At 37.1% G+C, this 122524-nt stretch overlaps 1 protein-coding gene across 2 annotated transcripts; it reads left to right on the top strand.

Moving 5' to 3' along the window:
* The first annotated feature begins 23527 nt into the window (after positions 1-23527).
* Positions 23528-79958, top strand: LOC110101153 (DEAD-box ATP-dependent RNA helicase 39). 2 transcript variants are annotated; one of them, XM_020828944.2, is made up of 9 exons: positions 23528-24179; positions 25156-25251; positions 25347-25535; positions 25653-25793; positions 26307-26447; positions 27288-27430; positions 62771-62870; positions 62993-63041; positions 79358-79958. In XM_020828944.2, exons 1-9 carry the CDS (start codon positions 23628-23630, stop codon positions 79888-79890), a joined length of 1944 nt encoding a protein of 647 aa, XP_020684603.1. In that variant the 5' UTR covers positions 23528-23627; the 3' UTR covers positions 79891-79958. The 2 variants fall into 2 exon arrangements, with proteins under 2 accessions (XP_020684603.1, XP_020684602.1); XM_020828943.2 differs by having other exon boundaries at positions 62771-62900; positions 79358-79957.
* Positions 79959-122524: the final 42566 nt, after the last annotated feature.

Genomic DNA, 122524 nt, shown 5'->3' with positions numbered 1-122524 from the left:
TTTCTTCCTCTATTAACAACAAGCCATGGCCCATATCCTGTTTCTTCTATGTCTTTAGCAGCTTTATTGATCTCTGAAACAGAACTATTCACTTCTATGTCTTTATTACTTGAGAATTCTTTACAGGCTTCTACATTGTGTCCGATAAGACCACAATTATAACAGAAATTAGGCACTCTTTCATACTCAAACTTTTGATAGAACCTTCCAGCTTTACCTTCAACCCAAACACCAAGAGGAAGCTTGCTATCTAGTTGAATTCGGACACATACTCTTCCAAATTCCCTCCTCCCCCATTGGAACATGTTCCCATCTATCAAGTAAGGCTTGCCTACCATTGAGGCAATTCTACACAGATTAATGTTGTCCCAACAATGGAGTGGAAGATTAGGTAGTCTTATCCATATTGGTGCCGTTAATCCTTTCAAGGAATTTGTAGAGAAATTTTGAGACCATTTGTCCATTCCAATAATCTTTCCATTTACAAACCATGGACCATTTGTCATTACTGCCTCCATGTGTTCTGGTTCATAAAATGAACATAACACCCATCCCATGCCTAGCATTGTTAAATGGAATTTTCCAATATGCGCCCATTGTCTTCTCAGTTCATAGCTAATGGTTTTCAGTGGAGGATCACCTCCAAATACTTTAATAACTATTGAATTGCAGAGCCTGTCAGAATTTTCCTTCTCATTGTCTTCATGAAGTTTAACTGTTTTACCGTCTTCAGCAAGAAATTCACCCAGTTGAAGATCTGAAACTTGGATATTCTCCTTCCTGCTCCACACTTTGTTTTTCTCTCCTTCAAGATAATCCTTTACGTTCGGAACATTATCACCACCAATTCCTTACTCAGTTGAATCTACTTCTCTGACATTAAATAAATCAGAGAACAACATTTTCCCTGTTCCATCTTTCACGTTTGGAGATTTTGATTCATTTTTCCTCTTGCTTGCTTCAGAGTTAGATAATTCCGGATTTTCAGACATTAAACAATCAAGAATTACCACATCATTATTGTTTTTGATTCCTCTGGAAGAAGGACTGTTCATCTTCAATGCTAGAAAGGAAGGTGACCCTTCTGAACTGCCAGAAGGTTTTAAATCTACCCTTCGTTTAAGAAATTCCCCCACTTCTTCTTCAATAAATTTACCTTTACCTTTACCAATGATCTCTGGTTCAATCCTTGCTGAATAGCCACCTTCTTTGATAACAATACCTTTGTTATTCATAGATTTGTTGATCTGAACAACTCCATTATTTCCGTCACCAAAAGCCGGAGGGGATAGCATTTGACGTGATGATCCATTCATGACCTTCGTTATTGAACGACGATTTTCCAAGGTACCACCGGACGGAGGACGGAGGCGAAAGTCCGCCACCATCAAATCCCGAAAATCCCGCAAACTGAAAAAATTTGAATTCCCGTAAGAAAACAAGCTTTTTTCCAGAGTTTCTCTCACTTCTTTCTCTCACTATACTCTCCAGTCGTATGGATTAATCTAGAAGAAGAAATAAGAGGCTCAAGTAAAACCAAAATTGAAATATTACGAATACGATATAAATTCTTCACATGAATTCTAGAAGAAGGACAACCAATCCCCCTCACATTCCAAATAATAGACTTAAAAATAAATAACCAAAATTAATGGAAAGTATTAGAGCGAGTAGTTCTAGGAGATTGCAATATAAACTGCTATTTTTTCCTACCACTTTTACTAGGAACCTTATGAAAACTAATATCATTATCATCTTTAGGAACACTTTTAGCAACAAATCCCAAATCATTCATATCAGTAAAAGCATAACTATTATAACAAGAGGTTGAAGAAGTCTTACTATGAAGTTCCACACGACTTATTAGTTGAGGACATTCATTCTCCATAAATATGCCAACCTCCTCCATAATACCTTTACCTTCTCTCAAAGAGGGGTAAACCTCCACCGAGACAACTTCACCTTCCTCCAATTGGTTACCATTCCTCTCGTCAACTATAGGAGACATTTGAGTATCATTAATAACGTCCCTTCCCTTTTACTGAATAAGGGGAGTAATATTAGAAATAGAATTACCAAGCATTTAAACTAAATTTTTGTTAGTCATATATAGATTGTTGGACTTCGCATTAACATGATTTTGAGTACCAACATTAGGTAAAGTTAAAGTCACATTATTATCATATTCAACAAAAGAAATAGAAGAAGTTTTAACACTAACTCCTGATCATGATTCGAAATAGCAAAATTGCTAACAATAGGTTGAATCTTTTCAACCACTAAAGGCAATGTTTTCTCAAAACGTTGTGACGGATTAGAAGTATTATCCTCTACATGTTGCATATTAGGATTAGTAGCTTCCTAATGAATCACATTTCCAACCTCCTCATTTGTTTGTTTCAAAATTTCTTTTTCTTTGCAGAGATGGGGATGCTTCCAAAAACACTCATTAATAGCATGACTGTGCATCTTGCAAAAGGAACAAAATATAGGTAAATTTTCAAACTCAACCTTTTGAAAATAACCCTTCATCTCAGATCCAATCCATATCTTAATAGGTTATTCCTTAGAAACATTTAATTCAACCAAAACTTGAGTTATAGAGGGCCTTGACACAAAAGTAGTGGCTTGGTTCGTCTGTAATGGCTGACCAAATATAGAAGCCAAACCAAATAGTATTTGATGATTAAAAAAATATAGCCTCAAGTTAGGAAAAGAAATCCAAACTAGAGCAATCAGAGACTCCTCCCTAACATCAAAATCAGGGGTCCATTTAAGCAAAAGTATTTGGCAAGCCTGAATATAGTAAGATCTCCTAACAAGTATGCGTCTCTAATCAAGATCATTAGAATGTTGGATAACAACATGTAGTTGATCAAGTAATCCAATATGAAATGATCCATAAAGCTTAAGGTTTAGGAAAATTTTATGTATAACATCAAGATTGGGCTGCCTGAAAAGAAATATACCCACCAACGTCAAAGCAAACAGAGTAGCAAAAAGATCAACCATCGAATCCTCAAAAAAGGGTCAAACAACCCTTGAATGAAGACTGAACAAAGTTTAGTTTAGGAGAAGCAGATGAAGTGCCAGTAACAACATCCTTAAAAGATCGAGTTTTCCCCTCCAAAATTGACAACGAACATGGGTTTGATGATGACAGGGTCATCATCGCCCAATGCCAAAATAGAGAAAGAGAACATCAAAACAAGCGAAGGAACAAAAACAAAAAACCAGAGAAAGAGAAATTGAATGAAAAACCAATGTAAATCTAGCCAGGAGGGCACCAAATAATTGCATGAAGAGGAACCCTAAATCTCCCTTGAATCTCCTCGAAAGCCATAGCCAAAGAGACGTTAGAGCATAGGATCTAACTTTTTTTACACTATTCAGGATTATAAGTATTCAAGAAAGGAATATTAGGTTTATTATTTATGGTATTAAGCTATTCTACTCCTGATACATTTAGGTCAGTAAAGGGTCAAACATACTCTCTTTCATTGGAAAGGGTGTACTCTAGGGTTAACTAACTCTAATATTATCTAGCTTCATAGATATAGTAGGTACTTGTATAGTTAAAATTGACATGACATCCAATTTATATACACCAACTACCTTCATAGGATTTACTCTTTCAAACGACCATTAAAAATTATTGGTGATCATCTTTGATCCATCAATAGTCACATCTATAATGGATCTAAGAGAACCTACTAGACCCTTATAAAAATTTTGAAAAATAAATCAATATAAAAATTTATAATAGGTACACTTCTGAAGCAATTCTTTGCTTTTTTCTTAAGCTTTATAAAAAGAATCTCTATCTTACTAAGTAAATGAGATGATATTGTTCCTAAGTTTTGCACTCTTAGATGGGGTGAAATACTTGGCTAAAAATTTGAGAAAGTTGGTCCAAGCAGTGATTGAGCTCGGGGGTAACAAGTTTAACCACATCTTATCTTCGTCTCTTAATGAAAAATGAAATAGCCTAAGTCTAATGGCTTAATTTGATACACTATTATATTTAAGGGATTTTTATGTACAAAAAACTTAAAACTTCTATAATTACATATATAACACCCAAACTATAATATTTACATACCAACCTTCTAAATATCATCATATTCATCTAAATTACTACTGCATTAACTACCGTCAAAACCATTACCCTGATCCTGCCATTTATGATTAATCCCTCTCCTTCTTACCTTAACTTTGCCTTTTACACCAAATGCCTCTCCTTGTTAACTCCAGAGGCAAGCATCGAGCATATCGCTCGTGCTTGAACATGTATTAACACTTACCGCCCCTCCTACTTTTTTGGTTTACTTTTCATCTGCATTTCTTCATCTGATAGAGACACTCTAAGCTTCATCTCGAAGATTGGCTTTTAGATGAGAGGGTTTCAAAGAGGTCATCATCCCATATGTTGGGAGATATGAGCTGGTGTAAATATTAGTTCCCATTGCTATTAGTCTAGAGCTTAGTTCACAGCACGAAAATAAAAAAACAAAAGATTGTTTTTTTTCTAAATAAGCTAATTAGCTACTGAAAACCAGTTACTTTTCTATCATAATTAGAGTTGAATGGTTGGTAGGTTTCCTTCTACAACTTTCATGTTACAATCAAATTTTGATGGTTCATTCATTTTCTTCTAAGACTTTCCTTCTAATTCACTAGTTTCCTTCTATGATTTTCCTGCTATACCTAAATTTCCTGCTGAACATTTCCTTTCTTAGAGACTAATATCTACTATTGGACTTAATTGTATATGAGACTTATCATTTGGGTTGGAAGTCAAGAATACAAAACTATTGAGTATCAATTTTTAGGCTAGATTTTTATAAAACATTACTTATATGTTTGATGATATAGAAATGAGTTGTTGGTTTTATTATAGTACTTCCAATTCTATTGATTTATTTATTTATTTCCTTATCTTTCAATGCACCATTAGTTGTTACTAAAAAAACTTTTAGGTAATCAATTGAATATAAATAATATATAAATTTCTTAATATCACTATTATTTGTATTCATAGATGTAGAACTAAATAACTTTTTCTACATTGTCTTCAAATTTGGTGGATATTAGAGAGTGGTCAAAGGCCATAGTAGAATGAAATATGTTGGTTGAAGTTAAAAAACTTTCAAGATTGAAAGAAATGAATTCAATTTATTATTGTTGAAATAACAAACTGAAGCAGTTTGTCTATGGCTCAGGGGTCATGCCTTTGAATTACATTATCATATCAATGGAACATTCCCCAAATTTTAAATGTTGAAATTATCATATCAATGGAACATTCCCCAAATTTTAAATGTTGCTTATGAGTGATATCGATGTACTTGATATTCTTAACAATTCTTATTAAAGAATTAGAATTAAGGTGGTGGTTGTAATAAAGAATCTTGAAGAAGATATAGGCTAGTCATAAAATATTCAAACTGCAAATAATAATCAATTAATCGAAATGCATCATTTAACTTCAAAATAGTGGGGAGAACAATGACAGAATCCTAGATGGTTTGTGCTATGGATTCTCTCCAGCTCAGAGTGAAGAGGCAAATTCTCTATTTGTCGATTCACATTTTGAGGATTTAATAAGTTCCAAACTAGCAATTTGTTCTAATGTAATTGTAAATAATTATCTATTAAGTAAAGGCTAGAGACAAATCTAAAGTTATAGCTTCTTGCACATTCCATGGTTGCCATGGAGAATACATGCTTCAATATGTCAAGAAGGCTTATCCTTTGGAGTCAGAAAATTGTATTAAATGTATTTATTCCCATTAGTCAACAGAGCTGGAAAGAAGCAAGGTACTAAAAGCTTCTTTTTTTTTAAAGAAGATGTATTTGCATCTTTTAAAAAAAAACCCCCAATACAACCTACAAAATGATAGAGAATCTATCACTTTCCTCCCTTAACAAAAGAAAAAAAAAGGAGGAATATTATTTGAAAGTTTGTTAGGGATGTTAAGCCCTATAGAATTGGCCCAAGCTAACCAAGAGGGGGGGTGAATTGGTATTTTAAAAATTCTTTTCACAAAGAAGTAAAAATCTCATAAACCAAAATCACACCACAAGAAAAATATGCGCGGAAATTTAAAGTGAGGAAGCAAGAAATAAGAACACAGAAATTTATAGTGGTTCGGTCAACTAGACCTATGTCCACTCCCCGGAGGCGCCCTCCGAGTATTGCACTACAATCGTGACTCTCCTTTAGCCCCCACAGCTAGGCGGAGAAGCCTTCACAAAGAACCTCTTTTTTGCCACCCCGGCAAGGTAGAGAACCTATCTCCTTTTGCTTCCTTCTGAAGCTGGCAGAGAACCACAATCAGATACTGAATCCTTACCTCTATCGACCCTTCCATGGACGAGAAACTCTAGACGAAGAAGAAGCAGAGCGATCCTTGAAGCAACCCTTGTGAATCCCCTCACAAGCTCCCCCTCACAAGATCCTCTCTCCCTCTCTCTCTCTCTTTCTCTCCTCAAGGTCTTCTCAGGTCAAGGCAGTAGCAAAAGATTGTTCAAAAATGTTGAACAAGAGCTCTTAAATAGAAGAGCTTCAAAGGAGCTCATTAATTGTAAGTTGCCGACAATATCATCCAGGCTGATATGGACATCATCCTGGCCGATCAGTACAAATCTCAGAAGACTGGCCAGAGCATCGCCCTGAATGCAAATCTGGATGATTGAAAATTGGCTTGATCGTCCAGGCCGATCTCAAGATCAACCCGGCCGATCAGTACAAAACAGAGGAAAATTGTCCAGAGCATCGCCCTGAATTCAAGCTGGCCGATATTTTTCGTCCAGAAGTAACTAAGGTTTTTTGAATAGATCGTACTGGCCGATCCTGCGATTGTCCAGGACGATGTGATCGTATCAATCATCCTTAATTACTTCCTTGATTTGTCTGATCAATTAAGGCATAATAGTGAATATCGTCCTAGCCGATTTCCAAAAATACAGAATACCTTAATTATTTATGACGGCAATTTTTTTCTATTTTGAGCTTATCATCCTAGCCGATACATGTATCGTCCAGGACGATCTGTTAATGATGGCTACCTTAATTAAGAATCCTGATAGAATTTCTGTTTTAAGCCAGATCATCCCGGATGATGTAAATATCGATCCTGGCCGATTTGAGTAAAAATAGAATTTCTAAGTCTCTCAAGTGTGTGTGTGTGTGTGTAGGGTTACTTAGAATCAGTCTCTTTGAACATTACAAATAGACTCAAGAAGAGAAAAAGACAAGTACAGACTGACTTAATCCTTACCTACGCAATCTTGAACTAGCTTCATTTATTCGTCCGATCTTCGATTCCTGAAAAGTTAGAAGTAACATGCAGTCGAAGAGAATCAATAGTGTTTGTCAATCATCAAAATATAAGTCGTAAAAATAGATTTACAATAATCTCTCCCTGTTTGATGATGGCAAACACAAGTAGGAAAATCTCAATAAAAATAGCAGTTCATTAAAATTTCAAAGTTACAAGCACATCAACTTTTCCTACCACTTCCTACTCCCCCTTTTGTCATCACAAAAAGAGGGTCGTAGACACACAAAAAGAAAAAAGAAACAATACAATAGAAACTAAAACAAGCTACAAGACAAACTACAGAAAACAAAAAATAGAAAATAGAAGATAAAGACTAGAAAATCGAGGGACCCTGATCATCAGATGGAAGTGGTGGAGGTGGTTGCTGAAAGTAGCTAGCTAGCATAGTAAACTGAGCATTGAACCAGGCGATGTCCTGGTCATGCTACTGCTGCTGGTGAGTAATGAAGCTATCAAACCGGGCTAAGTCCTCTATGTGGTGCTGCTCGTAGCGGGCCATGTCCTCAGAATGTTGCTACTCCTACACAGCAATGTAAGCATTGAAGCGAGTCTCCCATCGATCAAACCTCTCCACTAACTGGTCAAGCTGAGAGTGCTTGCGAAGAGGAGTAAGATCAGGAACAGGAGCGGGAGCCTCCTCCTACTCAGCCCCCCCGAGGTTCCTCATCTCCTGGGTGGAGACGAGTACTGTGAAGGATAGTGAAAGAATTGTTTTAGTAGAAGAGAGTTGGGAGGTTGGGAGGAGCAAGATATTGAAGTTGATATTTGGTTTCAAGGACATAGGCTATGAGGAGTCCTAAATCCATATTGGGTTTCCTCGTATGACCTGGATCACGGATTGTGGTTAAATGATCAATGTACCGAAAAATTAAGTCAGCAGTATTAAATTCTCTATGAGTCATGATGTAAAAAGTAGTCAGAGAAAGTAGAGGAGTGATGTCGATTCGATCCCCGGCTTTTGCAATTATGGAGGTGCGAAGGACATGTTGGATTGTCCTAGCATCTTTGATTAAAGAGCTAGTCTCTCCAACACGAAAAGGTGCATTGGTCTAGCGAAGGAAATGATTTGCCGTGGACCAGTCAAAGTCAGGATCTGAAATGATTATGAGTAGCTTATCCCCGGTGGTGGATAGCTGTAAAAGTTCAACACAGTCCGGATATGTGATTTCGACCGGGCGTCGATTCACATAGGAGGTCAGGACTGTGAAAGTAGGATTTATGCGAAGATTTGCGAAGAATTCTTGAAGAAGCTCAGTATGAAAGGGGAAAACGAGAGAAATAATGAAACAAAGAGAAGTGTGAGAAAAGAGATCCATTACTGGATACGAAAGGTGGACAGGATTGATGATTCTGGAGACAGTTATCCCACATTCTTTTATATCGATGGTAAGCAGCTTCATCTTTTGCCTCCCTGAAATGAGGGTCAATCCTAGCCCTCGAAGAACTCCCATAAGTTTCTCAGACTCGCTTCCCACCAGCCATAGCAAGAGACTAGTAAGAAAACACAAGAGAAAAGGAGATATGAAGTGAAAAAACATGGCTGAAACGGACTGAATTTAAAGAAACGGCCATATCATCCAGGCCGATCGTAAAATCATCCAGGACGATATGGTACAATTATTGCGTATAGGGCAATTGGTTAAAAAGGCGGTCCGATCGGCCAGGCTGATTAGAGACAGGCGATCGCCCCGAGGAGTCAAGTCGGACGATCGTTGAAAAAGTAGATCATCCGGGCCTATTAGGTGTATCGTCCAGGACGATGCACAATAATTGATCCTACCGACCGAAGTTAATATGTTTTAAATCTGTTCCACGTGTATCGTCAAGGACGAATGGTGGATCGGCCAGGACGATTGTCCAATAATGGATCATCCGGAGCCGATTTTAAAGATTTAAACATGCTGACACGTGGATCATCCAGGATGATCTAGTGTATCGGCCAGGACGATGACCATAAAATGCATCGGCCAGGATGAAATATGTTATCGACCAAGACTATCAACAGAGTTCGATCAGATTGTCCAGGACGAAGAGTTATAGCAAGCATAGAAAAGTTCAGCATATGAAATTTTGAAGAAAATTTGTCCTATCGTCCAGGACGATATGAGAATCGGCCAAGATGATGTGACAAGAGATTTGAATCCATAGAAAAAGTTGATGATTAAAGCCCTCAAAGAGATAAAAGACTCACAATACAAAGCTAAAAAGAAAACCGAAGAAAAAAAATTGTTTTAGGTTAAACTTTTTTTTTGGCAAAGTATACATATGACAGATTTTTCAAACAATTCAATTTTAGAGATTCAAAAGATCAAAGAGTTAACAAGTCAAAATCTGAAAAAGGTAGAATATCCGATCTTGTTAATCCCTAGCTCAGACTTCTTTCAGGGCAATAATCGTCTTTTTAAAAATAAAAGGTCTAACTCAGAAAAACTTTACTGGGTAAAAAGAAGATTCAATCAATACTTGGTTATAAAGAAAATATCTTATAAATAATATGCCAAAGTAATTTGTCTCAATCAGTGAATTTGAAATAAAGCCGTTGAAAGCATCAAATAACCAATGAGTTCTCTAAGTTTTAAAAGTTTTGAAAAGAGAGAATAGCTTGAATTTAGTGGGCTCATTTTATGCCTCTTGTCACTTTGATTGGCTCTTTGAGCATCTTGATTTTTTTAATACACTTTTGTGTATATAGATTTCTTTTTAATTTGGCGTCATTGGCCTCTTTCCTTTTTAATTCTTGCAAGCTAAAAACTCTTTAACAAACCCTTAAAAAAAAAACCTTAGTTGTGAGTATACCCTCCAAATATTAGAGAATAGGAGCTCTCTCTCTAACATAGGGAAGAACAAGCCACAAAGTAAAATCATAATCATGTGATAAATGTAATGGCAAGATTTCAATTAACTTGAAAGATATATAAGAACTTTGGATATTATGCACAAGATAGATTTTTATAGCAAGATAAAAAAATCTTAGTTTCAAAAACCAGTTATTAATATGAGATAGACTTTTGTCTAGAAAAGAAAATTATGTTACTAAAAAAGGTTAGAGGGAGGGAAACCATCAACGGTGTTTCTCCCTTTGATCGATTTAGATATGATAATCAATGGCTTTAAATCTCCAAAATTTAAAAGCTTAAAAACTAATCATATAGAAAACCAAACATAAAAGCAAAGAGAAAATAAAACAATCTAAAACACCAAAAAGCTAGCACACAACAAAAATAACACAAAACTAATTAAAAAACATTTCAAGAAATTACGAAGCAGCAAGTTTAAGCAATTATGAGCTGTGAGCCTCCATATGTCCAATTATCCTATGCTCCCACGAGGTCTTTGGTGAGAGCATCCCCCTGCAAAACTCAACAACAGTCAGATTTAGGAACCCAAACTGGTTTGGGTCCCTTCTCAGGAAAAGTAGAATATAATGCAGGTGTGGTATGCTGTGAATCATGTACCTTAGGTCTCCATACCCAATGTGTACTACGGTGAATGGTGCAAGTGTGTGAGATGTGTCCTAGCATGCCACAAGAAAAATATCTAACTCCTGGAAAAGGATTTCTTAAATGGTTTGAGTTATAATGCCTCTTCCTAGGTCTTGGATTTTGATCAAGAGTAGGCATCATCCAAGTTTTCTTAACTGTAGACAATTCATTCTTAATCCTCAAACCAATAATCTCTCCCTGTTTGATGATGGCAAACACAAGTAGGAAAATCTCAATAAAAACAGCAGTTCATTAAAATTTCAAAGTTACAAGCACATCAACTTTCCTACCACTTCCTACTCCCCCTTTTGTCATCACAAAAAGAGGGTCGTAGACACACAAATAGAAAAAAAAACAATACAATAGAAACTAAAACAAGCTACAAGACACAACTACAGAAAACAAAAATAAAGAAAATAGAAGATAAAGACTAGAAAATCGAGGACCCTGATCATCAGATGGAAGTGGTGGAGGTGGTTGCTGAAAGTAGCTAGCTAGCATAGTAAACTGAGCATTGAACCAGGTGATTGTCCTGGTCAGCTACTGCTGCTGGTGAGTAATGAAGCTATCAAACCGGGCTAAGTCCTCTATGTTGGTGCTGCTCGTTAGGCGGCCATGTCCTCAAAATGTTGCTACTCTACACAGCAATGTAAGCATTGAAGCGAGTCTCCCATCGATCAAACCTCTCTAATAACTGGGCAAGCTGAGAGTTCTTGCGAAGAGGGAGTAAGATCAGGAACAGGAGCGGGAGCCTCCTCCTACTCAGCCCCCGAGGTTCCTCATCTCCTGGGTGGAGACGAAGTACTGTGAAGGATAGTGAAAGAATTGTTTCAGTAGAAGAGAGTTGGGAGGTTGGGAGGAGCAAGATATTGAAGTTGATATTTGGTTTCAGGACATAGGCTATGAGGAGTCCTAAAGCCAGATTGGTTTCCTCGTATGACCTGGATCACGGATTGTGGTTAAATGATCAATGTACCGAAAAATTAAGTCGCAGTATTAAATTCTCTATGAGTGATGATGTAAAAAGTAGTCAGAGAAAGTAGAGGAGTGGTGTGGATTCGATCCCCGGCTTTTGCAATTATGGAGGTGAGAAGGACATGTTGGATTGTCCTAGCATCTTTGATTAAAGAGCTAGTCTCTCCAACACGAAAAGGTGCATTGGTCTAGCGAAGGAAATGATTTTGTCGTGGACCAGTCAAAGTCAGGATCTGAATGATTATGAGTAGCTTATCCCGGTGGTGGAGATAGCTGTAAAAGTTCAACACAGTCCAGATATGTGAAAAAATTCTTTTCACAAAGAAGTAAAAATCTCATAAACCAAAATCACACAACAAGAAAAATAAGCGCGAAAATTTAAAGTGCGGAAGCAAGAAATAAGAACACATAAATTTATAGTGGTTCGATCAACTCGACCTACGTCCACTCCCTAGAGGCGCCCTCCGAGTATTGCACTACAATCGTGACTATCCTTTAGCCCCAACAGCTAGGCGGAGAAGCCTTTACAAAGAACCTCTTTTTTGCCACCCCGGCAAGGCAAAGAACCTATCTCCTTTTACTTCCTCCTGAAGCTGGCAGAGAACCACAATCAGATGCTGAATCCTTACCTCTACTGACCCTTCCACGGATGAGAAACTCTAGACGAAGAAGAAGCAGAGCGATCCTTGAAGCAACCCTTGTGAATCCCCTCACAAGCTCCCCCTCAAAAGATCCTCTCTCCCTCTCTCTCTCTTTCTCTACTCAAGGTCTTCTCTAATCAAAGCAGCCGTAAAAGATTATTCAAAAATGTTAAACAAGAGCTCTTAAATAGAAGAGCTTTAAAGAAGCTCATTACTTGCAAGTTGCCGATAATATCGTCCAGGCCGATATGGACATCGTCATGGCCGATCAATACAAAACTCAGAAGATCGGCCGGAGCATCGCCCTGAATGCAAATCTGGATGATTGAAAATTGGCTTGATCGTCCAGGCCGATCTTACGATCGTCCCGGCCGATCAGTACAAAATAGAGGAAAATCGTCCAGAGCATCGCCCTGAATTCAAGCTGGCTGATATTTATCGTCCAAAAGTAACTAAGGTTTTTTTAATAGATCATCCAGGAAGATGTGATCGTATCAATCATCCTTAATTACTTTCTTGATTTATCTGATCAATTAAGGTATAATTATGAATATCGTCCAGGCCGATCAAAGATCGTCCTAGCCTATTTCCATAAATACAGAATACCTTAATTGTTTATGACGGCAATTTCTTTCTGTTTTGAGCTTATCGTCCTGGCCGATACCCGTATCGTCCAGGCCAATCTGTTAATGATGGTTGCCTTAATTAAGAATCCCTGATAGAATTTCTATTTTAAGCCAGATCGTCCCGGACGATGTAAATATCGTCCTGGCCGATTTGAGTAAGAACAGAATTTCTAAGTCTCTCAAGTGTGAGTGTGTAGGGTTACTTAGCATCAGTCTCTTTGAACATTACAAATAGACTCAAGAAGAGAAAAAACAAAGTACAGACTGACTCAATCTTAACCTACGCAATCTTGAACTAGCTTCATTTATTCGTCCGATCTTCGATTCCTAAAAAGTTAGAAGTAACATGCAGTCCAAGAGAATCAATAGTGTTTGTCAATCATCAAAATATAAGTCATGAAAATAGATTTGCAACATAATTGTCATTAATATCATCCCAAATAAAATCACTAATAATAGCAAAGTTAGCACAAAAATCTACTAACTTATTACAATTTCTATTGGAAAATTGAAATAAAGCGTTATTGAAATCCCTTAAGAAGAGTAACTCCTCCAATTCCTGATTCTCATTCTTCATACTTGACTCACCAAAAGAGTATTGAAGATACTTAATAATATTATAGTTATTACCTTCAATAACAATGCCTTTATCTTCGAGCATCCAATCCTGAACCACATTCTTCAAAAACCAAATGCAAACAAGAATCATCCTTTATTCTCTCTAAACACACCACCAACCTCCTGCTTTATTTGATCTCAATAATGAAGCATCTATATTAACTTTAATCCACCCTAGAGGAGGGTTTGTTAATGAGGTTCCAAGCAAATTTTGTCCTTAATGGACTTATTTTGAAAGCAGCTAAATGAAGGCCACAGTCTCCCCTATTATTTGTTTTACAAAAAACCTCCCAAGAAACATAATGAAGTCCATGGTTACCACTTTATTCATGCCAAATAAAGTTCCTGCACATTTTTTCAAACTCCTTCAATAGACCCATATGAACCAATGAATGAGTGGAAAGAAATAAAGGAAGAGTGAGGTAAACCGATTTAAACAAAACCATCGTTCCAGCTAGAGAAATAAATCTATTCCCCAAGCATTTAATTTACTTAAATATTTCACCATCAAATTATGAAAAATAGAAGTAACAAGCCTCTTTAATGTAAACTTCACTCCAAGATAGTCCATCTCCTCCACCATTTTGTAACCCAACAAGTTTGAAATAACTTTCCTTTTCCTTCTGTTGATTTATTTACCAAACAAAATAGATGATTTTTGGTTATTGACTCTTTGCCCTGACAAATTGCAATAATCCAAGAGAATTTTCTTCACCTTCTTTACCCTTTTCTTGTTTTCTTCTGAAATATCAATATATCATTTGTATATAATAAATGGGAAACTTTATGTGCATTTAGAGCAATTTTGATCCCAATATTCCTACCTTTTTGAAAAAAATGCTTTTGAAAGAAGTTGAGAGCACTTAATAAATAGAAAGGGTTATAATGGACACCCTTGCCAAAATCACTCTTAGCTTCTATCCAATTGGAATTTTTTCTAATGATCAAAATATAGAAGTTCTACCACACATTCCATCAAAAGGTTAGAAAATTTTTTTGGAAAACCAAAGTACTCAAATACTTGTTTTAAAGTTGACCAACTCATACTATCATAAGCTTGCTCCATATCGATCTTGATTGCTAAAAGGCCTTTATTCGTTTTTAAAAATCTAAATTTATTGAACAACTCTTGAGCCAAAAAATGTGATAAAAAATTGAACGTCCTCTAATAAGTGCCACTTTATCTTCAGAAATAATCTTTGGAATGATTACCATTAATCTGTTCAAATAAAATTTACAAACAATCTTGTATATATATTTACAAAGACTAACACTATAGGAAAAACGTGCATTACCAACGGACCAAATTCATCGGAAAATGTCCAAAATCCATCGGAAATTAGAATTTTTGGCGGATTTCTGACGAATTTGTTTTCGACGCAAAGACGCGCGTCAGAAAAATGTTACCGACAAAAAAAAAATCTATCAGAAAATATTTCTAGCGAATTTCCAACGAAAAATTGTCACAAATTGTATGACGGCAAGATATGCTCCACTGGAAAAATAAGAAAATGAAAAAAAAATTAACCCCACCCCCCCCCCCCCCTATTATTTGTTTTACAAAAAATCTCCCAAGAAACATAATGAAGTCCATGGTTTCAACTTTATTCATGCCAAATAAAGTTCATGCACATTTTGTCAAACTCATTTAATAGTCCCATATGAACCAATGAATGAGTGGAAAGAAATAAAGGAAGAGCGAGGAAAACCAATTTAAATAGAACCATCCTTCTAGCAAGAGAAATAAATCTATTCCCCAAGCATTTAATCTACTTAAAGATTTCTCCATCAAATTCTGAAAAATAGAAGTAACAAGCCTCTTTAATGTAAACTTCACTCCAAGATATTCCATCTCCTCCACCACTTTGTAACCCAACAAGTTTGAAATAACTTTCCCTTTCCTTCTGTTGATTTATATACCAAACAAAATAGATGATTTTTGGTTATTGACTCTTTGACCTGACCAATTGCAATAATCTAAGAGAATTTTCTTCACCTTCTTTATCCTTTTCTTGTTTGCTTCCAAAAATATCAATATAATAAATGGTAAACTTTATGTGCATTTAGAGCAATTTTAATTCCAATATTCCTACCTTTTTGAAAGAATGCATTTGAAAGAAGATGAGAAAACTTAATAAATAAAAATGGTGATAATGGACACCCTTGCCAAAAACCGCTCTTAGCTTCTGTCCAATTGGAATTTCTTGGAATGATCAAAATATAGAACTTAGGATCTACCACACATTCCATCAAAAGGTTAGAAAATTTTGTTGGAAAACCAATGTACTCCAATACTTATTTTAAAGTTGACCAGCTCATATTATCATAAGCTTGCTCCATATCGATCCTGATTGCAAAAAGGCCTTTATTCATTTTTAAAAATCTAAATTTATTGAATAAATCTTGGGCCAAAAGAATGTGATAAAAAATTTAACGTCCTCTAATAAGTGCCACTTGGTCTTCAAAAATAATCTTTGGAATGATTACCATTAATCTGCTCAACTGTAATTTAGCAACAATCTTGTATATATATTTACAAAGACAAACACTACAGGAAAAATACGCATTACCGGTTGACCAAATTTGCCGGTAAATGCTCAAATTCCATTAGAAATTAGAATTTTGGCGGATTTCCGATGAATTTGTTTTTGACGCTAAGATACGCGTCAAAAAAATATTACTAACAAAAAAAATCTATCAAAAGATATTTCCGACAAATTTTTAGCAGAAAAAATGTCAGAAATATATCCGGTGAATATGCTCCACCAGAAAAATAAGAAAATGAAAAAAAAATTGAACCCACCACCCCCGCTCAACTGCCCACTGCCCCGCCCGCATCCTGCCCAACCCAACTCCCCCAGCAGGCCCACTCCTATAGACCCGAGTGACAGACCCAGTTCAAACCAGCGAGCCTAGCCAGCTCAAACTTGTGACACGGAGCTGACCCGCATATGACCCTCCCCCAAGCATGCTCCAGGCAGGATTCAAACTCTATTTGCCCTCGTACGTGCGCGGCAAACCACCCTTACCACCATGCCAAGGTTGCAAAACTGTTAAAAAGAATGAGTTTTTTTTATTTAAATTGTAAGGGCAGAATATTAAAATTTTAATAACTAATATATTTTAAAAATTAGCTAAATAAAATATAAACTTAATGAAATATTAAATAATTATAATAGTTTATTAAAGCTTGATGAAAAACTTCTCTTGGGAGTTTGGGAAAATTTTTTCAATGCATTGAATATGAAAGACTTCCTACATTCTGCTTTAATTGTGGGAAGGTAGGACACTTGAAAGAGAACTGCCTTGAAAGAGTTGCTCCTATTCAATCTCAAGCTATCAGTGAAAATCAGAAGGAAAATGTAAGTTATGTTGTAGAAACTGACAAAAGAAAATCTCATGGAGATGGTGATGATGCTAGAGATGGCCATGGACCTTGGGTCCATGTGAATAATGGGAGGAAGAATTTAAAAAAGCCAGATTTTAAACTATTGGAAAATCAAATCAATAAGAGGAATGCTGTGAAGAATCCTGGAGATCAGGTTTTCATTGCTGCTGTAAGGAATGCTGAACTGCTAAAGAATAAAATAATTGTTGTTGGGAATCTTGAGATAGTTGTTGTGATGAAAGGAAAGTCTGCTGAAGTAGAAAGGCCCAAAGAAGCTGGAAGGTATCTTCCATCTATGAAAGGAACCCAGATAGATGTGGATCAATCCAGAAAAGGAGAAAAGAACATTGAATCAAATGTAAATTCAATCAATTTGGAAGATCATTCCAATATTCCTTCAGGTATGACTTCGTCTGGTGATCTGAATGATGGAATGTACTGCAAACAAGATGATATTTGCTTCTCTGATAATAAATATGAATTTTTAAATAATTTGACCGAGGAAGGTGAGATGGTTATTGAATATCCTGTGAAGATCACTGAGCAGGAAAAAGGAGGTGAGACAGTTTCAAAGTATGGTAAAAATATGAATTCTGGAGGGAAATGTAAGGAAGATGGAAATAATGTTTCTAAAAAGAAAGGTGCAAAGCAATTGAAGAGCTTGGGTCCAATTAGATCAGAATCTAGAAATAGAAGAATGGAAGGAGATTCAAGGGAGAAGGTGGGGAAATCTTCCCCTCTCACCCAAAAATGACTTCAATAGTGTTTTGGAATTATAGAGGAGCCAAGAAAAAAAAGGCTTCTCTATATCTCAAGGAGGTGGTGAAAGAATATGAGGTATTGTTCATGGGTCTTTTGGAATCTAAGTTGACTAGTATTGATAGCAACGATCTCAACTCTTTGATTGGTTCTGGTTGGGATCACTTTCATGTCCCTTCGGAAGGATTGTCTGGAGGTATTGTGGTAAGTTGGAGAAGCAGTTTGGCATCTTTCACTGTTCTAGAATTCTCTTCCCAATATATCATTGGAGATTTGGAAGTGGCTAACAAAAGAAAATGGAGAATTGCTACTATATATGGCAACAAAGATTTTTACAGAAGAATATATCTTTGGGAAAGGTTGGAAGCTTATGTTAATGTTTATTTTCATATGGTCATAGATGAGGACTTCAATCATATACTTACCAAGGGGGGCAAAAGGGGTGGAAGAAGATTCACCTTTTCTTTGGGTCCTAAAGAGATGAAGATCTTTCTCACTTGCAATGAACTTCATGAGGTAAATTATGTTGGACCGAATTTTATTTGGTCTAATAACCAATCGAGCAATGACCAGATCCTAGAAAGGCTAGACATATGCTTTGTGAATTCTTGGGCCATTAATTCTACTCATGGGTTAGTGGTAAAACAACTTCCAAGAATAGCTTCAGATCACTGCCCCATTATGTTGAATATTTTTGGAATTCAAAATTCAACTAAAAGAACTATTAAATTTGAAGAAATTTGGTCTTCATATCCAGCTTCGGCAGCTGTGGTGAGGAAGGCTTGGGACATGAAAACTAGAGGGAGCTCAGCTCAAGTACTCAATCAGAAAATGAAGAGGGATTTGAAGTCTCTATTCTTTTGGAGTAGAGCAAAGTTGAAGGACTTGAATCAACAAAAAGAAAGGTTAAAGCAAGAAATTTTACAATTGCAATTAAAAGAAGTAGAAGATGGACTTCTATCAGTTGAAGACATTTGGTGTTTAAAGACCAAAATCAGTGAGCCTAATTCAACATTATTACGCCTCAACACTTGGTGGAGGCAGCGCTCAAAAGTGAAATGGACGGCTGAAGGTGATAGTAATTCCATATTTTTTCAATCATTTGCTAGTGCTAGAAGGAACTCATATTTTATCTATAGCATAAAAGATGAACATGGAGGTATTGTGGAGGATCAGCATTAGATTGAGAACGTTTTACTAAGATTCTTTAATGGAAAATGGGGAGAAAAAACCTGCTCCGTGGACGGGTGGCCAAAACCGAGAAGAATGCTGGATGAGGAGGACATAACATGCTTGAACAAAAGCTTTTCTGTTGAAGAAGTGGAAAAAGTGATAAAAGAATCTGTGGGATTCATTTCTCTGGGGAATGATGGCATATCATACTAATTTTTCAAAAGCTATTGGTCTATTATGAAAGAGGATATTTGGAATGCTTTGAACCATTTTTTCACATCAGACAATATGTGTGAGAGTTGGAAAGAAACAATCATTGTGCTGATCCCTAAAGTAAGTAATCCTTCAACTCCATCCAATTATAAACCTATAAGTTTGTGCAAAACAATTTACAAGATAGCAGCCAAAGTTTTGTTGAATAGAATGTCTTGCATGATCCCAAAAGTAATCTCTAATGAGCAAGTGGCCTTCCTAAAAGGTAGATCAATTTTAGATAACATTCTTATAGCTCAAGAAATTTATCATAAATTCAGAACTTCTAAATCTTCAATTAGGTTTGTTTCATTCAAAATCGATATGGAGAAAGCATATGACACCAAGGGTTAGTCAGCTCTAAACAAATCTTTGGAGTGCTTTGGATTTCCTGTTTTTTTCTTTAAACTAATCATGGATTATGTTATAAATCCATCTTTTTCATTGATGATTAACGGGAATCAAACTGATGGAATAAAGGCCAAGTGTGGATTTTGGTAGGTATGTCCATTATCATCGTTCCTATTCATTATTTGCGCTCAATTCTTGTCTAATGCTCTCTTGGAAGAGGACTAAATTGGCATAAAAATCAGTACAAATGGCCCAAAGATCTCCCATTTGCTTTATGCAGATGACATAGTAAAATTCTCAGATGCAAAGGTTAAAAGTGTCAAGAAGATCAAAGGTATTTTGAAAGAATTTTGCGGAAGGACTGGACAAAAAATTAATGAAAGCAAGTCTGTTATTTTATTTGGTAAAATGATGAGAAGAAGGGAAAGGAAGGCTATTTCACACATCATGGGATTCAAATCAATCAAAGAATTTTTCTATCTTGGAGTTAAGGTAGCTTTGAGAAGACTAAGGAAGATGGATTTCCAGTTTGTTATTAACAAAGTGCTAAAAATGTTAAATACTTGGGGTACCAAGTTCATCTCATTGGCGAGGAAGATCACACTTGTCTAGACGGTATTGCTCTCATTCCCATCTTTCCATTCTACTCATTCTTTGATTCCAATTAGTACTTTGAATGAGATTGATAAGCTGTGTAGAAATTTTATTTGGAGGAAGATGAATGGAGGTCTAGGACTTCATTATATGAGTTGGAATTGAAAGTTTGTTAGGGATGTTAGGCCCTATGAACTAGTCTCGAGGCTAGCTAAGAGGGGGGGCGGGTGAATTGGTATTTTAAAAAATTCTTTAAATAAAAGAACGAATATCACAAACCAATGTCACCACAAAAAAATAAGTGCGGAAAATTAAAGTGCGAAAGCAGAAAAAAGAAAATAAGGGTTTATAGTGGTTCGGTCAACTAGACCTACGTCCACTCCCCGGAGGCGCCCTCCGAGTATTGCACTACCAACGTGACTCTCCTTTAGCCCCCACAGCTAGGCGGAGAAGCCCTTAAAAAACACCTACTTTTTGCCACCCCTAGCAAGGCAGAGAACCCCACTCATTTTGCTTTCTCCTGAAGCAGGAGAGAACCTCGATTGATCGCTGAAGCTTACCTCTCCCAACCCTTTCAAGTATAAGAGACTCTAGGGAAGAAGAAGTGGAACAATGCTTGGAGCAACCCTTGTGAACTCCCTCACAAGCTCCCCCTCACAAGATCCTCTCTATCTCTCTCCTTTAGGTTTTCTGAAGTAAAGACAACAACCAAGGATATTAAAAAATGTTGAACAATAGCTCTTAAATAGAAGAGCTTCAAAGGTGCTCAATAATTACAAGTTGCCGACTTTATCGTCCAGGACGATAATAATATCGTACTGTACAATCAGTTCAAAATAAAGATGATCGGTCAGAACACCGCTCTGAAAATGAACTAGATGATTCAAAGTTGGCTTGATCGTCCTGGCCGATCTCACGATTATCCCGGACAATCAGTTCAAATCAGAGGAAAATCATCCAAAGCATCGCCCTGAATTCGAGTTGTCTGATCCTGATCGTCCAGAACATCTCCCTGAATTGTTGCTGATCGATATTTATCATCTAGGAGCAACTAAGGGTTTTTTAATAGATCGTCCAGGCCGATCGTGAGATCATCCAGGACGATGTGATCGTATCAATCATCCTTAATTGCTTCCTTGATTCCTGGATCATTTTAGGCATAATTTGTGTAATATCGTCCAGGCCGATCTCTCGATCGTCTGGGACGATTTACAAAAATACAGAATACCTAAATTGATCATGGCGGCTATTTATTTCTATTTTGAGCATATCGTCCTGGCCGATAAATTTATCGTCCAGGACGATCAGTTAATTACGGCTGCTTTAACTAAAAAATCCTGATTAGAATTTCTATTTTGAACTCGATCATCCAGGCCGATATAAATATCGTCCGGGACGATGTGAGTAAAAACATAAATTCTAAATCTCTCAAGTGTGTGTGTATAGGGTTACTTAACATCAGTCACTTCAAACATTTACAATTAACTCAAGAAAGGGAAAAAAGAAAATTACAGACTGACTCAACCCTAATCTTCCCAGTATTGAGCTGGTTCCAATTTTCGTCCGATCTTTGAATCATGAAAATGTCAGTAGTAAAAGGCAGTCGAAATGAAGCAAGAGTGTTTGCTAATCATCAAAACATCATCCATGAAACCGAATTTGCAACAGGAATAATATGTGAAAACCTTTGGAGAATGGTGGCCGTGGGTTGCACTCATGTTCTACCAAAATGGGATCTTTAAGAGCAAAGCTTGCATGGAAATATGTTCAAGATAAAGACTCTATGTTGCATAAATGTCTATATCCGAAATATGGCAAAATTTGGGATCAAAATGCTGGAAGGAAATCTTGTTCGTCGGCTTGGAAATTAGCCAATGATGGAGGTAGTTGTCTTAAAAAGATAGTTAGATGGATGATAGCAAATGGGGAGTCAATTGGTATCTTTAATAATATATGGATCATGAACAAGAGCCTTAACACGTGGCCAACATTTGTGGGGAAGATAGATTGTAATATGGAAACTGTAAACAATTTTATGGTGGAAAGAAGATGGAATGTTGCTAAGATGAAGAAATATTTTGGAGATGAGCTAATAGAGAGGATTTGCAAAGTTCAAATTTTTGCAAATCAGCAGGAAGATGAGCTGGAGCTCATTCAAGGAGGTTCGGGAAAGTCAATTTCAGCAATGGCTTGTTCGGCGGCAAAACAGAATTTTGAAGATTACAAATTCTAGAGGTGTTTGAAGAAAGCTAAGTTGAATGCAAGGGTGAAGACATTCTGGTGGAGGCTACTAAATAATGCTCTACCAACTTTCAGTTTCTTATCATATAGAAGATTGCAACCAAATAGCTGGTGTCCAAGGGGATGCAATGAAGTAGAAGATATAAAGCATTTGACCGTGAGCTGTAAGAGATTGAATGAGGTTATTCTGCATCTAAATCAATGGGGGTTTATGATACCAATGGATACCTATTTTGAAGGTCGATGGAGTTGGATGAGGAGAATAAATCCTTTTATTTTAAACATCTTCTCCAACATTGTTTACTTTACATGGAAAGGGAGGAATGAGTTAATCCATGGAAAAATTGAATGATCTGCTATTTATATAGCTTTCGAATCGGTCAATTATGCAGCTGTTAACAAAGCTTTCGAATGGAGCACTTCGGGAAGGTTGAATGCCAATCAGCACTTGCTGTTGGACAAAGCTTGGCATCATCCTCCATCCGATTGGATCAAAGTGAATGTTGATGCGGCATTGTTATCTTCCTATAAAGGAGGAATTTGTGGTGTATTCAGAGATTACAAAGGGAGGTTCCTTTTTGCTTTTGGTAAAACAGGTGAACATTGTGATAGTGCTTATTTAGAGCTTCTTGCTATGAAGACTATTAAAGAGATGATAAAAGATTGGATGATGGAATATAAATGCATCATGATAGAAGGAGATAATGCAAATGTTATCAAGTTCATCCAAAATTCTTACAAAAAAGATGGGAATGAGATTGAAGAGTTTTCTTTTATTAAAGATTTTAGTTATGTAATCTTTAATTGTATAGATAGGAGTGGTAATAAGTTAGTGGACTTATGTACTAACTATATCATTTTTGATTCTTTTTGTTGGGATGATTTAGTTCTTAATAAGGTTCCTTTTTCATTTATTGAATTATTGAAGGAGGAATCAATAGGTGATAGTTTGTAGTTAGTTTTCTTGGATTGTTTTTTTAATGCAATTATTGCTTTATCAAAAAAAAAAAAAAAAAAAAAAAACTAGTTAAATCATTTTCAGCAAAAAATGCACTCTAAAAATATTTTATAATGGAGTAAATCGGGCTTAGGTTGGGTTTTGCACATCTTCTACCCTCGCTCCCGCCATCACTTCCCTGCGCCACTCTGCAATACCACTAGCCGTCTTTCCGACGTTATAAATGGCGGCTATAGCCGGCGGCAACGCCACCGGAAAAGTTATCCTCTCTCTCTATTCATCTTCCTCTTCCTCTTCTTCTTCCTCTCTCTTTTCTCTCTCCCGATCAACTATCCGCCGCCCTCCATCGCATTCTAGTGCTTTCCTAGGGTTTAGCCCAACCGTATGTATGTCTACTGTTTCTATCACACCGGCAACGGACGAAGCCATCCCTTCTCTCCACCACTCTCTGCTCCTCGAGCGCCTTCGTGTCCGACACCTTAAGGAAAGTTCGAAAGGCAGTTTGCAGAATCAGACGAAGCCGGTGTCTGTTTCTGTCAGGCCTTTGGATGTGGGGAGGAAGAATAAGGAGGTGAAGGGAAGCGTTATGGATTCGAATTTTGAGAATCTTGGTTTGAAAGATGAGGTGTTGGGCGCTGTTAGGGAGATTGGCATTTCTGTGCCGACGGAGATACAAGCGATTGGAGTGCCGGCAGTTCTCCAGGGGAAGAATGTGGTTTTAGCTTCACATACCGGGTCGGGGAAGACGCTGGCTTATTTGCTTCCTTTGGTTCAGGTTCTCCCTTTTTTCTTAATCAAGGATCTGTTTGGTCTCAAGAAGTATTTTATAAATTTTGTGATTTTTCGTTTTATAAATCTTGGGAGTGCTATGTCCTGATTTTCTTATTCAAATCAATAGTGGTGTTGAATTCTTAAAAGTAAAATTATGCGGATGAAAAAAGGGCTATTTTGACTATTTGTAGGTAGAAAACATATTTTGAAAAAAGTCTGAATTTACGAGATTCTTGATATAATTAGAAATCAATATGAGCTTTAACTTCTACAAACACTTTCCTTCAAAAGTGATAATTTTATTTTCACATCCGAAATAAGTGAAACTGAAGTCATAATTTTTTAAAGCATATTTTTTTGTTACAAGTAACCAAATGAGCCGTAGATCTAATAAATCCTAGAAGTTCAAATCACTCTAATATTACTAAATGCTTGTTTAGTAAATCAAACTAATTCCTACATTTATGAAATTTATTATTCAAGGAAGCCTAAAAAAATCAATTTTCTGGATTTACGTTAAATTCAGCATAAATCAGCCTTAAATTCTATAGCTAAGCGTCCCATGAAACTTCGCTTATTTTATTCTAGGGTTGTTATAAGAAGGGTACAGTTTTATAAGAAAAAGTAGAGTTTTCTGTCTCAATTATATGTTGTTGTCTTACCGTTGACTGCATTATTGTAACCGGCTGTAGGTTATACGTTTGTGAGATTAGGATTTTAATGTTTTTTGATGCGACAGTCGGGCATTTCACTCATGCAAGGCGTGTTTTTTTCCGAATGCAAACCTTGTGGGAACAAGAGATTGGAGTGCTGATTACCATTATAACATGATAGAATAAGCGTCATATTCAGTTTATTAACTTATGGAAGAAATAACAGGATGCATGATGTGACAAAATAGGTTCAATAACATGCTAGATAACTTATTTGACTAATTATATGCTGTTATCGTAAAGCACTTATGTGGTGTTCTTTGTCAGCTACTTAGACATGACGAAGATTTGTCTGGTATTCTAATGAAACCAAGGCGCCCTAGAGCTGTTGTACTCTGTCCAACAAGGGAGTTAACTGAACAGGTGGTTGGTTTATACTCACTTAATTTCCAAGATGTGCAACTATTTTGGTGTATCTTGCAAGGAAATATTATTATTAATGTGCGGTAACTGTCTAGGTTTTTCGTGTTGCAAAGTCTATAAGTCACCATGCAAGGTTCAGGTCAACCATGATTAGTGGAGGCGGGCGTTCAAAGCCTCAAGAAGATTCATTAAATGTACCACTTGACGTGGTTGTTGGGACACCTGGAAGGATCCTTCAACATATTGAGGATGGTAACATAGTTTATGGGGATATTAAGTACTTAGTAAGTTCTTTTTAGGTGCCAATGGATTAAACTTTATATCCTTAAACTACTATAAATGACTTGAGCTGTTAATAAGTATAATTTATCTTGATTATAAACTAATTTGAAACCTCTTAGGTCCTTGATGAAGCAGATACCATGTTTGATAAAGGCTTTGGCCCTGACATTCGGAAGTTCCTCGGTCCACTAAAGAAACGTGCAGGTAAACCTGGCGATCAAGGATTTCAAACTGTACTGGTCACTGCAACAATGACGAAGGTCTGGTCACTACCAATAACAACCTTGATATGGCTCTTTTCCACTTCTACAAAATTTACTTGTACGCTATTTTGTCACATGCTCTTTATCAATGTGTTTAAATAATATTCGTTAGATTATAGTTTTATACATGTACTTCAATGTGCTGGTATTAGGTAGTTTTAGATTGCGTGGCTTATTTAGAAATCCATAAAATATGTATTGAAGGTTTAATGAAACTTTGGACTGAAGATGGTAGAATTCATCCGGTTTCATTGTGTAGTGAGTTTCTCTTATTTAATATTGATATTTTTGCCTTATGCATCTCGATCTTGATGATCCAGTTCAGCATAAAATTCAGAACCCTTTGAATTGGCCATCTTTTGCACTTTGACATCCATGATCTTGCTAGACATTCTTTTATTTTGTGGACTTTTTTTTTTCTTTGGAGTTACCTTTATTATGGTATTCTTCCGTTGCTTTGTGTTTTATCCTCTTCTGAAGTTTGGTTATTGATTTGTTAATGTATTTTAGGCAGTGCAAAAATTGATTGAGGAAGAATTTGAAGGAATTGTCCATTTGCGAACATCCACCTTGCACAAGAAGGTTGCATCTGCTCGGCATGACTTCATCAAACTTTCTGGCACTGAGAACAAGTTGGAGTCTCTTCTACAGGTTAATTTTTGGAGCCAAGTACCTTGTTAAAGTTTACTATTTGCCCCCTTCATATATTTCGTATCTATCAAAACAGTGCAATGAACTTGATAATTAAATAAAAATGGACTGAATTGCAGAATGGCCTCCACCTCATAATATCTTATAAACCAATAGTTGAAGCTTTAATAAGTCATCTCTTTTATATATCTCATACCTGTTGAAAGGGTTAAATGAAATTTTGTCTACGACATGAAAAAATGAACTGCAGAATGATCTTACCTCAGTTTAATTTATTATTATATGGGATGGGATAATCAATATCATAACATGCTTGAATAAATTATTTAACCAATAACGTGAAAATTTTTGTCAAATTTTTTATGTTAAAAGGAAATTAGTTCTAAATGCCAGAGATTTCCATGAAAAAATTGCATGTTTTATCTCCATATTAAACTAATTAATAAGTGTTAGTTAAATAAAAGTATTTTTAACTGAATCAAACAGATTAGTTATGCATGGATGACCCTTGTTTATGTCTTATTGAGAACCTTCTCCTTTTGTTTTATTGCTAGATTATTCTCCACAAATCTAATTGAATAATTTACTATATAGCATAGATAAATCCTAAATAGCTATTAGGATCCCGAAAAATATCTGATAAAACTTAGGATTGGAAATTGTGTTTGACATTTACTTCAAAATGGGTTCTCGATGCCTGTTCGTACCTTGTACCTTTTTTATTTGATGACCTTTATGCAACAGCCATCATTAACTTCAATACATGGGAGAGTTTCAATAATTGGGCCATAATAGTAGCTGACGTGAATATCTTGAGCTTAAGGAAACATTTAATTGCAGGTTCTTGAACCGAGTTTGGCTAGGGGAAACCGAGTAATGGTATTCTGCAATACACAAAGTTCAAGCCGTGCTGTGGATCATTTCCTGACTGAAAATCAGATATATACAGTAAATTACCATGGAGAAGTACCTTCAGGGGAAAGGTACATTTTTTTGGTCTACCTGTTTAGCACTTGAATATATACAATAGGAGTTGCATTTCCTGGATGTTTTCTGTTATTCTATTTGATAATTTGACGATAAATAGCCATTAATGCCTTTTTTCCATTTAAAAATTTAAAAAGAAAATTTTCATTGCTGCAAGATATTAGTAAAATTTAGTTTTTGCACATGGGTTGACATTATTAGTTTATTGTTCTTCATGGTTATAAACTTTTGTCTGCATGTATTTATTTGTGGATAAACTGGCTAGTTTTTATAGAAGGAATTTGAGGTAAGACCATTCAGTTTTGATGATGGAATCTATTGAGGGTTTGCTGATGGAAGAAGAGGAGAAAGCATAGAAGCAAGCATGAGAGTTGGAGTTGGAAGGAAAACAAAATGCAGGAAAAATGAGGATTTTATGGTATTTCAAATATTTTAAAATTTATTTAGCACTCACAAAGATATGGTTTCAAGTAGGCTTGAAGTGAATGATTTACTTTAGGAAGAAAAGGGTAGGTTCCATTGAGAGAGAGCGGTTGTAGCAGAGAGGGTCTGGAGGTCAAGCAGCATGAAATAAGAAATGGATGAAAGAAGGGATGATATCTTGAGAGCCTCAAAGATGTATAAGGATGGAGATGATTGAGTGGAGGGGGGAGGGGAGGAAAAGAAGAAATATTAGGTAAGATTATTTAATTTTGTTGATGGAGTTTATAATGGAATCAATCAAGGGTTTGCTGATGGCAGAAGAGGAGGAAGCACATAAGCAGAGGCAAAAGATGAGGCAGAAGGAAAGCAAAATGTTTCTTTTTTGGCCCATATTTGAAATCTAGGAACTATAAAGATTTGATTGTATTTCAAATATTTCAAAACTTTAATTAACTCTCATTTTACCTCACACCTAATACTCAGAAAATAAAAACCTATGCAAATCTTCTACTTTACTCCTATAATACTTTTAATCAAATAACCCTGAAATCATTTTTTTATTTATATTATTTTTATTTTTTCTTACTTTCATTTCTAACTAATATTAGATGTAGTTCAACTTGGTTCCATCTTATGGATTTTGAATAGGACTCTTTCCTATCATTCAATCTGAATGGAAGGAAATTCTCTCCATTCACATTTAATGCAAAATAGAAAGACCTTTAGGAGTAGTTACCATTGGGGAGAAAACCAAAGGGCAAGTAAGCTGAGATAAATATTTTAGTTGTCAATTTCATTTACAATCGAAGAAACTTGTGGTTTTGGGTGAGGGCCTATCACTAAATATTTTGGTATAAATATTTTCTGTAGCTATCCAATGTGGGACTAAATTCAATACTTCAACATGGTTTTAGAATCTCGCCATCATGTAAGAACTCTTCATATCGACCATCACTCACCCTCAAACAAATATTTTTGAACATCATCAAAGATTATGTACCAAGAGCCCTCTCAATCATAGATTCTTTCATGATAGATATGAGTTGCAAGTTGCTTTTACCGAATTGAACTATTGGCCTTGACACCACTTATTAGGGAGTAAGTCAATGGAGGCTAAAGTTCGGATGGATGAATAGTAAATTCAATATTCTCATGCAAGGTTTTAAAAGAAGAAATCAGGAATCGAGGCGAGGCATAAGCCTCGAGGCGGATCGAGGCGTAAGCCTCAAAACGATTAAAATAAATTAATTTAAAATTATAAATAATGATAAAAAATAATAAAATATTATGTCAACTATGAATTTGAAGATTTGTTTTAAGATAATATTACTGGAATACAAGATTTAAAATAAACTCACTTAAAAATAAAACATCCCCTTAGGTTCAAGACCCAAAGCAGGCTCATCATCACTTTGATTGTCTTCAGAAGAATCTTCATAATTAATGTCAAAGTCATCCTCAAACTCTTCTTCATCTATAATATTTTTTCCTTTATCTCCTATATCAGTTAATATTTCATTAGCTCTAAAATGAAACAATAATAACATACAAAATAATTCATTATATTTAATAATACCTTTGAATTTTTTTGAAGCTCCAATCTCACTTTATTTCTTTCTTTTATATACTTGGGTAGTTGCTTCTTTGTCTTCTTCATTGACATGTGTTTCTCCTTCTGCTTCAATTTTAGAAACATCAGCATTCTTAGGAGTAACCTATTAATCATCAGATTATAACTCATCAATAAGCAAAGGGTCAATTTCATTCTCACAATTTCTTTGATTCTGCAATTTGAGATGCCTATCTTTCAGTTTTTTGTTAAACATAACATAAACTAGTTTGTTCATTTGATCTGCCGCCAATCGATTTCTTCTCTTTGTATGAATTTGATTTAAGATACTCCAATTACGCTTGCATGCAAAGCCGAACATGTTAGGCTAAGAATTTTAACTGCAAAAGCTTTCAATTCAGGAATATCATCTCCAAATTGAGCCCACCAATGTTATACATGAAGACAAATTGTATTTTATGAATATTGGTTGAAGTAGAAGACTTGAACATAAATATTAACATTAAAATTATAAATACACAAACTATAAACATACCAGGAGATCATGTTTTGTATCATGCTTGTGCTGCTCTAAATCCAAACATTCCCTTCTTCAAATGAAAATCCTCAAGTTGATTATTCACTTTGAGGTAGTCTTTTTCAGAAATGAGTCTGTCCATATATGCATACAAACCAGTTTTCACCTCTTTGTCAATATGAAAATCTTTATTATAATAAAATTGGGGGTTTAAATAGTACGTAGCAGCATGTAAGTGTTGATGTAATTATCGATCCCACTTTTCATCTATAATATCTCATATTTCTTTGTAGGCACTTTCTTGACATCCCAATTCTTTTGCAATATTTTCTTTAGCGCTATTCATTGCTTCATAAATATATCCCATAGCCGGAGCCCTCTCACCATCAGCCATTCTAAGCACCTTTACTAATGATCCTATTGACTTCAAACATAATTTGTACCGCGTCAAAATGAATCGTTTTTCATAACAATCTTTTTAACTTGTTTTCCTTCTTGTTTTTTGGCACATGAACTTTTATCCCACTCTTCAGAAGCAAACATTGCTTTTAAAGGTTGTCTTAACTCCTTGAATCTCTGCAATGTTAAATATGCAGTAGCAAATCTTGTAACAACAGTCTAATAATTTTCTTGTCAGTGAATTTTCTCATCAAGCTGAGTACCCAAGAATGATTGTATATAAACTTACTAATATATTTGTATATAAACTTACTAACATATTTGGCCTTCAATATGGCTGATTTATGTTGAGGCAACTATCTCAACCTCTCAAGCATCAAGTCAATACAATGTGCAGCACAAGGAATCCAGTAAAGATGAGGTCTCTTCTCCATTAACATTCTCCCTGTAGCTTTGTATGCACTTGTATTATCAGTAACAACCTGTACTACTAAGGCATCTCCCACTTCCTCCACAACTTCATCCAACATTTCAAACAATAATTGTGCATCATTTACAAAGCTTGAAGCATCTACTGATTTGAGAAAAACTGTTCCATATGGATTGTTGACCAAAAAATTAATGATACTTCTGTGTCTAATATCTGACCAACCATCTGACATTATTATCACTCCTGTCTCAATCTAAGTCTTCTTAATATCATCTACCATTTTTGAAGTTGTCTTAACCTCCTCATTCGGCATCCAAGTCCTCAGCTCATACATGCTTGGAAGTTGTAGTCCTCTTCCATAGCTTCCAACTGATCGTAGCATATTGATCCATGATGGACTCCTAACAACATTAAATGGAATCCCATTTTCACAGATGAATTTGGCGATATCCAAACAAATTCTGTTCATGAGTTCTTTTGTAGCTATAGGAGGCTGAAGATCCTGAGTGTTTATGTTATCCTCGTCATCAATATTTATCATAAATCTATCCAGAGGACCCCGAGTGACTAGGTTAGAAGAAACTAAATGGCTTCCACTACTGGAACCTTGATGTTGTGATCCATAGTAAGAAGAGTTTCCTATCATCTCTTCTATATTTTTTTGTGTGACCTCCTTTGTGATGACAAACTTCTTTAAATAATATGTATATTTCTTTTTCACCTCATAAGGTACTTTTGCACATGATCTCACATTGACATGAGTGCAAGCTAGATGATCCTTTAACCTCTTGATGCCACCAGTTATGCGTTTCTCATAGAAATTACATTTCATATAAACATATCCCTTCTTTGCACCTTCGCCTGACACTTCACCTTGAGTTCCATATTTCCATGCAGGTTCTTTCCTTCTTGTGCCACTAGTCATGCTAATAATTTATAGAAATAAATAATCAATATCAAATAGGACAGATTTTAATAATTATTTATACTACCAATAATAAGACAACATGAATACAATAATATACCGGTCTGCCGGGGGTCCAAGGGGGCGCTGCCCCCTGGCGGTCAGGTCAAGGGGCAGCTCACCTGCAGGGGTTTCCGGGGCAGCGCCCCCGGAACAAAATTTTATTATAAGAGTAATTTTGAAATTCTGCTTGTTGTATATGCTCAATACTGAGCGGTACCGAGCATGTACTCGGTACTGAGCGGTACTGGCTTGGTACCGAGTGTGTACCTAGTGGTACCGAGCATGTACCTCTTTGTACCGAGCGGTACTGGCTCGGTACCGAGCATGTACCTAGCGGTACTATTGAGCGGTACCAAACATGTACCTGCTCGATACCGAGAATGTACTGAGCGGACGAATGAAAGAAAGCCGAATCAGAAGTTATTCAAGCTTTCGTTACTGCACGTCAAAGTCAAGGCCCACAACACCGCTCACCTGCTCTTCCGACCAAACCGAGGCCTGAATGTTTCATGCACTCACAACTTCGGCTTCTTTTCCTGCTTTCGAAACCGTTGTTGCTTTTGGCTTCATTTCCTGCGTCGTCTCCTTCCGACTTCGTCTCCTGCACTCACGGCTTCGCCTCCTTCCCTCACGGCTTCTCCTCCTTCCCTCACTGCTTCGCCTCTAATTTGCCTTTCAATTCTCATAGGAAGCCCTAATCCTATACGCAAACACGAATTGGCTGCGTCGTATTTACATATATACCAAAGAAAAAATTTTGAGGCGGTGCCTCGTACTGCCTCGAGGCATTACGCTCTAATGCGTACGCCTTGTGCGAAAAAATCGTAGGCTTCGCTGTATGGTTCGAGGCGTAAGCCCCGATACGCATGACTTTTGCCTCAACTTGAGGCGCGACTCAATACAGACGCCTCGTCCGCTTTTTTAATGGTTGTTCTCATGTTCCTTGCTAGTTACAATAATACAGTCTTAAAAAATTGTGAATCTCATGTAAAAATTTTACAAATAAAAATTCATAGTACTGTTACTCGAACGATGAAACAAAAATTAGCAAAGAAAATTTGGCCTTGTATCAAATCATCAAGTAGATTGTACTTCGAAGCTGAGTTGGTCTGGGAGGCAGTAAGAGTTACTCGACTGATTCTAGCATCTCCCTTGAAACCGCCTCCATCCAATGATAAAGTTATAAAGAAAGTCGAGCCAAAATTCCTTTGTAGGCCTTTGAAGTACAACAACAACAACATCAAGCCTTTATCCCACTACGTGGGGTCGGCTACATGAATCCTTTTTCTCCATTGTGTCCTATTAAAAGTCAAATTTTCGTTTAAATCTAATAAAGAAAGGTCATTCCTAATATTTTCTAACCAAGTCGTTTTAGGTCTACCCCTACCTTTCTTAACACAAGTCAAATCTAATACCTCTACTCTCATAACCGAGTCATCGGAAGGCCGCCTTTTTATGTGACCAAACCATCTAAGGCGACTCTCTCTAATCTTATCTTCTACTGGAGTTACTCCAACCTTTTCACGTATATGCTGATTTCGTATCTTATCTCTAAGGGTAAAGCCACTCATCCACCTGAGCATCCTCATCTCTGCCACACTTAACTTAGTATTATGCTTCTCTTTTAATGGTCAACATTTGGCACCATAAAGCATTGCAGGCCTCACTGCCATCTTATAGAATTTTCCCTTAAGTTTGAGGGGTACATTTCTATCACATAACAAGCCCGATGCATTCCTCCACTTCAACCATCCAACTTGAATTCTGCTGATAATATCCCCATCTATTTCACCATCACTCTGAACAATAGATCCAAGATATCTAAAACATGTACTCTTATTAATAACTTGATGGCCAAAAGTCACAATCCCCTCACTAGGTCTATTACTACTAAAATTACACCCCATATATTCCTTTTTAGATCTATTCAAGCGAAAACCTTTAGACTCTAAGGTTGACATCCATAATTCAAGTTTACCTTCAACTCCCTCTCTAGTCTTATCAACAAGAAGAATATCATCAGCAAAAAGCATACACCAAGGTACATCCTCTTGCAAATGTCTAGTGAGAACATCCATGACTAAAGCAAAAAGATATGGGCTTAAGGCTGATCCTTGATGTAACCCAACCGAAATAGGGAAATACTTGGACAATCCACCTTGTGTTTGAACACAAGTAATAGCTCCTGCATACATATCTTTAATGATTTGAATATAAGCATTATTGACTCCCTTCTTTTCAAGAAAAATAGTATTAAAAAGTTTAGTAAGCCAAGAAATCCCTTCATCTCCTAAGCATTTCCACACCTCTATTGGAATAAAAGGAAAAAAAATTACCGTCCTTTAGCAATATATGGATCAAATGATACAACAACAACGTCAAGCCTTATCCCACTATGTGGGATTGGTTACATGAATCCATTTTCTCCATTGTCTTGTTAAGAGTGAAATTTTCATTTAAATCTAATAATGAAAGGTCATTTCTAATATTTTATAACCAAGTCTTTTTAGATTTACCTATACATTTCTTAACATAAGCCAAATCTAATACATCTATTCTCCTAACCTGGTCATTGGAAGACTGCCATTTTATATGACCAAACCATCTATGGCGACTCTCTCTAATCTTATCTTCCATTGGAGCTAGTCTAACCTTTTCACATATATGCTTATATCGTATCCTGTCTCTAAGAGTAAAGCCACTCATCCAACTAAGCATCCTAAAAAAAAATCTTAGAAGCTCCCGCTTGATTTTCTAGAGAAAGTTTGAATCCTTTTTTTCGTGGGTTTCTTGCCTCTGTTTATGGCGGCTTCCGGCCGTATGCCATCGGATCCTCCTGATCCACATCATAGCACTGATCTTCAGTTCTCTACTGAGCGTTTATCTCATGTGCGCTTTTCTGGTATTGGTGATCAATCGATTTCAAGATCGAGGTTTAAACCTTTGATTATAAGTGAAAGTTCTAGTTCTATTGTTCAACCCGTTAAACCATTATCTTCTACTGAAGAGAAGGGTAAGGGTAAGGAGAAAGATCCTTTGGCGGAAAGAAATTTCACTGAGATTAACTACGCTTCGCCGGGATTAATCTTTGGTTCTTTGGAACAAGATGTTTTTGTTTCTTCGAATTTGAATAATAAAGATAGCAAGAAGATCAGCCAATCCGATGGATCCATTAGTCGAAATATTTCGACCAAGCCTCTGAATCCTGTTGATACAACTGTTGATCTTGATAATACTGTTTCATTGGAAGCCAAATCTGCTGATGAAACAGTCAATTCGAAGGCTTCCTTTCTCAATGCCTGGAAAAAACCTTAGCGTATTAAATCAACTATGATGCTAATTCCACCGTTATGTCTTCTGATGGGGTAGCAGTTAAATTGAATTCTGATCAGGAAATCACCAACTCTCAAATCCTCTCCAACTCCGTTGTGCTGAAGGTTTTGGGAAAGAACATTCCATTCTCGATTTGCAGTATAGAGTCGCGCAATCAATGGAATAGATTTGGCAATTTTCATCTAACCTCTTTGGGATTGAATTGGATCCTTTGCTCATTCAAGACTGTTACTGCTATGGAGGAAGTACTTAGTGGGGGGCCATGGTATATTGGAGGTCACATCGTCGGCTTAGACAAATGGTCACCTTCCTTCTCTCCGTTATCATTAAAAGGACTAACTGCACCGGTATGGATTCGCTTCCCACATCTGCCTTTGCATTGTTGGGATGAGGTCAACATTGCTATGATTGCTTCAAGAATTGGTACACCATTGTTCTTTGATGGTAATTCTTTTAGTTGGAGCAAAAAGGAATTTGCGCGTATCTGTGTACGTTTTAATCTTGAAACCAAGCTACCTTCGGGAGTATGGGTAGATGGTTTGGGAGGTAGATTTTTTCAGAAAGTAGAATATGAGAAACTATCCTCTTTCTGTTATAACTGTGCCAAAATTGGGCACTTGAAACCGACTTGCCCAGATCTTTTGATAGCCAAGACTACTGCAATCAGCAATGTAACGAAAGATAATTTCATACATGATGCTGCTCACCCTGCTCAACAAGAAAATTACGGACCCTGGATTCACGTTAATTTCATAAAGAGACTTAAGCAAATTAGAAATCACTTGGTACCACGGAATAAGGGTGCAAAAGAATATGAAACTCTTTTTACAGTCAGCTGTAACTATTCAGAAATCCATGTTGAGGAATCCAATGTTGTAAATTTTATAGAGGATAAAGCTTTAAACAACCCTCTGTATCAGAAGGCTTCTTCTGAAGTAGAATTAAATCTGACCAACAGCTTTGAGATTCTAAATGAAGTCTCTGATCAAGTTGTTGATGAAAATTCTGGGAAAGCCAATATGAATTATGGGCTGATTATCACCTCTACTATTGTTAATGCTAATAAAGTAGAGGAAGCAATAGTTGAGAATTGTTTTGAAGGTTCTTGTGTCACTCCTCTTATTCAAATTGCTGATCCCGCCAATACTGTTCCTTCAGATTTTGCTTTGGTCAATGAAAAATCTACTGGAATCACTATTGATTCCAATCATATTGAAAATACGGCTTGTTCTGGTGACAATCAAGATTGCTCTGGTGACAAAAATCTAGATCCATCAAAATTTCCTCTTATAAGTCCTGATGGGCTAGCTGAGATTCCAAAGGTTGATACAACTGATTCTATCAATACCAACTCTGTTAAGCATTATACAAAGCCTCAATTAAAATTTTTGGGACCAATTGAACTAGCTTCCAGAAAGAGGAAAGTGGAGGGAAAAAGCAAGAAGGCGGGGACTTCTCCCCTTCAGTTAATTAATGTCTTCATTAATTTTCTTGAATTGTAGAGGGGTCAAAAAGAAGGAGACCTCTCTCTACCTCAAGGAAGTTGTGAAAGATAATTCTGTTTTTTGTGTGGGCCTTGCTGAAACTTAAGGTCGCTTTGATCAATAAGAAGGATGTTAATAGACTTATTTGGCAGCAACTGGGATTTTTTTCATCAGCCTGCGGTTGGTACTGCTGGCGGAATTCTGATGATGTGAAATAATAAACTTGCTACCTTTACTGTGTTAGATCATTCACATCAAGTTGTTTTTGGTGCTTTAGGAGTAATAGGTCCTAAATACACTTGGTGTAACAATAAGCAAGGCAATGCCAGAATCTTCATGATTTAGGAGTTATTCATGGCTAACCAAGACCTTCATGATTTAGGAGTAATAGGTCCTAAATACGCTTGGTGTAACAATAAGCAAGGCAATGCCAGAATCTGGGAGCGTTTAGATCGCTGCTTGCTGAACTCCTCGGCTCTACAGTTGGTCCCGTCTACTTCAATTAGGCATCTTGCTAGAATAGCCTCTGGCCATTGTCCCATCGCTTTCAAGCTTGACGAAACTATACATTCTCATCCTAAAACTTTCAGGTTTGAGGATACCTGGAAATCATATCCTGATACCAGGAGAATTGTTGCTAATGCATGGAATAAGCATGATTATGGAGATGAATCCGAAGTGCTTAATAGGAAAATTAAGAGATCTTTGAAATCTCTTTTTTTCTGGAACAAGAATAAATGTAAAAGTCTGATTCAATTGAAAGAGAAACTAAAGAGAGACATTCTCAAACTATAATTGCAAGAAGAAGCTGATGGCGGTCTCAGCCCAGAAAATCTTACTCTGTTGCGTAGTAAAGTAAGGGAACTTAATGTTACCTTACTTAGACTATCTATGTGGTGGAACTAGCGTGCTAAGGCGAATTGGAATGAAGAGGGAGACACCAATTCAAGATATTATCATGCTTATGCTACAGCTAGGAAGAACGACAATTTGATCAGACAAATTAAGGATGAGAATAATAATGTTGTTGATGAAACTGAAAGAATTGAATCAGTATTCTTAAAATTCTTTGAAGACAAATGGAAATTCAGGGAATGCAATAATTTGAATTGGCCTTATGTTGAACAAAATCAGCTAATTGATAATGCTGATAGAGCTTTTTTAGAATCTGAATTCACTGAGACAGATTTCTCTACTGCAATCTTCCAGCAAGGATCAAATAAATCACCGGGCTTGGACGGCTCTACTTCATCATTCTTTAAATTCTATTGGGACATTGTCAAAGATACTACTTGGAAAGCTATCAAGAAGTTTTTCTCTACTGGAAGCATGAATGGAGTTTGGAAGGACAATTTGATTGTTCTCATCCCTAAGACCAAGTCACCGGTATCTCCTTCCAACTTTCGTCCAATTAGTCTTTGTCAAATCATTTATAAAATTGCTACTATTATGCTAGTAAACAGATTAAAGATCTGCATTCCCAAGCTAATTTCTGAGGAGCAAGTTGCCTATGTTCCAGGTTGATCCATGTCTGATCACTGCATTCTTGCTTTAGAAATCTTGAACAAGTTCAGAATTTCAAAAAATAAGAATGGTCTCATGGCTGTCAAGCTTGACATGGCTCAAGCCTTTGATAGTATGTGTTGGAAGACATTGGAAAATGTTCTTTTTTGGTTTGGTTTCCCGGTGAAATTCACAATCCTTATTTTGGAATGTATCACTAATGTTCGTTTTTCTATTCTCTTGAACGGTAAAGGAACTAGATGGATTGAAGCCAAGAGTGGCTTTAGGCAAGACTGTCCTGTCGCCTTATCTATTCATCATGTGCTCACAGCTTCTCTCCAGTGTAATTAAGCAAAGAGGTCATCAATTAGGTATCCAAACTTCCTCCAGAGCTCCAAGAATTACACACTTACTCTATGTCGACGATGTGCTGCTGTTTGGAACAACATCCTCTTCTCAGTTTAAAGTTATGATGAACTCAATTTCAGAATACTGCAGTTGGACTGGGCAAGGTATTAATTAGACCAAGTCCCAAATCATCTTTGGGAAATCTGTAATACCCTCCATGAAATGTAAGATTGGCAAAATATCATGATTCAAAATTGTCAAAGAGATACAATATCTGGGTATCAAAATTTCCCTGAGAAGATTGGTCAAGAATGATTTCCAATTTGTAGTTGATCATGCATTGGATAAGCTCAACGCTTGGGGAGCTCGTTTCCTTTCACTTGCTAGTAGGCTGATTCTTGCCAAATCTTCATTGCTTTCACTACATACTTTTATTTCAACGCATTCTTTAATCCCCAAGAAGATACTCTATGAGCTGGACCGTATCTGTAGAGACTTCATCTGGCATCAGAACTATGGTATCAAGGGACTTCATTACATCGCCTGAGATGAGTTATGCATTCCTAGAGATAGAGGTGGTATGGGAATGTACTCTACTGTTAAAAGAGTTGGTCCCTTAAGAGCTCCATTAGCTTGGCGTCTCTACTAGAATCCATCATCTCTTCTTTATAAATGCTTGACTGCTAAATATGGCTCAATCACTTGGAGTAGTATGACTAAGCATGGCCATTCTGTAGCTCTTTCCATCATCTCTGATGGAATTTCATTTCTTAAACCAATTGTTAGGTGGAATATTGTTAATGGTGCTAGCATTAGCGTCATGAATGACATTTGGTTGCTTGATAAATGTTTCAACAAATGGCTTATGCTTGTTGACTGTATTGGTCTGGAAAATCTGACGTTGCAGAGCTTTATCCTTGATGATGGTAATTGGAATATATTGGAACTCAACCGATATTTTAACATTGAGTTGGTAAATCTCATCGTACTCCAATGTGCTATCCAGGAGGGGGATGATGACTACATGGAACTTCTTTATCAACACTCTGGGAAGTTTATCACCTCATTGGCTTACTCTGAATCTATCAAGGACCATAAAATAATTGATGACTCTGGTTTTGCCAATTGGCTTCGGAAGCTGAAGCTTAAACCAAGAGTTTAGCTCTTCTGGTAAAGATTAAGCAGGTTTGCCATTCCCACGAATGAATTTTGAAATTCAGAAAGCTTAGCAATTGCGATCATTGTGCTTATGGTTGTCCAGTTATTGAAAATTGTGATCATATTTTAGTTCATTGCAAATCTCTTACTGAGATCTTACGTAAGTTGAGATCTTGGGAATTTAGTATTCCTTTGTTCAGCTCTCTTACGGAATGTTTTCAGTAGTTGAGATGTCTATCCATTGCCAGTTTAGATATTGTCAAGATCTACTGCACTGCTGTTTACTTCTCCTGGAACTGTAGGAATGATGTGAAGCACGGTAACCCATCAATTCCAGTTTCAGTGATCGCTACCAATGTTTTATTCACTGCCACAAGTAAGTATCCAATGATAGTTAACTGGGATGCTAACCTCCTTAGGGAGTTCGAAACCTCATGGCATCCCCCACCACTTGATTGGATCAAAATTAACGTTGATGCATCGCTACTAGATTCAAATTTAGCCAACATTGGTGGTGTGGCACGGGATTCTAAAGGAAGTTTACTTCTTGCATTTGGGAAGCAAAAACTTCATTGGGATATCAACCAACTTGAGTTGGAAGCTATTTTCTCTTTGAAGAACTTCATTCAAGATTAGAAATTTGATTGTAAAGGCTTAATAATAAAGGGAGGCAACTACAATGCCATCAAGTTCCTTCATAATTCTGTCGTGAACTCCACTGTTGATGGTCAGATCTCCGAGCATATTACTTTCCTCCATGATTTCAATAAGGTAATATTTCAACACATCCCTAGAAATTGTAACAAAGTTGCAGATTTGTGTGCAACTCTAGCTTTACATAATAACTTTTGTTTCGATTCTATTCTTTCTCCTGATATTCCTTCTTCATTATCTAGTCTTTTGAAGAAGGATTATGAGGCATGCTTTTCTTGATTAGTTTGTAATAGCTTTTCTTAGCTCTTAATGCAAGTTTGCAATTCTTCAAAAAAAAAAAAAAAAAAAAAAAAAAAACTAAGCATCCCTCTTCTCGCAACACTTAACTTGATATTATACTTCTCTTTTAATGACCAACATTTTGCACCATAAAGAATTGCAGGTCTCACCACTATCTTGTAGAATTTTTTTCTTAAGCTTGAGAGAGACTTTTCTATCACACAACAAGTCCGATGCATTCCTCCACTTCAATCATCCAACTTGAATTCTACTAATAATATCCCCATCTATTTCACCATCACTCTAAACAATAGACCCAAGATATTTAAAACGTATACTCTTATTAAGGACTTGATCGCCCAAAGTCACAATCACCTCACTAGATCTATTACTACTAAAATTACACTCTATGTATTCAATTTTAGATATACCTAAACGAAAATCTTTAGACTCTAAGGTTGACCTCAAGTTAACTTCCTCTCTAGTCTTATATCAATAAGAGGAATATCATCAGCAAAAATCATACACCAGAGCACAACCTCATGCAAATGTCTAGTGAGAACATCAATGACTAAAACAAAAATATATGGGTTTAAGGCTGATCCTTGATGTAATCCAACAAAAATACGAAAATACTTGGTCAAACCACCACCTTCTATTTGAATACAATAACAAATTCTGCATAACATCCTTAATGACTATTAACCCCTTTCTTTTCTAGAACTCTCCATGTCCATTCTCTTTGAACTTTATCATATGCTTTCTCTAAATCTATACACATTGTATGTAGATCCTCCTTATTCTATCCATACTTCTCCATCAAACTTCTCAATAAATGTATAGATTCCATAATAATAAACCTATCAGCATGAATCCAAATTAATTTTGAGAAACATTAGCATCACGTTTTAACCTATGCTCCATAACTCTCTCCCATAATTTCAAAGTATGACACATTAACTTAATTCCTCTATAATTCGAACAATCTTGCGCATCACCTTTATTTTTAAAAATAAGAATCAACATACTCATTTTTCACTCATCTGACATCTTCTTAGTCTTTAAAATAATATTAAAAAATTTAGTAAGCCAAGAAATTCTTTCATCTCCTAAGCATTTTAATATCTCTATTGGAATATCATCAGGTCCAATAGCTTTTCCACACTTCATTTTTTCTTTAAAACATCTTTAACTTCAATTTTACTAGTTTGCCGGTAAAAATGAAAATCTTTATTTTGATTTAGGTTGCTAAGGTCACTAAAGTTAATCATATTTTCATAATATTCATTAAAAAGTTTAGCAAAACAGCTCATCCACCTTTATGAATATTCTCTTCTAATAAAAGTACTTTTTGATCTTCATTCTCAGTACACTTCACTTGAACTAAATCCTTACTATTCCTATCTCTTAATTTGCCTATCTTATTCATATATCTTTCATCCTTATTTATATCTAATTTATTATATAAATTGTTAAAAGCTAAAATCTTTGCATCACATATTATTTTCCCAGACTCCTTAGAAGTCTATTTATATCTTTTTCAATTATTAGCATTTTTACATCTAAATCAAATTTTATAACTAATTTTTTTATTTTTGATATTTTCTTGTATATTTTAATTATAGTACTAATTATTTTTTATTATTAGGAGTTTTTTCCTTTGATACTCTAAGCACATATTTTGCAACATTCTTAATATTACTACCTACTTTTTCCTATGTAACATTAACTTTCTCATGCACATACAAAGTTTTAAGATTTGAAAGCTTATTCTCAAAAATATTTTTATTAATATTATTTAAATTCCAATCTAATCTTAGAACAATGATTTAGTTTATTTTTTATATTTTACCCTTTATCTTAAAGTTCAAAATTAATAAGCGACGTTGGATATATAAACTTTTACTTGTAATTACTTTTCAATCTTTGTAATCTAAACAATTTATTTTTCTTATAAAAAATAATCCATCTCAATTTTACAATATCCATTCTTATAAATGATGACATGTTTATCTCTCTTTTTTAAGTAAGGTATTACAATTACAAAATCAAAAGTTATAGGAAAATTTAATATGGTCTTACCACCTCCATGAGTCACTACAAACCCATAGCCATCTTGAATGCTTTTAAAATCTTCTACTTCTCTACCAATATGTCCATTTAAATTTTCTTTTAAAAAAACTCTTTCTTCAAAATGTATCTTTTGTATTAATTATTCTAAGTCATTCTAAAATATTAATTTTGAACATATATCCAAATATACTTGAGGAGAATAAGCACTTATAATATTAGTAATCTTACCATCAATAACAATTATTAAAGCTATATATTTATCTCCAAATATTATTTAACATTATCCTTACAGATACTTATTTATAATCACACCTACACCATTTCTAATACGACTCCTATCAGAGTACCATAGCTTAAATCCTAAATTATCCCTCCTTAGCCTTCTTTTCAACCTATTTAGTTTCCTAAATACATAGAATATTTATGTTCCTATGAATCTTAATACCTATTAATATATTTAATTTTCTTATAAGGGTAATTTATATTTTAAGTTTCTATTCTAATTTTAGTTTCATGTACTAGCTTCTTTGCTCGCATACTTCCATGATGTGGGAACGCTTGCTCATTTAACACTGCACCCAGGAGCCAGTGCAGCGGTCCTTGCACACTTCTCGCTGTATTCAGATCATATAACGTGTCGCTTCTAGGAAATGCCATAGTATTAACACAATATATTAAATGATTCATGTCATAATTATTTGACAATTATAACTAGAATCCTCTCTATCATTTGCCCGAGTAATAAGGGAAGAATGGGTGGAATATTGTCACCTGAGCACTTAATCAAAGTCTAAGTGCTTCCTAGTGAATTCACCACACATTAGGTAGAGACATTCTTCTATGAACCCTGACAATTCCTATCTTGTACTATTACCCAAGCATAGTGCTTAACACTTTCGAGGACCAGTGTTATTAGAGACCCTTTCATGAAAGGCCACAGTAAATTTGACACCCAATCTTCAAAAAATTCCAAATATGAACCCATGTTTTCTCAGCTTTGGTATAACCTGATCCTTCTACCAGATAAATTATTTCAAGGATTTTTTTTTTTTAAATCTGTTCAGATTATACGAGGAAATTGATATCCTATCTTTTTGCTACCCCGACATTTCATGTCATTGCTACACCAACTCTAGCCAAACATTTAAACAAAAATGGTTGTACATAGTGGATGAGGCTCCATCTAATTCTTGTATGAAGAAGGATTTATATTTGAAAAGATTTTTTTTTTGATGTAAACCTGTGACTTCTATATTGCAATGGAGGCAATCCAAACACTCCTTCCGGCTTTGTTACTATCACTTAAAACAAGTTATCAAGTCATTCATCTTCTTGGAAAGTGTCATGTATTTTCCACTTTGAGAAAACATCAGCTTATTCTTTGTTGTGAGTGATTGGGAATTATTGAGTGTTTTTCATTCCAATGTTAAAATTTATACAATATTAGGAAAACTTATGATTGAAAATATACAATCTCAAAGACTGAAAAATAATTATAGGATTAACTACAATAGGATTCGTTGTGCAGTTGTGTAGCTCACATGCATTCTTAAGGTGGTAGTAAGGATCCTAGATGAATTCATGAGGTGCTAGGGTATAGATGGTGGTGTTGAAGGTGTTGCGTTCTAGAGGGTTGAGATAGTATTGTTGGTATAGAAGGGACGAATTAAGGAGCTTTTTTACATTCTCTTTCAAATAAATTAATGGATATTATTCATTGCAACGCTTACTTAATAATTTTTGAAAGGTTGCCTCTGATAATCATTTGATGAGAATGTTCACAAATTGTTTACCGATGGTTATGAATGGAGCATATATGAGATCGTTGGACCCAAATTTGTCTTTCAGTGATACCTAACCTTATTGGTAGGCTAGTTTTGAGAGTATAGAGAGAGAAAGAGTAATCTATTAGCTTAAATGCTTGTAGTATAAGTGCTAATAGGTACTCAAGAAGCTAAAAAATAAAATGAGTTATGAGTGTCTTCTACGAATGGGTGTGATCTACATCTCCTTGAGTGAGTTGTTGGGGTGTCCAGTGAGCTAGTTCGAGAATTTGGCTTTAAAACTGCGGGGCTCTTGAGCTATATACAAAGATGACAATATTACATGATATGTTTCTTGCAGTTCCTTTTAGTTTTGTAGATAATTTCTCAATTTCTGATCCCTTTCTGCCAAGCCTTCAACAAGAATAGAATTGGTAGTTGTTGGCGAGCAAGTTGAAGAGGCGGCTGCCAAGCTTGACGGGGCGCTTACCAAGGAGCAGGAGGATCCCATTCCTTAGGGGAAAACGACGACAGGGAAGGCGCTATATTTGCTATAAATAGGGAATTTTAGCGACCTCATTTCCCATCAAAGGTCGATTACCTTTGAGATGGTGGTGGAGCTAGATCCTCGAGAAAATGATGAATTTGCAAGTGGTATTGGGAGAGTTAGGTAGCTCTCAAAAGGGTTTCACCTTAGAGATGAGTACTTAATTCAAGGACTTTGCAACTATGTAGGCCTAGGTGGTAGCGACTCGCAGCCTACTCAAGGCTAGTCCATTTGTACAGGGAAGAAAATTCTTCTAGGGTACTTCGAGGATCTAAGGGTCCTATTGCCTAATATGGCAAGTAACCCAATTTGTACAATTTTCCATGGTGGCAAGTAGCCTCACACCATTTTTTATTTATTGCAATATGTAAATGTGTGGAGTTATTGTATTAATAAAATTTTTGTATTTGCGCGATTGATTTAATTTTGTTATATTCTTTCTTTTTACAATGCGAGCACCTTAATTATGAAGTTTCAACACATATGATATTTTCTATATTTTTACGAGTGCCTTATTTTACAACATCGCAGTGAGTGCTACAATTATGATATTCTAGCAAGCTCTAATGTATATACTTTGAATGGTGAGTAAAATACTTAAAAAAACATTTTAGCCATTTTTTTCTTTAATATGGTGAGTTAATTACTACTCCTGGGAAACGAGTTCTTTACTTATTCATGGAATGGTGACTTGAGGCAGTTTAGCAATGTCTTGTGAATGACTCCATGGCAAGATGTGTGATGAATGAACCACGAGCGAGTGTGTTCTAAGCTACTATTGGTGACTATTTGTTTGGGTGAGTAGGGAGCCGCTTAACCTACAAATAATGATGGAAGGACATAGATGAAATCTAAACATTTAATGCATATTTAATTTGCGCTATGATATTCTTGCGTCTCCCAGTTTCTACAAATACCCTTCGATAGGGTCTATGTGGGTACAAACATATTAGTGAAAATTGTTGTTATTATTTGTGTACTTATTTTATTGTGAAAATCCTTCTTTTGATTGTTGTGGTACATGAAATTTCAGAAAAAGTGCTAAAAACATGGTAAAAAACCTTGCGCTATATCATCAAGCGTCGTTGTACTATATCATCAAGCGTCGTAGTGCTTATAGCACAACTCAGGCACCACAACGCTAAGGAGTTCCATGACGCTTAGCTCTCTATTTTTTACATTTAATTCAGTGCTCAAGCGCCACCTAGTGGAGCACCGCGGCACTCAAATCCTAATTTTTCATAAAAATGATAGAGAGAGAAGCAATGCAGTGGAGGAAATTACGTGCCACAGTACCAAGGAAATAGCAATGCTACAATGCTGAAGATGGTGTCGCAGCGCTAAATCGCCTCAATACCGTGGCTAAGCGGTTGGGTCGGTTACATTATGACATGACATGTCGATTCTGATGCAGTGCCGCAGTTTAGAAATTTAGAAGCGCTAGCTCACTTCATTAGCGTCGTACTGCCGCGAAATTAATGCTAGTGTGTTTAATTAAATAATTTTTTGGCTGAATTTGTGAGGGCTGATCATTTGCTTATTATGCAAGAGAATGCAAGAGTGAGAGTGCTTAAAGAAAGACCATTCAGAGAGTGAAAAATGTTTTTAATCATTTGTAGAAGCGCTTGCCAGTGTCATTTTGCTCTTTTTTTTATTATTTAAATGTAAAATGTTTTGTATATTTTTTGATTAATGACTGACTAATTTATTTTTTCTAGACTTGTTATATGCGAGAAAGCTTACTTAGTAAACTCTAGTGCTTGCAATGTTCAATGCTGCTTTCAATTATCTCAATCTTTATATAATTATTATATCAGCCATGCTCTAATTTAAAACCTAGTGTGAATTATTGTCTCGACGGAGGAGTAAAGGAATAAATAAGAGAATTGGAACAAAATAAAAAACCTGTGTATAAATCATTCTTACATATTTTTATTGCAAGCTTTGCGAAATGACTAAGTTTTTGACGTCGTTATCGGAGAGCCTTGAATATTATTCTGTTATTTGCTCTATATTGTTCAAATAATTACATATTTAATCTTGTTGTTTTGTTGTTGTTTTTGTTAGTTGTGAAATTGTATTCATTTGTTGCTTAAAATTTTGAATTGATTTAGTGTGTATTTATTTTTTGCTGCACATTGCATTTGCATTTGTAGCTTGTGGTTGTGCATGCATAATAAATTAGTAAGGAAAGCCTATTGTTTGATCAATAGATAGAGAAAATATTTACAAAATTTGGAAAAACAAAAAAGACTCAAGTTTTAGAGATGGTCAAACCTAATAAGAAGAATGATCATTCTAGATCTCTTAGAGAGTATGTCAATCCTATGGTAGAGGGTATTCACTAGAGTATCCACAGGCCAAACATCCAAGCCAACAACTTTGAACTCAAATCCACGATCATCCAAAAGATCTAGAATTCATAGCTTGGGCGAATTCTTGTTAATGGTCCCAACCTAGATATAACTAGCTTTTTAGAGAACTATGCTACGTTTAAGTATAATGGAGTATCTAACAATGCCATTAGACTTCGGTTGTTCATTTTTTTCTATGAGATAAGGCGAAAATGTGATTAAATTCCTTACCCTCAGGCCCTATCATCACTTGGAATGATTTTACTTATAAGTTTTTCTCTAAATATTTCCCTCCTTTAAGGGCTGTCAAGATTAGGAATGATACACCAACAAACAACAATAACCTCAAGCCTTAATCCCACTACGTTGAGTCGGCTACATGAATCCTTTTTTCGCCATTGTGTCCTGTTAAAATTCAAATTCTCATTTAAATATAATAAAGAAAGATCATTTCTAATATTTTTTAACTAAGTCTTTTTAGGTCTACATCTACCTTTCTTAACATAAGTCAAATCTAATACCTCAACTTTCTTAACCGGGTCATCGGAAGGCCTCCATTTAATGTGACCAAACCATCTAAGGCGACTCTCTCTAATCTTATCTTTCACTGGAGCTGCTCCAACCTTTTCACGTATATGCTCATTTCGTATCCTATCTCTAAGGGTAAAACCACTCATCCACCTAAGCATCCTCATCTCTGCAACACTTAACTTAGTATTTTGCTTCTCTTTTAATGGCCAACATTCGGTACCATAAAGCATTGCAGGTCTCACCACCATCTTATAAAATTTCCCCTTAAGTTTGAGGGGGACTTTTTTATTGCACAACAAGCCCAATTCATTTTTCCACTTCAACCATCCAACTTGAATTCTATTGATAATATCCCCATCTATTTCACCATCACTCTGAACAGTAGATCCAAGATATCTAAAATGTGTACTCTTATTAATGACTTGATCGCCCAAAGTCACAATCCCCTAACTAGGTTTATTGCTACTAAAATTATAATCCATATATTCAGTTTTAGATCAACTAAAGTGAAAACCTTTAGACTCTAAGGTTGACCTCCATAAATCAAGTTTACCTTCAACTCCTCTAGTCTTATGAACAAGAAGAATATCATTAGCAAAAAGCATAAACCAAGGTACATCCTCTTGCAAATTCTAGTGAGAACATCCATGACTAAAGCATAAGGATATGGGCTTAAGGCTGATCCTTTATGTTATCCAACCGAAATAAGAAAATACTTGGTCAAACCACCTTTTGTTTGAACACAAGTAATAGCTCATGCATACATATCTTTAATGATTTGAATATAAGCATTGTTAACTCCTTTCTTTTCAAGAACTCTCCATAGCACTTCTCTTGGAACTTTATCATATACTTTCTCTAACTCAATAAATATCATATGTAAATCCTCCTTTTTCTCTCTATATTTCTCCATCAAACCTCTCAATAAATGTATGGCTTCTGTAGTAGACCTACCCGACATGAATCCAAATTGATTTTAAAAAGTATCAGTATCACGCCGCAACCTACGCTCCATAACTCGCTCCCATAGTTTTAAAGTATGACACATTAACTTAATTCCTCTATAATTCACATATTCGTGTGCATCACATTTATTCTAAAACATAGGAATTAACACTTATTCTCCACTCATCTGTCATCTTTTTAGTCTTCAAAACAGTATTAAAAAGTTTAGTAAGCCAAAAAATTCCTTCATCACCTAAGTTTTTCCACTCCTCTATTGGAATATCATCAGGTCCAACAGCTTTTTCACACTTCATTTTCTTTAAAGCCTCTCTAACTTTGGTTTTACTAATACGATAATAAAAACAAAAATCTTTATTTTTATTTACGGTGTTAAAGTCACTAAAGTCAGTTGTATTTTCACATTCTTTATTAAAAATTTAGCAAAATATCTCATCCACCTTTGTTGAATATCATCTTCTTAAAAAGTATTTTTTGATATTCATCCTTAATATACTTCACTTGAACTAAATCCTTACTACTCCTATCTCTTTATTTAGCTAACTTATACATATATCTTTCTCACTCAGTATCTAATATATTATATAAATCATTAAAAATTTAGCTTTTTGCATCGCAAATAGCTTTCTTACATTCCTTACGAGCTCTTTATATCTATCCCAATTATTAGAATTTTTTACTTTTAAACCAATTTTTATAATCTTCTTATTTTTTTTATGGCACATTTGAATTCCACCACAAACTATTTTTACTATTAGGAGCTTTTCCCTTCAAAACTCCAAGCATATCTTTTGCAATATTCTTAATTTCACTAACTAATTTTTTTCACATAACATTAGCATTCTCATGCACAGACAAAATCTTAAGATATAAAATTTTACTCTAAAAATACTTTTGTTAATATTCTTTAAATACCTCCATCTAATCTTAGAATATAATTTTATTTTATTTTTTATGTTTTCCACCTTTATCTTAATGTCCAAAACTAATAATCGATATTGTATACATAAATTTTCACTCGAAATAACTTTACAATCTTTGCAATCTAAATGATGTAATTTTTTTATAAGAAAATAATCAATCTGTATTTTACTATATCCATTTTTATAAGTTTAGGGAAAATATGAAAATATCTTTAAAAATCTTTTAACATTTCAGAATATCAATAGATACACCCTCTTAATGTTTTAAAGCAGTTCCAAGCCCAAATCAGCTTTACCAGCAACACTAAAGGGCTAAAGTCAATTCTAGGGTTTGTTGTCCTGGGTGCTGTCCTCATTTAGTTGACCCCAATCTTTCTATTTACCCTAGATCTACCTCTCCATGATCTATTTCAAAGCCATTATACTTTTAGTGACATCCTTTGAAGCCTCCAAACAAATTTTCCCACCACTAAAAGGCCAATCCCCACTTTGCCTCTACTAATTATGTATTTTCTTAATGATAAAAGGTATTTATGTTGAGAGTTTGTAATCTCAATACCAAGGAAACCTTTTTGCTTGCTTAAATCTTCGACTTTAATTTTTTTAAATAATATTTCTATTAAGTTCTCCATTCCTTTCTTGCTAGTACATGCCATGATAATACTGTTGATATAACTAGTACTATTGAGACCTCCCCTTGAAGTCATGCATTTAATAAATAATAGTCTCGTTGATTATTTTAGTGTACCTTTTGAATCAGTCCATTGATGATTGCCTCAATCCATACAATGCATTTGATAGCTTACATATCTTTTAATTTATATTTCAATCAAATCTTGATGTTACTTCCAAGTATCCTTCCTTCTCTAGGTCACCATATAAGGAATTATTCTTTATATCAAACTATTTGTATCTTTCCATCCGTATTAGCTGCTAATGATTAAAGTACTTGAATGATATTTATTTTAGCAATTGGAAGAAAGGTTTCAAGGTAATCAATCCCATATATTAAATATAGTCTTTGGCAGCCAATTTAGTTTTATACCCATCTAGTGAATCATTTGATTTGTACTTCATAAATATCCATCTACCTCCTACCAATTTTTTTCCTTATGGTATCTTTACTAATCCTCATGTTATTCTTTTTGGATAAAGTGCATAAATTTTCTCGTTGATAACATTATTATAAATATTATTATTTAATATCTCAGATATAAGTTAGGAATAAATGTAGTATGCAAGCTAGTAAAGATGGTTTATTGATTATGAGGAAGTCTTTTGTATGATAAAAATTGATATACAAAGTATTCATTGAATGTTCTTGTACTTTTGTTACGAAGTTTCTTTTTAGTTGCTCCCTAGCGTACTCGGTGACAAGAATTGATTTGGTATTGTTGATTGGACTTGCATAGAGGGATTGATAACTTTCTTCTTGAGTAAACTTATACTGATTGAGTATAAAGTGGTTTAGCTATAGGCTTGATTTATGAAGTAGTTGATTCTGGAATATAGTTGCTTGCTCGTATGAGTGGTAAGGAAGGGTAATGACATTGCTTGGTGGGGCTAAGTAGTAATGAAGTATTGTTCTTCAATGAAGTGACATCAACGAAAATATAAACCTTTCTCATGGGGGTGGTATAATTTTGTGTCCTTTTTGTGTGGGAGAATAACCAATGAAGACACCTTTCATTGCCCATGGATCAAGTTTCCCTCAATTTTTGAAAAGTGCTTGAAGGAAGACAAAACTAAGAAATATTTTGGGAACAAAATTATTGGAGGTGCTGCTAGAGAGAAAAAAATTGGTTTGGATTTGCATATGACTTTTGAATGCAAGAACTCTTGTAGGCAATTGGTTTAATGACGTGGGAAGGTGTTAAAATAGGCCTCTCTACAATTTTTTAGATAAATATATTTTTTTGAAAATAAAGAGCCTTTGTGTTAGGTACATAGGTGATCATAATTTCATTCTGTTGCTCTATTTTTTTGGGATGTTTGTACATAAAAGGACTAATGAATTAATTTTCTCTGTATATATTAGGAGGGAGAGCAATTAGAATAGTCTTTGACATTGTCTTATCTATCACTTTTTATTTCAGTGCCAGATTTATTTTTGATTAGGTTGTAACAAATATAAAAGAATATATGCCAGTTCTTAGTTTTTAGTAAAAAGATTCACGCACATTGGTAAAGTCATCTATATAAGACGTAAACGATTGAGACCCATATATGTTTGCTATGAATGTGAAAAAAAGAACAATTGTGAGCACTTTGGATGGTTCTTTCCATTTAGCTGGTACGTTAAATGGATGTTTTGCAATCTCTTATTCCCAAGATAATCCGTACAAAGGGAATATGACCATTGTTGTTATCCATGGAGATGGAAATCGTGGTGGTAGTGTGTTTGTGGGAACGGAAAAAATGAACAAAAATAAAAGAATGATTCTATGTAAGAAGTTAGGGTGAGAAGAAAGAGGAGAGGACACTAGAGAAAAAATTTCAGGGCTTTGATACCACGACAATACTTTATAAATAGTGAGTTTTTTTCATTCCAATATTTGTGTAGAATTTTTACAATTGTAGAAAAGCTTCTAATAGGAAATATACAATATTAGGGATTGAAAAATAATTGTATAACTAATTTCTCAAGTCCATTGACAAGTAAATGGCCAAAGTTTTCTATTTTCTTCAAGAATATGCGAATCAATTGAGACCATTTTGGATGTTTCTTTCCATTCATCTGAATGAATGTTTTGTAACATCCCCATAGATTTAGATTGCATCCTCCCTCAATCCCATGTTAACCTAGGATAAAGGGAATATGAGCATTGTTGTTGTCCATGGAGATGGAAATCATTGTAGTAATATAGGAGCTAAAAAATGAAAATAATTGGAAATATTTCTATTTAAAAAATTAGGAAAGAAAGAAAGAAAGAAAGGGGAGAGGACACTACGAAAAAATTTCTATAGATTTGATATTATGATTGATATATTCTCAAAAAATTATTTTGATCGGGCACGAATCTCGAGGCAAAACCCAACGCGGAAACTTCAAAAATTAAATCCGGGAGCACCCAAACTCCGATTTCAGCAAGCTTATAGTCAAACTAAGCGTCTCGGAAATACGAACCCAACAACACCAAATTCAACTCAATCCGAGTCCAAATGAGCCCAAATCAAGCCCCCGAAGTGCTATTGAAAAGCTTGTACCACAATTTGAGTTACCAAACGGTCTTCAATTTTAACGAGCTTATACTCGAATCGAGCGGCTCGACGAGACGAATCCAACGAGCCCAAGATCGCAGAATTCCGACATCACTAAGGCCTTCAAATATCCAATGAACGGTGCACGATCGAAGGGTTCAACATCAATCGTCCATTCGACCACTGCCTATTCGCCCCTGATCTCACACCTATTTACAAGCCATGCCACTCCAGAAAAACTATAAATAGAGCCCTCATTCTTCATAAGAGGACTCAAGTGAGAAGAGAGAGAAGAAGAGAAGAGAAAAAGGGGAAAGGGAGAATCATCTCCTCCTCGACCACCGCGGAGTTCTTCCCACCGCCTGAATACATTGGAAATCTGCCGGATTTTCTGGAGATGCCTGAATTCTGCAGAACTTTGTAAATCTGCTTTAATTTAAAAGAAGTAGATTGTAATCTGATCGTCCTGACTTGTGGGACGAATCAGTTTTTTGTAATTTACAAAACACTAGTGGATCTTTTCAACTGGGCGTGGCCTCGTGGTTTTTTCCCTCTTTCGGGTTCTCCACGTAAAAATCCTTGTGTTCATTTTCTTTTCTATTTGTGTGCTGAATATTCGTGCAACGCTCAGATGTGAATTTGTAAACTTTACCGCCGCGTATATTCTAGCCCGCAACAGTTTGACGCCGTCTGTGGGAACACTATCCCACTACTTTAAGTTTTGCTACGATGGTCAACAGACGCAATAGTCATATCGTTGGAGCTTTTCGCTCCAACTTTCGTCAGTCCAGAAATCAGTCTATTAACCATAGACGCCTGATGTCTGCCTCTTTTCATCCTGGGGTGCAGAATGCTGCTGGAGAAGGGACCTCGGGACCTTCTTTAGAAGAAAGAATCCGGAAGATGGAAGAATCTCAGAACAAGTTCCTTCAACTCCTGTGAGAGAATCGGCAGCCGGCATTGGCACAACGGGAGGAAGTTTTTCTCCCTCAGGATCCACTACTGGTTGAAGATGTCCAATTCGAACATCTTCAAGCAGAAGTTCATCTTCCTCCACCTAGAAGACTTCCTCAGTCTCGACAGGATAACGAACTTGCCGATACAGCAAGTTCTACACATCCTCCGCCCTTAACTCGGCAGCCTCACACTCTCCCGGATCTCCCAGAAGACTCTGCCCAACCACATGTTGCAGAGCTCCCTAACGACGCCCTGCGTCACGAACTACGAAAGTTGGTAAGGGAAGAATTCCCCCAAGGGGATGCGAGACATACTCTCCGACAGAGAAACTTTTAGGAGTCATCACCTCTAACCGAGGCCATATTATAGCATCCCATTCCGGCTAGATTTAAAGTACCCAGCATCGAGTCTTACGACGGAACGTCCGACCCGTACAAGCATATCGACCACTACAGAACCATTATGCACATTCAACGAGCCTCAGACGCCCTTCTCTGCCAAGTTTTTCCTGCCACCCTCAAAGGACAGGCTTGAACGTGGTTCTATTCGCTTCCGTCTGGAACGATCCCCTCATTTGTAAAATTGGCCCAAGCTTTTGTTGAGCAGTTTGTAGCCAACCGAAGAATTGCTAAGGATTCTTCTCACCTCTCCGGGATCAACCAAAATGAGGGAGAATCGTTGAAGGAGTATTTTCAGCAGTTTTTCACTGAAGCTCAATAAATCCTAGGAGTAGATCCTGAACTGTTGAGAGGAGTTCCTTGGAGGCCTTCGCCCTGGCCCCTTTTTCTTCTTCACTTATGCGCGACACTGTTCCTTCATATGCCGATTTAATTCACCAGGTAGAAGCTCAAATCTCGGCAGACGAGGCTATAAACACCCATAGGAAACAGTTTGAGCAATCTACTGGGAAGCGCAAGGGTGCACCCGGGGCGGATAATTCTTCCTCACAGCGAAAGAGGTAAGGGAAGAACAATCTGCCCCTAGGCCTCCATTGCCACGATGAGAACCTTGACAAGAAAAAGAGTACACTCATCTCAATACATCTCGAGCAAATGTGTTAATGGCTGTTCGACATCAAGATACGGTGAAATGGCCACATCCTTTGAAGCCGAATACAGGAAATCGGGATCAATACTGCCACTTTCATCGTAGTCGTGGCCACACTACCGAAGCATGTAGACAACTGAAGGAGGAAATTGAAAGGCTTATCCGCCAAGGCTATCTTCGACAGTTCATTCGGGATCCACTTACCCGAGAGGAAACTCGTCTCACTAGGGGGCAAGATCGACAAGGCCACCGGTGAATAACCGAATAGCAGTTGGAGAAATTGAAATAATAGCCGGAGGCCCTTTGTTATCCGATAAAGTTTTTTTTGGCTTTAGACAAAATTCCAACTCCAAAGAAAGCTCGTGTAGATCACTCCATCACCTTTGACGATTCTGACTTGAAGGGAGTAAAAACCCCTCTCCAAGATCCGCTTGTTATCAATGCAGGCATAGGTGACCCGTGCTACAATGTTAAGAGAATTCTTGTGGACAATGGTAGCTCTGTGGATGTCCTGTTCTACTCTACCTTCCTTAATATGGGTATCACCAGAGAGAAGCTTCAACCTGCTGCAGGTCCTTTGTATGGGTTTGATAACGGACCTGTACGAGCATAAGGGATAATCAGTCTCCCAGTTGTACTTAGAGAATTCCCCCAACAATCTACATACTCTGTCCAGTTCATCGTTGTAAAGTCTGAATCAGCTTACAACCCTATCTTTGGAAGGCCGCTTCAGTCGATTTTCGGGATTGTCGCCTCCATCCCTCACCTCAAGCTGAAGTTCTATACTCCGACAGGAGTTAGTGTGGTATGCAGAGATTAACAAATAGCACAAACCTGCTATCTCAGGTAGGTCAAGTCACGCCCAACGGATACTCTAAACATTGAGGACTTTGATCTCCGGTACGAGGACATCCCTCAGAGGGCTTCCCTAGTAGAAGAACTCACTACTGTATCTATCTCTGAAGAACATCCTCTAAAGAAGGTGCAAATTGGGTCACTTCTCTCAGAAGAAGAGAAGAAAATATTCATAGATTTTCTACGAGAAAATCAGGACATTTTTGCATGGAGTCCGGCGGATATGCCCGGGATTGACCCCGAAGTAATCGTACACTCCCTTAAAGTCGATCCGGCGCACAAACCAATCATCCAAAAGAAGCGGAATTTTGCACCAGATCGTTAGTAGGTGATCAAACAAGAAGTGGACAAACTCTTAGAAGTCGGATTCATTCGAGAGGTGCACTATCCTACTTGGATGGCAAATGTTGTTATGGTTCAAAAGGGGAGCGGAGCATGGAGGATGTGCATAGACTGTATAGATCTCAATAAAGCCTGCCCAAAAGACAGCTTTTGACTTCCTCGTATCGATCAGTTAGTCGATACCACCTCTGGACATCAGATGTTGAGTTTCATGGACGCCTACTCCAGTTATAATCAAATCAAGATGAATCTGACTGATGAAGAAGCAACATCATTTCAAACAGACAGATGATTGTATTGTTATCAGGTGATGCCCTTTCGGGCTCAAGAATGCTGGAGCAACTTATCAATGCCTCATGAATAAGGTTTTCAAAATCCTTATTGGACGAAATATGGAGGTATACGTGGACGACATGTTGGTAAAGAGTCTCGAAAAATCTCAACATATCTCTGATTTGGAGTAGTGCTTCCATTTATTGAGACATTACAATATGCGACTCAATCCCGCCAAATGCTCCTTCGGAGTCGCTTCTGGAAAATTTTTGGGTTTTATGGTAACCCACAGAGAAATCGAAGCCAATCCCAAAAAGATCAAGGCGTTAAGAGATATGGTGCCACCTAAGAACATCAAGGAAGTCCAAAGGCCTAATGGGAGAATTGCAATGTTGTCTCGTTTCCTGGCACGCTCAGGAGACAAGTATCTGCCTTTCTTCAAAGTACTCAGAGGCGCTCGCAGCTCCGGTTTCCAATGAACAGATGAATGCCAAGAATCCTTCGAATAGCTACGAAAGTATTTGGCTACTCCGCCGCTACTTTCTAAACCAACGCTTGGGGAGAAGTTGTATTTATACATAGCTGTTTCGGCCCAAGCCATCAGTTCGGTCTTGGTACGGGAAAATGCTGTACAACGCCCCATCTACTATGTCAGTAAAATCCTATCTGAAACAGAGTGGTGTTATCCCTTAGCGGATAAGACAACATTAGCACTAGTTTATTCTGCCAGAGAACTACGTCCTTACTTCCAAGCCCACTCAATTGGGGTTTACACAAATCTGCCGCTGAAAAGTATTCCGCAAAAATCAGAAGCATTGAGTAGGCTCGTCAAGTGCTCTGTAGAACTTGGACAATTTTACATTAACTACTTGCCTAGACCCGATATCAAATCTCAAGCACTTACATATTTCGTGGTTGAATGCACCGTCCCAGTATCCGATGTGCAATCAAGTACTTTGTCTTCTCCTCTGTGTTGAACGTTGCATGTTGATGGATCTTCTGGAAGTTCTGGCGCTTGGGCTGGAATCTTGTTAATTTCCCCGCAGAAAACTACTCTTGAGTATGGGCTCCGGCTCAAGTTTCCAGCAACAAACAACACGGCAGAATACGAAGCCCTTATTGTTGGATTAAGACTAGCAGTTGATTGTGAGGTGCAGAACCTAGTAGTCCACACTGATTCACAACTAGTCGCCTCTCAGGTGGAGGGAGAGTTTGATATCCACAATCCACAACTGGCCCAATATTGCAATATTGTGAAATTACTCTTGGCCCGTATAGGAGAATATCTGATTGTACATGTTCTCCGAGAGCAGAATGCCAGAGCAGATGCTCTTTCAAAACTTGCAACATCAACGACTTGAGACATCTACAAGAGAAAGTGCGTTGAGAAAATCCACTTTCCAAGTATTCAGGGTCCATGGGTCATACAATCAATCGATGAATCAAGGGAGGTGTCTTGGATCAATCCCATCTTGTCTTTTTTATAAGATGGGGTACTGCCTGAAGAACCCATGGCTGCAACGAGATTTTGAAGACGAGCATCAAATTTTACCATCATTGGTGGTGAGTTGTATAAACGCGCTTTCACCAGACCATACCTGAAGTGTCACCCATCTTCAGAAGCTGATTATGCACTCCGAGAAATTCATTCAGGAGTATGTGGCGAGCATTTGGGAGGAAGAGCTTTAGCTTATAAAATCACGAGGCAGGGGCCTACAATGAAACAGGACGCGATGGAGTTTACACGAAAGTGTGAAAACTGTCAATTGCATTCCAATCTCACCCATATTCCAGCTCTAGAACTTGCATCACTTCAAAGCCGCTGGCCTTTTGCCCAGTGGGGAATTGACTTAATGGGACCCTTCCCTATAGCCACAGGACAATGAAAATTCATCATCATGGCCGTAGATTACTTCACGAAATGGGTGGAAGCAGAACCCTTAGCAAAAATCACTGAAGCAAATGCCAAACAATTCTTATGGAAGAGTATAATTTGTCGCTTCGGTATTCCAGCAATGGTCATCACCGACAACGGAACTCAGTTTACTGGAAAAATCTTTACATCTTTCTATAAAGATTTTCATATTCAACTCGTCCACATGGCTGTCGACCATCCTCAAGCAAATGGGCAAACGGAGGTTGCAAATCGAACAATTCTGAAAGGGCTGAAGACACGCCTAGGGAAAACTGGGGGGCAATGGGCTGAAGAACTCCCAAATATCCTCTGAGCTTACCGCACCACGGCCAGGACTCCTACAGGAGAGACTCCATTTAACCTCTGTTTCGGTACAGAAGCAGTCATACCAGTGAATATTGGAGTTCCAAGCAACAGAGTTCAAACCTTTAACTTCAATAACAACGAGGAGAAACTCAGGACAAATCTAGATCTCCTCCCTGAAGCAAGGGATGAAGCCTCACTCAGGGTCGCTGCATACCATCAGCGGATCACTCCTCACTACAATCGGAGAGTAAAACCTCGAACCATTTCCGTTGGAGACTTAGTTCTTCGAAGCATCGAAGCTGCTGGAAAAGGCCCTCAGCGTAATAAGCTCTCCCCTCTATGGGAGAGTCCTTTCTTGGTGGTAGCTATGGTCAAGCCTGGAACATTCAAACTAAAAGATGCCAACGGAAAAATGTTTCCCCGAACTTGGAATGTGGGCAACCTTCACAAGTAATATCAGATGAAGTTGATGCTATTATCTGTTTGGTGTGATGTCATTCGTAGTGTTTGTCTTGCTCTGTAGCTATGCTTTGTATCTTTTAAGTTTTTCATACGCTCTTTGTATGTTGATTGTAGAAAAATACTTCTTGTTGTATCCCTAAGTTTACTAGGGAATTGTCGTACTGTTTTATATAATATAGTAATGTGATGTTCATCTTATCTCAATACTATCTCTCCTCAAGCTCTTTTTCCCGTGATTCGAGAAATACATAACTAATGCTGTATCTCAATCACTAGGTAACCAATCCCAGGGGGATCTGGTTCGACCTCTTCCATACAGGTTAAAATCATCATGCAAATGCTTTGATTAACAACCTCGGATAGGTCAAGATATCCAAGAAAGATATCTCTCACATTCATATAAGTTAAAGAGACTACTAGAATGATTGAGTCAATCTCATATACTTATGAAAAAGAGACATATTATATATATATATATATATATATATAAAACTCACAAACATCAAGTACATCATTTGAAAACATTATACAAACACACGTACAATCATCACAAATAAAATAAAAGCAATACAGACAACGTCAGAATATTTCTACAGAATCTCAATGTCATCATCGTCCTCCTCCAAATCGAAAATATGCTGCAAATCACTCTCCAATTCTTCACCGTCAGAGTCTGGAGAAGGATCACCAGAAGCCTGGCTCGGAGTCAACCCCTCGATCTCCCCTCCGTTCTTACGCTGCACTGCACGAACGCCCTTCATGAAGCCTTTGATGAAGCCATCTTCCATAAGTTCTGCTTCTAAAGCCTTCACCTCTACGTCATAAAAATGATCGCGAGCTTCCTGAACTTGATCCTCGACAAATATCTTAAAGGCGTAAGATTTTTTAAACTCTTCTATGGCTGCAGACGGTGACAGTTGAGCTACATTCTCCGACAACTTGTTCAGGAGCTTCTTATTCTCAGCCTCAAGGATTTGCATATCTTTCAGTTGTTGATTGTTTGTTGCCTCTGCCTCCACCAACTGTATATACAAATGATCCATCCGTTCATTCTGGGAAGAGGATGAAGCGATCTTGTTCGCCAATTCTTTTCTTCATTGTTCAAGTTGATCCTCTACCGTCTCCATCTCCTTCACTCTGTCGTCGTATTTCTTCTTGTATTCCCCCTGAAGGTATTTGACCTTCACGAATTCATCGTTCCAGTCATTCAAGATTTTGTTCACCTCAAGGTACTATTCAAAAAAGAATCAACAAGTGAAAAGTGTATCCCTGAAAATGTGTATACAAATACAAGGGAAATGGAGAGAGGGTGAACTCACCAACTCCTCGGCTCTTCGACGACCAATGCACTTATATTTCAGAACATCCTCTGGAATGTATATCCTGGACGGAGAAAAGCGAGGACCCTTGCCGGCAACAGCCAAAATTTCGTCTGACTTCTTCTTCTTAGGTACCTCTAAATCTCCCTCGCCCTCAGGTCGCTTGGATTGACTAATTTGGTTTTCCGGAACTTTCACAGATTTCTTCAACATCTGTGCGTGCGTCCTCCCTGCATGAGTTGATAGTCCCACCTTGAATAAATATTCTTCGTATATGCTTCTGCTCAAGCAACACATCTCATAACGGAGGGCATCAATATCAGGAAGCTTCAGTATCCTCAATAAGTCTTCCGGTCCAATGTGAAGGGGGATAGATAACTCCTTCAACTTTCCCCATTTTTCTTGGAGGCCCCAATCGTTCTGCACATAGAAGAAGTCGCTAATCCAGTCTTTAGACGGATCCCTGGTATGAATATCCAGCCACTTAAATCTGAAGGAGACACGACCCTGCGTATCAGTATAGATACGCCCCGTCCGAGCTAGGCAAATCTGGAGACAGCACCACTCCGCGGTCTCTGAAAAATGCAATCAGGCCCATTATGACCGACATAGCCCGATAGGAAAATTGAGACAAACCAATCCACAGATCGTCAGAATATCAATCAATTCTGGAGCTGTCGTAAATCGCAACCCCGCTCGCAAACTGAACTCGTACACTGTCACATATCCCGGGGGAGGAAAGCAGGTGCGATCAGATCTCGCCGGCACCTTCATCACCAGATCATTAGGAAAATGAAATTTTTTCCTAAAAGAGATGAAAGAATCTTCAGTGATGGTGGAGATAACATCATCAGCCTTTGTCGCCTTGGGAATATTCTTCAAACGCTCAGAACGGGTAGTAGGACGATCTTCTTTGGCGAAAGCTTCTTTGGTAGAGGCGCGATCACCCATCTCAACTTTCTTATTAAAGAGAGGTGAGAATCTAAGTAAGAAAGAAATCCCCTAACTTCTGCACAAGAGGAGGGGCGCTAAGTCGAGCAGGAAAAATTTATCACTCGAAAATAGCGGAAAGCCTCAACTATCAGAAAGCCAGAGGGGAAAAAAGGGGAAATCCCCTAACTTCTGCACAAGAGGAGGGGCGCTAAGTCGAGCAGGGAAAATTTCCCACTCGAAAATAGCGGAAAGCCTCAACTGTCTGAAAGTTAGAGGGGGAAAAGGAGGAGGAGAAATCCCCTAACTTCTACGCAAGAGGAGGGGCGCTAAGTCAAGCAGGGAAAATTTCCCACTCGAAAATAGCGGAAAGCCTAAACTATCAGGGAGCCAGAGGGAGAAAAAGAAAAGGTGCAATTTTTTCTAAAGGCCTAGGGGGCCTATTTATTGATTTCTGGAAGAGGAGGAAGTTACTGTCATTTTTAAATTCTAATTTTTTTTTTAATTTTTCGGAACTTTTTTGGAATTTTTTGGGATTTTTTAAGACCCAAAAAAGGCAAAAAATAGTTTTTTCCAGCTAGTGGGGCCCGCTTAAGGCGGTGGCAGCGAACTGCCACCCAAAATCCGCGTGCACAGCACGCAGATCGCGACCCGCAGCACGTGTTGATACGTCGTCAAAAAATTACCCAATTGTATACACTCTTAACTTTTAAAATTCATATCACTTTCCCTATGTGTGTGACACAATCACCAAATTGTATACACTCTTATGTGGCCAGACTCAAGAAATAGAGAATAAAGAAAAATAAAATTACAGACTTTGTTACTTGATATTCCTATTTTTACCCATTCTTGAGCTTTCAGTATCCTTAAGCGGTGTATGTCTTATTTGTAATGTTAGCACTCATAGATAAAAGAAATATCTAAGATATTTAATGAGAAAAGCAATAATTCAATCAATAATGTTTGTCATTATCAAATCACATACTAGGGATCCTCGATTGCAACAAGGCTAGCAAAAATTCATAGCATGTAACATTTAAATAAGTCTCCCATGGAAGTTTTGGCTTCCCAAAATAAATATTGGCTTAATAAATCATTTTTCTCCTCGAATTTTGATGTAGAGCTTCCCATATCCCTTCGCCTTGGTATGGGAGCCTATCTTCTCCTGTTCATTTATTCTTTGATGCTTTCCTTCTCACTATTTTTCTATTGGTGTTATCATTCTTATTTGGAGTAATGGGTGAAAACTTTTGCCTGCACTAGAATGATTCATCGAGCTGACCTTAAATTGGTTTAAGAGGTTACTGATGATAATTATGACAATGGTGGTGTTATTGTCAAGATAATTGAATTTTTTTTCATTCATTACATGAAATATTTGTGGTTAAGATTTATCAGCCTCCACACTCATTTATTCTTGTCCATTACTTTTAGTTTGTTTTACTGGTGAGATTCATTAAAAAAAAAAAAATACAAATTAGGCTCTCATTTTCATCTCTGCTGCCAGAGTGGAAAACCTGAGGAAGTTTAAGAGCAATGAAGGGGACTGCCCTACCTTGGTGTGCACTGATTTGGCGGCTAGGGGATTGGATCTAGATGTTGACCATGTAATTATGTTTGATTTCCCAAAGAATTCTGTGCGTGCTACCTTCTTTTCTTATTTATTGAACTTGTTTCTATTATATCTTTTGTTGAACCTGTGCTTGAATTACATCCTATATGATTTTAGATTGATTACCTTCACCGAACAGGAAGGACTGCGCGTATGGGTGCCAAAGGTATGCTTGGTTCATGCCCTTTTAAATTGGATGCTAGTGCGTGCAAGTTGTTTGTTCATTCAGTTTTCATATATGCCACTGGTTTTGTTTGTTCTGTTTTATCCACATGTTGCTTTAAGTACGTTTTATAAGAATAATGTATGGGATCACATTAGGACTGGGAGAGCTTGTCACATTTCCCTGCACAACAACATATAGTGATAAAATATAAATTATATCATTAGTCGATTTACAATATTGCTTAGGTAAAGTTAGTCGATGTTTAAATTGTTGTCTTACTTTTTTAGTTTTAAGTATGCTTCCACTATAGGTTAAGTTTATAGCACTCTGCTTATAATTTATATATTTTCTCTACGTTTTAATTATGTGGATTTGGTTACGAGCTGTTGCAAAAGTTTAATACCTAGTGCAAATAATATTCTCAAAATTCATTCATCTTGCTGCCATATTCTCTGATATTTGTAAAAGATATAATTGAAATATAATTAAATGCCAATAATCAGTGTAGATTATCATAATTAAAAAGTGATCATCATCATAACGTTATACTAATTATTTCGGATAGACATTTTGAAAATTTTTTCCATTCGTTTCCGGTGAGTGCTATCTAAAGTGTTGATACGTCGTCAAAAAATTACCTTGATCGGGCGCGAATCTCGATGCAAAATCAAGTTGGAAACTTCAAAAATTAATTCGGAGACCATCCGAACTCTGATTTCAGCAAACTTACAGTCAAACTGAGCGTCTCGAAAATACGAGCCCGACGACGCCAAATTCGACTCAATCCGAGCCCAAATGAGCCCAAATCAAAGACCCGAAGCGCTGTTGGAAGGTTCAAACAACAATTCGGGTTACCAAGCGGTTTCCAAACATTACATGCTTACAGTCGAATCGAGCGGCTCGACGAGACAAATCCAACGAGCCCAAGATTACTGAATTCCGACATCACTAAGACATTCAAATGTCCATCAAACGGTTCATGATCAAGGGATTCAACATCGACCGTCCATCCAACTACTCTCAACTTGCCCTTGATCCTCCACCTTTTTATGGGCCATGCCATTCCCAAAATCTATAAATAGAGCTCCCTCTCCTCTTGGGAGGAGACCCCTGAGCCTAAGGAAAAAAGAGAGAGATCGGAGATCGCTCTTGCTTCGTAGCCTTCTCGACCACCGTCGGAGTTTCGCCGGACCACCGCCAGGGTTCCATCGAACCACCACTGCTCGTCTAACGCCGGACTTCCGCTGGGCCACCACCTGACGCCCTGTGCTCCGCCGGACCATCGCCTAACGCCGTTGCTCATCTGGACCACCACTTGATGCCCTGTGCCCATCAGACCACCGCCTAATGCCGTTGCTCTGCCGGACCACCACCTGACGCCCTGTGCTTCGCCGGACCACCGCCTGATGCCGTTGCTTCACCGGACCACCACTGGAGATCCTCACCTCTACCGGACCACCACTTGAGGCCCTCACCTCCGCCGGACCACCGCCTGATGCCGTTGCTCTGCCGGACCACCACCTAAGGCTCAGACTTCTGCCGAACCGTCACTTGAGGCCTTGTGCTCCACCAGGACACCACCTGAGGCCCGGACTTCTGCTGGACCACCACATGAGGCCTGAACTTCTGTCAGACCACCAATTGAGGCACTATGCTCCATCAGAACATCACCTGAGGCCCAGACTTTCGCCGGACAACTACTTGAGGCCTTAAGCTCCACCAGGCCACCACTTGATGCCAGAGTTCTCCCAGAATACTGCCGACTATAGTCCATTCGACCTCCATCACTAGACAACGGTCTTTCTGACCCTGGTCTCCTACTGACTACGGTCTTTCTGACCTCCGTCACCTACTATGGTCCATCCGACCTCCATCCTTAGACAAAGGTCTTTCCGACCCTGGTCTCCTACCGACTACGGTCCATCCGACCTCCATCACTAGACAACGGTCTTTCTGACCCTGGTCTCTTACCGACTAAGGTCTTTCTGACCTCTATCGCTTACTATGGTCCATCCGACATCCATCATTAGACAATGGTCTTTCTGACCCCTATCTCTTACCGACTACGGTCCTTCCTACCTCCATCAGCACATAACGGTCTTTCAGATCACAGTCTCCTACCGACTATGGTCCTTCTGACCTCCATCGCCTACTATGGTCCTTTTGACCTCCATCAACACACAACGGTCTTTCTGACCCCGGTCTCCTGCTTTACCTTTGATTCGGGACACACGTGGCGTTTGCCCCCTCCCAATCAAGGAAAAGTCAATCCTAGGAGGATTCTCTCGACCTCTTCCACACAGGTTAACATCATCGAGCAAATGCTCTGACATACAACCTCGGATAGGTCCTACATCCTTGGTGGATTCTCTCGACCTCTTCCACACAGGTTAAATGTCATCGAGCAAAGACTCTGACATATAACCTCGGATAGGTCCTACATCCTTGATGGATTCTCTCGATCTCTTCCACACAGGTTAACGTCATCGAGCAATGCTCCGACATACAACCTCGGATAGGTCCTACATCCTTGGTGGATTCTCTCGACCTCTTCCACACAGGTTAACATCATCCAGCAAATGCTCTGACATAAAATCTAGGATAGGTCCTACATCTTTAGTGGATTCTTTTGACCTTTTCCACACAGGTTAAATGTCATCGAGAAAAGACTCTGACATATAACTCGGATAAGTTCTACATCCTTGATGGATTCTCTCAACTTCTTCCACACAGGTTAACGTCATCGAGCAATGCTCTGACATACAACCTCGGTTAGGTCCTACATCTTTGGTGGATTCTCTCGACCTATTCCACACAGGTTAAATGTCATCGAGCAAAGACTCTGACATGCAACCTCGGATAGGTCTTACATCCTTGGTGGATTCTCTTGACCTCTTTCACACAGGTTAACGTCATCGAGCAATGCTCTGACATACAACCTCGGATAGGTCCTACATCCTTGGTGGATTCTCTCGACCTCTTCTACACAGGTTAAACGTTATCGAGCAAAGACTCTGGCATACAATCTCAGATAGGTCTTACATCCTTGGTGGATTCTCTCGACCTCTTCCACACAGGCTAACGTCTTCGAGCAAAGGCTCTGACATACAACCTCGGATAGGTCTTACATCATTGGTGGATCCAATATAGATTAACATCATCTAGCAAAGTCTCTGACATACAACCTCAGATAGATCATACATCCTTAGTAAACGTCGCCAGAATGCCGTCAATGGACTTCCATCGAACTTCTCCACAAAGTTAAATTTCTACCTGATGTTGAATTTCCTCATGCCGCTGAACTTTTTCCTTGCAGGACTTTCGTCAGAATTCTACTAGACTTCGGACTTCTGCCTGTCGTCGGTTTACTACATGTTATCGTACTTCTATCCGTCGATGGACTTTCGTTGGTCTTCTACCCGACGTCGGACTTTTGCTTGTCGTTGGACTACTACCCATCGTCGGACTTTTGCTCGTCATTGGACTTCTACTCGTCATCGGACTTATGCCCGTCGACGGACTTTCACCGGTCTTCTGCCCGAGGCTGTACTTTTGCCCAACATCGGACTCTTGCCCGTCATCAAACTTTCATCGGGTTTCTACCCATTGTCAGACTTCTGTCCAACGTCAAGCTTCTTCCCGTTACTGGAATTTTGCCTAGCAGAAGTTTCATCAGACTTTTGCCCGACGCAGAGCTTCCTCTCATCGTTGGACTTCTACATGAAACCTGAATTCTCCCTGTTGTCAGACTTTTGTTGGGATTCTGCCCAACGCAAAGCTTCTTGCCGACGTCGGACTTCTGCCCGCCGTCGGTGTTCTGCCGGTCGATGTACTTTCGTAGGTCTTCTACCCGAAGCAGTACTTCTACCCGACATAGGACTTCTGCCTACTGTCGGCCGAATACCCGTCGCCGGAGTTCTGTCCGTCGATGGACTTTCGTCGGTCTTCTACCCGATGTTGTACTTCTAACCGACATCGGACTTCTGCCTGCCGTCGGACTACTATGTGTCATTGTACTATTGCCCGTCGATGGACTTTCATCGGTCTTCTACTCGGCTCAGTACTTCTAGCCGACGTCGGACTTTTGCCTACCATCAGACTAATACCCATCGTCGGACTTCTGTTCATCGATGGACTTTCGTCGGTCTTCTACTTGACGTTTTTCTTTTATCCGACATCGGATTTCTGCCTGCCGTCAGACTACTACCTGTCATTGGAATACTGCCTGTCGATGGATTTTCATCGGTCATCTACCCGGTTAGTTCTTCTACCCGACGTTAGACTTCTGCCTGCCATCGGACTACTATTCGTCGTCGGACTCCTGTCTGTTGAAGGACTTTTGTTGGTCTTTTACCCGATGCTGTACTTCTACTCGATGCCAGATCATCTGCCCTCGCTCCTTTGTCAGGCCTCCGCCCACCGTCAGGCGGGACGACATGATTTTTCCTGACCGCAGAATCTCTAGAAGGAAAGTGGTCGCCCGACATTACTCCAGTACAGGGAGGGGCCCTGCTGTTGGACAATGGATACCATCTATCCAAGGGCAGAGGAAGACCTCCCGTATTGAAAAGAGCGCCGAAGGGAATAAGGGAGGCAGGTCGGCCAACCGGCCGGTTCGGCCGCCTACACCTATCCCGGCCCAATTTTTGGCCTGGACGGTCCAAATCGAACGTTTTTGGGGTCCCCGGAAACATTTTTCGACGTTCCGGACTCAATTTTGACACTTTCGGGACTCAACGAGACCTCTATGCTCAAATTTGAGCATGTATATGAATTTTAGAATGCAATTTTTTGCGTTTAGACTAATGTAAAATACTATGACACATATTTTAGGACTTCTAGGGCTTTAACGTCCGAAAATAGGGGGACATCTGATACGTCCTGAAAAAATTACCTTGATCGGGCGCGAATCTCGGTGCAAAATCAAGTTGGAAACTTCAAAAATTAATTCGGAGACCATCCGAACTCTTATTTCAGCAAACTTACAGTCAAACTGAGCGTCTCAAAAAATAAGAGCTCGACGACTCAAAATTCGACTCAATACGAGCCCAAATGAGCCCAAATCAAAGACCCGAAGCGCTGTTAGAAGGTTCAAACCACAATTCGGGTTACCAAACGGTTTCCAAACATTACATGCTTATAGTCGAATCGAGTGGCTCGACGAGACAAATCCAATGAGCCCAAGATCACTGTTTTCCGACATTACTAAGACATTCAAATGTCCATCAGACGGTTCATGATCAAGGGATTCAACATCGACCGTCCATCCAACCACTTCCAACTTGCCCTTGATCCTCCACCTATTTATGGGCCATGCCATTCCCAAAATCTATAAATAGAGCTCCCTCTCCTCTTGAGAGGGGACCCCTGAGCCTAAGGAAAAAAGAGAGAGATCGGAGATCGCTCTTGCTTCCTAGCCTCCTCGACCACCGTCGGAGTTTCGTCGGACCACCGCCGGAGTTCCGTCGAACCACCATTGCTCCACCAACGCCGGACTTCTGCCGGGCCACCACCTGACGCCTTGTGCTTCGCCGGACCACCGCCTAACGCCGTTGCTCCTCCGGACCACCACCTGACGCCCTGTGCTCCGCCGGACCACTGCCTAACGTCGTTGCTCCGCCGACCTCCACCTGACGCCCTGTGCTTTACCGGACCACCACCTGATACCCTGTGCTCCGCCGGACCACCACCTACACCCTGTGCTCCGCCGGACCACCACTTGAGGCCCTCACCTCCGCCAGATCACCGCCTGACGCCGTTGCTCTGTTGGACCACCACTGGAGATCCTCACCTCTACCGGACCACCACTTGAGGCCCTCACCTCCGCCGAACCACCAACTGACTTCGTTGCTCTTCCGGACAACCACCTAAGGCTCAGATTTATGCCGAACCGTCACTTGAGGCCTTGTGCTCCACCATGACACCACCTGAGGCCCAGACTTCTACAGAACCACCACATGAGACGCGAACTTCTGTCGGACCACCACTTGAGGAACTGTGTTCCATCAGAACATCACTTGAGGCTCAGACTTCCGCCGGACGACTACTTGAGGCCTTAAGCTCCATCAGGCCACCACTTGATGCCTAGAGTTCTCCCAGTATACTGCCGACTACGGTCCATCCGACCTCCATCACTAGACAACGGTCTTTCTGACCCTGTTCTCCTGCCGACTACGGTCTTTCTAACCCCGTTACCTACTATGGTCCATCCGACCTCCATCACTAGACAACGGTCTTTCTGACCCTTGTCTCCTGCCGACTAGGTCTTTTTGACCTCCGTCACCTGCTATGGTCCATCCGACCTCCATCCTTAGGCAACGGTCTTTCTGACGCCGGTCTCCTACCGACTACGGTCCATCCGACCTCCATCACTAGACAACGGTCTTTATGACCCTGGTCTCCTGCCGACTAGGGTCTTTCTGACCTCCGCCACCTACTATGGTCCATCTGACCTCCATCATTAGACAACGATCTTTCTGACCCCGGTCTCCTACCGACTACGGTCATTCCGACCTCCATCAATACATAACGGTCAGACCACAGTCTCCTACCGACTATGGTCCTTCTGACCTCCATCGCCTACTATGATCCTTCCGACCTCTATCAACACACAACGGTCTTTCTGACCCCGGTCTCCTACCAACTATGATCTTTCAGACGTCGGTCTCCTACCGACTATGGTCCTTCCGACCTCCATTGCCTACTACGGTCCTTCCGATCTACATTGCCAGATAACAGCCTTTCTTACCTATCTCGTGCCGACTATGGTCCCGCCGACCAAACAAACATGTCTATGTTGATTATTGTAACTCCCACCATGTATTGCGCTCTATATGGCGTACATTTGTAACATCAAGCCAAGGCCTTCTCCCTGAGAAGGACCTCATTTGTAATCGACTGCAAATACAAGTGGATTCATTCAAACTGGGCCAGGCCTCGTGGTTTTTCCCCCTTTTTTAGGGGTTTCAACGTAAAAACTCTGGTTTCTCTTATGAATGCTACATCCTCTCTCTTATCTGATTGTGTGTTGGATCTTCGTACAATGCTAAGACGTTAAACTATATATTTCTCTACCGCCGCGAATACTTCAGGACGTAACAAGTGTTAAATTTATTTTTTGCAAACTGTTTTTAATAATAACCTTTAGTCCACCCATTTTCCTTCCTAAGCCTCTAATATTAATTTTATCAATTCATCTAATGAATGTATTTTTTACTTTTTATTGTATATGTCCAAACCATATAAGTTTATTGTCAATCATATTATCTTCAATAGTTGTCACTTCAATTTTTCAGCGATTGCAATTTATCCTCCTAGTTGTGGTACATATCAATCTTACCATTCTTATTTTTGTTACACTTAAACTAAATGTTAATGATGTTTTTATGGACCAACATTTGGATCCATATAACATTATTGGACTAATTGCAGTTTTATAAAATTTAGTTTTAAGCTTTCATGGTGTCCTCTTATCACCCAAACTTATTGAGTCATTCCTCAACTATCCATCTTTAATTTTAGACATTTTTTTTATAATTATTTTTTTTTTAATTTTAATTTTGAACACTTGAAAGCTGTATGGCTTGACTTCTAATGGTTCATTTCTTCATTTCTTTATTTAAGTTAAATATGAAATATATATTAAACATTGCATAACTCTATATATCATCAACTTGAATTTAAATTGGGTGGTCACGATTTTTGTTTGTTATTTGAAATTTGAGTTTAGCCTTTCTCTATTTAAAGTTGAACTTATGTTGTGGTTGTAATTAACAATGGCTCTATTTAAATAAAAGGCCTTGTTATTAGGAATTGTGTTAAAATTTTTTTTCTATTAAATGATTAGACTGGACTATGAGTTCCATGGTTTAGATTAAGAACAAAATTAAAATGACTATGATTTTCTTTATGTGAAATTTTAAGCGACTTTTTAAGATCTTTAGATGAACTGCATGTAACAGTATTTGGTATCATTCTTATTTTAGAAATTTTGCGGAGTTTGCTTTCTCTAACCGGAAAGCTGGGCTTTCTTTTTCATTGTTAAGATAATCTTCTCAAGTATTATTATTTTTATAGTTTATTGATCTGTGGATACCTGCACAGGTACCCGTTCGTAGGTGTCTTGAACATTAGGTTTGGGTCGAGTAAAAGGAGTATTACCTCCTCCTTCGGAGCTGTTCATTTGAGGGACTCTTTCAAGAGATGAAATGAGCTTAACACTAGAGCACGGTTGACCAACACCGGTCGCCTCTTCTAGATAGCCACCCCCAGGAGAGGAAGATTTCGGAGGTTCCTTTCTTAGATAGATAAATCCTTATTCATTTGAGTCAGAACCAAGCTTTTTACATAAGGTTACATCAAACGAAAGGTGACACACACTGCTTTAATGAGACTTGTCTTGCAACCAGATCAATCTAAAGGCTTCATCAAGACATCACTCGGCTTCCTCATCTCAAACAGGGCGACCATAGAATGGCCTCATACACCTCATTAGTCCATCCCTCCGACTACACTTCGAATGAAGACATTCGACCTCCTCACATCTTAATAAGGAATACCTCCTCATATCTTAATAAGGAGTCCTAGACTGACTTGCAACTCACAATGACAATCAGCTAGGGGCTCATCTAACTTGCCCCTCTCAGTCGTCATTCCACTGCGCATCGACGACCAACTAACAAAAGACTGCCAATAAAACTATCATATCAAAGATGTACTTTACTTAGCTTTCTTGACTCTAAAAAGGTGGATGGATAGTAGAAAGGATGGGCATGAATACCGAGCAAAAAGAGTGATTTAATTCAACTCCATTCAAGGAGAAGACCTCAGAAGAGATGTTATTTTTTTCTTTGAAATCAAAAGCTCTAAGCTTTCTACCATCTTTTATCTCTGATCCGGATAATAAAGATTTCATCTACATTCTCATGACTTCTCTCTCCTTCTTCCTGTATCTCTCTTTTCTACCAGTTAGTATTTTGCCGCATTCTCCTCTCATATCTCCCTCGTCAAATCGTGGTGCCTTGTACCACGAAGCATCATCAACTGAACAAAACAAGATTCAATATCCTTTCATGTGCGACGAGCGTTGATCGATATCACGGGTAAGAAGAGCACCATGTACTAGACGGTCGGGTAACCTCGAGAACATTGAATATCCTGCTCGTCTGGAATTGCAAGAGATGGAGTAGTGGCTCTTGAAATCAATTGATAATGCTCTCACTTTCGCCAACCATCAATTGCAAATAATCAACACGCCTTACAAGCCAACTAACCTGAATACTGGCCATGATCCTCTATAGAGGCGCCTTCTACTGAACCTACCGTTGATGCCAGTCGGTCCTAGGCGAGTGACAAGAACTCCAGTCCAATGGTCGGTGGGCTAGGGATACAAAATCGGGGCCAACCAGATCGATCTCCAAAGCAATGATACCTCTAAGTTTAAGGTACCCCACCTAGAACCCAACCAAGAAAAGACCAACCCCCACAGATCATGTGGGGACCTTCGAGTCTTTGACTTCTCTCCTCAGTGTTGATGACGCCCTCTAGTGTCGTCTCTTCTTTACCACTCTCAAAAACATAGCGCTGAGGCGGTCACTCGCCTATCAATTGGGTTGATCATCTCGTTCCATAAATTCAAGCAGATGTTCATTGCACAATTAGCTAATGCCCAAAGACCCCCTAAAAGCTCCCAAGTCCTAATAAGGATGAGGCAAGAACCTAGCGAGTCATCGAGAAGCTTCATTTTAAGATTCTAGAAGGTGATGCTCGACATTAAAGACCTCAAACTAATAGTCGTCCTGACATCCCTGATCCATGGGCTTAGAGATGGTCCTTTTTAATATGCCTTGTGGGCCCGCAGCAGTCGAGAACATTGGTGGAACTATTTGAACTCTCCAATAGCTATATTATTGCTGAAGGGTACAACCGGGGTGACTGAACTTACCTGTAAGTACTCTCTGACATGATCCCACATCAAATAGAAACTTTGCCCTTGGGAAGAACAACGAAAGGACCTTTTCTGATGAAAGGATGGTTTAGGGACCAAACATATGTTTAGGGGTGTCAATTAATGACATGACACAAAAACCCGGCCCGAACTCAACCCAGGAAATCTGTGTTTGGGTTGACTCGTTTAACAAATGTGTTAGATTCTTGTCCTAATTCCTGACCAATTTGAAAAATCTGACATCGTGTCTGTGTTAACCCGCTAACTTGAAAAAGACCCGAATTTGACATGTGTTCCACACTACATCAAGCTCGGGCTTGCCTGCCTTGCCTCTATGTCCCGCAACCTAGAGTCCTACATTGTAGCTCGCGCTCGCATTAGCACCGAGTTAGCATAGTCAAGCCACTTGAGCCCACTCCCTTGCTCGCTCACACATCCAAGCACCGCGCGGTCCCTCCCTAGCGTGCAGTTGCGCAGTCTCGCCCGCCGCTCATGCTCGCCACTCGGCTGTTGCTCGCACTCGCAAGTTAGCGGGTTGGGTTGGGTCGGGTCAACTTGATAACCTAACGGGTCAAGTCCAGGTATGAATTTCTGATTCATTTGTCTAATCGGGTCAGGTTCTAGTTGCATCAGTTGAAAGCATGTCAATTTCAAGTTGGACCTGATCCCATATTAAAAACTATATTTGACACCCTTACGTACGACATAAGCAGCGACATCCTTGTACGAGGCACTTGTTTGTCCCGAATTTCAACGATCCCCCCTTGCCTGCATTTGCACAATCTCGCCCGCCGCCCGTTGACCTGAAGACTATCTGACTTATACTTTATTGAGAGTGTCCATGTTGAAAACACCAATGAGATCGGCTTGAGCCATCCACATTGTGGAGGTGGTACCCGCAATCACAGGCGGTGACGAAAGATATGCCCCTATGTATTCAAAACAATTACAAATCTCCAAAGTCAATACTACAACCTGCTCGCCATCTGATGAGGACAAAACAATCACATTTAACAGTAGAGATGGAACAGCCAGGTGTAATCTCCACAACAAAGCCATTGTCGTCATCACCCTCATTGCAAACTATCATATTAACAATATTCTAATAGATACGGGGAGCTCAGTAAACATTTTCAAGGCAGTCTTCAACAAGATGACTTGCTAGCCTCTTAGCTAGTCCCTCTTGGAGGACTCCTTTACGATTTCTCGAGGGCGCAGTGAGGTTAAAGACATAATTGCCCTACCAATCACCTGGGGAGGAGGAAAGTATCAGTATACCACTATAGATGACATAATCAATGCCATGCTACATATAATGCCAAATTCAGTATACCACCAATCAACACCTTCAGGACTGTTGCATCCACATACTATGCCATTGTCAAATTTCTTGTTGAAGGAAAGGAGATTAGAATCAGAGGTGCCTTGCTCAGTCTCGTACCTGCTATCTGCGAGTAGTCAGTCTCGTCGACACCCCAGAAGAAGTCCTTCATCTTGAAGTTGAATCAGGACCAGGCCTCAAGACCCCTGAAGTTATCGATGATGTATCCACAACAAAGGATGAACCAAACAAATTCTTTTGAATTAGCGCCTCCTTCAGCATGGAGCATTGGAGTAGGTTAGTGCAAATTGTTTGCCACCATTTTGAAGTATTTGCATGGACGACTACAGACATGTCGGGCATCAACAAGAGGTCATAAGCCACCGTCTCAATATGTATAAAAACGATTGCCCCATCAAGCAGAAAATCAGAAAGATTGTAGCTCTACTTGCCAAGCCCATTAACGAAGAAGTAGAAAAATTGCTCACCGCCAATTTCATTTGAGAAGTCCAGTATCTAGATTGGATTTCTTACATGATGATGGTCTAGAAATCAATGGACAGGAAGAAAATGTGCATGGACTTTACCAATCTAAACTTAATATACCCTAAGGACGGCTACTTGTTTCCTTGTTTTGAAGCTCTAGTTGTTTTAGAGGTAGGCCATCCCGTCATGAGTTTTCTGGATGCCTACTCAGGCTATCATCAGATCAATATGCATTTTGAAGATTGTGAGAAAATAACATTCATCACTACAGAAGGCCTATACTACAAAGTTATGCCCTTTCGGCTAAAGAATGTTGGAGTTTATCAAAGGATTATGAACAAAGTCTTCAAAGAGCGAAAAGGCTGGAACATTGAAGTATACGTAGATGATCTCTTAGTCAAAAGATAATCTACTAATCAACATATTTAAAACCTACAAGAGGCATTCCTAGCCCTCAAGCGATACAACATGAGGCTTAACCCTTTAAAGTGCATCTTCGAAGCAGGCACGGGAAAATTCCTAGGGTTCTTCCTGACGCCTGACAGGTTCAATGTCAATCCCACAAAGGTGCAAGCCATACTCTACATGAAGACACATCGAATTGCCAAGGAAGTTCAACGACTCACTGGCCGGATTGCTAGACTCAATTGTTTTATCTCCTAGCTTAGGGAAATGTGTACTCCTTTCTTTAAAGAACTCAAGAGACTCAGAAATTCTCTTGGAGAGATGACTGTGAAACAACCTTTCAATAGCTTGCTCCAACATTAGTCAACTTAGCTAAAAGGTTGCGACCTTACTTTCAAGCTCACTCTGCTCAAGTGGTGACAAATCACCCTCTCAAAGTAGTTTTGGCCAAACTCGATCATTCGAGGCAATTACTCAAACGGTCTGTCGTGCTTAGTGAATTCTCCATCACTTATATGCCAATGATAACAATCAATGCTCAGGTACTCGCCAACTTCCTTGTAGAATGCACCTACCAGGCTGAAAGCTCTAACTTTCGCTCAACCTTATTGGATGTTGTACTTAGACGTTGCATCTGGCGAACAAGGGGTTAGAGATGACATTATCTTGAAAGATCCTGCCAGAACTGTCGTCACCTAGTCCGTCAAGTTTGAATTTAAAGTCACTAAAAATCAAGATGAGTACGAAGCTTTACTCACAAGATTATGATTTGTCTCTGAATTGGGTGCTACTGGCCTGACAATTCATTCATATTTGCAGCTCATGGTGAATTAAATCAATGAAAAGTACAAAGTTAGAGATGAACTACTATCCATATATCTATTCAAGGCCAAGGCTGCGTTTAGGAAGTTTGAATATTTTAAAATTACTCAGATCCCCAATGGAACATCAACGATCAACCAGCTCTACGAGCCTTCACACCCTCCATCATAAGGAAAGAAGTATCAAAAGCAGAACCAGATCCTCCAAATCTGCGTTCTGCGAGCTTGATGGATCCTTACATTGAATATCTAAAGAATGTTTTAATCAGTTGAAGTTAGTGACCACTGACAATTCAGTATCCAGGCAACCAACTACCTAATCAGAGATCAACTGTTTAGAAAGTCCGCATCTTGGCTCAACCTCAAATGCTTGCGAGATGACCGAAAAGGATCCTTACTAGCCGAAGTCCATTTGGGCTAGTGCGGAAGATATTCAGGTGGATGCAATCACGCCCATCGATCCTCAGACTAAGTTACATCTTGCCTACCATGAGGAAGGATGTAGAAGAATTCTCCAAGAAGTGTGTACAATGCTAGAAATTCACCCCAATTTAACTAAAGCCTTCCCACAAGCTACATTCAATCACAAGTCCATGACCATTCGCTATGTGGGGAATAGATTCATTAGGTCCCTTTTGACCATCAGCAGGGCAAAGAAAATTCATCTTGGTCATGATAGACTATTTCACCAAATGGATCGAAACCAAAGCACTTTCCTATGTAACATCCATAGTGGTTCGAAATTTCATTTGAACCAACATTATCTTCCGACATGGAGTCCCTTTCACAATCATTTCATACAATATACCACATTTCAAGTTCCATTGAACTCGTTCTAGTTCACAAAATTGTTTATTACATTTATTTATTACTCAAACATGCAGTATCATATACAAAGAAGTAGATGTATCAAAAAATAATTTTTATTTCACGCCTCCATGATTTTACAAGCAATTTATGTTACATATCTCGTATTACAAGTATTTACACATAAGCCGTATAATCATTATGATCAGTTTTTTTGTGCGTAAATGGTGAATGAGAAACAATCCCAAGAAGTATAGTGAAATAGGCGAGATATATCCACCATCATTTCACTATATTCCATGGGAACTCCTTCAAACCATATCGTTCCACCGGAAAGTAAGAATTTGGACACTCCTATAATCGAGAGCACCCAAACTTTGTCGGGAGAGCATGTCAAGATCATTGTTGCCATGCTCGTCTAAGGGGAAGACTCGACCTCCTCCATCTCCTTAGCAGCATAATCGGTCAGAAGCATATATCAAAATTACTGATTCTAATCGCCGAAGCAAATCATGAGGGAAAACAAAAAGATGGAACTAGTGTGACACCTCGTTTCCTGCACACTAATTCCAATCTTTTCCCTTTCTCCTCTCGGAAGATATAGGGTTCCGAGTCCTCTCCTTATGAAAAATTCATTTATACTTGAAGGCTATCATCCGTATAGACACGTTTTCTTTGCTCCCAATTTCTCAAGAAGAAAGAAACACCAAATTCACAGATGTTCTTAACTACTCCGATTATCAAAAAGAATTCTCGCCTTTTTAAAGAAAGACCTAAAAGACACTATCACCTCCACAGAGGCCATCAGAATGCTCGTTTATGCATCCAACATGCCTTCTCCATCATATTTATAGGCTGGAGGACACGAAGAGCCATGTATATATCCATAACTACGCATAAATACACATCAAATCTATAGAAAGTTTGAAAAGATGCATCCACTTAAATGTGCCACCTACCACCTGAGATAACTCGACATAAATTCTGAAAATAGTTATGGCTATTATCTAGACTCGATTCGCATCATTCTGCCAACGATCACAGTCATATCATCTAGATCGAATCAACAACAAAATGCCTAGGCCACTGTTGGCCGACTCCCCCAAACTTCCTTGACTTCCCCCTTTCAGACAAGCTTTTTAATTAGTAGCGTGCCTGTCTCTAGCATATGACAAGTCTTAAGTGCCCCGACACTATAGGTGACTATAGGCACCCAACCATTGTCCGAAGTAAAATGGCTCAACCACTATTGGCCAACTCCCCCCTTTGCGACAAGATTGCAATGAGTAACGACATAGGCCCCAACACTATAGTGCCCCGACACCATAGGTGACTACAAGCATTACACCACAAAAGGTATGCCTCCACCTTTGCAATATGCTCCACAAATGGTAATGCGTGGTTAACTTGACAATGGGCAAGATAATGCCATCAGATAGTCCCGAGAGGTGATTCCCTACTTTTCTAACAAAGGCAAAGCAAGTCCCCTTGGTAGGCGGGACCCATTGGTCATTCTTCAAAGGATGGAAACCTGGCAGAGGGCACGATCAGCCTCAAAGTTATTTCATACCAACAATGTACTTGTTCACTTGCTGAGCCAAAATATCATATTCACGTCATCACTCATGTATGAAAAAACAAAAAAAAAAAAAGAAAGAAATGCAGGTTTCAAATGGAATAACTATACATTTTTCCTTTATAAAAAAATTACAAAGTGGCTGATGTGATTCATTTATTAGAATTCTGCTGATCATAATTTTTTTTCTCCATCATAGAGATTTTGAAATTTTGGAGATTTTGAGATTTTGAAATTTTGGAGATTTTGAGATTTTGAAATTTTGAAATTCTGCTGATCACAATTTTTCTCCATCCTCTACTCCAACAATGTATACCACTTTTTTTTGAGATTTTGAAATTTTGGAATTCTGCTGATGAAGGCTTCATTGTGAATGATCATTTACTTAAATTCACTTCTAACGAGGCCATTTTGTTGACAGGTAAGATTTTGAATAAGGAATTATGGATATGTTTTTTACTTTAGATGTAACATGTATAAAAAATTTCTGACAGGTATGCCTAACAGAGGTGTTGATATCAAAGAGATTTAATTCAATTGCATTCAAGGAGAAATCCTCACAAGAGATGTTATTTCTTTCTTTGTAACCAAAAACTCTAAGCTTTCTACCAGCTTGTATCTCTAGCCGAGATAATAAATATTTCGTCTACATTCTCATGACCTATCTCTCTCCCTTTTCCGCTCTATCTCTCTTTTCTGACAATCAGTATTTAGCCGCATTCTCTTCTCATACCCCCCTCGTCTGCTCGTGCTGCCTAGTACTGCCAAGCATCATTCACCGGACAAACGGGATCCAACACTCTTACTTTTTAAGCATGTATATCTTTCTTAACCTTCCAGTTAATGTCCTCTTTGGCAACATGGTATACATTAGTCATCTAAAGATGGTTTTATGTTATTTTCATATCCATTTCAGCCAGATTTTTAGCAATTGATAAAAACCTATTATTTCAGGTAAAGTTACAAGCCTCGTTGCAAAAAAGAATCTGCTCCTGGCCGATCGCATTGAAGAAGCCATGAGGAAAAATGAGAGCCTAGAATCCCTCAACGAAGGTAGTATCCGAAGAGATGCTGTCAAGTTAAGGCTGGTTGATAAGAAGGGGAGAAACACAACTCAGACAATTAAAACCAGTCATCCAAAATCTGCTGTAATTTGGAGAAAAGCAGCTCCGACGGTATCCCAGAAATCAGCACCTAAATCTCCTGTATTTGGGAGAGCAGCAGCTGTAACAGTATCGCAAAAATCAGCAGCAAGAAAATCTGGTGGCAAACCAGCATCCATTAAGGTTAAAAGATTGACTTCACCATCAAATCCAGATAGAAAGCCGGCATCCATTAAAGCTAAAAAGTCTTTTTCACTCTCAAAACCAGCAAGTTCAGCAGATGTTTCAAAGGTTTCAGTGAACAAGAAAATTAGTGTGAAATCTGCTGGCTCGAAGCTGAGCATTGTTGGGTTTAGAGGTAGGAGTTCCATTGGAAAAAAGTAAGCATTTACATCAAGTCGATGCTTTAAACTTTGGAGATATATATATATATATATATATATATATATATATATATATATATATATATATATATATATGACCATTGTATTTTATATTTTGGTTAATTTTTTTGGAGGGATGCTGTAAAAAGATCTTGAAATAACTAGATGGACAAGAGGGGGGTAAATTGTGAAAATTTTATAGCAATAATTAAAAGCTAAGCATGAGTTTTAATTTTTTTTGATGATTTTAATTTTTAACATGAAAATTTAAACAACTTCTAAGGAAAACAATTGAACTCAACGTGCAACAGTATAATTTTTTTCTTTCACAAGTATTCACCAAGCAATTATTATGAAAATAAAAATGCACGCAAGAATAAAAAACGATAAGGAAAAAGCAGATCAAAATTTTTATAGTGGTTCGGTCAAATCATGACCTACGTCCACCCCCCAGAGTCGTCCGCTCCGGGAATTTCACTACAAACTATTGCTCTCCTTTTGCCCCCTTTGGCAAGACGGAGAAGCCTTTACAATACTCCCTTTCACTAACCCGATATGGCGGAGTGTCAAGCGCTGTTTTCACCCTCCTAGTGATGGCAGAGAATCTTCTCGTTTTCTCCCTCCTTGAGAAGGCGGAGTACCTTCGAGGTCACGGATGTAGAAGAGTCTCCCACTTAGAGAGCCTCCCACAAGTTCTTCTCGGGCCACAGAAGGAGCAAGATGCAGCAAGATCGGAGCAACCGTGTAATCTTCCTCACACCTCTTCTCCCTCACCAAGCTCACCTTCTCCTTCCTCTCTCAACCTCACAAAACGTCTCAAGAGCTCTCCTAAGGATTTCATCTCTAATCACGTTTTCCTCTTCTGCCTCACTCTCAAAATATGACAATTTTGTCACATTAAAACGAGCTCCAAAATCCCTAAATTTGCAAAGTAGACGTTACAATCGTACAGTACGATTAGTCATCGTACAGTACAATATGTATAAAAAGGCTTCGTCCTGGTACGAACGTGTACGCACAGTTCAAAATAACTCGTACAGTACGATAATACATCGTACGGTACGATCCTCAACATTACTGATCGTACAGGACGGCAGTTGGGACGATCAAATGTCATCTTTGTTCATCGTATTGTACGATATACATCGTCCAGTACGAATGGTCAAAGTCAAGGCATCATCCTGGACGAATTCCGGGACGATCAAATGTCGTCTCTGTTCATTATCTAGTACGATATGCATCGTACAGTACAATGATGCGAAAAACAAAGGATTATCCAGAACGATTTCCGGGACGATCAGAATTCGTCCCTGTTCATCGTATTGTACGAATAAGGTCGTACAATACGATATTTAATTTGAAATTAAGCCTTGAATTATTCCACTAATCACGGGTTAATTTAAGTAAGTATTTAAAATAAATCGTATAGTACGAACGGTTGAGAAAACATACTTAAGTTAATTTGACGGCTAAGGTTTTGAATTTGGAACACATCGTACAGTACGATATAAATCGTACGGTACGAACTATTCACAGAAAATCGTTTTACCAACTCAGGTCGTACAGTACGAAATAAATTCGTACAGTACGAAATAAATTCGTACAGTACGAAATAAATTCGTACAGTACGAAATAAATTCGTACAGTACGAAATAAATTCGTACAGTACGAAATAAATTCGTACAGTACGAAATAAATTCGTACAGTACGAAATAAATTCGTACAGTACGAAATAAATTCGTACAGTACGAAATAAATTCGTACAGTACGAAATAAATTCGTACAGTACGAAATAAATTCGTACAGTACGAAATAAATTCGTACAGTACGAAATAAATTCGTACAGTACGATCACCAGAGAAGAAAAATCTTCATTTTTTACTTTTAAAACCCTCTCCCCCTATGTGTGTGCATGGTTGCTCAGACTTACATGCAGTTTGTGGCCAGACTCAAGAAAATAAAAAATAAAATAAATAACAAATTACATTGTCAGACTCATACTCATAATTTAACCATTATTGAGTCTTCCTGTCGTCCTAAGTAGCTTGTGATCTTCCTGAAATGTTAGTACCCACGAAAAATAACCAATAATAAATGATATTCAATGAATAGTAAATCAGACGACATTATTTGTCATCATCAAAATCTCAAACTTGGGGTCATAAGTCGCAACAATCTCTCCTTTTTGATGATGTCAAATAATGTTATTGAAAGCAAGTTTGAAAGTCATTTTTTTTAAGGAAATGCAATAAAAAGAAAAATGCAGTATGAGATAAAAAGAAATGCATTTAACTATAGAACAAACTAAAACAACCTCCTCCCCCTTTTGACAGCACTAAAAAGAGGATCAAACACTAAGAAAAAAAAACTACAATACAAAGATAATTTAAAACGGAGGATCCTGATCAGTTGGTGGTGGAGATGGGTTTGGTTGGAAATACTGAAGGAGAGCGTCAAATCGGTGATCAATATTGGTAAAGCGTTCCCCAAACCATTGCATGTCAGTCTCGTGTTGCTGATGTTGCTCTTGAATGTGAGTATCTAGACGAGTCTGATGTTGGTCGAAGCGTTCGACCAAATCATCGTGAGGGTGTCCTGGTGTAGGTGCTCGGGGGGTGCTGCATGTCGTCGTGGACGTGCTTGAGCTGCAGCCGGGGCATCTTCTCCTTCTTCTTCATCAAAGATAGGTTCTTCAGGCTCGTGTCCCCGATGGAATAGAATACGGAAATAGGCATCCGTATAAAAGATATGAAGATTGTCGGGTTCACCAGGATAGGTCAATTGATATTTATTTTGGAGGATATATCTTATAAGGTGACCAAGAGCTAGATTTTATTTCCGTCGAGTAGTAGGGAGACAAACGAAAGTCATATGGTGAATGTAGTCAATAATTAAATTGGACTCATCGAATTTTGTGTTGGTCATGATAAGATAGGTAGCGATAGATAAAGTCGGGGTCATGTTGATACGGTCGCCACCTGTGGGTATTATGGAGGTTCGAAGGAATGTTGAATTATTCGCGCATTTTGAGTTAGTGTTTGAACGAGAGGTTGGTGTTGATGGAATGCAGCATTCCTAAGAACTCTATTAACATCACTCCAATCGAATTTGTTTGTAAGAAAGGAGCGAACCCTAGGACCTTCAGTGGATAGTCTAATATATTGGGCGATGTCGGCTCTAGTGATATCGATGTTTTGACCACAAACAAAGGAGTGAAAAGTGGTATTGTCGACAGTGTAGGTGAGATTTGCAAGAAATTCTAAAAGAAATTCAGAGTTGTAGGAAAAGGCCAGGGTGAGGAGGAATTGGAAGGTGGTAGAAGCGAAGAGGCTTAATACCTCGAAGTTCAGGGCAGCCTGATTAAGCATTTTGGAAGGTGTAATTTTGCAGGCCTTATACCTGTGGTAATCTTCTTCATTTTCAGTGTTTAGAAAACGAGCACGTGGACGACTCGAAGAGGACGAGCTTCCAACAACCAACCGACCTCGCTTGCTAGAACCAGACATTGTCAAGAGGGCAAGAAGAATAAGTGAAGGAGTGAAGGTGTGAGTGAGAAGAAATGCCTATCCAGCCAATTTATAGAGTTTTTCCAACATCGTACAGTACGATATGGTAATAATTATTCTAACGAGTCATTTCGGGAAAAGGTGGTCAAAGCGTACAGTACGATAAATATCAAACAGTACAATATGAAGAATATCGATCGTCCTGAGGGTCGTTAGTATGACTTTTTGACCAAAAGATTCGTACTGTACGAATAGGTGTATCGTACAGTATGAACGATATTTATATCGTACCAGAGTCCTTTATGTCATTATTATCTATTTGCTGAGATGGATCGTACAGTACGAAGTGTAGGTATCGTACAGTACGAACACCAATAATGTCGTACCAAACCGAGTTATGTCATCCCAATCCGTTCGCTGACATGGCTCGTACAGTACGAAGTGGAGGTATCATACCGTACGATGCTCAATAATGTCGTACTAGATGGACTTGAATGACTGCCAGCTGTATCAATACGGTGTAGATCGTATAGTACGATCAATAGAGGCAAAATTTTCCTATGGTTGTTTTCTATACATATTTAGATGTATCGTACAGTACGATAGTGGATCGTACAGTACGATGATTCAATGTCAAATTTGGTGGTTTTGTGTAGTGAGTGTGTGATGATCAGGAGCAATTTTTTTTTGTGCCTTTTTTGCTATTTTTTATTTTTATTTTGTGTGTTTTTTTAAATGCATTAATGTCAATGACACCTAGTCTAGTTCTCAAGGTGTTGAAGGTGTCAAATGCTAGAGGTTTTGTGAATATGTCAGCCAATTGATCCCCTGTAGCGATGTGATGTAATTCTATATCTCCCTTAGCAACGCGATCTCTTATAAAATGGTGTCTAATATCAATGTGTTTCGTTCGAGAGTGCTGAATTGGGTTCTTAGAGATGCAAATTGCACTTGTGTTGTCACACATGATTGAGATGGTTCATACAGGTAGGCCAAGATAAAAAATTTGTTGTTTTAACCATAGTACTTGTGCAACGCAACTACCTACTGCAATATATTCTGCCTCGGCTGTGGAAAGGGCTACTGAGTTTTGCTTCCTATTGGAGCAAGACACTAATGATTGTCCTATGAATTGGCAGGTACCAGAGGTAATTTTTCTATCTATCCTATATCCTGCAAAATTAGAATTTGAGTATCCTAAGATTTCAAAGGAAGTGTTGTGCCTAGGATACTAAATTCATAAGTTTGGGGTGCCTAATAGATATCTAAGAATTCTCTTAACAGCAGTTAAATGAAACTCTTTAGGATCGGCTTGAAAACGGGTACAGAGGCACACACTAAACATTATGTCCGGTCTACTGACAGTTAGGTAAAGAAGGGATCCAATCATTCCTCTATACTTTTTCTGATCTACTGATTTTCTACTAGGATCTTTGTCTAATTGAATTGTTGAGCTCATTGGAGTGTTCATGGGTTTAGCACTATCCATTTTGTACTTTTTCAAAAGATCCTTAATGTACTTTGTTTGGCTAAGAAATATTCCGTTATCCATTTGTTTTACACTAAAGCCAAGAAAGTAATTAAGTTCCCCCATCATGCTTATTTCAAACTCATTACTCATTATTTTTGAGAATTCATTACATAAGTTTTTATCCGAAGATCCAAAGAAGTTGTCGTCCACGTAAATTTGAACAATGAAAATTTCTTCTTTAATTTTTTGTAGAAAGAGTGTAGTATCTACACTACCCTTTTCAAATCCTCTATCCAATATGAATGAGCTAAGTCTTTCATACCATGCTATAGCTGCTTGCTTTAATCCATAAAGTGCCTTTTTTAATTTGAATAAATGATTTGAAAATTGTGAATGTTACAAACTTGTTTTTGGATTATGATTTTGATGATAGCAAACAAATCTTGTTTCACTACGACTACCTTTTTTCTACTGACTTTTCAGGACTCAAAGATTGGACGGAAAAACGGAGCCAGCTCAAGAATGGGTAGATTTGGGTTGAGTCAGTCTGTAATTTTATTTTTTTCCTTCTTGAGTCAATTGTAATTTTTGGTGTGACTGATGCAAAGTAACCCCCCACACACACACTTAAGAGACTTAGAATTTCTGTTTTTTACTCATATCCGCCAGGACGATATTTACATCGTCCTGGACGACCGGGCTTAAAACAAAAAATCTAATCAAGGGTTCTTAATTAAGGCAGCCGTCATTAGCCAATCGGCCTAGACGATACCTGTATCAGCCAGGACGATAGACTCATAACAGAAAGAAATTACCGCCATAAACAATTAAGGTATTATGTATTTTTGGTAATCGGCCAAGACGATCTTGTATCGGCCTAGACGATATTCACAATTATGCCTTAACTGATCAGACAATCATGGAGGTAATTAAGGATGATTGATATGATCATATCGTCCTGGACGATCTATTCTAAAATCCTTAGTCACTCCTGGACGATAAATATCGGCCAGCATAAATTCAGGGCGATGTGCTGGACGATCGGGATCGAACAGCATGAATTCAGGGCGATGCTATGGACGATTTTCCTCTGATTTAAACTGATCGGTCAGGACGATCAAGCCAATTTTCAATCGTCCAGTTTGCATTCAGGGCGATACTCTGGCCGATCTTCTGTGATTTGTACTAATCGGCCAGGACGATGTTCATATCGTCCTGGACGATAAAATCGGTAACTTGCAATTAATGAGCTCCTTTGAAGCTCTTCTATTTAAGAGCTTTAGTTCAACATTTTTGAAGATCCTTGGCTGCTGTCTTGACCTGAGAAAACCTAAAGGACAGAGAGAGAGAGGATCTTGTGAGGGGATTCATAAGGGTTTGCTCCAAGCATTGTTCAACTTCTTCTTCCCTAGTGTCTCTTGTCCTTGGAAGGGTTGTGAGGTAAGTTTCAACAAGTAATCGAGGTTCTCTGCCTGCTTCAGGAGGAAGCAAAAGGAAGAAGGTTCTCTGCCTTGCCGGTTGTGGCAAAAAGAGGTGTTTGTAAAGGCTTCTCCGCATAGCTGTGGGGGCTAAAGGAGAGTCATGATTGTAGTGCAATACTCGGAAAGCACCTTTGGGGAGTGGACGTAGGTCGAGTTGACCGAACTATTATAAACCTTTGTGTTCTTATTTTTACTGCTTCCGCACTTAAATTTTCGCATTATTTGTTTTGTGGTGTTTTGATTTATGTAATTTGTTGAGCTTTGTTTAAAGTTTTTAAAATACCAATTCATCCCCCCTCTTGGTTAGTCTTGGGTCAGTTCTATAGGGCTTAACATTCCTAGCGAACTTTCAAGTGGTATCAGAGCGGGATTCATAAAAACTGAGTTTGAATACTTTTTTATTTTGATCCATGGCTAACTTTGGGAATCGTAATACTACTGAAGGATATTTGATTACACACCTCTCTTGTTTGATAACCTACCTTTTGACTTTTGGAAAACCCGTATGGCAATGTTTTTACAATTTACTGATTATCGCATGTGGATGCTTATTAAAGAAGGGTATTCTCCACCTTCTCGTGAAATTAACTGAATTAAAACAGAAGTTGCTTTTACTGAATGGACTTTCGATGAAAGAGATTTAACTCAATTGAGTGCAAAATATTTGAACTATTTTTTCTGTGCTTTGAAATCGGAAGACTATATGCATGTTTCCACTTGCAAAACTGGTAAAAAAATTTGGAATAAATTGTGTATCACTTATGAAGGCACTAATGAAGTTAAACAATCCCGTTTGAACATTCTCTTGCATGACTACGAACTTTTTCGTATAAAACCTCATGAATCATTTTCTGAAATGTATACGAGATTTACTCAGATTGTTACTTCTTTGCATGCATTAGGAAGAGAACTTTCAAATTTTGAAAAAGTGAACAAGATTTTAAGATGCTTTCCTTCATCGTTTGATGCTAAAATCATTGCTATAACTGAATCTAAGGATTAAACACATATTCGATTGACAACTTACTTGGCTCACTCATTACTTACGAGCAAGGAGTGAATCAAAGAAATCTTGATGCATGTGAAAAGAAGAAGGAGAAAACGATGGCACTGAAGGCGCACAAATCGGATTTTGACTCTTCCGGGTCTAAAAGCGATGAATTTGCCTTAATTACAAGGCAATTCAAAAACTTTCTAAGGAATAAGCAAAAGCATCATTGGAGAAAAGGTAAGGATAATAAATATTCAAAGGGATCTTCTGTTGTTGTCTGTTATGAATACAAGAAACCCAGACACGTGAGAGCTGATTGTCCTACAGTTTAAGATCACTCAAGCAAAGGAAAGGGTGAAGAGAAATCCAAGTTCAGGAAGGACAAGAAGAGACTTCAAAAAGCATTTTGGGCGGATTCTGCATCGAATTCATCGGAGATGGAACCAGAAGATGAAACAACAAACTTGTGCTTAATGGAAGAAGATCATCTTGATCAAAGTTATGATCAATTGTTTGAAATTTGTGAGAAAATTCATACATCATACAAAAAACTTAAAAAGGCTCATGCTAGTTTAAAGTTGGAACTTTCGAATTTACAAAAAGAATATGAAATTATTCTCAAAGATCATTCTACGATTGATTCAAATCACATGGCTCTACTTGATGAATTTGATGATTTAAACAAAAAACATTCGGAATTAATTAATGAGCATGATGCATTAAAAGTCACACACACCTCACTTGATTCTGATTTTAAGAAGTCTAAAGAGATGAAGAAAAATTTGAGGATTGAGAATAAAGTATTAAAAAGCACAAATTTGAAGATTTAAAATAAATTAGATACAAGTAAGAAAACTAGGATGACACCTACTTTTGATTAAAAGCTTAAATCTAGAAAGAGGCATTATAACACAAACTATTTAAGAAATCCTTTTCCTAGTGATAGATGCTTTTCATGTGGCATGCTAGGACACATCTCACACACTTGCACTGTTCACCATAGTACACATTGGGTATGGAGATTAAAATTGCATGATTCACAGCATAGCACACATGCATTACACTCTACTTTTTATGAGAAGGGACCCAAACCTAATTGGGTTCCTAAGTCTGATAAATATTGAATATTGCAGGACTGCTCTCACCAAAGACCTCGTGAGAAGCATATGATACTTGGACAAACAGAGGCTCGCAGCTCATAACTGCCTAAATTTGCTGCTTAACAAATTATTGAATTGCATTTGTTTTAGTATTGTTATGTTTTGTTTTTTTATATAGTTTTTTGTTTAGTTGTTCTAGTCTTTTTTACTTTTGTTTTCTTTATGATAATTTTTCCTTATTCTTAAACTTTGGAGATTTATGGCCAATGATTAGCATTTCTAAATCAGTTAAAAGGAGAAAACCCCGTTGATGGTTTCCCTCCCTATTACCTCTTTTGGTGATATATTTTTTTTTCTAAAATAAAAGTCTATCTCATTTTAACAAATGATTTTTGAAATTAAGATCTTTTTTCTTGCTACAATAGTCTATCTTATATATATGATCCAAAGTTCTTATATATCTTTCAAGTTAATTGAAATCTTACCGTTGCACTTATCATATGATTTTGATTTTCATTTTGCAGCTTGTTCTTCTTTATGTTAGAAAGAGAGCCCATCTTTTCTAATATCTAGAAGATATAATCACAACTAAGAACTTTTTAAAGGGTTTGTTAAAGAGTTTTTAGCTTAGAAAAATTAAAAAGGGAAGAGGCCAATGATGCCAAATTAAAAAGAAAACTATATACACAAAAGTATATTAAAAATCAAAAGATGCTCAAAAAGCCAATCAAAGTGACAAGAGGCATAAAATGAGCCCACTAAATGCAAGCTATTCTCTCTTCTCAAAACTTTTAAAACTTAGGACTCATGGGTTATTTGATGTTTTCAAATACTTGATTTCAAATTCATGATATACACAAATTACTTTGGTATACTATTTTATAAGATATTTTATTTGTAATCAATTTTTGAACGGATCTTCTTTTTATCCAAATTATTATGAGTCAGACCTCTTGTTTTCAAAAGAAAATTTTTATCCTAAAACAAGGCCGAGCTAGAGTAAACAGGATAGGATATTATACCATTTTCTGATTATGACATTGTTAACTCATTGATCTTTCAAATCTTTAAAATTTAATTTTTTAGAAATTTGTTATATGCTTGCTTTGCTAAAAACAAAAAAAAAATTGAAAAATTAAAAATCATTTTTTTCTCTTCTTGTTTTTATCTGTTTTTATTGTTTTGTGTTTTTTTTGTATTTGTTTAAGGCTTTCCCTGATCATCTCAATCTCTCCATGATTTTCAAATTCTTGTCACATCGTCCTAGCCGATACCTCTATCGTCCTGGACGATATGATAATCTCTCTTCAAAATTTCATCTGCTAAACTTTTTTGAGCTTTCTGTAACTCATCGGCCTGGATGATCCTTTATCGTCCTAGCCGATATAATTGAACTATGTTACAATCATTTTTTATCGTTGTGGCCGATACATTTTTCGTCCTGGCCGATGCATTTAAGGTCATCGTCCTGGCCGATACACTAGATCGTTCTGGACGATCCACGTGTCAACACGTTTAAAATCCTAAAATCGACCCCGGACGATCCATTTTTTGGATAATCGTCTTGGCCGATCCACTATTCATCGTGGACAATACACGCACAGATTTAAAATGTTTTAACTTCGGTCGGTACGATCAATTATTGCGCATCATCCTGGACGATACACCTAATCAGCCCGGACGATATGCTTTTTCAACGGTCGTCCGACTTGTCTCCTCGGGACGATCGCTTGTGTCTTATCATCCTAGCCGATATCTGATTGGCCCGGACGATCGCACTGCCTTTTTGACCAATCGGCCTATACGCAATAATTGAACCAAATCGTCCTGGACGATTCTGCGATCGTCCTGTACGATGTGGCCATTTCTTTAAATTCAGGCCATTCCAGCCATTGTTTTCACCTCAAAGCTTCTTCTTATCTCAATTTTACTTACTGATTTCTTGCTATGGCTGGTGGGAAGCGAGTTCGTCAGGCTTCTGGAAGTTCCTCGAGGGCCACTTCTGGAAGTTCCTTTAGGGAAGTGGAGGATCAAACAGCTTACCGTCGGTATAAAGAGTGTGGCATCACCCTTTCTAGAACCATCAATCCTGTCCACCTTTCATATCCGGTAATGGATCTCTTTGCTCACACTTCTCTCTATTTTATTCTTACCCTCGCTGTCTCTTTTTCTTCAGAACTTATGTTAGAATTTTATGCAAACATGCGCATAAATTCTACTTTCATAGCCCCAACCTCCTATGTGAATCGACGCCCGGTCGAGATCACATATCAGGACTGTGCTGAATTTTTGTAGCTATCCACCACCGGAGATAAGCTATATATAATTGTCTTAGATCATGATTTTGACTGGTCCACGACAAACCATTTTTTTCGCCAGACCAACACACCCTTTCATGTTGGAGAGACTAGCTCTTTAGTCAAAGATGCTAGGACAATTCAGCATGTCCTTCGCACCTCAATTATTCTAAAATCCGGGAACCGAGTCCACATCACTCCTCTGCTTTCTCTGACTACCTTTTTCATCATGGCCTGGAGAGAATTTAATGCTTCTGATATAATCTTTCGATACATTGATCATTTAATAACTATTCGCGATCCAGGCCATTGGAGGAAACCCAATCTTGCTTTAGGACATCTCATAGCTTATATTCATGAAATCAAATATAATTTTCAATATCCTGCTCGTCACGACCTTCAGCCTCTTTACTACTCAAACAGCTCTTTTAATATATTTCATAGTACTCATCTCCACCCAGGGGATGGGGAACCTCAGGGGGCCGAGGAGGAGGCTCCCGTTCCCGTTCCTGATCTTGCTCCTCTTCGCCAGCACTTTTAGTTTGACCAGTTAGTGGAGAGATTTGATCGTTGGGAGACCCATTTCGACGCTTATGTTGCTGCATAGGAGCAGCAATATTCTGAGGACATGACCCGCTACGAGCAGCATCGCACATAGGACTTAGCCCGTTTTGACAGCTACATTACTCACCAACAGTAGCAGCACGACCAGGACATAGCATGGTTCAATTCTCAGTTTACTACGCTAGCTAGCTACTTCCAACAGGCTCCACCACCTCCACATCCATCTGATGATCAGGATCCCTCATTTTTTTAGTTTTAGTTTTTGTTTATGTGGATTACTTTCTTTTTTTGTATTGTGTTTTTAATTACTTTAATTTTTGTTTTTAGTTTCCTCCTCCTTTTTTAGATGTCAAAAGGGGGAGTAGTGTGTTTGTACTTGCTCTTGTAGTATGTTTGTAGTTCTTTTGTTCGAAAAATTGAAAGCTTGGTTAGTTTTGTATTAATGTTTAAGAATTGATTATCGATATATTTGTCATCATCAAAAAGTGGGAGATTATTACAAACATATTTTTGGATTTGATTTTGATGATAACAAATAAATCTTGTTTCACTACGACTGCCTTTTTTCTACTAACTTTTCAGGACTCAAAGATCAAATGAAAAAATGGAGCTAGCTCAAGAATGGTTAGATTAGGTTTGAGTTAGTCTGTAATTTTATTTTTCCCTTTTTGAGTCAATTGTAATCTTTGGTGTGACTGATGCAAACTAACCGCCCCCATACACACTTGAGAGACTTAGAATTTCATTTTCTTACTCATATCGGCAGGATGATATTTACATCATCCTGGACGATCGGGCTTAAAATAGAAAATCTAATCAGAGGTTCTTAATTAAAGCAGCCGTCATTAGCCAATCGGCCTGGACGATACCTGTATCGGCTAGAACGATAGGATCAAAACAGAAAGAAATTACCGCTATAAATAATTAAGGTATTCTGTATTTTTGGTAATCGGCCAGGACGATTTTGTATCGGCCTCGATGATATTCACAATTATGCCTTAATTAATCAGACAATCAAGTAGGTAATTAAGGATGATTGATACGATCATATCGTCCTGGATGATCTATTCTAAAATCCTTAGTCACTCCTGGACGATAAATATCGGCCAGCACAAATTCAGGGCGATTTGCTGGACGATTTGGATCGGACAGCTTGAATTCAGGGCGATGCTCTAGATGATTTTCCTCTGATTTGAACTGATCGGCTGGGACGATCAAGCCAATTTTCGATCGTCCAGTTTGCATTCAGGGCGATACTTTGGCCGATCTTCTGTGATTTGTACTGATCGGCCAGGACAATGTCCATATCGTCCTGGACGATAAAGTTGACAAATTGCAATTAATGAGCTCCTTTGAAGCTTTTCTATTTAAGAGCTTTAGGTCAATATTTTTGAAGATCCTTGGCTGCTGTCTTGACCTGAGAAAACCTAAAGGAGAGAGAGAGAGAGAGGGAGAGAGAGAGATGATCTTGTGAGGGGGAGCTTGTGAGGGGATTTACAAGGGGTTACTCCAAGCATTGTTCCACTTCTTTTTCCTTAGAGTCTCTTGTCCTTGGAAGGGTTGGGAGAGATAATTTTCAGCAAGTGATCGAGGTTCTTTGCCTTCTTCAGGAGGAAGCAAAAGGAAGAAGGTTCTCTGCCTTGCCGGGTGTAGCAAAAAGAGGTGTTTGTAAAGGCTTCTCCGCCTAGCTGTGGGGGCTAAAGGAGAGTCACGATTGTAGTGCAATACTCGGAGGGTGCCTCGGGGAGTGGACGTAGGTCGACTTGACCGAACCACTATAAACCATTGTGTTCTTATTTTTACTGCTTCCAAACTTAAATTTTCGTATTGTTTGTTTTGTGGTGTTTTGGTTTGTAAAATTTGTTGAGCTTTGTTTAAAGTTTTTAAAATACCAATTCAGCCCCTCTCTTGGTTAGCCTTGGGCCAGTTCTATAGGGCTTAACATCCCTAGCGAATTTTTAGTGAACTTTTAAATCTGGGGGGTTGCTCAACATAGACATCTTCCTTAATTATCCCGTTCAGAAACGTACTCTTTATATCCATTTGTTATTGTTTGAAGTTCTTGAAGCAAGCAAAAGCTAAGAGCACTCTTATGGCTTCTAGTCTAGTAATAGGGGCAAAGGTTTCTTCAAAGTCTATTCCCTCAATTTAGTTGTTCCCCTTAGCGACTAATCTGGCTTTATTTCTTATTATTGTTCCTGAATCATTCACCTTATTTTTGAAGACCCATTTTGTTCTAACAATACTTTGTTCTTTAGGTCTCTTGATTAACTCCCAAACATCATTCCTGGTGAATTGGCTCAGCTCTTCTTGCATTGCTAGAATCCAGAATTCATCTCCTAAGGCTTGATCTATACTTATAGGTTCTATCATAGAGATGAATGCTGAATGACTAACCTCTTTCCTAAGTCCATGCCTAGTCCTTACACCTTCTGATGGGTCTCCTAAAATTAGCTCTTTAGGATGATTAGAAGAATATCTCCATTATCTAGGCAAATCTTTCTGATGTTCTACCCTTTCTCCTAAAATCATAGTCTCTACTCCTTAAATTACCTCTATTTCACCATCTTCAATTTTAGATTCAGAGGGCTTATCTGATTCATCAAATACTACATGAGTGGACTCTTCTATTACTAGGGTTCTCTTATTAAAGATTCTATAGGCTTTACCTACAGATGAATAACCTCATCAGACTTGGGATTGAATTTTTCTAAGGGATGATTGCCATTATTCAAGATGAAGCACTTGCACCCAAAGACATGTAAGTATGAAAGATTCAATGTCCTACCCTTAAGGAGTTCATTAGGAGTTTTATTCAGCTTAGATCTAATGTTTACCCTATTTAGAACATAACACGTTGTGTTGACTACTTCTGCCCAAAAGTATATAGGAAGGGTGTACTCCGCTAACATTGCCCTAGTGGCTTCTACCAAGGTTTTATTCTTTCTTTCTGCTATACCATTTTGTTGAGGTGTTCTGGGGGCTGAGAAATTATGTTTTATTCCTATCTCTTGACAGAATGATTCAAATCTATCATTTTCATTGAATCCATGTGGAGAATACCTTAAATTCCTCAAAAGACTCATTCTTATGTGCTAGAAATCTTACTCAAGTGAACCTAGTGAAGTCATCTACAATCACAAATCTATAATTTTTCCCCCTAGGTTGGCTGTACTAACGGGTCCAAATAGATCCATGTGTAAGATTTCTAATGGCCTAGAGGTGATCACTTCTCTAATTGAATGAAATGATGATTTGACTTATTTTCCTAGTTGGCAAGCATCACATAAGTGATCCTTAGTAAAGTCTAACTTAGGTACGCCTATAACTAGGTTTTTCTGAGTGATGTTTCTAAGTGTTTTCATACTAGCATGGCATAGTCTTCTATGCCATAATCCCGAGTCATCAACTAATAAAACATTTTCAATTAGAAAATTCTTAATTACCAACATTACCAGAGCCTATCACTTTCCTGGTAGTGTTGTCTCCCAATATTACTTTGCCTCCAGTTCTGGTCTCCAGTAGGATGAACTTATTCATATCTCCAGTCATGTGTCCCGAGCAGCAACTATCTAGGTAACACATGCTCTTACTAGGTCTTTTGGGAGAGCATCCCTACAATTTCATTCAAAGATTAGATTTGGGAACCCAAGTGAGTTTGGGTTCCTCCTTATGCTTGCATGAATGAGATGTATGCATGCTATGCTGTGATGGATGCAGTTTAGGTTTCCATACTAAGTGTGTCCTACGGTGAATTGTGCATGTGCGGGCTATGTGACCTAGCATGCCTCAAGAGAAGCACCTAACATCAGGAAATGGATTCACTAACCTATTTGGGTGGTGATGCATCTTCCTAAAGTTGTGTGATGCAAGCTGTGTTGGGGGTTGACTAGGTTGGGCTAATGTGAGTGATGAAATTTCTTTTTCTAATTCTTTAATTCTTTCTTGAAAAGTGTTGTTTTGATTTGTCAATCCATGAACTTCTATTTTTAACAAATGCTCACTGTAATCTAATTCTAATGCAAGATTGTCTAATCTATGAAAAGCTTCTTCTAGTTCAACATGAGTGTTTTTCAAGGTTTCATACATTTTAGTTAGTTCAATATGCTTCTTATTTAATGCTTCATACTCATCAAGAAGTAGCATATGATCTCTATCTAAATCAGAATTTTCCTTAAACAGGTTAGCATGCTCGATTTGTAAAGAACTAAATTCAATATTAAGCTTAGCATACATCTTTTTCAACTTCTTATAGGAGTCATGGATATTTCTCAAATAAGCAACAATTTTTCATATGAAAGTTGACATACCTCATCTTGTTATAGTTGATCAAGGTTATCCTTAGCCATAAGACACAAATTTATTACCTCCTCCTCTGCTTCTTCTTCTAATGATTCTGAGGCAGAGTCGGCCCAAAAAGCTTTTTGTGTCTTCATTTTTCCTTTCTTATATTTGGCTCTTTCCTCGCTCTTTTCCTTAGCAGGTTGGCTCTTTAAGTTGGGGCAATCAGCTCGAAGGTGACCTGGTTTCCTGAACTCAAAACAAATTGTGTCAGATGAAATTTATTAAACTTAGAGCTTTTACCTTTGTTCCAGCCATTTTGATGATGCTTTTGTTTTCTCTTTAAGAAGTTCTTGAACTATCGGATCATCAGTGCTATATCATCTTCTTCCTCCCCTATAGAGCTTTCACTTTCTGAGTTTGCTTTTAATGCCACCGTTTGCTTCTTCTTCTTTTCACCTGCATCACTTTGTATTTGGCTCACTCCTTGCTCGTATGCAATGCGTTACCCAAGGAGATTATCAATAGAATAAACGTTAAGGTGTTTAGATTAAGTGATAACCGTTATCTTTGCATCATAGGAACTAGCTACGCATCTAAGAATTTTATTTACATTCTCAGAATTTGAAATCTCTCTACCTAATGCATGCAAGGATATCACGATTTGGGTGAACCTAGTGTGCATGTCAGATATTATTTTTCTAGGTTTCATACGAAAGAGTTTATAATCATGCAATAGAATGTTAAGCCTAGACTGTTTTACTTAACTTGTTCCTTCGTATGTAATACATAGTCTATCCCAAATCTCCTTACCAGTAGCATAGGTAAAAACTCTCATATAGTCCTCAGACTTTAATGCACAGAAAAAGCAATTTAAATACTTAGCATTTAATTGGACTAATTACATATCCTCATTGGTCCATTCATTGAAAGGTACTGGAGTTTTCACTCCATTCACAGTTTTAAATGGTGCAATATATCCATCATTGACTAACATCCACATGCAGTAATCAATAGATTGCAAAAATGTAGACATCCTAATTTTTTAGAAATTAAATGGACTGTTATCAAAAAAGTGGTGGACGAGTTATTGAATAACCCTCCGCGGTGTTACGATTACCAAAATGCGACATGATTATTTTTTCAAGGTTTTTTAAAACACTATTTTTTGAAAGCAGGCTGTGATACAAATTGAAATAACTAGATGGAGAAGAGGGGGGGGGGTGAATTGTGAAAACTTTATAGAAATAATTAAAAGCTAAGCAGAAGTTCTAATTTTTTTTGATGATTTTAAATTTTTAACATGAAAATTTAAACAACTTCTAAGGAAAACAATTGAACTCAACGTGTAATAGTATAATCTTTTTCTTTCACAAGTATTCACCAAGCAAATATTATGAAAATAAAAATGCACGCAAGAATAAAAAGCGATAAGGAAAAAGCACACCGGAATTTTTATAGTGGTTCGGTCAAACCATGACCTACGTCCACTCCCCGGAGTCCTCCGCTACGGGAATTTCATTACAAACTATAGCTCTCCTTTTTCCCCCCTCGGTAAGGCGGAGAAGCCCTTACAATACTCCCTTTCACCAACCCGGTATGGTGGAGTGCCAAGCACTGTTTTTACCCTCCTGGTGACTGCAGAGAACCTTCTCGTTTTTCTCCCTCCTAGAGAAGGAAGAGTACCTTTGAGGTCATGGATGTAGAAGAGTCTACCCCTTAGAGAGCCTCCCGCAAGTTCTTCCCAGGCCACAGGAGGAGCAAAATACAGCAAGATCGGAGCAACCGTGTGATCTCCCTCACACCTCTTCTCCCTCACCAAGCTCACCTTCTCCTTCCTCTCTCAACCCCACAAAACTTCTCAAGAGCTCTCCCAAGGATTTCCTCTCTAACCACGTTCTCCTCTTCTGTCTCACTCTCAAAATATGATAATTTTGACACATTAAAATGGGCTCCAAAGTCCCTGAATTTGTAAAGTAGCCATTACAATCGTACAATATGATTTGACATCGTACAGTACAATTTGTCATCGTACAGTACGATATGAATAAACAGGCTTCATCCTGGTACGAACATGTACAAATAGTTCAAAATAACTCGTATAGTACGATAATACATCATACGGTATGATCCTCAACATTACTGATCATGCATGATGATAGCTGGGACGATCAAATGTTGTCTCTGTTCATCGTATTGTACGATATACATCGTCCAATATGAATGGTCAAAATCAAGGCATCGTCTAGGATGAATTTTGGGATGATCAAATGTCTTCTCTGTTCATTGTCTAGTACGATATACATCGTACGGTACGATGAGGCAAAAAACAAAGGATCGTCCAGGACGATATCCGGGACGATCAGAATTCATCTCTGTTCATCGTATTGTACGAATAAGGTCGTACAGTATGATATTCAATTTGAAATTAAGCCTTGAATTATTCCACTAATCACGGGTTAATTTAAGTAAGTATTTAAAATAAATCGCACAGTATAAAAAACTTCGTCAAGTACGAACGATTGATAAAACTTACTTAAGTTAATTTGATGGCTAAGGTTTTTGATTTGGAACACAACGTACAGTTCGATATAAATCGTACGGTATGAACTATTCACAGAAAATCATTTTGCCAACTCAGGTCATATAATATGAAATAAATTCGTACAGTACGATCACCAGAGAAGAAAAATATTCATTTTTTCTTTTAAAACCCTCTCCCCTTGTGTGTGTGCATGGTTGCTCAGACTTACATGTAGTTTATGGTCAGACTCAAGAAAATAAAAAATAAAATAAATAACAAAATACATTGTCAGACTCATACTCCTAATCTAACCATTCTTGAGTCTTCCTATCGTCCTGAGTAGCTTGTGATTTTCCTAAAACGTTAGTACTCTCGAACAATAACCAATAATAAATGATATTCAATGAATAGTAAATCAGACGACATTATTTGTCATCATCAAAATCTCAAACTCCGGGTCATGGGTCGCAACAGATCTCAGCATTGCAAGTCCCCTTCTCTTGTTTGCCAATCATATGTGAATGCATTTGTATGTGTCACTAAGAAAAATAACAATTTCATTGCAAAATAGGTTCAAGTAAACATCTTTGATGCATCATGTTGTGAACGTGGGAAGGGAATCCTGCAACAGTTGGTAAGATTTACATCTAAATTACAAAAGTAGTGTACTAAAATAAAAATGCAAAATATATTTCACATTTTGATTTATCTAAATGTTTTTTCCTAAGATATTCTGTGAGTTTATGCATTGAAATCTTTTTGATTTTTTAAATGAATCATAAATGCAAGCAGAAGAACTTAATAATAATAATAATGAATGAGATTTTACCCTTTTTGAATTTCGTAATAAATATCATGAGAATATATTTTTCTTTATTTTATTTTTTATTTTTTATTTTTTGTAAGTATGAATCAAACTAAGCATAAATTGATAATTAACATAGATTTACAAGAATAATAAATTCACAAGAAAATAAAAATGCAGGAAAAATAGAACTTTGAAAAGTAAAGTAGAATGTGTTCATTAAATTTTATAGTGGTTCAATTAAAATTTAATCAATATTCACCTACAGTCTTTTTCGAGTATTGCACTAAATATTTAGCGTCTCTTTTAGCACCCATAGCAAGGCGGAAAAATCGTTACAATAATCTCTTCCATCAACTCGGTGCGGTAGAATATCATAATCTTTTTCACCCTCCTGGTGAGGCAGAAAACATTGAAGCATTTTCACCCTCGTAGTGAAGGCAACGAACATAGAATTCTTTTTCACCCTCCTAGTGAAGGCAACGAACCTTGATTTTCAGCCTTGAAGCATTTCTCGCTAGAGCTACCCAAGAGGACAAAAAAGACACATGAAGGAATCAATATAAGAAACTTTCCTAAAGCAACTGCATGAACCCCTCACACTACTTCCTCTAACTTCACCTTCTCACTCTCGAAGATCTTAGACTTCAAAGCTCTCTCACATAATTCCTTCAACATTTAAAGACCCCTCAAGTGTATAATTAGAAATTTTTTATACAAGTCTTAAAAAAAAAACCCTAAAATTTTAATTCAACCAAAATTGTTGGTGTAGCCCGATCAATCATCATACAATATGATTAATTCAAAACTCCATTTTGTCCACTATCGTTTGAAAAGTTTTAGTACGATATGTTCAAGTTTTCATACCGATTATACTATGAAATCTTAGCATCGTACGATACGATTAGTTCAATATTCTTCATATAATACAACACAACTCTAAGATGGTTGAAAAATCATCTCTACCATTCATCCAGTAAGATTGACATTGTACTTTATGATTAGTTTAAGAATTAAGGTTTTATCTAGGATGATCGGAGGATGATTAAAAATCATCTCTGCCAACATCCAATACGATTGATATCGTATTATATAATTTGTAATATTAATTAAGGATTTGATTAACTAATCACAAAGATTAATTTAGACAAGTTTTCAAATATCATACGGTACAATCAGTTCAATTTTTTTTTTAAAAAAATACTAACCTAAATTTTATTGGTGGCTAGAGTTTTCAAATTAAACTTATCATACAATATGATTTGGTTTGTACAATACGATTAGTTTAAAAATATTAATTTATATAATTATCTATTTTAAATAATTTTCTTGATACATGATTGTACAATACAATCTGTATCGTACCGTACGATTAGTTCAGAAAAAATTAATCTTTAATTTTCTCTCCTCTGTATGTGTGTGCATGGCCGCCAAGTTAGCATATACATTTACTGAACTTTGACTCGAGAAATGTAAAAATATCAACTCATATAATTTTTTTTTATTCTATCCAATATTGAGCCTTAAAATTTCATGTATGGTGTATAACATACGTGAATGTTAGTACACACAAAACAGATATAAGATACAAATGCAAGCAGAAATAAAAAAGTAATCAATAATATTTATTACCATCAAAATCACAAGATCGTGATCCCTGATTACAACACATAATCGAGGAATCTTTAACAAACTATTAAAATTAATTACGATTACTAGTATTTAGTTTATTTGGAATTTATAACTGGCTCTTTTCAATCAATGGCATAATTCCTAATAGCCCTTTACCATATAATTTTTTGATCGATTAGGTTGCTTGTAGAAAGAAAATATGCTAATAAAATAATTATTGTTTTTTAAATATTTTTGCATGCAAAAAATAAAACTATTTCATTTAAGGTGACATAGAAATAATTTATGCAGCTTAAAACTAATGCTTAGTTTTAATTGCATGAATGGTCTTTTATAGTTGCTATTCACAATGAATAATAATATTTTAAAGGGGCTAGGGAAAAACCTAACAAGTGTTAGACTAAAGAAAAACATAGGTTTTGCTCTAGCCCCTTTGGGGTCTAACTAGCTATTTCCTTTTCTTGCTTTTTTTGTTTTGTTTTTTGTTTTTATCCTTACATCATTTTTATCCCTTCTCAGTCAACTTCTTTTAGTCTTGGTTGGAGACCATTGTTCTCTCATGAAATTCCCTCCCTTTTCTTCAACCAATAACCACTTCAAACATCATGAGCATCCCTTCATAGGTGGGACATGCTCTTGAGCTTTTTTAACATATCAAACTATCATGCCTCCAACATACAAACTGCCTCTTCCTCCCTCTCACCTTCCCCTAGTTTTACTTGTGAATATTTCTCAACCTTCCAATCAACAAACACATCCACCCTCTTACATTTATGGGAGGTTCCCTTACCATGAACTTCCTTGCTCCCCAAAACTCAAATACTAATGTGACATCTCAATTGGAAGAAATCATTGATTCTCACTTTCTTTCCTTCCATGGATTGTTAGCTTTAAGAGAACTTTAATGATTTTATTTCTTTTAAGACATAAACTTAATGAAGGTGTTAAAGAATGGGATCTTGCTATAATTAAATACTCTTTTGGAAATAGGGATTCCTTTGTTAGCTTAGAAGATGTAGAAGAAAGATTTAGAACCTAGATGTTATTATAGTCCGCATAACTTTAAAAAAATATTTTTTTAAAAAATATTTTTTATATTTCTCTATTTAATTTATCTATACCCTATATGGATTCCTTGATCCATGGACCTAAACCTACTAGGAAACCTCCTATTCTTTCATAATACTACCTTTCCAACCTCAACCTTCCAATCTCCTTAGTCTACCAAGTCTCTTTCTATGCATTCCTTTGAGCCTTTTCATACCTTTGTACTAACACAATTAAATTATAAACTCAAGAACCTTTATAAATCAAAAGATAACTACCATCATAAAAAACAAAAGTAGAATAATATGTTTTCCAGTCATAGCCACCTAGAATATTGATGGGCTTAATGAGATGGATAGATTGTTAGATCATAAAAATTTGGTGCACTACCATAATATCATGATTAGTTTCCTTTTGGAGACCAAAATAAGGATACTTATATCTAAGAAAAGAATTTTGGATCCCTCATAAGATCTTTTGCAATAAGTCTACTTATAATAATATTCAACTATATACCTACAAGATGATTAATGGGATGTCATGAAAGTCTCTTATAGGGTAGTCTTTATCGTTGATCAATTCATTCATGAGAGACTCACAATTTTGAATCTTTCTCCTTCCTCCTCATTACCATTTATGCTACTAATTCTTGCTGTAAAAGAAATAAACTATGAAAAACTATCTTAAAAATTATCAAAAATATCTCTAAGGTGTATATCGTGATGGCTGACTTTAGTTATAAAAAATTTCTTGAGGATAAAACTAGTGGCAACCCCACCAACTTATGCATACTCAATGCATTTAAAGGTGTCACAACCTAACCTGATGTAACCAACTTTTTTGAAGTGGGTCCCACTTTTGCAAATTAGTTTTCAAAACTATATTTTTATATCATATGTGTTTTTTAAAATACCAAAATATTATTGTGTTGCTTATTATTTCTCCTAACACATAGTGGAAAATATTATTTGGTTTGTTTGTGTGCACTAACGTTTAGGGGAAATAATACTCTATACTGTTGAAACTTCATAATAAATTAGATTAAGGTTTATTATAATTGAAGTTTGTACTTTTTATACATTTCTTGAGTCTGAGAGAGTGTAATTGTAATTGGGTAACCGTGAACACACACACACACTAGGGTAGTGTAAAAACTTATATTTTTTAAAACTAATCATGATGTACAATTTTGGGATCATACGAGACGATTTGACGTGAGTGTTCATCGAATAAAAAGTTAATCAAATCATGACTGGAAAATTTTTTAAGTAATATTCATACTGTATAAAGTTACCTTTGTACTGATGACATATAGAGTATGAAACGGCTACGTACCAGTTCATCCCAAATGAACTCACCATTTTTTGAACTGATCTACTATACAAAATGACTTTCATGCAGATGATGTTTAGAGTACGAAGTGGGTGCATACCAGTTCATCTATACGAACAGGTGAATTTTTTTTATGTTCGTACTCTAAGAGATTAATTTCGTACAGACGAGGTCTAGAGTATGAAATTGACTTGACCATTTGTATACCAAAAGAAACATGATTTTGGTTAAACTGATCATACTGTATGATATAGGATTTGTATAGTACGCCAATGAATATGTGAAATGTATTCATACAGAATCGTGTCGGATAAATATGTTAAATCTTGAACTGATCGTACTGTATGATGTCAGTTCATATATATACCGACCAATGTATAATATCTATTCATACAGGATCATACGAGCATTCTTTGAATTGATCATACGTACAATGTGTGATTGTAGTGTATGATCCAAGATGGTTAAATTGAAAATTTTAGTTTTTTGAACGGATTTTTCCGTCTTTCATATTTAAGGTCCTAAGAACTAATTGACACTAATCTCCTATGAACTTTTATTATGAATTTCTTTTGAGAGTGCACTTAAAGAGAGTTTGCAAGAGTTTCTTAGGATTGGATAGTAAGAAATCTCATAAGAGGGATTTGTGAGGGGATTTATAAGGTTGTATAATGGTGAGTATCTCTTGCATATTCTTCAAAGTTCTTCCTATTTTCTTGAAGACTCTTTGAAGAATATTTTCAAAGCAGCACTGGTGCTTTGCCGACATCAGGAGGGTGTGAAAGGATGATAGTTCTCGGCCGTCAACAGGAGGGTGAGAAAGGACGTTGATTCTCTTCTGACACCAAGAGGGTGAGAAATGATGCTGGTTCTCTGCTATCACCAAAAGGGTGAGAAATGATGCTGGTTCTCTGCTATCATCAGGAGGGTGAGAAAGGTTGATGATACTCTGCCGCATCGGGGATTGGTGAAAGAGAGTTTAATTGTAAGGGCTTCTCTGCCTTGCTATGAAAGCAAAATGAGAGACATTTTGGTATAGTGCAATACCTGAAGAGGGAGTCTTCAGGGAGTTGATGTCGGTCTAATTGGACCAAACCACTATAAATTTATGCATTTTCTCTGTCTTTGCTTTTCACTATTTTTATTTTGTGGTTGAAAAATTAATTTTAGAGAAAATTTTTATTTGTTTAAAAAACTTAAATCAGTTTTTTAAAATTTCCAAGAGAGTTTTAAATTATCAATTCACCCCCTCTTGGTTAGCCTTTGGACAAACTTAATAGGTCTAACAACTTATTCAAACTTTCAAGTGGTATTAGAGCCTACTTTCAAAAATTAAGGTTTAGACAATTTTTTGAAAATGATTATGGCTACTTTGGAAATCAAAACACACCCAAAAGATATTCGATCACTACACCACCTTTGTTTGATAACATCCATTTTGATTTTTGGAAAACACGTATGTCTACTTTTCTTCAATCGCTTGAATATCGCATGTGGGGTTTAGTATATGAAGGATACACTAGGCCAATTAGACAAGTAGATGATATTATAATTAAAACAACATTTACTGATTGGACTATAGAAGAAAAAGACTTAGCTAAGCTAAATACTTAAATATTTTTTTTGATGCACTTAAATCTAAAGACTATATGCGTGTCTCAACCTATAGATCTTGAAAGAAAAATTGGGATAGGCTTTGCGTTACATATAAAGGAACTAATTAGGTGAAATAATCAAGAATGAATATTTTACTACATGATTTTGAACTATTTTGCATGAAACCAAATGAATCAATAACTGACATGTGTACTCATTTCGCACAAATAGTCACCTCATTTCATGATCTAGATAGGGAACTAACTAATACTAAAAAAGTAAATAAAATTCTTCATTATTTGCCTACTGCTTATGATTCAAAGATAACTTTTATAATAGAGTAGAAAGACTTAAATATTTATTCTTTTAATAATCTTCTTGAATCACTAATTGCTTACGAGCAATGAGTGACCAAAGATAGATTGATATAGTTAAGTGACAGAAGGAAAAAAATATTATGTTGAAAGTGGATGACTCGGATAATGATTAATCTTAGCCTGAGGATGAAGATGACATTGCTTTAATAATAAGGAAATTCAAAAGTTTTCTTAAGAGAAAGCAAATGAGATGTCATCAGTGGAATAAGGGTAAGTTTCATAAAAAAGCTAAAGTTTCTAATAATTTAATTTGTTATAAATGTAGGAATCCTAGACATATCAAATATAATTACCATAATCTCAAAGCTAATCCTAATAAGGAGAAGATTGAGGAGAAAAGTAATGTAAGGAAGGGAAAGAAGAGATTGTATAGAGCATTTTGGACGGACTCAGCTTCAAATTCCTCATAAATAAAAGCAAAGGAGAAAGTCAAAAACTTATGCTTAATAGCCAACGAGCTTGATCAGTCAGATTAAGAAGAGGTTTATGACTTAACCTATGAAGAGTCATTTGATGTTTCTGAGAAAATGCCTTTCTGGGTTTTAGGCATATCAATTTGCCATATAACGGTTTACTATAGAGCTCATTCATCAGATCAAGTCAAAGGAACAACACCCATCTCATTACAATTATCCACAAAAGGTGAAAAATATTGAGGGGAATGAGTGACCCTACTATCCATAATGGTATCTATAAGATCCTAGCTCTTAAGACCCTGTGGGGCACCTATGCTATGAGATAATGAGGCACACTCACTAGATAGTGGTGCCACAAAGAATTAGTGCAGTGTAGGAACAAAGAAATTGTTAGTCTATAGTGGACTTTGGCTTATTGCACTTGTAGACTATCCACACTCCTATTTATAGAAAAAATCATAGTCTGAAAAGCCCTAGATTAAAAGATATAGCCCTTGGATGGATTAAGGCCATGTGTCACCGAAATATCGCTGTTGGCAAGGTTTTGATGGTGGATTTGAGTAGGGAGATGTGGAGTGAGGTCTAGAGAGCTCAAATGAAAGAAGATTTAGGCTTAAGCCTTAGGCCTCTATTTATAGTCTCAACCCTAGAATTAATGTCCAAGATGGCTCCTAAGGTTAATTAAGAGATATCTAAGCCCACTTGGTATGTTCTTCGATTAAGGGGAGGCTTGGGGGTGCTTAATGCCATATGGGCCAAGTATTTGACTTAAATAATCCAATTTTGACCAAATTAAGCTGGGTTGACCAAGTCAAGTGTTGACTAGGTCAACATGTTTAATCAAGCCCAAATTGATTAGGAATTGAGATCAAGGGGATTTGAAATTGATTTCAATTCAAATAAGGGTGATTTGGACTGGTCTAGTTAACTTAGGTTGACTTGGTCAACCAAGTTGACCTAGGACCTAAATTTGGCCTCAACAAGTTTGGTTTGACTCATTGAACCTAATAGAAGTGGTCTTAGGGTCTGGCTTAGTCAATTTGATGAAGTTAACCCTCCTGACCCTAGTCTAGTGAAAGTAATGTCAACAAATGGAGCCCCAACAGGGGCAGTGAATAATAAGTGATCCACCCATGTTGGAGTTGACTCAATGTGGTAAGGGGAGTATGATAAGTAACACATGGAAGATCACTAACGAAAGAAGGAAGGAGGAATATCTATATGGTTTACCCTTTTGTAATAATATAATACACAAGAAAATAAAGAAAAAGGGTCACACATTCACTTGACCATATTGAAATAGTGAATGTAGACAACTCGATATTCACCTGACCATATCAAAATAGTGAAACAAAGAGCAAAAGGGTAATGTAAACCAACTACCTACTTGACTATATCAAAATAGCAGAATAGAAGGTGGGAGGATCCTGCATTCACATGACCATATCAAAACATTGAATTGATATGACTCAAAACTCACCTAACCATATCCAAATAGGGAATAAAGAAGTCACAAAATCTGATGTCTGCCTAACCATATCGAAATAGTAAGATAATCATGAAAATGGTCTGACATGCACTAGATCATATCAAAACAGTGAATGTAGACCACTTGATGTTCACCTAGCCATATCAAAATTATGAAATAAGGAGTGAAGAAAAGCTCGATAACCCCCAAACCTCAGGTATAAAATAAGAGGAATAAAGAGGTGGTGAAGTATGCCTCCTAGAAACTCTAGTGGTCATCCAACCAAGAAAGGTTTAACATTTACCTAACCATATAAAAATAGTGAATGTGAACAACTCAAGACTCATCTGACCATATCAAAAAAAGGAGTAAGGAGTGAAAGAAAGATCAATAAACCTCTAACCTGATGTATAAAGTATAAGGAAAGAAGAGGTGGTAAAGTATGCCTCCTAGGGACTCTATCGGGCACCCAACCAAGAATAATTCAACATTTTCCTTACCATATTAAAATATCAAATGCGAGAGGCTCAATACTCACTTGACCATATCAAAATAATAAATAAGGAGTCAAACATCTAATGTCTGTCTAACTATATCAAAACAACAAAGCAAAAGATAAAATTCACCTGAACAACAACCTAACGCACACCTTCATAAGGATATGAGGGAAGAGTAAGAGTAGATGGGAGAGGGAAAAGTGATATGAGAAATCCTAAGCTAACATTTTAATTACCATGTGGTAGAGGACAACTTATCGTGGCCACGAGTATCCAAATGCCGACGAAATTTCATAGGTAACACTAAAATCATTTGAAGCAGGAGCATCAGACTGATATCTCAGTGGAAAATAGAAAGAGACACGCCATTAGTAGAGTGTGAGAGGGGCGATGTCATTTTGAGTGGCTAATAATTGAAGTAGAAAGGGGACACACTCGCTACAAAGAACAAGGCTTTATCAAGGAGAAATAATCATTAAGGAATCGCAGTGGAAACACCCAAATGAACCAGTTAGACACTATAAGAAGGGAGAACAACCTCAATAAATCCAAGGAATCTCTTTGGCAGCCAAGAGTTGGGCCCCGATGAGGCTTTATGTTGCTAAAGAATCCATCGAGCTGATCTTCTACTAAAAATCAAAGCTCACAAAGAGGTGATGCTAACATCTAAGACATGATGTACCACATCATAATCAGAGAGAAAAAATGAAGTAGCAAGGGGACACACTCTCCACCAAGGATAATAACTTCGAATATGGTCAACAATCATCAAAAGATTACTGTGGCAACACCCACACTAGTTGGTGGGACCCTGTGAGAGGTGAAAGAAACACAAACACATCCATAGAACCACGCTAGAAGCTAAAAGTAGGGTATAAATGGGAGAGTTGGTTGACAAAACAGAGCAAAAATGGGGGATGCATTTTTCCTAGAAAATATATGCCTATGAGGTAGTGACATTAATATTCAAAATAAGATGTACCACATCACAAATGAGCATAATAATGATTATAAAGAATCATAACAACATAAGTTCATGGTCATCTCTAAAGCAATCACCGAGATGCTTCGAAGGAGATGGAGATGGAGAGAAGTCTAGAGGAACTTGATATCTTGAAGAGTAATGACAGGGGCAATCCATTCTGCTCAACTGAGAGATTCCCTCTCTTTTATCACCATATTTTTATATTCACAGTCATATATTGGGCATATACCATATTGTCAAAGATAACCATGGTAGAGGGAACATTTACCATTTTCATGAGTTATTCCTAGTATAAAATATCCTCTAATGACTGGAATACAAAGAGAGGGAGATATAGTTCTCTTTGATAACCCAAGCCATATTTATCAAATAAATAAAACTTGGGAGAGAGAGAGAAATGACACATGTGCTTTGATAACCTATGCCACATTCAACTCATGTGAATGAACTCGGAGCAAAATTATAATAAATTGATGTATGAATGAAATCTGATCCGAATCTGATTTCAGGGAATATAATTTTGATGATAGAAGAAAATTTCTATTTTTTTATGTCTGCCTTGCCTACTAATACTTCAGGCCCACAAGATCAAATTGCAAATCAAATCAGCTCAAGATTGGGTAGATTAGGACTGATTCAACTTGTAATGTATGTCAAGTATCTTTTACCTTTTCTTGAGTCCATTATAATATTGTGGGTCATAATGCTAAGTAACCTTGCATACACACACTTGAGAAAAAAATTTATCTGTTTGATTAGTACTTTTTATTTTGATCACATCATTCGAGATGATCCAAAAATCATCCCGGACGATCAGTTAAAAATAGAAGCCCGCAATTAAATAAGTTATCCTGGATGATATCTGCATCGTCTAGGATGATAGGCTAAAATCAGAAAGAATCAGCAACCAGATCTATTTAGGCATGTTTTATTTTTAGACATTGTCCTGGATGATGCAGCACAATTATGCCTAAATTAATCTGGTTATTAAGGAAAGCAATTAAGGTTTGATTTCTTGATCATATCATCCTGGACGATCGCAAGATTGTCTGGGATGATTAGTTCACAAACTTTAGTTCTTTCTGGAAGATCAATAATCGGCCTTGCTCCATTTAGAGGGATGCTTTGGACGATATGTATTTAATTGAACTAATCATCCGGGATGATTCTGAGATTGGCCTGAATGATCAAGTTATTTTTTTTCGTCCAAACATCCAGTTAGGGCGATGTTTTGGATGATATTTATTATTTTATACTAATTAGCCCAGATGATCTAATTTTTTTTCCATTGTCTAGACATCCATCTAGGGCGATGGTCTAGACGATATTCGATGACTTGAACTAATCATACAGGATGATATCCTATCATCCTGGATGATCTAAATAAAGTAACCTTCTAATCATCTAGAGTCTTCCAAATCATCCTACCTGATTGAGCTAAATTTGAACTAATCATACAGGATGATTGATAGATCGTCTTGGATGATATTTGATGATTAGTTGCTATTTAGGGCTAATTTGGAGTCCTTATTTAAAAAGATCTCTTATTTTTCTCAAGAAAACATCTTTTGCTACTGTCCTGACCTGAGAGAACCAAGAGGAGAGGGAGAGCAAGGGAGAGAGAGAGAGAGGATCTTATGAGGGGGAGATTGTGAGGGGTTTCAGAAAGGTTATTCCAAGCAAGGATCCGAGTCATATTCTCCGATCATCATCCCTGGTTCCTTGGAGGTTCAAGAGAGTCCTACTTTAGTAACTAATCAAGGTTCTCTGTATGCTTTTGGAGGAAGCAAAAGGAGTTTGGTTCTCTTCTTTCTTCTGGAGGAAGCAAAAGGAGTTGGGTTCTCTGCCTGCTTTTGGAGTAAGCAAAAGGAGTTGGGTTCTGTACCTCACTGGGGTTTGTGAAAAGGAGGTTTAGTGCAGGATTCTCCACTTTGCTGTGGGGGCAAAATGAGAGTCACTTAGTTTAGGAAAATACCCGGAGGAGTGGATGTAGCTCAAGTTGACAGAACCATTTTAAAATATGGTGTGTTCTTTCTTATTATTCTTCCGCATTTAATTTCTGTACTTTATTTTTTTGTGGTGAATCTTGGTTTGTTATGTTTTTGTTTGTAAAAATATTTTTAGATACCAATTCACCCCCCCCCTCTTGGTTAGCCTTGAGACTAGTTCATAAGGGCTTAATATCCCTGAAAAACTTCAAAATCTATATTAGGATAGTTGATCAACATTACCATTGTTGACTATCATAGTTTGGTATGGACCCAATATCACATTCCCTAAGGGATCTAAGTTATTGGTTTTTTTATCCAAGACCATACTTGGGGGTGGTAAGATAAATTGGGGAGCTAAAACTTATGCTAGATTTATAGGTATATGAATCCCATAACTCTATACCGAGCTAGGAAAACCAAAATAGGGACCAAGTATCACAAACCCATACAAGTAGGAGATAAATTGAAGGTTCTATGTGATAGCACCACTATGATTAGTATACACAGACATAAGCACAAACATTCCTATGGCATATTAATGTATCACTTTTAAGGATAGCCTTATTCTCTTCATAACGAATATCACATGGTAAATGACATATCATTGTGGCCACACAGACTATCGAAAAGTAAGAGGAATTCCTTATGGTGGCACTTATATAGAGGAATATTTAGAGGCGGTAGGGAAGCTCCCCTATAATATATAAAACTCAAACATAGTACTTTTTCAAGTACTGCTCATTAATTTTTGGCATAGGCTGAACACTATTTACATCAATGAGTAGGTATGCACCACCTTCATAGACTTACTCTATGATGAAGGGGCCTTACCAAATAAGCTCAAACTTATCACTTTGGCGATGTCATGAAATGATAGGCCTACACAGGATAATAACTAAGTTTCCAACCCATAAAGCATAGGGTCGAACAAGGCGATCATGTGAATGGGTCATATGGCATGGTATTGCTTAAGGTTCTGATGAGCATATAGACGAAGCTCTTCTAAACTATCGAGTTCTTCTAACCATAGTCAGGCATTATCCTCATGTGAAAGATTGTGGCTAACTGCCACACATAATGAGGGGAGCTCGACCTCAAGTGGGAGGATGACTTTAACCCCGAAGGCCAAAGTATATGGGGTAGACTGAGTAAGAGTAGGATACATAGTCCTATAAGCCCATAATTTCTCGGGTAACTTGTCATGCCACTCTCACATATTCGCCATATTTTTTTTATTAGTTCTATGAGAGTTTTATTAAATTCCTCCACCAAGCCATTGGCTTAAGGGTAATAAATTGAATAGTATCGCTAATTGATGTTATGACGGTGGGCAAATTTAGAAATTTTGGTGCTTCTAAATGATGCACAGTTATTAAAAATTATACGGCGTGGAACACCAAAGTAGAAAATAATGTGATCGTGAAAAACGTGCATCACATCCTCTGATTTGACTTCCTTAAGTGGGATAGCTTCTGCCCACTTAGAGAAGTAATTAGTGGCATCCAAAAAAAAATATATGACCCTTAGAGGAAGGAGGGTCAAAAGGACCCACTACATCCATGCCCCAACCTTCAATTAGCTAAGAAGGTATAGTAGGTTGCCGTAGATTAGGAGGTTGGTGAATTATTATGCAATGAATCTGGCACTGGTGGCATTTTCTAGTGTGCTCCATATAATCATGGCTCATGGTCAGCTAATAATAACCAGGGTGTTTAATTATGCCTATTGCAAATCTTGACCCAAGTTCTAAAATTTTGATAATGGCATACATTATTATTCTTTGACTATTGCAATACACGCATATCTATTTTATTTTCCCTGTTCACTAACCTTTCAGGTCCACAAGTTCACTTGGAACGTCAATCAGCTCAAGATCTATCATATTAGGATTGATTCAGTTTGTAATTTCCATTAAAATATAACATTTACCTTTTCTTGAGTCAAATATACTTGGATGGATCCTGATGCTAAAAATCCTTGCACACACACACACACTCAGTGGGAGAAATTCTAAAAGTTTAAGGTTTTTTTATTTTTATTTTTATTATATCTTATAGGATGATCAGTTAAAAATAAAAACCCTAATTAGGGCATATGGGTCATATAAATTTACTTTAGAAAATCATCCTGGACGATATTTTCATCGTCTTGGATGATGTCCTCAAATAAAAAATACTTAGATGCAAAAGTCATTTTGGCAAGATTTTATCTTTAGAATCTTGTTCTAATCATATAAGATGATCCCATATCATCTTGGAAGACTCATTACAATCAAGATTAAATTACTCAGGTTATTTAGGAAAGTATATAATATTAGATTGATCGATCATATCATCTTGGATGATCGTAGGATCATCCTGGACGATCAGAAGATAAACCTTAATATTCTCTTGAATTTCCTGGACGACCTGAATGATATGCTAGAAGAAAATCACTAATTTTGAACTAATCATATAGGACGATCCAATCATTATCTTAGATGATAAGTTATATTTCTTCAACATCCAACATGTATCTCATGGATATCCAAAACTATATGCTAGATGATATGTATGATTTAGAAATAATCATATGTGATGATATCTACATCATCTCAGATGATAGAACAAATAATGTGTTCTAATCATACAATACACACAGATCATCCGGGCTGGAAGGACTGAAATAAACTTATCGTATAGGATGATATGGCGATCTTCCTAAATAATTTGGCGATCATCATGGATGATATTTGATGAGAAGTTGCAAATTAGGCCATCTTTTAAGGCCTTCTTTATAAGATCTTTTATTTACTAACAAGAGGATTTTTTGCTATTATCTTGAGTTGATAGAGCTTAGAGAAGGACAGAGAGAGCTTGAGAGAGAGAGTAAGAGATAATCTTGTGAGGGGGAGTTTGTGAGGTGTTCATAAAGGTTACTCCAAGCAAGTGTTCAAGTAATCTTCTATATTCATCATCCATGGCTCCTTGGTGGGTCTAGGAAGGTCTTCGTCAGCTTCAGATCAAGGTTCTCTGCCTACTTCAGGAGGAAGAAAAATGAGTTTGGGTTCTCTGCCTCACCGGGGTCAGTAAAAAGGAGTTTGTAAAGGCTTATCCACCTTGATGTGGGAGCAAAAGAAGAGTCACATTGTTTTAGTGCAATACTTGAAGGAGAGGCTCCAGGTAGCGGACATAGGTAAAGTTAATCAAATCACTATAAAATTTAGTGTGTTCTTTTTGTATTATTCTTGCACTTTATTTTTCTGCATATTAATTTCTGTGGTTGATTGTATTTGTTTTAAAATATTCAAAAAAGTTTCAAAAAGATTTTGCTTTTCGTTTAAGAATTTTTAAAACCACCAATTCACCCCCCCTCTTAGTTAGCCTCAAGTTAGTTCATAAGGGTTTAACAACCCTAACGAACTATTAAGTAGTATGAGAGCGGGATTCATAAAATTAATTTTTTAAAAACTTTTGAGTTTTGGTCCATGACTAACTTTTGTAACTGAAATAATGTGAAAAGGTTTTCCATTACTTGGGCACCCTTATTTGAAAATATACCTTTCAATTCCTAGCAAACTCTCATGTCCACTTTGTTACAATGTATAGATTATAACATATAGATACTTATAAAAGAAGGTTATTCTGCACCAACACGTGAAATTAATGTCATCAAAACTAAGTTACATTTTTTGAATGGAATTTTGATGATAGGGATCTAACACAACTTAATGCAAAATATTTGAACTGCTTTTTTTGTGCACTAAAATATAAAGATTACATGCCTAAAGTTGCAATCCATGACCCATAGTTTGAGATTTTGATGATGACAAATAATGTCGTCTGAATTTTTGTTCATTGAATACCTTTGATTTTTTATAGTGTCTGTGAGTTCTAATATTTCAAGAAGATCACAAGTTACTCAGGACAACAAGAAGACTCAAGACTGGGTAGAGTAGGAGTGTGTTTATTGTTGAAACTCGTTCACTAAGAATTAGGTTATTAAACCTAAGCTTATGTCCCACGGCTAACCAAGAGGGGGTGGGGGGGGGTGAATTGGTAATTAAAAAAAAAATTTACCCTCTTAAAAATTGGAAATGAAAACTAACTTTTGTGAGTTTTATAGAAATATATTTTTCAACCACAAGTTGTAAACGATAAATAAAAACAGTGGAAAGATAAAGAACACCAAATTTATAGTGGTTCGGTCAAAACCAGACCTACATCCACACCCCGAAGGCACCCTCCGAGTATTGCACTAATACCACTAGTGACTCTCCTTTAGAACCTACAGCAAGGCCGATAAGCCTTTACAAAAACTCTTTCCACCACTACCTGGTGTGGCAGAGAACCATCGTCCTTTTACATTATCCCTAGTGTTGGCAGAGAACTGTCCTTCCTTTCACACTCTCTTAATGTGGGCAGAGAACCCTTCATTATTTCACACTCTCCTAGTGTGGGCAGAGAACCCTTAGGCTGTTCACACTCTCCAAGTGTCGGCAAAGAACCGGATCTCCTTGACAGATCTTCTCACAAGAAATCTAGAAGGAAGAAAGAAAAGAGTGAAGTAATTCCAAATCAAAAGTATAAACTCTTACCTTTAACCACCAAGTGAAGCCTTCTCGCTCCAGTAGTAATAATCTTCTTTCGAATGCTCTCTCACACTCTCTCCTTGACTCTTCTTTCAATAGGCACGAAGATCAATGGGAAAAAAGATTTGGTGGCAGTATAATTTGGACTATATATAGAAGAGACAAGAATAATCGTCCAAAAATTGCAAATATTCAGGTCAACACGTAGTGGATCGTCCCGTACGATCGTGGATCGTCCTGGATGAATTTACTTAAAAGCTTATGAATGAACCCAACGTATATTGATACGAATTGACTTCGTATGCAATCATCATCCCGTACGAACTAAGTTCGTCAGGTACGAACGGTTATTCTATAGGTCGGTTCCCAAAAAGTGCAGGATGACGTTAAAATTTGAAGTGTTGATTCACTTCGTCATTTTGGACAGAGGATTTCATTCAGAGATGAATAGTGAATTGCATCTCGATGATTAGTGTAAACTCAAAGTCCAGAGGAGTTCGTCCAGAGATGAACTTGGACTTTGTCAGGACGAACATACCAAATTGGAAATCTAGAGGATTTCATCCAGAGACAAATCATGCATTTCATGTAGACGAATAGGCCAAACTGGAAATCCAGAGGATTTCGTCCAGAGACGAATCATGCATTTCATCTGGACGAACAGTGTAAAGTGAGAATCTAGAGGAGTTCATCCCGGTATGAATATGGAATTTCGTCCGGACGATCAGGACTTAGAAAAAAATTTCTCACTTCCTGTTCGATCCATTGCTCTACCGAGGGGATAACTGACTTGATCGTCCCGTATGAACTATGTTCATCCCATTCGATCAATATAAATTTCTTGTTCCTCAAGTGTGTGTCTGATTATCTACACAATTACAATCACCCTCTCAAACTCAATACAAAGATAAGTATAAACTTTAATTTACAAACTATCTCATACTGAATATAAATTGAAGTGTTCATTAATCAGGAGTTCAATTTTTCTGAAATATTAGTTCACACAAGAGCAAAAAATACATCTTCCAAACTATGTTAGGAGAAAACAAAAATTAAAACAATAATATTTGGAATCATCAAAACTATACAAGTTATAAGAATATAAAACATGCAAATAACAACTCTCTTAATAATCTCCCCCTTTTTGATGATGGCAAAACAATTATTATTTATAGGATTTCAAATTCTAAGAATCTCCTAAACTCCCTCTGAATTGATGAATACATGAAAATAAGGAGGCATTGAATCAAAATTTTTATTTTTCATAAAATTTTATACAAAAACAAAACAAAACAAAAACACACATATAATAACATACAAACTAACCAAACTAACAATTTCTCTCCCTTTTTGACAACAACAAAAGTGAAGAAGGAAAAGACGTGAAATGTAAGTAGAAATATGAAAAACAATTGATAATTTAATCTTGAAAGTGATTGAAATAAGTTATGCAAATAAAATTAAAATATTAGGCAAATCATAAAAATTCATAGCATGGATCGTCCTGGAAGAATTTACTTAAAAGCTTATGAACGAACCCAATGTATATTGATACGAATTGACTTCGTACCCAATCATCATCCCGTACGAACTAGGTTCGTCTGGTACGAATGATTATTCCATAGGTAGGTTCCCAAAAATTACAGGACGAATTCAAAATTCAAAGTGTTGATTCACTTCGTCCTGGGACGACATATCTTCGTTTTGGATGATTTTTGGACAGAGGATTTTGTCCAGAGACGAATAGTGAATTTCGTCTCAACGATTAGTATAAACTCAAAGTCCATAGGAGTTCATCCAGGGACGAACTTGGACTTCGTCTGGATGAATAGACCAAATTGGAAATCCAGAGGATTTCATCCAGAGACGAATCATGCATTTCGTCTGGACGAACAGACCAAATTAGAAATCCAAAGGATTTCGTCCAGAGACGAATCATGCATTTTGTCTGGATGAATAGTGTAAAGTGAGAATCCAAAGGAGTACATCCCAGGACGAATATGGAATGTCGTCCGAATGATCAAGACTTAGAAAAAATTTTCTCACTTCCTGTTGGATCCATTGCTCTACTGAGGGGATAACTGACTTGATCGTCCCGTACGAACTACGTTCATCCCATATGATCAATATAAATTTCTTATTCCCCAAGTGTGTGTGTGTGATTATCTACACAATTACAATCACTCCCTCTCAAACTCAATACAAAGATAATTACAAACTTCAATTTACAAACTATCTCATACTGAAAATGAATTGAAGTCTACATTAATTTGGAGTTCGATTTTTCTGAAATGTTAGTTCATACAAGAGCAAAAAATAAATCTTCCAAACTATGCTAGGAGAAAATAAGAATTAAAACAATAATATTTGGAATCATCAAAACTATACAATTTGCAAGAATGTAAAACATGCAAATAACAACTCTCTTAACATTCTCCCCCTTTTTTATGATGGCAAAACAATTATTGTTTGTAGGATTTCAAATTCTAAGAATCTCCTAAACTCCCCCTGAATTGATGAATACATGAAAATAATGAGGCATTAAATCAAAATTTTTTATTTTTCAAAAAATTTTACACAAAAACAAAACAAAACAAAAACACGCATACAATAACATACAAACTAACGAAACAAACAATTTCTCCCCCTTTTTGACAACAGCAAAAAGTGAAGAAGAAAAAGACGTGAAATGTAAGCAGAGATATGAAAAGCAATTGATAATTTAATCTTGAAAGTGATTGAAATAAGTTATGCAAATAAAATTAAAATATTAGGCAAATTATAAAAATTCATACAATTTAAGAAGAGATATAACTTAGATAATAAAAAAAAATTATCAAAAATATGATTCAATTTAGTCATTAATATAGAGAAAATCATTGCAAGAATGATGAATAAAAAATTGTATATTTCATATTTCAATATAAAATATAAATGAACATAAGATCAATTTGAATTAAGAGATTAAAAGAGTCTGGAAAGAAATAACTACAACATGTGACGCTTTGCGCATCTTTTTCAAATTTGGGGCACATTTTTATTCATCTTTTCACTTTGAACTTATTTTGTGCCTCTTTTTCACATTGCAAACTTTTACGCATTACTTTTAATTTTTGTACATTTTTATAATTTTCAAGAGTAATCGTATTCTTTCCAAAAAGAATAATCTAAAATTTCAAATATTTCTAAGTACATAAATATTAATTGATAAGTGAAATACAAAATAAGAAAAACATCACACTTGCAATAATAATAATATTAACAATAATGTAGTCTAAATAAGAGACATGGATTGATAATCTTAATAACATCAAGTTATAAGCAAAACTTAAATTTAGCAAAATTAGATTTTCTAATGAATTTAATTTTAACTTACAATTTAAGATATAACACTATTAACATTAAAAATCTAATGATTTTCATAATGCTACCACACATTTCAATAATATTAAAGCCAAAAACACAAGATCATATATTGATATCAATGTGATAAAATTACAATCTAACTCAAGATATCAATATAAAAACAAAACATCTAAAGAAAAGAAAATACAACAAACTTTCTTAAGAGAACAACTAACACATAAACTACAGAAAACACACAAAACAAATGCAACAGTCACTCAGATGAACCCTGATCTGGAGGAGGCTGAGGTGCAGTACCAAAGAAGTTGAAATAACTACTGATAATAAGCATATTGGAATCTATGTCATTTATCTGATCGTACATAAATCCCATGTCTTGATTGTATTGTATATCCTGTTGCTATAAATGAGCTTCAATTTGATCAAACCTTTGATCAAAATGAGTCTCTAAACTGTCAAATCTTTGAACCAAATCCTGATAATTTGGTTCAATAGCAGGTGTAGGCTCAGCTTCTTCTTCTGATTCACTAACATTATGAGTTTTTCATGGTTCCTTCTTATTGAAGATTGCTCTAAAGGATGCATCATTGTAGTAGAGCGGTTCTTCAAATTCTTGGTATGGATGAATCAAATCGTACTTCTTTTCTAGAATGTAGGCTACTAGATGTCCTGAGGTAATGTTCTTCTTTCTTTTATGTGCGACATGACCAATTTCAGAGAGTCCATAAATGTAGTCAATTAAGAGTTGGGCCTCATCTATAGATTATTTGGTCATAATTAAGTAGGTAACAGTAGAAAGAAGAGGAGTAATATTGACTCTATCACCAGCTTTAGGTATAATGGAAGTTCTAAGAATGTGCTGGATGATATGAGCATCGCGAACTATAGTTGCTACCTTAAGGCAGATGTTCCTTAAAATTAACTTCTCTAATCACTCGATTTACTTCAGTCCAATCAAAATTAGAAGTGGTTAAGGTGTGTGGTCTTATTCCTTCAGTCCTTAAGTTCAAAAGATACCTAGGTCAGCCTTAATAATTTCAACTCTCCTTTTAAAAACAAAGGAACTGATGACAGAATGGTCGGGGTTGAAAGACATGTTTGCTAAAAAGTAATGAAAGGTTTTTTTGTTGTAGAAGTCGACTAAAGTGAGGATTAACCCAAATTGAGTAGAGGTAAACAAGTGCATTACCTTAAAAGTTAACTGTTCCTGAAGAAGTACTCTAGACGGGGTGATTTTTGCAGAGACAAATCTAGCAAAAGATTATACATTGGCTTTAGATAGAAAATTTTTAGACAAATTTCTAGGTGGACCCTTAGACTGATTCTTTTGACGCTTGCTAGTGTTTGAATAGTTGCTATTTGAATGAGTTATATTTATGCAACTTATGTAGTTTTGATGATTCCAAACATTATTGTTCAAATGTATAGTTATCTCCTAACAATTTCAGAAGATTTGCACTATTACTGGACTCAACAGCTAGAACTTGCCATTAATAGATCTAAGAAAAAAAAGGTTTAAAAGTGATGTGTGAGTGTGACTGTTGAGTTCAAAAGCCCTTCTATTTATTGAAAATGATACATTCATAGCAGACGAAAAAAAGTTCGTCCTGTACGAAATTTTTAATATGTCCTGTACGAAAAAAATTGTTTGGACGATCCAAAGCGTCAAAATGAAACGGCTTTTCGTAATCAACACAACTTACGAAGCATCCTTTCGTGCAGACTTTTGACCAGTCTGATCGTATAGACGAACACGTGTTCATCCTGGGACGATTAAAACTTATATCATTTTAATGGAAGTTGAAACCGTCCCCTACATCGAACCGACATGTGTTCGTCCAGACGAACCAAAGGTTCGTACGTACGAAGTTCATATTAAAAACTACCTTATTTATTCAACCACTTTATTCATTCATCCCGTCGTTTGAAAAACATTTTGTCCCGGACGATCGTGACGATCGTACAGACGAAGTGACAATAAAACACTGACAACTGCACTCAAACAGTTCAAAATTCGACAGTTTGTCATATTACACAAATTGTCCCGTACGAAAACATTTCGTCCCAGACGATTGCCACTCAAAACAAATTTTTAAATTTTTTGCAATCAATCAAAACTAAGACACAAAACACACTAAAACACAAAACAACGAAAAAACACAAACTCTAGAAGAAAAAAATCACACATATAAAATAAAAAACTCATAAAGAACACAAGAACATTTAACTAGAAAATAAACATCAATGTTGCAAAAATATTCTTATTTAAGCATTCAAATCAATCACACCAAGCCTTATTCTTAATGCACAGAAAGTATCAAAGGCTGGAGGTTTTGTAAAAATATATGCAAGTTGATTTTCAATAGAAACATGAGTGCGTTCAATTTCTCCTTTGGATACATGATCCCTTATGAAACGATGTCTTATGTATATATGTTTGGTTCTTGAATGTTGAATAGGATTTTTAGAAATACAAATAGCACTAATGTTATCACAATAAATTGGAATAGTGCCTATAGTCAATCCTAAATCAATCAATTATTGTTTCAACCAAAGTACTTGTGCCACACAACTTCCTAATGCAATGTATTTAGCTTCAGCAATAGATAGGGCTACTGAATTTTATTTTCTACTAGATCAAGAGACTAAAGAATTTCCAATGAATTGATATAAATCAGAAGTGATTTTCCTATCCACCCTACAGCCTGCAAAGTGAGAATCTGAATAACCAATTATTTCAAATGAAGAGCTAAATTTATGATACAAAATTCCTAAGTTCTGAGTTCCTAACAGATATCTTAAAATCCTTTTCACTGCTGTCAAATGTGATTTTTTTGGATCTGATTGAAATCTAGCACACAAACATACACTAAACATGATATCGAGGAAACTAGCTGTCAAGTAAAGCAAAGATCTAATTATCCCTCTAAATATCTTTTGATCAACAAATTTTCCCTTAGGTTCCTTATCCAACTAAACTGAGGAACTCAATTGTGTACTAGCAGGTTTAACATTGTCCATTTCATACTTTTTGAGAATGTTCTTAACATACTTTGATTGACTAAGAAATATACCTTCCTCAATTTGCTTAATTCTAAATCCTAAAAGTAACTCAAATATCTCATTAGACTCATCTCAAATTCACTACTCATTGTTTTAGAGAAATCATCACAAAAATTTTTATTTGAAGATCCAAAAATGATATCATCCATATAAATTTGAACAATGATTATATCCTTTCTACATTTCTTCAAAAAGATAGTTGTTTCCACGTACACTTTCTTTTTAAAAGATCTTTCAAGTAGGAAGGTGCTCAACCTCTCATACCAAGCTCTAGGTGCATGTTTCAATCCATATAATGCCTTTTTTAACTTGAAAATATGATTTGGGTATTTAGAATTTTCAAAACCTGGAGATTGTTCTACAAAAATATCCTCTTGAATTACCCCATTTAAAAAGGCACTTTTGACATCCATTTGATATAATTTAAATCTTCTAAAACAGGCAAAGGCTAGCAAAACCCTAATTGCTTCAAGTTTAGCTATAGGAGCAAAAGTCTCCTCAAAATCAATCCCTTCAATTTGATTATAACCCTTAGCTACTAATCTAGCCTAATTTCTATTGACTACTTTTGAGTCATTCATTTTATTTTTGAATACCCACTTATTTCCAACTACACTTTGATCCTCTAGCCTTGTAGTTAATTCTCAAACTTTATTTCTTATAAATTGATTCAACTCTTCTTGCATGTGCAAAATAAAAAATTCACCAGAAAGTGCTTGATCAATATTAGTGGATTCTATAGTTGAAATGAGGGCTGAATGATTGACTTCTTTCTTTAATCCATGCCTAATCCTTACATCCTCACTTGGTTCACCTATAATCCCTTGGGTGGTTTTTAAAAAATCTCAAATCTCTAGGCAAAGGATTTTTTATCTCCAAATTTTCTTCCAAATTTGCTTTCAAATTCATTTTATCAATCTTTTGGGAGTTTATCTCAATTTCATCTTCTTCAACATTTTGCTCTTCAATATTTCCAGATTCATCAAATACAACATGTGTGGTCACCTCAATTACCAAAGTTCTTCGATTGAATACTCTATAAGATTTTTCAATACTTGAGTATCCAACAAAAAATTCTTCATCTGATTTTGGATCAAATTTTTCTAAGGTAGATTTTCCATTATTATGAATGAACACCTTACAACTAAAAATATGCAAATATGATAAATTTGTTGTTCTCCCTTTTAGCAACTTATAGGATATTTTATTCAATTTAGATCTCACATTCACCCTATTCAGAATATAACATACAGTGCTAACCGCCTCTGCCCAAAA

Source organism: Dendrobium catenatum, unplaced genomic scaffold (assembly GCF_001605985.2).
Source record: "Dendrobium catenatum unplaced genomic scaffold, ASM160598v2 fragScaff_scaffold_992, whole genome shotgun sequence".
In the NCBI taxonomy this organism is placed as follows: Eukaryota; Viridiplantae; Streptophyta; class Magnoliopsida; order Asparagales; family Orchidaceae; genus Dendrobium; species Dendrobium catenatum.
This window is presented reverse-complemented; position numbering and strand designations above follow the sequence as displayed.

Excerpts from the sequence above, each read along its gene's own strand:
- LOC110101153 (XM_020828943.2), top strand. The coding sequence starts at position 23,628 with ATGGCGGCTATAGCCGGCGGCAACGCCACCGGAAAAGTTATCCTCTCT. Across the intron at positions 25,252-25,346 it reads CAAGGGAGTTAACTGAACAG|GTTTTTCGTGTTGCAAAGTC; the intron begins GTGGTTGGTTTA and ends GTAACTGTCTAG. Across the intron at positions 63,042-79,357 it reads TGCGCGTATGGGTGCCAAAG|GTAAAGTTACAAGCCTCGTT; the intron begins GTATGCTTGGTT and ends CTATTATTTCAG.